Below are 144,179 nucleotides of genomic sequence, written 5' to 3'. Positions count from 1 at the left end.
TAAGTCCTATTTTACCTCTAACACTAAACCTTACCCAAATACTATATTTCCCTATCTATATCTCTAGTCATGAAAACATACACAATGCATGAATATCAGTACATTGTTTAACACATTAATATGCAGTAAAACAGTTACACTTCACATGACACATTACATGTAAAACATACTCGGTTTCATAAAGAAAGTACGCACATGGATGCAGGGCCCAAAATGGCCTCCAGCACACCCCCCTACAGTGGCCTCCACATTAATTGCCTGTATCAGATGGTCTTGATGCTCATGATGAGAACCAACTTTCTCGTACAGGACTTTAACACTCGACTTGGGGTCTCTGGGTCCTGATTTGTCAGCGGGGTCCACGGCTTGAACTTACTGTGTGGAGCAGTGATAGCCATATTGCAGTGATAGACACATTGATGATGAAGATGCCATGTGACCTCCATGTCTGCTGTCCCTGCTTCTGCGCACAGTGAATATGTCCACAACAGGTGGCAGAATCTAATGTAACGGGGGTCTTTACTGATGCTGTGGGGAAAGTGCACATGTAAATATACTGGTCAGGGGTCTCCAAACTATCAACTCATTCATGACTATGGTCACATCTCTTACAGGTGATAGTTATGGCATGCCGAGAGGTGGAACAAGGAAAGGTGAGTCCACTTTACAAATCTGAATGTAACCCAATGAAAAATCATAATATAATGTTACCCACATAAATCAGAATAATGTATGTGTACAGTATGGTGATGGCAAGGGCAGTCTCGGTCAGTCTCGGGCTGTCTTGGACACTATGGGGGCCGAGCTGTGACTAAAATCCAGGTTCAAAGAAAACATTAACTCTGTGCTCTGCCAATGTCAAAAGCGACTGTGGCACCACAGTGGTCATACAGAGGGAAGGAGCTCCTTGTAGCAGGGCTATCATGAGAAACATTGTGCCTACACAGGCCCCAATAATAAACTGGTGGTCGGTTTATTACTGATGGGCAATAATGGTGTGGTACACTGAGTAAATGATAATAAGTGGTAATCAGTTCCCCAAAATGGTTGTAAGAAGAAAAAAAAAGTGACATAAAAAGCAAGCTGCAGGAAAAATGAGAATGTACAGCTGATTGGGGAACAGGCCATAAATGTTAAAGAATTGGACAACCCCTTTAAAACTAACAGGAACATAAATATCATAAAAAGGGAAGTTGACCGTTGAAAATATCATTCTTGTCTTCCTCTTCCTATTACCATAAGTCGCGAGCAGACATTAATGATGTGAAATTAGCAGGTTGCATGAAATGCTGGAAGGGACGCTGTTACCCGACGTAGGGAGTGTCAATATCACCAATAATAAAGACTTTATAAAAAATCCGGTGTCAGGACTGTAACACAAGGGATGGACTGGGGCACAGCCATGATGACCACTACACGGGACAGCATACGTAGCGTCTGCAGATAAAGTTGGGGTAATGCCTATGGCCACCAGCTGACATACATAAGTTGAGATGTTGTTCTGATCTCTTGCAGAAAAAATGTGAGCGATACTGGCCGCTAGACCAGGAGACTGTGCAGTATGGAGCGTTCACCGTCACTACGGTCAGTTCAGCCTTCACCGTCACCTCCACTGATAGCCAGCCATCACTATTTCTGGTTATGACTTGATCTATTGTTTCATTTTCAGGTAGCTAAAGACATAGTGAATGCAGAGGTTGTGTTTCGTAATCTCAAAGTGATGTTTCAGGAGGTGAGTGACCTGAAGGACTACGACCAGCTATGACACACAAGTTTTCTAATTACCATTGCAATATAACCTGAATAGAAACTGAATGACGAGTCTTAAGGAGGCTGCAGATATCGCTTATACCTTCGGGTAGGATATGATGTGCTCTCCTGTAGGACTTTGTCTTAGGATATCCTCCTATAAAGGATCTTTACACTACCTGCAGGAGGTGCGCGAATTGGTCCACTTCCAGTACATAGCATGGCCTGACAGAGGGATACCTGACTCGTACTCCTGCTTCCTGGAAATGATCCACATGGTTCGGCAGCATCACGATGAGCACCAGGCCCCAATGTGCGTCCACTGCAGGTAAAAGAACATGATAAGATAGCCAATTCTGTCCTCATCATATCTGAAGATTAGCTCCATGTGACCTGGGAAGGCTGGATGACAACCCCTATGGGAGCAGGAACAGACACCAGTGATAGCACGAGCTTATATTATTATGTCCTTACTTATTGTACCCATGTCATATCTCTTGTGCAGCGCAGGTTGTGGCCGCACTGGCGTTATCTGTACCGTGGAATACATCCAGTGTCTCCTACACAAGCAGGTAATGTATAGACGCAGAGCCAGCAGGGGGCAGCACTGGGCTATTATCTATAAATGAAAGGAATACATGCAGGGATATAATGAGCTTCAGGTATATACCTGCAGTATTGGGACAGGTGAAATTGTTAGTTTTATGGAAATCACACTCAATAGCTATACAGCGTTCTACCACTTTTGGTAAACTTTCTTTTAATTCCTCATTCTTTTAATGATAATAATGTGCTGTCAGTGAATGAGAACAGGACACAGGCAGCAGGTATCCAGCTCTGAGCGGTATCCAGTGTAGACAGCGCTCTGTGAACTCCAGGCTCGTACATGTAGAACACCACCGGAGATGCATGCTGTCCTACCCACGGGGAGCATGTGTCAGACATAGCGGGCTGATATCATGCAGCCAGTGCCCAACACCATGCTCGAGGATCGGCCATCATGTATCTGCTCACAGATTCCCTACAAGTCTTATTGTATTATATTTATTTATAATGTCATTATTTCCATCCTTTTCATCCTTCCTTATTTTATTAAAGGCACCCTACACAAACAAGCACCGGAAAGGTCTGTTCACACAGGGTTTTTCTAGGCGTTCAAAAATGATCTGTATTTCAATCAAATACCATTTCGGGGAATAAAAGCTCCAAAAACTTCTCATAGAGCCATTCCCAAACATTAGCCTGATAATGCCCTACACCAGGGATCAGGAGCCTGTGGCCTGCAGTGGGGGTGACAGTATTGCTCGGGGTTGTAATTTCACTTCAGCTTTAGTGTCAAAATTCACTGTCCCCATAAAACCAAGCAAACATTGCTTCACCTCAAACGACGTACAACGGATATACAGTGTGAAATGACTGATTTTCTGAACACACGTTGTGAAGATAACAGCATTATGGAATTTTGGAGGAAGAGACATGTAGTAATAGTAGAAGTAGAAGAAAAAGCCAGCTCACCAGTAACTAGAAGCAGTATCTCGGAGCTCCGTATGGACCAACGTCAGTAAATCAGAGAAAAAGAAATTCAGCTCCAGCTGCTACAAAATCTTCTTTATTAGATGAGATTAAAATGAACAATTTATGAAGCTCTCCATATAACCACACCACGACAGAGCAAGATGAGGCTACACGTTTCGACCTGAGCGGTCTTTTTCAAAGCCGTACTCCAGATCCATCTTGGGTCAGATATATATACAGTGGGGAAAAAAAGTATTTAGTCAGTCAGCAATAGTGCAAGTTCCACCACTTAAAAAGATGAGAGGCGTCTGTAATTTACATCATATGTAGACCTCAACTATGGGAGACAAACTGAGAAAAAAAAATCCAGAAAATCATTGTCTGTTTTTTTTTCATTTTATTTGCATATTATGGTGGAAAATAAGTATTTGGTCAGAAACAAAATTTCATCTCAATACTTTGTGATATATCCTTTGTTGGCAATGACAGAGGTCAAACGTTTTCTGTAAGTCTTCACAAGGTTGCCACACACTGTTGTTGGTATGTTGGCCCATTCCTCCATGCAGATCTCCTCTAGAGCAGTGATGTTTTTGGCTTTTCGCTTGGCAACACGGACTTTCAACTCCCTCCAAAGGTTTTCTATAGTGTTGAGATCTGGAGACTGGCTAGGCCACTCCAGGACCTTGAAATGCTTCTTACGAAGCCACTCCTTCGTTGCCCTGGCGGTGTGCTTTGGATCATTGTCATTTTGAAAGACCCAGCCACGTTTCATCTTCAATGCCCTTGCTGATGGAAGGAGGTTTGCACTCAAATTCTCACGATACATGGCCCCATTCATTCTTTCATGTACCCGGATCAGTCGTCCTGGCCCCTTTGCAGAGAAACAGCCCCAAAGCATGATGTTTCCACCACCATGCTTTACAGTAGGTATGGTGTTTGATGGATGCAACTCAGTATTCTTTTTCCTCCAAACACGACAAGTTGTGTTTCTACCAAACAGTTCCAGTTTGGTTTCATCAGACCATAGGACATTCTCCCAAAACTCCTCTGGATCATCCAAATGCTCTCTAGCAAACTTCAGACGGGCCCGGACATGTACAGGCTTAAGCAGTGGGACACGTCTGGCACTGCAGGATCTGAGTCCATGGTGGCGTAGTGTGTTACTTATGGTAGGCCTTGTTACATTGGTCCCAGCTCTCTGCAGTTCATTCACTAGGTCCCCCCGCGTGGTTCTGGGATTTTTGCTCACCGTTCTTGTGATCATTCTGACCCCACGGGGTGGGATTTTGCGTGGAGCACCAGATCGAGGGAGATTATCAGTGGTCTTGTATGTCTTCCATTTTCTAATTATTGCTCCCACAGTTGATTTCTTCACTCCAAGCTGGTTGGCTATTGCAGATTCAGTCTTCCCAGCCTGGTGCAGGGCTACAATTTTGTTTCTGGTGTCCTTTGACAGCTCTTTGGTCTTCACCATAGTGGAGTTTGGAGTCAGACTGTTTGAGGGTGTGCACAGGTGTCTTTTTATACTGATAACAAGTTTAAACAGGTGCCATTACTACAGGTAATGAGTGGAGGAAAGAGGAGACTCTTAAAGGAGAAGTTACAGGTCTGTGAGAGCCAGAAATCTTGATTGCTTGTTTCTGACCAAATACTTATTTTCCACCATAATATGCAAATAAAATGAAAAAAAAACAGACAATGTGATTTTCAGGATTTTTTTTTCTCAGTTTGTCTCCCATAGTTGAGGTCTACCTATGATGTAAATTACAGACGCCTCTCATCTTTTTAAGTGGTGGAACTTGCACTATTGCTGACTGACTAAATACTTTTTTTCCCCACTGTACATGGTTAACCAATAAAATTGCCTCCAAAAACCACATGACACTACAAACCAATCAAATAAAACTCACATATACCGATACACATATAAAAAAACATTAGTAATAGTGCAACATTAAATCATGTCTTTCATTAAGACCATTCGAATACCTTGTGTTTAGATGGTATATCCAGAACGCTTCTCGGGTGAGGAGACATCGTCTGATGTCCCCCCCCCCCCGAGATGACAAATTCAGTTGTTCGATCCCCTGCACTTGGAAATGAGATGTATTACGAGCATGACATTCAATAAAATGCTTAGATGCTGCTGAAATGTTTCTTGTGAAATTATTTGTATTACTAATGTCATGCAGGTGCTCTCTTATGCGTATCTTAAGTTGCCGAGATGTGCACCCAACATACGACAGATTACATTGGTCACAATTAATTTTATAAACTACATTACTGGAATTGCAATTAATGTAATTTTTTATTTTAAAGTTTAAAGTGTGATCCTTATTAATAAATTCCTTAGATATTTGAACATGCTTGCACATCTTGCAGACATTAGCACCGCATTTATAAAATCCTTTAGTTATTAACCATCTTCCCCTGGATTTTTTATGTTCCAATGAAAATGTGCTTGGGGATAATACACTTCCCAGGGAAGGAGCTTTTCTAGATACCACATTCACCCCAGCTGACAGAATTTGCGCTAATTTGTCATCCTCATAAAGGACAGGTAGGAATTTATGAACAATTTCTCTGATCAACGAAAATTATGGACTATATTGAAAACATACGTAAGGCTTAGTGCCTATATTTCCCTGCCTTATTTTTAGCTGCAGTAGGCATGATTAATTCCTCCCGTTTTTTGGTTTGCACTATTTTTTTCGCTCTGGTTAAGGTCCAATTCGGATAACTGCGATTCTTTAATTTGTTTGTAACATGTCTAAACTCCTCCCTTAAGACCTCACTAGAGCTACAATTTTGTTTGATTCTAGTATATTCTCCCACTGGGATGGATTTAATCGTGTGTTTATTATGGCTACTTGTTGCATGTAGAACTGTGTTCCCACTAAGGGGTTTATGGTGCGATTTAGTATGAATAACCGCACCATCCTCTCCCATTAAATCTAAATCCAAAAATGAAATTTCAGCAGGATCATATTTATGGGTGAACTGAATGTTATATTGGTTAGAATTCAAGTATCTCACAAATTCTGGTATGGTAGATATGTCTCCTCCCCAAATAATTAGGGTATCATCGATATATCTACCATACCAGATCAGCTGCTCAAGAAACGGATTAGAACTGGAGTATATAAACTCCATCTCCCAAAAGGACATTACCAAATTTGCAAGGGAAGGGGCAAATTTAGCTCCCATTGCTACTCCCTTTAATTGCAAAAAAAAATTCACCATTAAACATGAAAAAATTGTGTGACATTAAAAACGACACAACTTGTAAAATATAATCCTGTAATTTAGGTGAAAAGTTACTATACTTGAGAAAATGAAACTGTAAAAACTTGAAAAAGACCGCTCAGGTCGAAACGCATAGCCTAATCTTGCTCTGTCGTGGTGTGGTTATATGGAGAGCTTCATAAATTGTTCATTTTAAACTCAACTAATAAAGAAGATTTTGTAGCAGCTGGAGCTGAATTTCTTTTTCTCTGATGTAGTAATAGTGCCAGCCCGGCTGCCTCATTCCTGGATGTTACCTTTGCTGCTTTCTTTTATTTTAGAGGGTTCCCAGTAATTTCAGTATCTTTGAAGTGGTGATGGAGATGAGACGCCAGAGACCGTCCGCTGTGCAGACTCGGGTACGTGAGCGCAGGAGCAGCATCTGGGTGAAACAGACACATCAATGCAGTAAATTCTGCACTAAATGAGACATAATGTGCTGTGACATAAGGATAATATGAGACTACATTAGACATTGTGCTGCTTTATTACCTCTGCCCTCTGATTGCGTACAGCTTGGGCTGTGTATATAGAAAGAACCTTAGGCCAAAGAATCTGAGTAAGAACTACACAGCCATGTGTGTATAGTAGTCCCACTAGTCACCAGAGCAGCACTGGTAGCCCTGCTGAGGTTGGGATGGCTTGTTTCATTATGGAGAAAATTGTGGAAGTGATGGCAGGATGTGAGGTCTCTATGTAACATTCAAAAGCACCAGGAGCTCCCGTTATCATGTACATACATGCACAACATGGAGAAAAGTACTGGGAAAGCAAAATATTCAGGTTTTTAGTACAGCTCCTTGTCCCCAGGTTTAATATCTGGCTCCATTGGACCCCAGTGTATAACATCCGTCCCTATTGCCCACCGGTGTATAACATCTGGCCTCACTGCCCCCAGTGTATAAGATCTGGCCCTATTGCCCCTGCGAATGCCATAAGGCTCCTTTGCTCCCTAGCATATAGCAGCCACCCCCATTGCCCCAAGTTTATAACATCAAGCTCCCCTCTCCAGTAAATAACATCTGTCCCTGTTTCCTCTCTGGTGTATAACATCTGGCCCCATTGCCCCTGTGTATACCATATGGTGGTGCAGAGCTCACTGACACCAGGGCAGTTCTGCCAATGTAACAAGTCCATTCATAACATTTCTTCCTCCTGTATCTTCCCCATCACCTGTGGAGTGATCTTATTGAGCAGTGGAAGGAACTGCAGCAGCTCAGCCAAGAAGTGGGGGGCCGAGTGCTGAGGAGCAGAGGGCAGAACATCAACACTCTGCTGACCCCCAGACCTCCTTTGGTATCAACATCAGCACAAACAATGTGCCCCTGTCGGGAGTTTCATGGCTGAGCATGCAGCCTTTTTTTTTAAACTCTTTTTATTGAAAGATTCCACAGGATAAAAGTTACAATCTTATAATATCATAGTATAATGTCAGAATGATTCAAACATTTACCTTTATCCATTCAATACAATAACATGAACGTAACATCACACTCTCAACAATAGAGTGAACTAATACAGAAAAATGGACAGGTTGGAACATAGTGTATTAGAACAAGTTCAGCCATGAAGCATTGCACTCTCAAATTACTGTAGCTAGTTTCTTATCAAAATTTGGAACACATACTAATTCGGGCCATATCAGAAGTACACTCTTTTAGTCCATATGTTTGAAGGAACACACATTAAGGCTCGTAATGTGAAATTGACGAAGTCATGGCATTAGGGGATAAATGTGTTAAGGGTGAGTCACACCATCTCTCCCAACTCCTGTGAAACTTCTGTAGACATCCTCTATTTCTATATATTATATTCTTATATGGTATTATATCATTCACTAATTTTTTCCACTGGTTGATAGTGGAGATTTCCCCCCCATCCACCTTAGTGCTATTGCTTTCCTAGCAATAAATATAACCTCCCGGAGAAATATCCTATCATAATGTGACCACAATTCTTCATCCACAATACCCAAGATACACATCTCTGGGACACACGCAATAGGTGTCCCAATTATCCGTTCCAATGTAGTTATCACTTCACTCCAGTAGCTTTGTATTATACCACAATTCCAAATAAGATGCCAGAATTTCTCCCCTGGTTCACCACACCTATGGCATTCATCAGAAGTTAGTGTGCCAAATCTATGTAATCTAATTGGAGTCAGGTAAGACTGATGTAGGATATATAGTTGAATTAATTTGTTATTTGCGGCTGGCGATACTATTATATGTACCTCTAGGGCATCATTCCACTTATCAGTGATAGATGGAATTAATTGCCGCCATTTACTCTCTACAGCAAGTTGAGTAGAAGCAACTCTGGAGTTTAGTAGAAAAATATATAGGGAGGATATTAGGCCTGTGTGTCCCTGAGTCGTTAACACTCCTATCAATGGTTATCTGGATATTCGCATCCTAGGATATGGAAACTGATGCACTATGGCATGTCTCATCTGCAAGTATCTGTAAAAATTCCTATGGGGGTTCCCAAACTTAATATGAATTTGTTCAAATGATAGTAAAATCATATTTTCAAAAATCTGTTTAAGTGTTATTCCGTATCTCTTCCAGAAAATTGGGTTCTGTAAATTTTGAGGTGTGGAAATTCAGGATTATCCCACATTTGAGTCTCTCCCACTTGGTCCGTAAATTTCAAGACACGTTTACTCTCTCGCCACACCAGTATCGCTACACTATGTGCATATAATAAACCTTGTGGTGGTCTGTAGGATCCTTCTAATATTGCCCATGGTGTATTCCCACCCAAGAAATGTATAAGATGAGCTTCTGCATTAGTGAGCCCGTCACCATTTATCCAGTATTTCAAATAACGTATCTGGCCAGCTAGATAATACAAAGATAGGTCAGGGATCGCGTATCCACCCTGATTTTTGGGTCTCTGCAAAAATACTTAATTTGGGCCTTGATGAACCCCATATAAAGGTCGCCATCATACTATGCATCCTTCTAAAGAACTCTTTGGGGATTTTAATTGATTAATGTTCCAACACATACAAACATTTTGGAAGAATCTTCATTTTGAATAAGTTAATTCTGCCCGCCACAGATAGGGGAAATTGAGACCAATGCCCAAACTTTTCCTTCATCATATCACGTAAGGGGTATACATTATCCGTAAGGTCCCTAATTGGGTTTTGATTAATTACAATACCCAGATATTTAAATTGCTGTACTACTTGCAATCCAAAAACCACCAGCTCAGCTATATTATCTATAAGTGGCATAACCACAGATTTGCCCCAATTAATTTTGAGACTTGATAGTTCCCCAAAACAGTTAATAAGGGCCATTGCTCTCAGAAGGGATTGTTCTACTTCATTTAGGAAAAGCACCAGGTTATCAGTTCTGGAATTTATATTAATACCCTCTACCAAAGGGTCCTGTCTAATTTTAAGGGCAATAGGCTCTATCGCTAGAGCGAAGAGCATCGGGGATAAAGGGCAGCCTTGTCTGGTTCCTCTACTCAGGTCAAAGTATTCCGACAGTATTCCATTTACAAGGATATTAGCTCTTGGCATACAGTAAAGTAATTGAATCCAACAACAAAATTTATCAGAGAATCCAAATTTCAGAAGTACACACTGTAGAAATTTCCACTCCAAAGAATCAAAGGCTTTAGCCGTATCTAAAGAAGCTATTGCCCAAGGCTCCCCATACTTATGGCCTATCTGAGTTAAAACTTGAACTCTTCTAATATTAGATGAGGTGGACCTTCCTGGCATAAAGCTGGATTGATCCTCATGTATAATGCTCAATATTACTATTTTCATTTTATTACCTATAAGTTTCATAAGTATTTTGTAATCCGTATTAAGTAAGGATATGGGGTGATAAGAACTGCACTCTTCAGCTGGTTTATCTGGCTTAGGGATTACCACTATAGTGGCATCATAGAAGGATTGAGGAAGTAAGTGCCTTGTAAGTGCTTCAGAGAGGGTTTGCAAGAGAACCGGGCCTATCAGATCTATATATCTTTTGTATAGTTCTATGAGCATGTCATCAGGCCCGGGAGCCTTCCAATTAGAGAGAGACATAACTGCTTCCCGAATTTCTTCCAAGGTGATATCCCTATCCAGGAAGCTGCATGCACTCTTACATCACCAAGCACAATGTCAAGTGTCAGATGGAGTCAGGCAAGCTGGTTGTCTGACAACTTTCTTTTGTGAATGGCCAGTTTTAGGGCTAAAATATATGGTAATGACGAGTACCCAGACCTATACAGAAAGTCTTTATTAGTCCTTATTTTGGAATTTTAGGCAACCATGGGTTTTCATGGCTAAGCAGCTGCATGCAGCTGTACATCACCAAGCACAATGCCAAGCGTCGGATGCAGTGGTGTAAAGCCCCCACCACTGGACTCTGGAGGAGACGTGTTCTGTGATGTGATGGATAGCACTTGTCTCTCTGGCATCTGATGGAGGAGTCTGGGTTTGGTGAATTCCAGGAGAACGTTCCCCTCTGACTGCATTGTGCCCCCTGTACAGATGGTGGAGTAGGATTATACTATGGGCTTGTTATCGGGGGGTGGCTTTGGCCCCTTAATTCTAGGGAAGGGAAATCTTAATTCTTAAGCACAAGCCATTGTGGATAATTAAAGCCTCCAGCTTTGTGGGAACAGTTTGGGTCAGATCCTTTTCTGTCCCCCATGACTGTTCCCAGTGCACAAGCTTCAAACAGACATGAAAGGGAGTTTGGTGAAAGAACATGTGGGCCGCACAGAGCCCAGACATCATCCAACATTTTTGGGATGAACTAGAACAGAGATTGTGACCCTGGCCTCCTCTCTCTGACCTCACAAATGCTCTTCTGGATGAAGGGACAAAAACTCCCACAGAGTCCTCCAAAATCCCAGAAGAGCTATGATAGGTGCAAAGTGGGGAAAGAGTCAATATTAATTCAAATGGCTGTAGGATGGGATGTGATAAACCCCCTGTAGGTGTAATAAATAGGGGGCACATACTTTCTCCATGTAGTTTGTATTAATGCTTACTCTGTGTATTTATGTGGTTAATAATTAGCATATGATCTCTCTCCCACAGGAACAGTATGACTTTCTCTACCATGCCATTACTGAGATGTTTGAAAAGCAGTTGAAAGGAAATTACTATGAAAACCTGAAAGAGGTGAGAAGACAGTGAATGACAGGGGGGTGTGGCCACAGCCACAAAACAATGGGGGCAGTCATTATGGGTGACATTTTCAAGAATATTTTGCTATAGGTAACGATGTCGTTATGTACAACAAAATGATTACAAGATATTGCAAGGTGTAATGACACCGATGGTGTCACTGGCGCAGCCTAGGGGGCGCTATCAGGGGGCACAGGAACGAGTGCAGGGAGTGAAGGAGCAAGGCACACTGTGCACAAGGAGCTGAGACTAGCAGTGAGCACAGTACCTGGAACTAAGCAGTCACGTGATAACAGGGGGGGCGGAGTCACTGCGCGTGCAGCCAGGGAAGGCAGCTGAGAGTGCGGAGTACAAGGCGCAGAACATGAACGTAGTAAAAGGGAGAGCCAAGGGTCAAAAGCCAGAGGAGAGCGTGGATAAACCAAGACGAGCCAAGGGGTCAGATAACCAGGAAGGACAGGGCAGTACAACGCAGTATACAGAGGCAAAAGTCAGGGGACAAACCGGGTCATACACAGCGAAACACATACACACAGAGACGAGTAACCTGGGTTAGCAACCACAAACCGAGTATACGGAAGTATCACTGACACCAAATCCAGGAACTACCAACATTATATAGCTGCCCAGAACCAAAGAGCCGAACTAGAATTAACCCTGACCTGACCAGGATGGAGGCGGAACCATCTTGTCCAGAGTCATGACAGTACCCCCTCTCAACGGGGGGCCACCGGGACCACCAGGTTTCCCAGGAAGCCGGGCATGAAAGGAGCGGACCAGGCGATCAGCATGAACCGATCGGGCAGGAACCCAGGATCGGTCCTCAGGCCCATATCGCTTCCAGTGCACAAGATACTGGAGGGAACGGTGGACCAAACGGGAATCCACGATGCACTCCACCTCGAATTTCTCCTGACTATCCACTGATACAGGCGACGAGGGACCCAATGATGCGTCTTCCACAGCACCCAATGGTTTCAGCAGGGCCCTATGGAATACATTGGGAATCTTAAAAGACATTGGGAGGCACAAACGAAACGCCACTGGTTTAACCACCTCTGTGATCTCATAAGGGCCAATAAACTTAGGCCCCAATTTCGCCGAAGGAACCTTAAGCTTAATGTTCCTAGTAGACAGCCACACTGTATCCCCAACCCAAAGGGTGGGTCCCACCGTCCGTCTCCTGTCTGCAAAAATCTTAAACTTCCTCTGAGCCTCCCCAATATTCTTTTGGACCTCCCGCCATAAATTCCCCAACTGCTGTACAGCTAAATGAGCCCCCTGGCAACCGGAGTCCAGACGAGAAAACTCCCCAAAGTGTGGATTAAACCCATAATTACAGAAGAAAGGGGAGATACCTGTAGAGTGGTTAACACGGTTATTGAACGCAGACTCTGCTAAAGGCAAGGCATCAGACCAATCATCTTGACTGGATGTGGAAAGACAGCGCAAAATTTGCTCTAATGACTGATTGGTCCATTCGGTTTGACCATTGAACTCCGGATGGTAAGCAGACGAAAAGGACAACTCAATACCCAACCTTTTACAAAACACCCTCCAAAACCTGGACACAAACTGCACACCACGGTCAGACATTACATTCAAGGATACACCATGCAAACAAACCACATGCTGAACAAACAACCTAGCCAAAGTTTCAGCAGAGGGCAGTGCCACTAAGGGTACAAAGTGTGCTTGCTTTGTAAACCTGTCCACCACCACGCAAATAACAGTATCACCCTTGGAAGCAGGAGGATTGGTGATAAAATCCATAGACAAATGTGTCCATGGTCTATCAGGAACTGGCAAAGGTACCAATTCCCGGTCTGGCCAGTTATGAGAGCTCTTATCGCAGGCACAAATTTCACAGGCAGACACAAATTTCTTCACATCAGACGTAAGCGAGTCCCACCAAAAAACCCTCGTGATGGCCCCAGGATTAGCCGAAATCCCAGGATGTCCAATCAGCGCCGAATCATGGAACTCCTGGAGGACTGGAGGACTGTGAGTCGAAATTTAACAGGAACAAACAATTTTTCCAATGGCTTGGACAGGGGGAGCCTGAGACTTGGCTTCCCAAATCTCCCATTCCAAGCCTGCCGACTTATCAGCCACCACCACCCGGGTTTGAAGAATGAAGGATGGAGGCTTGGGGGGAGAAACTGGATCCAGACTCCGGGACAAGGTATCGGCCTTCACATTCTTGGATCCTGAACAAAAAGTAATTGAAAACAGGAACCGGAAAAATAAAGTGACCATCTAGCTTGCCTAGGGGGTCAACCTTTTAGCAGACTCAATATATGCCAGGTTCATGGGATCAGTAACTACAGTAATGGGATGAACCGCCCCCTCCAAAAAATGCCACCATTCTTCAAAGTCCAACTTAACCGCAAGAAGTTCCCAAATACCCGAGTCATAATTTCTTTCCGCCAGGGAGAACTTGTTGGAGAAGAAGGCGCAATTCCTGGACAAAAATAAGCATTTTTCTCTAGCTTAGCGAAAAGTTGGTTCTCCCCGAGTCTTTGAAGAAACGCCCGAAGGTGAACAATATGTGTCTACTTATCAAATAAATAAAACAAAATATCATCTAAGTATATAACCACAAACTGCCCAATAAAATCAGAGAACACATGATTGATGATGTTTTGGAAGACCGCAGGAGCATTGGTCAAACCAAACGGCATAACTAAGTTTTTGAACAGCCCTTCTGAGGTAAGAAACACAAATTTCCACTTATCCCCCTCCCGCACCCGGATAAGGTTATATGCCCCGCGCAAGTCCAGTTTTGAAAACCATTTGACCGCGGACAATTGATTACACAAATCGAGGAGTGGGAGGGGATATGTGTTTCTTAAAGTAATCTTGTTAAGTTCCCGAAAGTCAAAGCATGGGCGGAGACCACCATCTTTTTTTTTTTTTACAAAAAAGAAACCTGCAGCAATAGGAGACATGGAAGGGCGGATATGCCCGTTGTGGAGACTCTCAGATGTGGACTCCTTCATGGCGGCCCGCTTGGGACCAGAAAGGTTAAACAATCGAGCCTTAGGCAATTTAGCCCCAGGAATCAGGTCGATGGCACAATCACAAGGGTGGTGCAGTGGTAACCCCTCTGCCTGACTTTCGGAGAACATGTCCTCGAAGTCCTTCAGGTATTCCGGAATACCCTCCAGACCAACGGACAACACAGACACAGAATTCAGGCATTTGTTTACACAGTTGGATCCCCATTTAACAATCTCCCGGGCCTCCCAGTCAATGACTGGATTATGACATTTGAGAAAGAAATGTGAACAACACAGCAAAACGTGCGTTGGGGTGTACTATACAGTACAGAGCAACAGCACAGGTGTCACAAGTAATGAAAGAGTGGTCAGACTAGCCAAAGTCAGCAATTGTCAGGAGGAGAAGTACCAAGGGAGACAGCAAGTGCGTAGTCAGGGACGAGCAAGAAGTCAGGACCTACCGGGAACGTGGTATCAGAAACGTAAGACGTAAGCCGTTGTCAGGGTGCAAGCCAGAGGGTCAAAAGCCAGTCGGAAAGCGTGGTATCAGAAACGGAAAAAACAGAAGCAGAGTCCAGAGATCAAGCTGAGTCATACAAGTCCAGGTAATCAGGGGCAGAAGGAACACTAAAGGAATACAGGTCAGAGGCACTAGCTTGCAAGCTTGCAGTATAGCTGACGCTGGCCCGCAGGCTGCAGAGGACTGAAATAACCCAGCCAGCTCCAGAACGAGGCAGAGGGGATTAACCCCCACATGACCAGTCCAAAGAGAAGACAGCAGAAAACAAATTCTGGACTGGATCATGACACATATCAGAGGAAGCAGATATATTTTAGCAGTATCTGATATAAATAATTGAATGAATAACATACACAGATATCGCTGCAGATTCCCTTACCAAGTACTGAAGACCACTTTAGATATACAGTACCACGCTTGGACTGGCCCACCGGAGAACCAGAGGATTCTCCGGTGGGCCAAGGCACTGACACCTGCTGGCATACTGGCCAGCAGGTGCCTAGGGCCCCCACTGCTCGAGGGGCCCCCAAGCCAGTGGCTATGGGGCCCCTGAGTCAAGGGGGCCCACCCTGTGCCAGCTAGCAGAAGCGGGAGACAGGATCCTGTCCCCACTGCTAAAGCGAAATGAATATTCACGCTTCTCCACACCCCTATGGGCATGGAGAGGAGTGAATACCATTCCACTTTAATAGCAGGCAGACCATCCCCGCCACCGCACCACACACACAGCACCGCATCACTCTCACACCACACCACATACACGCACGCAGCAGACACACAGCACAACTCAACTCCTCGCAGCACATCCCGGCGTCCTGCTTCCTGGGCGCTTCCTGTCTGAGACAGCCTAGGTGGATGACGTCATCATCCAGCATGCTGTCTCAGAGAGAAAGCTGCCGGAGAGAAAGGCTTCCGGGATGTACTGCTGCAGGGAGGTGAGCTGTGCTGTGTGTCTGCTGCGTGTGTGTATGTGGTGCTGTGTGTGTGTAAGTGTGAGAGAGTGATGCGGTGCTGTGTGTGTGTGTGTGTGTGTGTGTGTGAGATGCGGTGCTGTGTGAGTGAGTGATGCGGACCGGTGCTGTGTGAGAGGGGTGGTGGGGAAGGACAATGATATTGGTGGGGGAGGCAATGATGGAGGTGATGGATAATGATGGCAGTTGGGGAGGCAATGATGGAGGTGATGGGCAATGGTTGTGTGGGAGGCAATAATGGAGGTGACTGGCAATGCTGGTGGGGGAGGCAATAATGGAGGTGATTGGCAATGATGGCGGTGGGGAGGCAATGATGGCGGTGGGGGAGGCAATGATGGAGGTGATGGGCAATGATAGAGGTGATGGGCGGCAATGATGGAGATGATGGGAGGCAATGATGGAGGTGATGGGCAATGATGGTGGGGGAGGCAGTGATGGAGGTGATGGTCAATGATGGTGGGGGAGGCAGTGATGGAGGTGATGGGCAATGATGGTGGAGAGGCAATAATGGAGGTGAGAGACAATGATGGCGGTGGGGGAGGCAATGATGGAGGTGATGGGCAATGGTGGTGGGGGAGGCAATGATGGAGGTGATGAAATGGACAATGATGGAGGGGAGGAGGCAATGATTGAAGTTGTGGAATGGGCAGTGATGTGGTGGTGGGGAGAATGATAGGGGTGGTGGGGGAAAAGGCAATGATGGAGGTGGTGATGAGGACAATGATGGGGGTGGAGAGGGGCTGCATTATACTTTATGCGGGGGCTACATTATATTCTGTGGGGGACTGCATTATACTATATGAGGGGGCTGCATTATATTCTGTGGTGTGACTGCATTATTCTCTCAGGGAACTACATTATATTCTGGGGGCTACATATTACTATATGAGGGGGCTACAGTATACTCTGGGGGCTGCATTATATTCTGTGGTGGAGCTGCATTATTCTCTCAGGGGACTACATTATATTCTGGGGGGGCTACATCATACTATATGAGGGGGGCAGCATTATGCCCTATTAGGGGGCTAGAGTATACTCTATGGGGGGGTTGCATTATATTCTGTGGTGGTGCCGCATTATACTATATGAGAGGGGCTGCATTATACACTATGAGGGTGCTACATTATATTCTATGGTGGGGACTGCGTTATACCTTATGAGGGGGTTGCATTATACCCTATGAGGGGGGCTGCATTATATTTTATGAGGGAGACTACATTATATTCTATGAGGTGGCTACCCCTCTATGATTCTACGCCAACCCCTGCTACATAATTAAGACGTGTACTACCTTATATTATACCCTGATATTAGCGTGTTTTACCGCACAATTGGTGGTTTTGTATTTATTTCTATGTAGCTACATAGTGGGCTCCAAGAATGATTTTCTCTGGTGGGCCCAAGGTGCTCCAGTCCGACGCTGTACAGTACAGACCAAAAGTTTGGACACAACTTCTCATTCAAAGAGTTTTCTTTATTTTCATGACTATGAAAATTGTAGATTCACTCTGAAGGCATCAAAACTATGAATTAACACATGTGGAATTATATAATTAACAAAAAAAGTGTGAAACAACTGAAAATATGTCTTATATTCTAGGTTCTTCAAAGTAGCCACCTTTTGCTTTGATTACTGCTTTGCACACTCTTGGCATTCTCTTGATGAGCTTCAAGAGGTAGTCACCGGAAATGGTCTTCCAACAGTCTTGAAGGAGTCCCCAGAGATGCTTAGCACTTGTTGGCCCTTTTGCCTTCACTCTGCGGTCAAGCTCACCCCAAACTATCTCGATTGAGTTCAGGTCTGGTGACTGTGGAGGCCAGGTCATCTGGCATAGCACCCCATCACTTTCCTTCTTGGTCAAATAGCCGTTACACAGCCTGGAGGTGTGTTTGGGGTCATTGTCCTGTTGAAAAATAAATGATGGTCCTACTAAACGCAAACCGGATGGAATAGCATGCCGCTCCAAGGTGCTGTGGTAGCCATGCTGGTTCAGTATGCCTTCAATTTTGAATAAATTCCCAACAATGTCACCAAGCAAAGCACCCCCACACCATCACACCTCCTCCTCCATGCTTCACAGTGGGAACCAGGCATGTAGAGTCCATCCGTTCACCTTTTCTGCGTCGCACAAAGACACGGTGGTTGGAACAAAAGATCTCAGATTTGGACTCATCAGACCAAAGCACAGATTTCCATTGGTTTAATGTCCATTCCTTGTGTTCTTTAGCCTAAACAAGTCTCTTCTGCTTGTTGCCTGTCCTTAGCAGTGGTTTCCTAGCAGCTATTTTACCATGAAGGCCTGCTGCACAAAGTCTCCTCTTAACAGTTGTTGTAGAGATGTGTCTGCTGCTAGAACTCTGTGTGGCATTGACCGGTCTCTAATCTGAGCTGCTGTTAACCTGCGATTTCTGAGGCTGGTGACTCGGATGAACTTATCCTTCGCAGCAGAGGTGACTCTTGGTCTTCCTTTCCTGGAGCGGTCCTCATGTGTGCCAGTTTCTTTGTAGCGCTTGATGGTTTTTGCCACTGCACTTGGAGACACTTTCAAAGTTTTCCCAATTTTTCAGACTGACTGACCTTCACTTCTTAAAGTAATGATGGCCACTCGTTTTTCTTTACTTAGATGCTTTTTTCTTGCCATAATACAAATTCTAACAGTCTATTCAGTAGGACTATCAGCTGTGTATCCACCAGACTTCTGCACAACACAACTGATGGTCCCAACCCCATTTATAAGGCAAGAAATCCCACTTATTAAACCTGACAGGGCACACCTGTGAAGTGAAAACCATTTCCGGTGACTACCTCTTGAAGCTCATCAAGAGAATGCCAAGAGTGTGCAAAGCAGTAATCAAAGCAAAAGGTGGCTACTTTGAAGAACCTAGAATATAAGACATATTTTCATATAATCCTACATAGAAAATCCGGAGTATAAAGCCCAAAATATTAAATACAAACAAATAGATTATAGTGAAGAAATTATATATATGTGTGAGAGACACACACGTGAGTGAAAGCAGTGCCCACTGCAACTGTGGTTTGGCTGGACGGGAGAAGCCCGCCAGTTGGTAGTTAGGTTGTACTTTGTTTAGTTAGTGCCGGACAGGCAAGGATTTGTTTTATGTTTTATTTCTTTTATGCATTGCTTTCACCATTAATAAACCTGACCCAGAGTCAGTTATACCCGAATCCCAGCTCTGCGCCTGAGTTTTATGCTGAACGCACGTGACCTTTGACCTCAGCAAAGGCGATCCCGGAGTGTTTTATCACATTGTGGTGGAGAACGCGGGCATCACGTTGCAAGCATGAGCATGGAGGACGTGGTGAAAGCGCTGGTACAGTCCACCGCCGTCCAGCAAGAAGCTAATCGGGTGATGATGGCCCAGCTGAAGGAGTTCGTGGACATGACAGCTACCGATCGTTCGCTTCTCCAGCAGGTGGCGCAGCGCCTGGCAAGCCTACATGAGGTTAACCTGGAAGCAGAGTCGAGAGTGATTCACGTGAGTCGGTACTGGCAGAAGATGACGACCGAAGATGACGTCGAGGCATACCTGACCACGTTTGAACGGACGGCGGTGCGAGAAAAATGGCCGAAGGCACGATGGGCCGGCCTGATTGCCCCGTTTCTTTCCGGTGAGGCCAAAAAGGCGTATTATGACTTGGAACCTGAAGCTGCGCAGGACTTTGACAAACTGAAAGCCGAGATCTTGGCCCGGCTGGGAGTGACGACCGCTGTCCGTGCACAGAGAGTGCATCAATGGACTTATCAGCCGGATAAACCACCGCGGTCACAGATGTTCGACCTGATCCACGTGACGAAGGAGTGGCTACAACCCGAGGTGTTGACAGCGCCAGAGATAATCCGGAGAGTCGTCATGGACAAGTACCTGAGAGCTCTACCGCCAGCCCTGAGGAAGTGGGTAAGCCATGGAAATCCTACGACGGCAGATCAACTGGTGGATCTGGTTGAACGTTACTCCGTGGCGGAAGGACTCCGAGACGACGCTACCCCACCTCGTTCTTCATCGTCTCCACGTGGAACCGGTAAGACTGTTCCAGGGAGTAGGGGAGATGGAAAAATCCCTAAGACAAATAAGACAGTGGGGGAGGAAAACGGGACTGCCCGCACTGCGAGGCCGAGAGTAACGAACTATGGTCTAAGCAAGGGGCCCGTTACGTGTTTCCGCTGCCAAGAGATGGGACATATTGCTGCGAACTGTCCGGTCACTACTGAACCCATGCAGTGCGACGTCACAGACTCTAAAAACCGCATGTCTATGGTTGCACGGGTAGTGAGTGTGAATGCCGGTCAAAAGGATGCGGAAAAACACTTGTGTGATTTAACTGTTGATGGCAAAAATGTGGTGGCATTGTTAGACTCGGGAAGTGTGGTGACTCTGGTGAAGGCCAGTCTGGTGTCAGCCCCGACTGGACCATTAGACAAATTTTCTGTAACGTGTGTGCATGGAGACACCTGTTCGTACCTCACCACGGTCATATGCATTACTACTTCCTATGGGTCTGTGCAACATAAAGTGGGACTCGTCCCGGCGTTATTGCATGATGTTATCCTGGGCCGGGATTTTCCCCACTTTTGGCAATTGTGGGAGAATCAGTTGATGCCCTCGGGTAATAGTGTACATGGTTCTTCTCCCAGGGCGCGTGTGGGTCCCGAACCCCTGGAAGAGGTCTCCCCGGAAGACTCTGGAGAAGAGTCTGCGGGAAATGACCTGCCGTTCCCGTTTTCAGTCATGGCGGGTGATACGGAGGAGACCGGGGAAGAGGAGGAGGCCGACAGCCGTCCACCTCCCCGTTTGCCGGATTTAGAGGTTCAGAAAGATGACTTCCAAAGCGAGCAAATAAAGGATCCTACCCTTTCTCAGGCTAGGACAAATGTAAAAGTGATAAATGGGGTACCCGTCGAACCTGGCTCTAGGCTGGCATATCCTTACATGGTTCTGGAGAATGATTTACTCTATCAGATAGAGAAAAAGGGGGAAGATACGGTGCAACTATTAGTCGTGCCAAAACCCTACCGGCGGCAGGTGCTGGACCTGGCCCACGGACATGTGATGGGAGGTCACCTGGGAGTCCAGAAAACCACCGAAAGGATATTACACTGTTTTGTTTGGCCAGGCATGCATCACGATATTTGTGTATATTGTGAGTCTTGTCCTGACTGCCAAGCCTCTGCACCTAAGCCCCGATTCTGTAGCCCTTTGGTACCCCTACCTATTATTGAAGTCCCGTTTGAGAGGATTGGGATGGATTTAGTTGGGCCCCTTCCACGGTCTGCACGTGGACACCAACATATCCTGGTCATCTTGGATTATGCCACCCGTTACCCAGAGGCCATCCCTTTGCGTAACACGGCCACCAAGACGATTGCCAAGGAACTGGTGCATGTGTTTAGCCGGGTCGGTATACCAAAACAGATACTCACCGACCAGGGGACCCCCTTTATGTCCAGGATAATGAAGGAGCTCTGCCGATTGTTACAAATCGAACCGTTACGCACATCCGTGTATCACCCTCAAACAGACGGGTTGGTTGAACGGTTCAATAAAACTCTGAAGCAGATGCTGAGAAAGGTGATAGACAAGGATGGGAAGAACTGGGACTATTTACTTCCGTATTTGCTTTTTTCCATCAGGGAAGTACCCCAGTCTTCCACGGGATTCTCGCCTTTCGAGTTATTGTACGCCCGACGTCCTCGCGGACTGTTAGACGTTGCAAAAGAAACCTGGGAGGGTCAGGTCACTCCGTTTAAAACGGTGATAGATCACGTCACACAAATGCAGGACCGTATTGCGGCTGTTATGCCTATCGTCAAAGAACACATGATACAGGCTCAAGGAGCCCAAAAAAGAATCTATGATAGGGGCGCCAAGATCCGTACGTTTGCACTTGGAGATAGGGTGTTGATCCTGGTCCCCAGGGTGGACAGTAAGTTCCTGGCAAAGTGGCAGGGCCCCGTTGAGATCAAGGAAAGAGTTGGTGAAGTAAATTACAAAGTATACCAGGCAGGTAAACGGAAACCTGAACAGATTTATCATGTAAATCTGATAAAGCCCTGGAAGGATCGGTCTGCCTTGTCAGCGGAGCTGGCCCGTCCTGTCTGCTCGCATACCGTACCGGAGGTACGGGTTGCAGAGACTCTCTCGGAGCGGCAAAAGACTGAGGTCAGGCAGTTTCTACTTCACAACCAAAAGTTTTTCTCAGAAAAACCCGGGCAGACTATGCTAATGAAACATGACATCGTAACGGAACCTGGTGTCACAGTTCACGTAAAGCCCTACCGAATCCCGGAAGCGCGCCGTGAAGCCGTTTCCCGAGAAGTGAAGGCAATGTTAGAGTTAGGAGTCATTGAGGAATCGCACAGTGCGTGGTCCAGCCCGATTGTGCTAATTCCTAAACCGGACGGCACCATCCGGTTCTGCAATGACTTCAGGAAACTGAATGCGGTCTCAAAATTTGATGCCTACCCCATGCCCCGGGTCGACGAGTTAATAGACCGGTTAGGAAAAGCCCGGTATATTACGACCCTAGATCTAACAAAGGGGTATTGGCAGATCCCTCTGGCTGAGGCTGCCAGAGAAAAGACGGCATTTGCTACGCCGGAAGGTTTATTTCAGTATGTGTATATGCCGTTTGGACTGCACGGGGCACCGGCGACCTTCCAGAGACTGATGGATCGAGTCTTGAGGCCACATAGGCGGTACACTTCGGCCTATTTGGATGACATTGTCATTTACAGCTTGGACTGGGAGACTCATCTCCAGAAAGTACAAGCTGTGATTGACGACCTGTGGGAGGCAGGTCTAACCGCGAACCCCAAGAAATGTCACATCGGGCTAGAAGAAGCCCGGTATTTGGGGTATGTAATTGGGAGGGGTGTTGTTAAACCCCAGGTTGATAAGATTCAGGCGGTTCAGGACTGGCCACAACCTGTCAACAAGAAGCAGGTGCAAGCCTTCCTGGGGATCGCCGGCTATTATCGCCGGTTCATACCCAATTTTGCAGCCATCGCTACCCCCCTGACGGATCTTACAAAAGGGAAAGACTCCGTCATGATTAAATGGAGTTTAGCGGCTGAAGAAGCCTTCCATGGCCTAAAACGGGAACTTTGCTCTCAGCCCGTACTGGTGACTCCGGACTTTCGCAGCGAGTTTGTGGTACAAACGGATGCCTCTGATACCGGTATCGGGGCCGTACTCTCACAAGTGAGGGACGGAGTGGAACACCCAGTCCTCTATCTCAGCAGGAAGCTGAATAAACACGAGCAAAGGTATGCCGTTGTAGAAAAAGAGTGCCTCGCCATTAAGTGGGCTCTAGAGGCCCTCAAATATTACCTGGTGGGCCGAAAGTTCAGGCTGATCACTGACCATGCCCCTCTCAAGTGGATGCACTTAAACAAGGAACGGAATAGCCGGGTGACCCAGTGGTTCCTTGCCCTGCAGGCCTACACTTTTACGGTGGAGCACCGCCCAGGAGTACAGATGGGAAACGCAGATGCCCTGTCCCGAGTGCACTGTTTGGCGGGTGTCATTGCTCGAGCGGAGTGGTCTGAGCAGATGGGGGGGATATGTGAGAATCATGTGGGAATAGTGGATGAGGGCAGGTATATCTCGCCCAGATTCCTTTCCTATGTGGCCTAGTCTGGTCAGTATCGCACCTGCTTACTAATGGATAATGGGAGGTGGATATAAAACGATGCAAGGTGGTTGTGTGAGTGTCTCAGCCTGGGAACACAGAGAGCCTGTCTGTGTGAGAGACACACACGTGAGTGAAAGCAGTGCCCACTGCAACTGTGGTTTGGCTGGACGGGAGAAGCCCGCCAGTTGGTAGTTAGGTTGTACTTTGTTTAGTTAGTGCCGGACAGGCAAGGATTTGTTTTACGTTTTATTTCTTTTATGCATTGCTTTCACCATTAATAAACCTGACCCAGAGTCAGTTATACCCGAATCCCAGCTCTGCGCCTGAGTTTTATGCTGAACGCACGTGACCTTTGACCCCAGCAAAGGCGATCCCGGAGTGTTTTATCACAATATATATATATATATACAGTGGGGAAAAAAAGTATTTAGTCAGTCAGCAATAGTGCAAGTTCCACCACTTAAAAAGATGAGAGGCGTCTGTAATTTACATCATAGGTAGACCTCAACTATGGGAGACAAACTGAGAAAAAAAAATCCAGAAAATCACATTGTCTGTTTTTTTTTTCATTTTATTTGCATATTATGGTGGAAAATAAGTATTTGGTCAGAAACAAAATTTCATCTCAATACTTTGTGATATATCCTTTGTTGGCAATGACAGAGGTCAAACGTTTTCTGTAAGTCTTCACAAGGTTGCCACACACTGTTGTTGGTATGTTGGCCCATTCCTCCATGCAGATCTCCTCTAGAGCAGTGATGTTTTTGGCTTTTCGCTTGGCAACACGGACTTTCAACTCCCTCCAAAGATTTTCTATAGGGTTGAGATCTGGAGACTGGCTAGGCCACTCCAGGACCTTGAAATGCTTCTTACGAAGCCACTCCTTCATTGCCCTAGCGGTGTGCTTTGGATCATTGTCATGTTGAAAGACCCAGCCACGTTTCATCTTCAATGCCCTTGCTGATGGAAGGAGGTTTGCACTCAAAATCTCACGATACAAGGCCCCATTCATTCTTTCATGTACCCGGATCAGTCGTCCTGGCCCCTTTGCAGAGAAACAGCCCCAAAGCATGATGTTTCCAACACCATGCTTTACAGTAGGTATGGTGTTTGATGGATGCAACTCAGTATTCTTTTTCCTCCAAACACGACAAGTTGTGTTTCTACCAAACAGTTCCAGTTTGGTTTCATCAGACCATAGGACATTCTCCCAAAACTCCTCTGGATCATCCAAATGCTCTCTAGCAAACTTCAGACGGGCCCGGACATGTACAGGCTTAAGCAGTGGGACACGTCTGGCACTGCAGGATCTGAGTCCATGGTGGCGTAGTGTGTTACTTATGGTAGGCCTTGTTACATTGGTCCCAGCTCTCTGCAGTTCATTCAGTCCCCCCGCGTGGTTCTGGGATTTTTGCTCACCGTTCTTGTGATCATTCTGACCCCACGGGGTGGGATTTTGCGTGGAGCACCAGATCGAGGGAGATTATCAGTGGTCTTGTATGTCTTCCATTTTCTAATTATTGCTCCCACAGTTGATTTCTTCACTCCAAGCTGGTTGGCTATTGCAGATTCAGTCTTCCCAGCCTGGTGCAGGGCTACAATTTTGTTTCTGGTGTCCTTTGACAGCTCTTTGGTCTTCACCATAGTGGAGTTTGGAGTCAGACTGTTTGAGGGTGTGCACAGGTGTCTTTTTATACTGATAACAAGTTTAAACAGGTGCCATTACTACAGGTAATGAGTGGAGGAAAGAGGAGACTCTTAAAGAAGAAGTTACAGGTCTGTGAGAGCCAGAAATCTTGATTGCTTGTTTCTGACCAAATACTTATTTTCCACCATAATATGCAAATAAAATGAAAAAAAAACAGACAATGTGATTTTCTGGATTTTTTTTTCTCAGTTTGTCTCCCATAGTTGAGGTCTACCTATGATGTAAATTACAGACACCTCTCATCTTTTTAAGTGGTGGAACTTGCACTATTGCTGACTGACTAAATACTTTTTTTCCCCACTGTATCTCATTATGAGCCACAATGTGGAATGTTTGATAACTAGAGGATAACTTGATCTGAAGGTGTCTCTTCCAAGTTATTATTTTTGTATGTCAATATACTAAATGAAGTTAAATAGTACTGCATTCCACTTTTTGCTGTCCTTGTCTTGCACTTTACATGTCTGTTTTTAATAATTTCTACATGTATAATAAAGTTTTTTCAAGATTTTTTTTTTTTTAAAGCACTCCCATTGTTCTCTTCTTAATATGCTGTTTTTGGAGTTGTCTTAGAGCGGCCAAGCCTAGGTTCTTGGCTATAGTTTTATTATGAGTCTGAGTTTGTGTTTAATTGGATTATGACATTGTAGCCAAGGAAACCCCAAAACCAAATCTGCAGGGAGGTTGTCCAGAATGAAGCAGGCTATATGCTCCAGATGAACAGACCCCACCTTAAGGACAAATTCTTTAGTAACGGAACGGATCCCATCCTTGGTGAATGGGGTCGAGTCAAAAGCCACCACTCTCATGGGTTTGTCCAACCTGACTGTCCCTATCTCACAACGGGCCACCAACCTCTAGTCAATCAAGTTTACTGAAGACCTGCAATCCACAAAAGCAGAAGAGGAAAAAAAACAATTGTTCACACCAACTTCCACTTTTAACAAGAGTTTGAAGGCTGAGGAAAAAAGTATTTGTGGGTCTGGGTAACCTCCTCGGCAGTTACCCAGACCTAGTTGTTTCAAGAGACCTTGGAATCCGTGGGGCAGGAGGGATAGTCCTTTATCCAATGACCTGGCGCTCCACAATAGAAGCAGAGTTTTTTCTCTCTGCGACGTCTCCTCTCCATTTCCTTCATGGAGACAGCCCCCCACCTCCATGGGCTCAACCGACGAAAAGGGCTCCGGTTTCATTGGCAACAGAGGAGCTTCACGTTGCACGACTCCTCTCTCTCAGCCTGCGGTCCATACGGACGGCTTGGGTTATGGCCTCTTCCAGAGAATCGGGCTGTGGGTGCAGGGCCAAGGCATCCTTTAATTGCTCGGAGAGACCTCTTTGGAATAGCTCCTTGAGTGCCGCGTCGTTCCAGGATACTTCTGGTGCCTATCGCCTGTACTCGGAACAGTACCACTCAGGAGAGCGCTTTCCCTGGGTAAGACTCATAATCTTGTCTTCTGCCAATCTCACTCTATCAAGTTCATTGTAAATTAGACCCAAGGCCTCGAAGAACCGATCAACAGGCATTCTCTCAGGGGAGGTAGGGGATAGGGAGAAAGCCCAGGATTGCGGTCCCTCAGAAAACAGGGAAATAACTATCCCCACCCTTTGACTCTTATCACCTGAGGACGCAGGGAAAAAAATAATTTACAGCTCTCCCTACACAACCGGAATTTTCTCTTATCCCAAGAAAAGTTATTCGGAAGTTTGACAGAGGGTTCAGGAGAGTATAGGGAAACATCAGACACAGTACCCTCCACATTGCCAGATGAAGAAGAGGCACCGTAAACAGTATTAACTGTATCCGCCAACTCCCTCTGTACCTGTTGGTGACAAGCAACCAACGCTCTTTACTCTACTGATACAGTAGGTTCTGCATCATTTTGGTCAGGTTAGATACCTGATCCGACATTGCATGCAGTGGGTCCAAATACACAAACACACAAGACCCCCTGAAAAAATGTAAGGGTCGGTGATAATGTAATGACACCAATAGTATCACTGACGCAGCCTAGGGGGCGCTATCAGGGGGCACAGGAAGGAGTGCAGGGAGTGGAGGAACAAGGCACCTGAGACTAGAAGTGAGCACAGTGACCTGGAACTAAGCAGTCACGTGATAACAGGGAGGCGGAGTCACCACGCGTGCGGCCTGGGAAGGCAGCTGTGAGCGCGGAGTACAGGGCACAGAACAAAAACATAGTCAAAGGAGAGCTGAGGGTCAAAAGCCAGACGAGAGCATGGTACCTAGGGATAAGACAGAGAGTAAATCAAGACAAGCCAAGGGGTCAGATAACCAGGAAGGACAGGGCAGTACAACGCAGGATACAGAGGCAAAAGTCAGGGGACAAACCGGGTCATACACAGCAAGGCTCACACGCACAGAGGCACAACGATTAAGCACGAGTAACCTGGGTCAGCAACCACAAACTGAGTATACAGCCGTATCACCGACACCAAACCCAGGAACTACCAACCATAAATAGCCGCCCCAGAACCAAAGAGAGGCGAACTAGAATTAACCTGACCAGGATGGAGGCTGAACCATCCTGTCCATTGTCATGTTGCACTGTTAATAAATAGGTCTCTATTTTTTCAGCATCACTGACTTGCGCAAAACTGTAGAAATGATTATAAAGAATCTGTCACATCCTGAACCCTGTGGAGGGTACTGCGAGAGCTTCCAGGACCCCACAGAGAATACGGAAAGAATATGCAGTTTTATAAAATGTAAAAACAGGAAGGGGAACTTCCTGATTCTGACAGTGCCGACCACACTGTCATCATCTTATCTCACATTCGGAGTTTGCCTTTTTGTCTGCACAGAATAAAGCGCCGTTATACGATGACGCAGTGACTTTGACACTCCCGAACCGGAGCCAGACCCCCAACAGGCGGAGGGACCTTCGTTTACGGTAAGTGACAATGCAGATTTAGCACTGACTGGTGTAATGTAGTGTTATACAGTCATATGTAAAAGTTTGGGCACCCCTATTAATGTTAACCTTTTTTCTTTATAACAATTTTGGTTTTTGCAACAGGTATTTCAGTTTCATATATCTAATAACTGATGGACTCAGTTATATTTCTGGATTCAAATGAGGTTTATTGTACTAACAGAAAATGTGCAATCTGCATTTAAACAAAATTTGACCGGTGCAAAAGTATGGGCACCCTTATCATTTTCTTGATTTGAACACTCCTAACTACTTTTTACTGACTTCCTGAAGCACTAAATTGGTTTTGTAACCTCATTGAGCTTTGAACTTCATAGCCAGGTGTATCAAATCATGAGAAAAGATATTTAAGGTGGCCACTTGCAAGCAGTTCTCCTATTTGATTCTCCTAGGAAGAGTGGCATCATGGGCTCCTCAAAACAACTCTCAAATGATCTGAAAACAAAGATTATTCAACATAGCTTTTCAGGGGAAGGATACAAAAAGTTGTCTCAGAGATTTAACCTGTCAGTTTCCACTGTGAGGAACATAGTAAGGAAATGGAAGAACACAGGTACAGTTCTTGTTAAGCCCAGAAGTGGCAGGCCAAGAAAAATATCAGAAAGGCAGAGAAGAAGAATGGTGAGAACAGTCAAGGACAATCCACAGACCACCTCCAAAGACCTGCAGCATCATCTTGCTGCAGATGGTGTCACTGTGCATCGGTCAACAATACAGCGCATGCATAACGCCTTTTTGTATGACCAAACAACTCAATCTTTGTTTCATCAGTTCACAGGACCTTCTTCCAAAATGTAACTGGCTTGTCCAAATGTGTTTTTGCATACCTCAGGCGACTGTTTGTGGCGTGCTTGCAGAAACGGCTTCTTTCGCATCACTCTCCCACACAGCTTCTCCTTGTGCAAAGTGCGCTGTATTGTTGACCGATGCACAGTGACACCATCTGCAGCAAGATGATGCTGCAGGTCTTTGGAGGTGGTCTGTGGATTGTCCTTGACTGTTCTCACCATTCTTCTTCTCTGCCTTTCTGATAGTTTTCTTGGCCTGCCACTTCTGGGCTTAACAAGAACTGTACCTGTGTTCTTCCATTTCCTTACTATGTTCCTCACAGTGGAAACTGACTGGTTAAATCTCTGAGACAACTTTTTGTATCCTTCCCCTGAAAAGCTATGTTGAATAATCTTTGTTTTCAGATCATTTGAGAGTTGTTTTGAGGAGCCCATGATGCCACTCTTCCTAGGAGAATCAAATAGGCGAACTGCTTGCAAGTGGCCACTTTAAATACCTTTTCTCATGATTTGATACACCTGGCTATGAAGTTCAAAGCTCAATGAGGTTACAAAACCAATTTAGTGCTTCAGGAAGTCAGTAAAAAGTAGTTAGAAGTGTTCAAATCAAGAAAATGATAAGGGTGCCCATACTTTTGCACCGGTCAAATTTTGTTTAAATGCAGAATGCACATTTTCTGTTAGTACAATAAACCTCATTTGAATCCAGAAATATAACTGAGTCCATCAGTTATTAGATATATGAAACTGAAATACCTGTTGCAAAAACCAAAATTGTTATAAAGAAAAAAGGTTAACATTAATAGGGGTGCCCAAACTTTTACATATGACTGTAAGAGGAGCAGATGATATCCATTAGACCAATCTCTACTATATATGGGGGCCTCCCGACTGTCGCCCAGAAGATGGTGTATGGGGTGAGAATGATCAGGCCAGCTGAATTTCCACTGGCCGATCTTTTTGTTCTCCGGTAGATAGGCTCCTGCCAGAGGGGTCTTCAGCGGCTCTCATCAGAGAGCTTGGCCGAGCCAAATGTTCCTGTGCATTGGAAAGTCGGGGGGTTGGGGGGATGGAGCTGTCTATGTGTATGGGGAGATTCAGTTCTCCTTAATACATCTGAAGTACCTTAGTGATAAAAGATGTAGGCACATCCCTAGCCTCAAGACTGATAACTGAGAAGAATAGTCTCCATATCACTTCACTGTAAACAGAGAGACTTCTCTCTCCCTTTAATGGTGCAAGGTGGTGACAAATGTGAAAAACACTCTGTCAGGACCTTGGGGGTTAAGCTCAGACCTCCATTATTTCTTGCCAAGTAGTTATTCATTAGATAACTGCTGATGCAAATAAATGTGTCACCATGGTGTCAGATGGTGCAGTGGGTGGGCAGGCAGACTCGTGATGTATGTTGCCTGCCTGCTCACTGCTGCCACGATCACAAGGGAGACGTTGATATACTTATTTTGGGGGCTACTGAAGATTTGCTGTGGAAGATATTTACCCAGAAAACTTTATAATTTAATAATCCTGGAATTGATATAACAATATCTTCTTGAGGATGTTTTCTGCAGTTACACAGATAATCAGTGTATAATGAAAAGTTAAAAGCGGCGAATATTCCTCCCATAGCCTCTCCATCCCAGCAGCATGGCTTCCAGGACAGTGTTTGTTGTGTTGTCATGTGACCGGAGAATGTGCAAGGGAGTCAACCAAGCCAGCCCCCTTCTCTGTCATACATTGGAGCAGGGGGCTGGCCTCATTACTTATTATTGAACACAGACTGTCCCGTCAGGCACAGGAATGAAATCCAAGCTGCTGGGATTGAGCAGCTGTAGAAGGATCTAGGCACTGGGGCTAATACAACTTTATTAATTAAAAAAAAAACAAAAAACAAACAGAACACTGAACAAATGATCAAAAAAGATTCTAGAACATAGATTTAGGGAATAGAAAAAAACCTTTATTGAGGCAAACATAGGTATATGGCGGCACTAAAGAAAAGAGTGCCCAGACTTATGTAAAAAATATATATACAAAGAATTATTAAAGAATAAAACAAGGACCACACAGGTAAAGTCGATATACGAGTCAAGTCAAATGTGAAAACAGCGACTGACAACTGCCATCAGTGAGATATTTGATGAGGGGTACCATGATTTTACCCACCATAAAAAATAATACTGATTGGAGGTTGTTGTCATCATATGAAAGGACCAGCTGCTGAAAAGACCAGACTGTCTATATGAACACTACCAGGGAGCTGTTAATTGTATGCCTGTCAAAAGGGACTAGCACAGAATTAAATACCATACCAGATTGTCACAAGGACCGTGTATACCTCAGGGGCTCAGCTCTGTACCAAATATAAATACCCAAAGTCCAATACAGTAAGCAACATAGATAATTGTACTTAGAAGTATATGGTATAGAGAGAAGGAACAGGTGCCTCATGGAAATCAGAGGAATGTAGGGGGAATGTACAGTAGTAAGTCAATAAAGAGTATACATGTGGAATAAAAATGCAGCTGTGTATGGGAATTTAAGTGCGGCGCACACCCCGACGCGTGTTTTGGAACAGGTCTTTCGTCAGGGGGTGGCATCCAACATGAACTGGGAGGTTTAAAAATGAGCAAGTGGTCAGTAAGAGGAGACCAGGCCGAGGAGCAGCTGCCACGTGCGCTGCTAGGAGTAACCCAGAAGTCGATAGCGCCCGCCCCATGTGACCGGTGACATGGAGGCACAAGTCGGAGACATAAAGACGCGGGAGCTGACCGACAGACAGGACACAGGTAGCGCATGCGTGTGTGTCCGGTCAGGTCGTATGGTCGTAATAGAGAACAAATTCAGTGCCGATGGCTTGATAAATATGCATACCTAATAAATGGTTGGTACACTGAAGAGAATGATAGGCTATTAGAATAGAAGACAGAATGGATTTTTTTTTCTATTCCCAAAACCTATATTCAAAATCTTTTTTGACCATGTGTTCGATGTTCTCGCTTTGGTTTTTCTGTTTCCTTCCGAATGCATTGTCTGCCATTTACTCCCCAAAGCAAAAATATGTCACTACACCACTACATTAATCGCTCAATATTTTAGCTGTTGTATAGGATTTGCTGCAATCAGTTTGTGTTCTTTCTTGTTTTTTTCTAACTTTATTAATAAGGCTAGGTTCCCATTGCGTTAGTGGAATCCGTTTAACGTTGATGTCATTTTTGGCATCTTTTTACCCATAGCGCTAACGCATGGCAGCATTTAGTTACCCTGCGTTAGCAATACAGGTCTATGCACAGCGAACACGTCCGTTCGCTGTGCGTTAGACCTAACGCACCCGAAAATGCGGTAGACCGCGTTCGAGGGTGCGACACAAAGTCACGCATCATCGCAACGCATGCCGAATTTGACATGCGTTACTGTAATGGCGGGCAATGGGTGCGTTAACGCATCCGTTACATAGCGTTAGTGCCGCTTAGTAACGGATGCGTTAAATGCATGACAACAACGCAATGGGGACCCAGCCTAAGTTATAATATTTGAGTCTTCTAGTATATTCCATATAATGGCTGTTGTGCCCGATGCAGACATACATCACCTCTCCTCTTCTCTCTGTACAGTGTATCTCTGCCTCCACCGCAGTCAGACATGAGCAACACCTACGCTGTAGTGAATAAAAAATCCACCGCTCCGGTGCTGCTTTCCGGCAGTAACACACAGGAAACCCAGAGCCCGACGTCTTCTCATGTCCAGTATGACAATGTCAGACCCCGCTCGTCCCCTGCCACACCAGTGGGTCAGCTGTACAGCTCTGTGGTGCCCAAATCCAACAGGATGTCCGCCTGTGTAACGACACCTTCCAACCCGGGACTTATTTCTTCTTCCTATTCTTTGGCTGGAAACCCAACTCCTTCCGAAACTGCTTCTGTTGAGTACAGTCAGGTCAACATTCCCAATGCAGGTAAACTTACAGGCAGGCTCAGGTTCCCCACCTTATGGTCTCTACCAGGTATCGGCTCCATGTGCTGCTTTCTTCCTGGGGAATTAGAGTAAAAACCAAGGGAGATATATAAGAGAGCACACATATACATTTACATGTATTTAAGAATGTAAAAATGTCTCCTAAAAGCGAGAGCCAACAGGAGGAGGTGGCAGTTGGGCATCTGTAATAATAATAATTTTATTTATATAGCACCAACATATTCCGCAGCACTTTACAATTAAAGGGCCCCCACCTACCACCAAGAGTATTTGCTATGATATAAGGATATTCTATTACCTGCCCTTTTATGTATGCGGTGCCAGGAATACCCACCAATATGGCAAGTGAACAAATGAGTGAGATCCTACAGGCTAGTGATGGGCATAAATGGGCACCAATACTTTTAAGATACTAAAGAGGCATTTTCCTTACTCATGTAGGAGCTAGCACTGTACTACACAGTGACTGAATGAGCACTTTATTACACAGTGGCTAAGTAGTCACTTTACTGGCCACTGGCTAAATATTGGTTAAGTGCATGCTGACTAGCATACTGGCTAAATGGGCACTGCATGGTAAAGTGGGTAAATGGGCATTGCATCCTGCTAGGTGAATGCTTTGGAGCAATCTGCCTATATGAGCACTGACTTGTAAGCTGGCTGCATGGGCACGGCCTGGCATACTGGTACATGTGTGCTGCAGGGTATCTCGGGTGCTGTGTTACATTGCATATGAATGCTGCTTTGAACGCTGGTGAAATTTTCTTGTTGCTTGGGATGGCTTGGTTGGGAATGGATTTGGTGGCTGTTGCATTTGCTGTCCATGTAGTGTCTGTACTGCTATATAATTATATATAATGTGCAGGGTGGGTGGGAAGTAATCGCCACCTCATAGACAGAGCAGATACAGGAGTTGCCAACACTAAGGCTTTCTACCAGGTCAGTGGAGCCCCTACTCAGCAGCTATGTCAGCCACCACTTATGATCTGGTCTGACAAGGACCTCAGACCATTTCAAGTATCTGCATCCTACAGACAGGTGCAATGTACAGTGATCGTGGTCAGTGCACGTCGCGATCATGTCGTGTTTTATGTGTTCTTGTGCAGGTGTAATGTCAGTCTGTATTTTGTGAAATGTCCGTCTGTATTTTTGTATTTATTTGTTAATAAAACCATGTTTTCTCAGTACGTGTCTGTGTTGTAGGTTAGATCAGCGCAGAGGGTCGGGATTCAACTTTGATATAAGGTTATATTATACTAGATAGGACGGTACATCCAAATCTTTTTTGTTCACATACAGAATTTAATGCTTCTAAAATAAGGTCTTGTCACTCTACATCATACCGAACTGTAGAATCCACCACAGTGGACTAGTAGCAGGGCCGGACTGGCCATCTGGCAATTCTGGCAAATGCCAGATGGGCTGATCCAGTCGTGGGCCGCATTATCTGCTATGCAGTTAACAGTATCAGGGTCCTCAGGTTACAGTTGAGATGGAGCCTCAGGGGAAAAGGAACAACATGGGCCTATGTGCTTTCAAATGCTTGGGAGGAATTCCACCCCCAGTCTGTCTCTGACTAGTAGCTATTGCTTATACAGTGACTTCAATCCATACTAGCTTAAATATGCAACATGGCTGACCTAAGAGCACTATTGTAGTGAAGGATTAACCCGCCAAAATGAATAGCACACGTTGTGACACTCTTAGTTTATCTCCTTTAGATGAAAAGGTTTTAAATAAGAGTTATTGTCCCTACGTATAATCATAGAGGACAGTGTGCTATAACCTTATCTTCGGACGTGATGCTCCATGTGTGCCATATCATGCCACCACTGTGAGGTACAAACAGCTGTACAGCATAGACTGCTATAGATGTACAGTATACATGATACCGGGGAAAAGAGGCTCCATCTTTGGGCTGAGCCCTTAGTACCTGAATAGTATCACAAGTGACCAGATGGCATCTGTGCCTCTACACGTCCCTTGTATGTTATGACTGCTCATGTGGCCACCAATGTTTGCCGGTTGCCTGTACTGTGTGCCCGCTTTTGGTTGATGTTAGCAGGTCAGGGAGATGTGAGACTGTATAACTCTCTGACTTTCTTCCTGCCGCAGTCTCGTCCTTTAACCATCCGAAAGGAGACAAGAGGGTCCAGACCTATGTGAGTATCCATCCCACCAATATTCACACGCAGACGGCTACCCACCACGTGCTCTCCTCACAATGTGACAATATTCCTGTTTTATTCTAGGTTTATGCAGGAGTATCAGACAGGCAAGGTAAGTGTTTGGGAATCCAGACCCTCCTTAAAATTATGGGGAGATCCATTTGTTTTGCTGAGCGTCTCCAATATGTAAACTGTGAGAACGTACGAACATCAACAGCAATAATATGGACAGGCACACTCTCTCCAAAACCCTACACCAGGTGCATGGTGTGGAGGAGTGGGTCCTGGCACTAATGCCTAGGCCTGATGAGTCTCCATTGCCATTGCTACAGTAATAAGTTTAGTATGCTATACGGGGCATCCATTCTGCCCGCTCCTCCTAAAATGCTTTTTAGCAAATAAGCTATGATATGATGTGTGACTGGCGATAATGAAGACCACACTTACACTGGCTACATACACGCTGATAGTCTACGTTTCTATTAACACATTCTTGTAATATCATTAAGTACATAAGTAGGGCAGAAATATATCATTTTTTAGTCTACGTTTAATAGGTAATATTCTTCTGGTCATTATGTGTATTAAACATGCCTCATCCTTGCAGATGATTCTCTTGACTATGAAATTGTGGCAGATCCTTCCAAAGGACGAATGTCAGCGAATGTTTCAGGGATAGGTAAGTTCTGGCTACAGGAACAGTAGGAGTCACTAACGGTATCAGTCATTTACCTAGTTTTACAAGGCACGTTTATTCAAAAACTGCAGTGAAATTCCTTACTGCCAGCCCCCATTACTAGGTCCAGTAGTCAGACCAGTCCATGCAGGCGACCAGTGGTTCTTGCTTTTTTTTTTTTTTTTAGCAGTTGTGTCCGGGACTAGGCTACATGGGCTCACCACACAACGCTTGGACATGACATGAAGTTCAGAACAAAATCTGTATGACACCCACCAATAACCTACATCCTGTGCAGAGACCAGGCATCACAAGGGAAGATTCCCATATACAGGGGCATCTGCTGGAGGGATATACTGGGAAATCCTTCTTAGGGTACATACCCATTAGCGAAAAAAAAAACAGTCTGATTTCCGGACCGAAAAAACAGACGAGTGCTATGCAAGTGTAATGTGATTTTTCCTCGAACATCCATATGACATGCATATGCAACGCGATTTTAACAAGAGGTTTTACATAGAGCAGTTCTCTGTATGTAAAAGCACATGTTAAAATTGCATAGTTAAACAGAACTGTACACCGATTTAAAACCAAATAATCCTCAAAACTTATATCTATTTATATAATTGCCTTGTAATGTTTTCATTTCCTGTTCTGTCTAGATGTCACCGTATCCCAGAATTCCAAGCAGAGGAAGTTCACCGACCGCCATATTGGGACACCCAAGTGATGGGTGTCTCAATATGGAAACTGCTGCTGGTATCAACCTATTGCGCGGTACCACCAGCGGAACACCGTCACACCACACACACACGCACTCTATACGCCGTACGCAACACACACTCACATTCACACAAACACTCATACACTCACATTCACACACACACTCTCAGTCACTCACACTGACATTCACACTCAAACTCACATTCTCACAGTCACACACTCACTCTCACAGTCACTCACATTCACACTCATATTCACACTCACACACACTCAAACTCACATTCACACTCTCACAGTCACACACTCACACTCATACATTCACACACTCAGTCACTCTCATTCACACTCATATTCACACTCATACACACACAAACTCACATTCACACTCTCACAGTCACAAACTCACACTCTCACACTTATACATTCACACACTCACATTCACACTCACTTTCACACTCACTCTCACACACTCGTACTCACACTCATACACTCACAAACTCACATTCACACTCAAACTCTCACACACACACTCATGCAGCCTTTTGCGCGGTACCACCAGCGGAACACCGTCGCACTGCGCCTGCGCGAATTCCGTGCAGGCGCAGTGATTCATTCGGTTGATCCTGGCGGCAGATGCGCGACGTTTCTACAGGCAGAGGAAGCCGGTCACATTAAAGGGGTTTTCCCACGAACGAAAGCTCATTTTAAAAATTGACTGTCTGACCGTGTACGGAGCATACCACATCTCCTGGGCAGGGGAGGAAGCAAAAGACAATGCTGACATTACAGCAGGGAATCACAGATGATTCAGTTTGTGAGGTAAAATACTGTATTTCGCTGACTGCTTTTAAATAATATTTTACCTCACAAGATGTATCCTCTGCGATCTCCTGCTGTAATGTCAGTATTGTCTTTTACTTCCTCCCCTGCCCAGGAGCTGTGGTATGTTCTGTACATGGTCAGACACAGACAATTTAAAATGAACTTTCGTTTGGGGGAAAAACCCCTTTAAATAGAAATTCCTCCTGACATGCTGTGCACTGACTGTTTAGTGACGGGGTACACAGGTCAAACAAGAGATGACATGAGAGAAGACAGCAAATGGGGGAGAAAGTGCACAGGGGTGAGACAGGCATAGCACAGGGGGGAGACAGCTCAAACGGAACAGCACATGAGGGGAGAAGACAGCACAGGAAAGAGACAGCAGACAAGGGGGATAGTGGGTCGCCCTCCCAGGGCTGTGGGGTACTCGGTACCGGGCCGGTCTCTCAGAGGGAGGTGTCACAGCAGTGGTGACCCGGTCCGTGGCCCTGGGCGCCCACGTAAAAGGGGTTTGAGTGATGAAATAAAGTTTATGAGTGATTCGTGACTCCACCTGTGGTGTTCGGCAAAGGAGGTGTTAAGCCGACGCTGCAAACAGTTCCTCTGGGACAGATGGTGGGGTGCAGCAGTGATGTTATAGCCCTCCACAGGCAGGGCTGTAGTCCCAGGGCAGAGTAGATGAAGAGGATAGGTGTTGAGGAAGAGGGTGCAGTGTCTGGCACAGAGATGTAGCAGTGCTGAAGAAGTTGCAGGAAGAAGGCAAGGACACAGCAAAGTGTAGTTTCTTTACCTTTACTTTGTAAGTGCAGTCCAGGGTCCAGATTACAGATGGCACAGGAGATGATTAGCCTGGAAGCAACTCAGGAATCTCTTTCTCAGATGGGTTGTGTAGTCTCCTCTCTAGCACTTACTTGAGGTACATGCAGTACTGTGTTACACTGAAGTTCCTCCTTCTTCTTCCCTTTTGGATCTACCTCGTATGGCAGACAGCTGTAGCCCTCTATTTCTCTTGGCTCACCCGTCGCTGTTGTGCCTCCGAGTCTTAGGTGGGAAAAGAGCATTTACAGCTTCCTATTCCTCTGGTTTCTGTTGCAGGACCTCCAGTATACATACAACCGTGGAGACCAGGCTCCAGATCATGCGCTCTCACTGGGAGGGAGCTCTCTATCCTCAGCTCAACCTCCAGCTTCTCTCCACACGTCTACACTCGTTGCCCTCCTCACACTAACTGACTAATTTTCCCTCCTGGCCCCCAGAGAGAAACTCTTCCCCTTAGTATTGGTTCACAGCTTCCTCTGCTGGCCTGGAGTGGGAACCGTGTTGCATGACATGGTTAAGTGCTAGAGAGACCCTTCATTGCTTCCAAGCCTGACATCACCCTCCCTGGAGGAAGGCAATGTGTTATGATTGAGTCACCGTAGGAGGCAAAAACAGAAATGCTAGCTAAGTCCAGAAAACCAGAGAAGTTGGCAGCTATCGGATTGCAGACCCCTGAACCCATCAACACAACTAACAGTAGCCGTGGGGGGTTCCTACGATGCCCTAGACCCCTCGATCACAGCCGGAGAATTAAATAGGCCTAAAGAAAGAAAGGGGAAATCTAAACTGCCCCAGAGCAGACCCCAAAGCAATAGGCAGCACCCAACATATAATGACGGTGAAGCAAGATGAAAATACTAACACAGACAGAAAGATAGACTGAGCAAAGAGGGGCCCAAGCTAACTAAATAGAAAAGGACAGGAAGGCTGCTGTCTGCAATCCGTGAAAAACCCTATGAAAATAAGAGCCAACAGACTGACAGTGAAAAAGGCCCTGAAGACGCTAGGCTTCAAAAAAGCTATGTCAGTACTCAGGAATATACTGAAGACAGAGCTACAGGCAAAAGGAGATTCAGCTCACCCCAGCAGGGAATGGCAGAATACTGAAAAGCAAGGAAAACAAAAAAACAAAACAAAAAGCTAACAGGCAAAACAGAAACTTAGCTTTAGAGGAGCAGGAATGAGACTGGTGTCCTAGAAGTCCACAGAGAAATCACCCGCAGGGCAGAAGGGCGTCAGCAGCCTTATATCCAGTCCGTGACTCCACTCAGCCAGTCATCCTCATTAGACTCAGGTGCCTGATAATCAGGCTTATTACCTTCCTTTACCAGAATAGGGAGTTCACCAGACCCCAGTGACGAAGGGGAAAATGAACACACAACAGCAATGCCACTGTGGCGACCATGCTCCTGGGGGCGCCACATTAGCACATGGGGTAGACAGGTCAAAGAAGAGAGCACAGATGGGAGAAGTCAGCACATGGGGAAAGAGAGAGTAGATAGGTGGGTGAGCACATAGGGGGGGAGAGATTCTCAACGCTGCAAAGGCTTCCCCCATCGTGACATTACCGCCCTCCCGATGCAATAGCATCGGGCCTCCATCTAGTGTGTGTGTGTGTGTGTGTGTGTATATATATCACAGAAAGATTGAACAAAAGCTGTTAATTCATTTGCCGGCTTCTGTAAAATCATTGCAGAACTCGACAGGATAGGAGACATGGTTTACTTACAGTAAACCATTGCAGAACAGTTTGATTTTTCTGTCAGTGTATAATACTGTAAATAGTATGTGTGTGTAAAATGTGGGACCTGTATGTGTTTAATAAAAGAATGTATTCACGGAAATAAACGGTGTGGGCTCCCGCACAATTTTATGAGCCAGAGAGGAAAAACCAGTGACTGAGGGCAGATATTAATAGCCTAGGAAGGGACCATGGTTATTGCCCCCCCGCTAAGATGCGCCAATTGCGGCACTTAGCCTCTCTGTTCCCATTGCCCTGTGGCATATGGGGTAATAAAGGGTTAATGTCACCTTTGTATTGTAAGGTGACACTAAGCCTGGTTAGTAATGGAGAGGTGTCAATAAGACACCTCTCCATTACTAATCGTGAAGTTTGTAAATGGTCAATTAAAAGCACACACATGCAGAATAAAGTATTTTAATGAAAAAAAAACCCACACAGTTTTGCCATCTTTATTCTTCTGCTAAATCTAAATGAAGCGCTTGATATTGTCACAAACCCCGGGTGTACCTGCTGCAAGGCGGGTGGCTCGCCGCAGTAAAGGAGACACGAGCAGAACGGCGGAGAACTCACCGGGCAGCGAGCAGGACCTGGAGCAAGTGACTGGGGGGGGGGGGGGGAGTGGCTGCAGAATATGTCTCATGCTACCACGAGTGTGAAAGCACAACCAACATTCAAAAGTGACCAAAACATCAGCCAGAAAGCATTGGTACTAAGATGTGGTCTGTGGTCCCCACCTGCAGAACCACTCCTTTATTGAGGGTGTCTTGATAATTGCCAATAATTTCCATCTATTGTCTATTCCATTTGCACAACAGCATGTGAAATTGATTGTCAATCAGTGTTGCTTCCTAAGCGGACCGTTTGATTTCACAGAAGTTTGATTTACTTGGAGTTATATTCTGTTGTTTAACCCCTTCACTCCCTGAGCTTTTTTCGATTTTTCGTTTTTCGCTCCCCTTCTTTCCAGAGCCATAACTTTTTTTTTATTTTTCCGTCAATATGGCCATGTGAGGGCTTATTTTTTGCGGGACAAGTTGTACTTTTACCATGTCGTGTACTCGAAAACGGGAAAAAAATTCCAAGTGCGGTGAAATTGCAAAAAAAGTGCAATCCCACACTTGGCTTGGCTTTTTTGCTAGGTTCACTAGTTGCTAAATCTAACCTGCCATTATAATTCTCCAGGTCATTACGAGTTCATAGACACCAAACATGTCTATGCTCTCTTTTATTTAATGGGTGAAAAAAAATTCCAAAGTTTGCTAAAAAAAAGTAAAACAAATTGCTCAATTTTCTGAGACCCGTAGCATCTCCATTTTTCGTGATTTGGTGTCGGGTGAGGGCTTATTTTTTGTGTGCCAGGCTAACGTTTTTAATGATACCACTTTTGTGCAGATACGTTCTTTTGATTGCCCGTTATTGCATTTTAATGCAATGTTGTGGCGACCAAAGAAACGTAATTCTGGCGTTTTGAATTTTTTTCCCGCTATGCCGTTTAGCGATCGGGTTAATGCTTTTTTTTTTAATTGATAGATCTGGTGATTCTGAACGCGGCGATACCTAATATGTGTATGTGGGATTTTTTATTGGTTTATTTTGATTGGGGTGAAAGGGAGGTGATTTGAACTTTTTTTTTTTTATTATTTTTAAACTTTTTTTTTTAACTTTTGGCATGCTTCAATAGCCTCCATAGGAGGCTTGAAGATGCAATACTCGATCGGCTCTGCTACATATGGGCGATGAGCAGATCGCCCATATGTAGCAAATTTACTCCTGTGCTTTCAGCGCCGGCGGCCGGAAATGCTATGTAAATGCCCGCTGTCAGCTTGACAGCGGGATTTAACTAGTTAATAGGCGCGGGCGGATGGTGATTCCGCTCGCGCCTATTGCGAGCACATGTCAGCTGTTCAGAACAGCTGACATGTTGCGACTTTGAGGTGGGCTCACCGGCGGAGCCCACCTCAAAGCGGACCTTACCTTTTATTATATATTATACATATCTAATATACATAATATATATTACATATATCTAACATATATTATATTATATACTGTATATATATATCATATATATTATATTTATTTAAAATGTGTGTGTCACTGACATGTATATACATATACCGTACATATACAGTATATGTAGTCTATGTGTATATATCTAACGTTTTGTGAGCTGTCACTGTGATTTTACAGTAGCCGGACATGAATTGCTGGCTTTTCAAAGTACACCGGTGCATAAAAATCGGACAGCACACGCACGGTGCGAGTGCTGTGCCATTTTTTTCTCGCACCCATTGACTTGCATTGACTAGTCTCGTCCGAGAATCGCAGCAATACGCAGCATGCTGCGATTTTTTTTCTCAGTCCGATTTCGGCTGAGAAAAAACTCACAAATAAGATGTCACCCATTGAATCCGTCTTTTTAACGGATTGCACTTGTCCGTATTTCTCACAAATTGATATGAGCCCTTAGACCGATTTCCAGCTTCAGTTATTTTTTTTCATAAGTGAAAAATGGTTGTTTTTTTTGTTTTTTGTGCGCTGGACCTATTCTTGTAGTTTTTATAACCCTTATTGCATACATTTTTCTCATATGAAAAAAATGAATTTCTTAGCTTCTCCTATCCGTTAAGCAGTAAAATACGGACAGGACGTAGCTGACATCCGCGTGACATCTGTTTTTTATTTATTGTACCATTGACTTGCATTGGTGAGTTTGATCTGCAGCACAGATCAGTGTAGGATGGAGCTTGGATTTATTTTTTATGCGTGCACAATCGGTCTGCAAAAAAGAACATGTGAAAAGGTGCACTCAACAGGTAGCACCAAAAACTCCCTTATGTGAACAAGCCCTTGCACATATCTCTGGTGGTGGTAGACCCCGCTGCTTGAAAACATCCTAAAGCCAGAAGGCTGCCGTAAAAATTGGTCCAGTCACATCCGCCAATTGTGGCCGGGACTGGCTCCGTGAGCAGGTGTGTGCTCCTCCACATCACAGATGGGCGCAGGACTGACTTATTTCATGAACTTGCACATGGGTTAATATTGGCGTGTTGGGTGACGCAGACGGAAAATATGGCCTCCTGCCTGGAGGACATGCTGTTCTCCCACTAATGCACCATTTCTGTATTTACAGGATTTAACTGTCGCATCGGCAAACCTAAAGGCCCCCGAGACCCACCAGCAGAATGGAGCCGATAATATGACGGGGATTATAAAATGACAACATAAAATATATTTCAACCTGTTGCTATAGGATTTATATAGGGACTGGTCCCAGAGTATACGTCATTGACATCATCGCCGGCCCCTATGGACAGATTCCATGTGATGTCAGAAATTGTGATTACTTAGAAGGTGCTCCCGAACCGACATCTAATCTACAAGTGACCCATTGTGTCTGTGTTATTGGCTCTGCATGCGGCACATTATAGGTGACTGCAATGTATGGAGCATGAAATACATGTTAGAGGATGCAGCGTACATGTCTATTGCTGTGTATACTGTCAGGTGGGGGCCGCTGACCTACAGAAGCAGGATAATCTCCCCACTAATAATCTCCAGGATCGTACGACCTCAGACACTGGAGTGGAACAGTGACTGCAGGGCGGGAGGTTAACAGTAGCCAGGATGACAACTTTGATGCAGCGACCGCATCATCTAAGGAGTTTCACAGAGGAAAGGGCTCGCTCTGCCTTAATTTTTGCACACTGCATCACAATTGCTGGGGGTGGATGCTTTATAGAAGCAGTAGCTCGACGACGGCTGGCTATTGTGTCAGAGGTATGCCTGTTAGGCTATGGCAGAGGCCTTTTATACCAACAGACAATAAATGCTATGGAATAGAAATATTAACTAAATTTATAGCCATCCTCCCTCTAAAAGCAAAAGTTATTGAGAATTTCACAAGAAAAACAATGGTGTGCTTGGTTTTAACGTAACTTTATTCTTTGATGAGTTATTTACAAGCTTATGACCACTTATAAAATGTGTTCAAAGTGCTGCCCATTGTGTTGGATTGTCAATGCAACCCTCTTCTCCCACTCTTGACACACAATGGTAAAATCAGTTTTTTTTTTCTCATCTCTCTCCCCCTTCTCAAAAAAAAAAAAATAAATAAAGGTTACGGTATGTTAAAAATGATGTGCTTCAAAAATCTATGTGTAAGTACAAAACAAAATGTGACTCATGCATGTAATATTGATGGAAAAAATTAAGCAGTTACAGTTCTTCAACAGACTTGTTACAAAAAAATCAAAAGAAAAACTGTGAGTCCCAAAGGAAAAGAGGAACAGGAGGCTAAGAGGAAGCTGCCCTTACTGAAAGCTGAACGGCAGATCTGGTCTAAAATTCAATGTACAAGTGACTTGTCACAATGTTGTTGGGACTATGGGCACAAACCAGGTCCCTAAAACTAGGGGTGCCTTAGTGTATCCCTGTCCTCATTATTACTCCTGAAGGTGGAGACAACGGGTGATCATTCCTTGCTATGCTCCTAAATGAACTCTTGTCTATCCCCTCCCCAACCCAGGTTGGTGGGGGGAGCTGAAGTGTATAGGAACACACTAACCTGACAAACAAGGGAAGATGGACAGGGATAACTGAAAATACCAAACATACAAAATACACACACCAAACAATAGAGCAAGACACAGGGGAGTTTAAGGAAGGAGAAGTCAAATAGGAGAGGTTGAGGATGTGCACACAGACAAAACTTCAAGCAACAATCTCTAAATGCCAACTCCAACCACAAACTGCATCTCCAGAACCAGGCAGTAAAAACTAACACTGGCAAACCCTAAGTGCCAGAGGCGAGCGGCCATCAATGAACAGCAGCTAAGACTATCTGGGTAGAAAAGCTCCAGGAACTTCAAATGAACAGATTAACCCATGCACTGCTAGTAAGGATAAAAACTGCAGTTTAATACGGTGGTGAGATACTTCAAACCAGTGCAGAAGTGCGTGAAACCAGGTGCTGCGGTCATCCCTGTGCTATGTCTCATTTAGGGTTTTGCTTTCTTTGCAGTTAGTTGCTTTCTGTGTTGGTTGTATTTTAGATCTGATACATTAGAGTACAGCATAGATCAGATATTACCAGAGGGAGGTATATTGGGAATCTAGTGTTGTCTGAAATCAGCTTTATCAGATACTTCTACTAGGAAATGATCTGGGCAAACAAATGGAAATCCACTCAAGGGAATATTGGGTAAGTTCACACTGGGCATTTTTGCTGCTTTTTTTCTGCAGCAAGATCTGATTTCTTGGCAGGAAAGAAGCTGCGGCAAAAACGCAGGTTTAGGTGCATATTTGGTGCGTTTTTGGTGTCTTTGTCCATGCTAATGTCCATGACTTTTCTGCAGAAATAAACGCTGCAAATAATGATACCTACGTTTTTGCTGCATTTTTTTCAACACCCATTCAAGCCAATGGGTGAAAAACGCTGCCAAAGCGCTGCATAAATGCTGAAAGAAGTGACATTCTCTATGTAAAAAAAAAAGCAGCAAAGCACAAAATACTGATGACAAAAAAACAATGTGTGTGTGGATCTCCTGCCAGGAACGTGGGGTACTCGGTACCGGGCCCGTTGGTTTCAATGGGAGTTGTCACAGTGGCGGTGACCCGGACCATGGCCCTGGGCGTCCATTGTAAAAGGGAATGGTGTTAAGCGTGGCTGATGATGATTAAAGTTTATAAGTGAATGATTCGTGACGCCACCTGTGGTGTTCGGCAATGAAGATGTTAAGCCGACGCTGCAGACAGATCCTCTGGGACAGATGGTGTGGTGCAGCAATGATGTTGTGGCCCTCCACAGGTAGGGCGGTAGTCCCAGGGCAGTGTGGATGGAGAGATAGTGAGGAGAGCGTAATGGTGCAGTGTTAAGCACAGAGATGTAGCAGTGCTGAGTCGGTTGGCGCAGGAATAAGCGGAGGACACCAGGGCATGTAGTTCCAAAGCTTTACTCACAGTCTGTTGTGTGTACAGGTGCCCGCATTCGTGCCGTGTCCTCCAGGTCAGGAGCTCAGCCAACTTCCAGGCAAGATGAAGTACTCCGTTCCAACACTCCGCCAACATGTGCCTTTCCTGAACGTCTCCCTTCTAGCGCCTATTTGAAGTACTCACAGTACTGAGTTACACTGAAGTTCCTCCTTTCAGATGTTCTTAGAACTCTATGTGTACGGCAGACAGCTGTAGCCTGCTTCGGGGACTCCTTGCTACTCAGTCCCGGCTCACTCTCATTGCTGTTGTGCCCCCAAGTCTTGTGTGGGAATAAAGTGGTTACAACTTCTATTCCTCCGGTGTCTGCTGCAGGACCATTAGTATCCATACAACCTCGGGGACCGGACCCCGGCCATGCGCTTAGAACTTGAGGAAGGGCTCTGCTCTAACCCTAGTCCTTAGTTCTCTTCTTCTCCTTACGTTCCATGCTAATCTTTCTTTCTTATGGAGAATTAGACTTTCTGAATGTAACTTTCATGTGCCAGCAGACTCAGGTCACTGAAGTCTGATACAGCACTTCCTTCCATCCCACTCAGGGGATCTTCTCTCACAGACTGACCTAGTCCTAATAATCTCTCGCTCTCTTCTGCAGACTAAGCTCCACCCACCTCCCAGCACTCTTCATGTTCCAAGCAGGGAGCCACCAAGGGTGCTTTGCTACACTACTATGTTGCGTGGGATGCAGGTGTTGGAGTGTGGTCAGGTGTCTCCACCTTATCTGAATGGTGGGGTACCACACCTCAGGAGGAGGTGCAGTACCTCTGTGGCGACTGAACCGTCAGGGGCGCCACATGTGCATGAGATTGCTGAAATCTCATAGCCTTTGCTGGTACTGTAAAAAGCAGCTGAAAATTAGCATTAAAAAAATGTAGCAAAAAAATGCAGCAAAAACGTCCAGTGTGAACATACCCTTTCTGGCAGAAAGGGCCGTGTTTACAGTTTGCGCACCCAAATTTAGTATTACGTCAATGGAAAGTAGAGGTCCATGGTCTTCCAATCACATGATCTTCTACCCCTTCCCTAAATATTCTGCTGATATGCGTCAGCTAACGAAAACAAAGGTGTGTCTGGCCACTTATGGTAAATGCTTTTCAAAATTACTCAGTGGTGCTCTTCATTTTACCAATCCCCCAGCATTGCCAAAGTCCCTGCTAGTCTCTGTACTTAATGCTCCATTTGGACAAGCATATATGACAGTAGAGGAGACATGTTGGTCATCATTGTGGTTTGTAATTGCCTGCAGTGATCACATTTGTCTAGATGGAAGCAGGAAATACAGAGACCTGCAGTCACCCAGAAAGCGGCAGCACTGGGGAAACAGGTAAGTGAGTGTAAGGCTGGAGTCACACTGGCGAGGAATACGGGAGCGTGAGAGGCGCAAAAAGCACGCATTAGACATGGACAAATGATTTTCTATGGGGTACCTCGCACCAGCCGTATATTTCTCATCCGTATCTTACGCTCCGTGCCACTCGCAGCATGCTGCGATTGTCAGCGTACTACGCCCGTAGTACGCCAATGCAAGTCTATGGGTGCGCAAAAAATACGGATTACACACTGAACACACGTGTGACCTGCGAGCAATACGCAGGTCTTTTGGCTGGTGACAGGAAATGGGCCAATCCATCATCAGGAAGCCTAGACATGCAAATGAGCTCAAAAACCGCTCCAGACATCCAGGAAGTACGCCTCCACGGAGTACAGCAGCAGCATGGCGTCCACGTACATTATTGTTGAGATGCTAATTGTCCTGGTGCAGGAGCGTCCCGAAATATGGGACCCACGCGATGCAAATTATGCGAACCGGACAAGAAAGGAGGCGTCATGGAGGCGCAGCTGTCGCCAGATGTACCATGACTTTGGTGACAGACCACGTGATGAGCAGCATAAAATTCGTAAGTGCAACCATAAAAACATCATTAACCTTAGAGCGCTGAAAAATGATTCTACAATCAGCACCCCCCTTCCTGTGCATGTACTTTTATTCGCCTCATGAGGCCGTTACATTTGGATGTGACACGTGGCTTCACACAGCCATAATTAGGGGTTAGGCCACAAGCTCCTCATCCTCCTAGCCAATAAAATTATTTTAAGTGTAGCTAATGAGACCCTGTGTATCGGCCCAATTACATATGCCACCATGGGTAGAAAGCACACCCCAGAAGGCCCCATGCCTAGACTACTGTTAGAAAATGTGACCTCTCAAATATGTGATTTTGACAATCTTTCCTGTCACATTGCAGTGGAAGATGTGATGAAACGGTGGAGAAGCATCCGGGACCAGTACCGCCGGGAACGCCAGCAGCGGTCCAGGAGTGGGGATGCTGGACATGTCAAACGAAAATATATCTACTATGACCGGCTGAACTTCCTCGCCCCAATTCTGGATCTGAGACCGTAAGTACATACCTCACACCACATTACACAAATACATTACACAAATACTTTACAGGGACAAAAATATTGATGTATTTTTGCCTCTGTTCTATTTCATAACAGAACTCAATCCAACCTTACAGATCGAGGACCAGCCTCAGAGGCAGAGCCCATTATAGATCCTGTAGGGGATGAGGTGGCTGGCCCATCTTCTCCCCCTACAAGAAGGATGGCTGAAGATGAGGCATCACAAGACCACACAATGGCTGCCCTACACACCACACCACCAGGACGGTCTGCTGCTGCCACCTCACCCATCCTGGAAGAGCCGGGCAACTTGAGCAGCAGCCCAACTGCCCAGATCAGGTCCTCCCCACAGGCTGCTCTAGCATCACGGCGAACAAGAAGGCGCCAGGTCACTCTTCAAGAGAGCAGGACCAATGTGGACACAGGGGTGCTCAATTATTTGTCCAGAGTAACTACAGATGATGGTGAGGAGGCCTATGCACGTAGCCTCACCCTTTATCTCCATGCCCTTACCCGTGAGGTCAGGCTCCGTATTAGGGGATGTATTCAGATCCTGCTTGATGCAAGCACCCCCCCCCCCCCAATACCCCATATGAGGTTTTTGAATTTCTGGAGAGGTGGCAGCTCTCACCACGAAATTTAATGCGCATGAGACCATCTACACAGATGCTTGCTCAAGCAGGGTCTGAACAGCCCCCAATACGTGGGCCAACACCTCAACCCCTTCCTCCCCCTACCCAACCGTCTATACCGCAGCCCCAAATGTATTCCTCAAGCCAACCCCACCAATATGGCCACTTGTACCCACCCAGTGTTGGAGGCTGGTCCCAACCTGGTTGGGGACGATCTGGCTATCTTGGTGGGTATGAGCCACGGGCCTACCAGAGCCAACAAGAAGCCCCTCACCATCATCATTACTCTGGCCAGTATCCCCAACAGTCCCAGGAGGCTGGACAATTCCAGCATCATGGGCAACAGTATGGCCCCACACAGGGCGATGTTGGCCACAATGTCCAGCAGCACCCACAGGCTGTTCTTCCACGTTCCCCTTCCCCAACATATGAGGATTTATGATTCTGATGGTTGGAGATGTCCAGTGAGATGTAACTGGTGCTCCTAATCTAAATGAAAAAACAGGTGTTCTCCTTCACCAACATTTAGAACATAATTTAACATTCACATTTTTAAACAATGTTTTCCAAACATGAAACAATCCATCATGACAGGCAACGCTACCTCACGCCTTTCAGACAGATATTACATGTGCGTAGAAAAGAGAATCTTTAAATGCGCTATGCTGGAAAATGAAAGGATGAAAATACACTACTCACTTGCTAACGCCTAGGAAAGGCGTGCTCGCCTTAGTTAAGTAGTCACCTTTTTTGTTAGCAATCTCTAGTACAAAATTTCTAGGCGACAAGCATTCAGAATAACCTGCTCTCTCTATGTCTTAACAAGTGAGTTTTGTATTTTCATCCTTTCCGGTATAGCATGCTTAAATATTGTCTGGTGTACAGACAGGTAATATCTGTGTGAAAGCTGTGAGGTAGCCTTGCCTGTCATGGTGGAATCTTTCTATGTTTGGATAACATTATGAGGAAATGTGAGTGTTATCCTGTTGCCTTTATTTTGGTGCTGGAGCTCACATTTTGTTGGCAAATCTAGGTTAATCTAGTGATGCAGCAATGTTGTTTTTGCCTAATGTTTGTGGCTGTTTTGTTATGTAATGTTAATTTAACACCAAGTTAAAGAAGGGACAAAGGGTCATTTTGGCCATTGCCAAATTTGTGTTATGGCAAAATTATGTTTGCCTTTAAGCAAAAAAAAAAAAGAAAAAAAAAAAGGCAAAACTAAATATTTGTCTACTCTACTTAACGTCTGTGTGATTTTTCACAATCCCTCACAACATACTAACAGACACCAACCAATGCACTGAAACACTCATAGAATCATAAAGGCTTGAGTAATATATATTTTGACACACTTAAAGCAACAAATTATAACATAGACACAGCATGCTCTTGCCAAGAAGTTGCCCCCTCAGGTGAGATAAAGTAATTAGTGAAAATATCACGCACTTTGAGGCCAGAGAGTGGTCTACGTTGAGGGTTCATAGGTGGTCTCACCCTGCGCACATTGTCCGGCCTACGCACAACACCATCACAGAGGAGGAGCAATCTTGTATCCTGGTGAAGTCATGCAGAACAACACAGGCTTTCACAACTTCATTCACATTTTGCTCACTCAACTGAATGGCAGACTGGAGTACTCGCCATTTGGCACAAAGAATCCCAAAGGAACACTCCACCAGTCGCCTAGCATGTGATAGGCGCAAGTTAAAAATTCTGCGCCTGTGGTCAAGGTTGCACCGGGGATATGGCCTCATGATATTGCGCGATAACTGAAAGGCCTCATCTGCCACAAGGACATAAGGGACCGATTGTTCAGGGGAGCCTGGTAGCTGGCGTGGTGGTGGTAGATCCAACTGGTTGGTGCGTAGCCGCTGAGCCATTATGGAAGTATTGAAGACTCTAGAGTCTCCCATCCTTCCATAGGCCCCAATGTCAACAATTATAAACTTGTATTGAGGGTCTACCAGAGCCAACAATACAACAGAAAAGTATTGTTTATAATTGAAGAATTGGGAGCCTGAGTTCGGCGGCTTACGCACCCTGATATGTTTGCCATCCAGGGCCCCAATACAATTTGGAAACTGGCAGTCCTCCTCAAACTCCCTTGATATCCTTAACCAGTCTTCCATCCTGGGCTCGGGTAGGACCACCTGATGGAGTCTTGTCCAGATTTCTGCACATGTAGACCTCACTATGCCTGAAATGGTTGATTTTCCTATGAGAAACTCATGATGGAGGGCGGCATAAGACAGGCCAGTGGACAGGAAGCTGTAGAACAACAGAAAGAGTACAGTTTAGAATGGCTAAAGTAAAAAAAAAATCAGTTACATGCCGACCAAACTTGTTAGGAAATGAGAGAGAAGAACACACACATATTTGGTGGCACAATGACTAAGTGATATGCTGGACATATTAGATCTAACATTCTGCTGTGTCAGGTGAATCATATTTGGAGTAAGATGATGGCATTAAACTTTGTCCAAGAAGGCCAAAAAACATAATTTAGCACACACATTAGGAATATAAGGAATGTGGTTGTGTAGTACATACCGTATTGTGAGTAGAAGTCGCTCCTCTGCAGATATGGCTTTGCGCATCCTTGTGTCCTGAAAGGTTATCCCAGGGCGCACTGTCTCCAAGAGTCGATCAAATGTGGCAACGCTCATGCGACAGTACTGGTAAAATTTCTCCGGATGCTCCCGCAGAGAAGAATAGAGGCGGTGAAAATGACCTCTTGTGATTCGTTGCCTCAAAAGTGGATGTACCCACATGCGTCTCCTCCTCCGTGGATCCACTATCACAGGATATGGTTGCCCAAAGCGCCGTGACAAAAGCCAGGTAAAGAGAACCTGCTCAGTTGTATTGAATCGCAGACCCTCTGCCATGCTGCACAAAGAACACCAACACACCTCGTGAAAGCAAGGTGACAAATGTACAGAATGTAGGCAGCCACCTGTTTCTGAGTGTCTAAATAGGGTGCAGGCTAATGATTTAAATTGTTTGCAGGCCTGAAAACCGTTAAATGTCCATTTTGCAAGGCTGCGAGAAAATCTCGCCATACGGATTGCATACGGATGCCACACGGATTACATACGGATGCGCACATGCGCAAAATACGCGACCTCACCTGGCTTACGGATGACCTACGGAGCACTATTTAGTGGTCATTCATCCGTATTACGCAAGTAAACTATGGACCGTATTTTGCGCAGGTTAGTGTGACTCCAGCCTAAGGCCTCTTTCACACATCAGTATTTTTGATCAGTATTTTTGATCAGTATTTGTATGCCAAAACCAGGAATGTCTCCAAAATGAGGAACAGGAGTCAGTCTTTCAATTATATTTTTTTCACGGTAAGTTCCATTCCTGGCTTTGGCATACAAACACTGATGCAAAATACTGACCAAATACTGACGTGTGAATGAGCCTTAAGGGTGTGTGCACACGTTGCGGTTTTCGCTGCGGATTTAGTCCTGCGGATCCGCAGCAGTTTCCATGCGGTTTACAGTACCATGTAAACCTATGGAAAACCAAATCCGCTGTGCACATGTTGCGGAAAATTCCGTGCAGATTCGCTGCGGTTTATTTTCCGCAGCATGTCACTTCTTTTTTTGCGGAACCGCAGCTGCATTCCATGTTCCAGGACATACAAATAAAATTCTCTCTCTCATGCGGTTTCTCTGCGGAAAAGGCCGCAGGAAAAACTGCAACGTGTGCACACACCCTAAGGGCTCCACACACATTAGATAGCTGTTGGCCCAGAATACTCAAAACACAGAATCTCTTGGACTGTTCCTATGTTCTCTTTGAGGGGGCTGCTGACAGACTGATGGCTTAATTCTCTGACAACAAAAGATCAAACACTGCAAATCCAACATGCTGGATCCTTTTCTAGGGTCCCATACACATTAGATTGCTGGCTGATCGCACTGATATTGGCGGGATCAGCCGACCTTAGTATAATGGGTTTCTAGGGTCTCATACACATTAGATTGCTGGCTGATCGCTCTGATATTGGTGGGATCAGCCGACCTTAGTGTAATGGGTTTCTAGGGTCTCATACACATTAGACTGCTGGCTGATCGCACTGATATTGTCAGGTTCTGATGATCTTAGTGTAATGGGTTTCTAGGGTCCCATACACATTAGATTGCTGGCTGATCGCACTGATATTGGCGGGATCAGCCGACCTTAGTATAATGGGTTTCTAGGGTCCCATACACATTAGATTGCTGGCTGATCGCACTGATATTGGCGGGATCAGACGACCTTAGTATAATGGGTTTCTAGGGTCTCATACACATTAGATTGCTGGCTGATCGCTCTGATATTGGTGGGATCAGCCGACCTTAGTGTAATGGGTTTCTAGGGTCTCATACACATTAGACTGCTGGCTGATCGCACTGATATTGGCGGGTTCAGACGATCTTCGTGTAATGGGTTTCTAGGGTCCCATACACATTAGACTGCTGGCTGATTGCACGGATATTGGCAGGTTCAGACGATCTTAGTGTAATGGGTTTCTAGGGTCCCATACACATTAGACCGCTGTCTGATCGCACTGATATTGGCGGGTTCAGACGATCTTCGTGTAATGGGTTTCTAGGGTCCCATACACATTAGACCGCTGTCTGATCGCACTGATATTGGCGGGTTCAGACGATCTTCGTGTAATGGGTTTCTAGGGTCCCATACACATTAGACCGCTGTCTGATCGCACTGATATTGGCGGGTTCAGACGATCTTCGTGTAATGGGTTTCTAGGGTCCCATACACATTAGACTGCTGGCTGATTGCACTGATATTGGCGGGTTCAGACGATCTTAGTGTAATGGGTTTCTAGGGTCCCATACACATTAGATTGCTGGCTGATCGCACTGATAATGGTGGGTTCAGACGATCTTCATGTAATGGGTTTCTAGGGTCCCATACACATTAGACTGCTGGCTGATTGCACTGATATTGGCGGGTTCAGACGATCTTAGTGTAATGGGTTTCTAGGGTCCCATACACATTAGACCACTGTCTGATCGCACTGATATTGGCGAGTTCAGACGATCTTCGTGTAATGGGTTTCTAGGGTCCCATACACATTAGACCGCTGTCTGATCACACTGATATTGGCGGGTTCAGACGATCTTCGTGTAATGGGTTTCTAGGGTCTCATACATATTAGACTGCTGGCTGATCGCACTGATATTGGCGGGATCAGTCAACCTTAGTGTAATGTGTACGGTGCCTTTACAGTTACTTATTTTCTACCATTGTAAATGTTTGGTAAAATATACCGTAATTGCATAATCACTGACATGCTGGTTCGAGGAAAACGGGTCTTAATTAGCCAACGTACACTCACTGGCCACTTTATTAGGTACACCTGTCCAACTGTGTGTTAAGACTTAATTTCTAATCAGCCAATCACATGGCGGCAACTCAGTGCATTTAGGCATGTAGACATGGTCAAGACAATCTCCTGCAGTTCAAACCGAGCATCAGTATGGGGAAGAAAGGTGATTTGAGTGCCTTTGAACGTGGCATGATTGTTGGTGCCAGAAGGGCTGGTCTGAGTATTTCAGAAACTGCTGATCTACTGGGATTTTCACGCACAACCATCTCTAGGGTTTACAGAGAATGGTCCGAAAAAGAAAAAAAATCCAGTGAGCGGCAGTTCTGTGGCCGGAAATGCCTTGTTGATGCCAGAGGTCAGAGGAGAATGGGCAGACTGGTTCGAGCTGATAGAAAGGCAACAGTGACTCAAATTGCCACCCGTTACAACCAAGGTAGGCAGAAGAGCATCTCTGAACGCACAGTGCGTCGAACTTTGAGGCAGATGGGCTACAGCAGCAGAAGACCACACTGGGTACCACTCCTCTCAGCTAAGAACAGGAAACTGAGGCTACAATTTGCACAAGCTCATCGAAATTGGACAGTAGAAGATTGGAAAAACTTTGCCTGGTCTGATGAGTCTCGATTTCTGCTGCGACATTCGGATGGTAGGGTCAGAATTTGGCGTAAACAACATGAAAGCATGGATCCATCCTGCCTTGTATCAACGGTTCAGGCTGGTGGTGGTGGTGTCATGGTGTGGGGAATTTTTTCTTGGCACTCTTTGGGCCCCTTGGTACCAATTGAGCATCGTTGCAACGCCACAGCCTACCTGAGTATTGTTGCTGACCATGTCCATCCCTTTATGACCACAATGTACCCAACATCTGATGGCTACTTTCAGCAGGATAATGCGCCATGTCATAAAGCTCGAATCATCTCAGATTGGTTTCTTGAACATGACAATGAGTTCACTGTACTCAAATGGCCTCCTCAGTCACCAGATCTCAATCCAATAGAGCATCTTTGGGATGTGGTGGAACGGGAGATTCGCATCAGGGATGTGCAGCCGACAAATCTGCGCCAACTGTGTGATGCCATCATGTCAATATGGTCCAAAATCTCTGAGGAATGCTTCCAGCACCTTGTTGAATCTCTGCCACGAAGAATTGAGGCAGTTCTGAAGGCAAAAGGGGGTCCAACCCGTTACTAGCATGGTGTACCTAATAAAGTGGCCAGTGAGTGTAAATGCATTGAGAAACACTCATTTCCCGATAATCATCCAGGGTGAACAGGCTCCCAATCACCAGACGAATTAACAAAATGCTTGACTGTCGCTGAGATGATTTTTAGGCTTGCTTAAATGAATTGCTCTAAGCAGCACATTGTCCTGTGTAAACGTGCTGCCGAGAGCAATGACTGTCTATGCAAAAAGAACCATCTACATTACCGATCCTATGTCTAAACACTAACAAGTAGCTGATCAGCAGACGTTTAATGGATGATGAACACCAATGTGAAGACCCCTCAACTACAACACAAGCAGTCTGATATCAGGTGTGTCATTAGTAGTGCTGGGACACAAGACCAGATAGGAAATCTGTGGATAAAACCATCACGCTCACATCCTGCGCTGCCAATGCTGCCATGCTAAATGCTTTTACATACAGAAAATGTATAAGAACTGGGGTAAAGATCCACCAGCAACTAAGAAAGCCTTCTGTAATTGTGGAAGACCCCATCATGAATGAAATTCATGGGAAACCCCCCAATCCAGAGATCTGATTAGGCCTCTTTCACAGGTCAGCGTTTTTCGGCTGTCAGTTTTATCTACAGAGGATGGACACGTTATTTTATATGGGGCGTTTCTCATGTCCAATTTGCACTGCAGACTGATGATCCACATGAAGAAGCAGCCATGCTGTGTGCATCAGAGCTCTGCTGGAGTGCATGGCAATGACTGGATGCTGGGGTCCTGCCATGGGTTCTGCTTCACTTCCTTAATGAAGCTGGTCTGGTTTTCTGGGTCAGTTAGCAGTTAAACAAGCTCTGTCCTGTCGATCCCCCTCTGTTCTGTGCTCCAGGAATCTCTGCCTGGAAACCACAAACAAGACGCCTTCCATTAGGTCTCGGGGCAGTGGGTTCCTGAGCAACAAACTCCCACCAGACTGATATTTCTATGTCATATGAGGTCAATATATAAATATATATCTCAATGTTCACACATATATAAAGGCTTATCAATATTTTATGTAATAATGTAGATAATATATGGGGTATATAAGAGAACGAAATTATGTCTAGAGTTGTCTATGAAAGCCCCCATACTATGTCACAAATAGAAGTAAATCCGCACAAGAAAGTGGAGTGCAGGTAAGAAAAGCTCTAACTTTACAAAATAAGAGCAGAATTCTGACCATGTAAAATAAGGGCACATGTACTTGTACACCATGTAAGTACAGTGCAAAAGTGTTAGGCATGGGTAAAAGAAATGCCGCACAGTACGGCTATATTCACACATTGCGTTTTTTTAATGCACATTAAAAGCTTCTTTTTACAGTACCAGCAAAAGCTATCAGACTGCAGAAATCTCATGCACACACTTGTTTTTTTTTCTTGACTGAATTGTAAAAACTGCCTTTTTAAATCCACACCACATCGTTCTTTCAACGTTTTTGCAGTGTTTTTTTTTCAGCCAGAGAAAGTCAGAAATCCCAGCTAAGTATTTTTGCAGCATTTTTGGTGTATAAAGCTAATTTTATTAACCCCTTAACCACCTTGCAATTTTCAACTTTTGCGTGTACATTTCTTGCTCCCCTTCTTCCTGGAGTCATAACATTTTTACCTTGTTAACAGCCACGGGTGGATCGCGGATACCATGTGGGTATGGCATGGCGTTGCAAAATGAAGTGATAGCCTTCCTTATTCAAAATCCCTTTTACCTTGTACAAATCTCCCACTTTACAGGAGAAATTGGACTGGAAAAGTTATTGTGCAATTTGTCCTGAGTACGCCGATACCTGATATGTGGTGGGGGGAACCACTGTTTGGGCGCATGGCAGAGCTCGGAAGGGAAGGAGCGCCGTTTTACTTTTTCACTGCAAAATTGGCTTGAATTCGGATCGGATGCCATGTCAAGTTTGGAGAGCTCCTGATGTGCCTAAACAGTGGAAACCCACATGTGACCCCATTTTGGAAACTAGACCCCCCAAGGAACTTATCTAGATATGTGGTGAGCACTTTAAACCCCCAAGGGCTTCACAGAAGTTTATAAAGTACAGCCGTACAATTAAAAAAGCATATTTTTTTTCCACAAAAATGATCTTTTCACCCCCAATTGTTATTGTCCCAAGAGTAACAGGACCCCAAAAGTTGTTGTGCAATTTGTCCTGAGTACGCTGATACCCCATATGTGGGGGTAAATCACTATTTGGGCGCATGGCAGAGCTCGGAAGGGAAGCAGTGCCATTTGACTTTTTTGGCTGGAATTGAGATCGGATGCCATGTCGTGTTTGGAAAGCCCCTGATGTGCCAAAACAGTGGAAACCCCCCAATTCTAACACCAACCCTAACCCCAACTCACCCCTAGCCCTAACCCTAGCCCTAATGGGAAAATGGAAATAAATAAATTTTTTTTATTTTATTATTTTTCCCTAACTAAGGGGGTGATAACGGGGGGTTTGATTTACTATTTATGGCGGTTTTTATGTTTGGCGGCTGTCGCACGCTAAAAGACGCTTTTTATTGTAAAAATAGTTTATGCATCACCACATTTTGAGAGCTATAATTTTTCCATAGTTTGACTCACCGAGTCATGTGAGGTCTTATTTTTTGCGGGACGAGTTGATGTTTTTATTGGTACCATTTTCGGGCACGTGACTTTTTTGATCGCTTTTTATTCCGATTTTTGGGATGCAGAATGAGCAAAAACCAGCGTTTCATGAATTTCTTTTGGGGGGTGCGTTTACACTGTTCAGCGTGCGGTAAAATTGATAAGGCAATTTTATTCTTCGGGTCAGTAGGATTACAGCGATACCTCATTTATGTTGTTTTTTTATGTTTTGGCGCTTTTATGCAATGAAAACAATTTTGTATAAAAAAATAATTATTTTTGCATCGCTTTATTCTGCGACCTATAACTTTTTTACTTTTTCGCTGATGACGCTGTGTGGTGGCTCTTTTTTTGCGGGACAAGATGACATTTTCAGTGGTACCATGGATATTTATATCCATCTTTTTGATCGCGCGTTATTGCATATTTTGTTCGGCGGTATGATGATAAAGCTTTATTTTTTGCTTAGTTTATTTTTACTTTTTAAGGGGTTCAATAAAGGGGTTAACTAGTGGGACAGTTTTATAGGGCGGGTCATTACGGATGTGGCGATACCAAATATGTGTACTTTTGTTTTTTTTTATTTTCAAAAAATGAATTTATCAGGGAATATTTTTTTTCATTTTTTTATAAATTATTTTTACTTTTTTTTTTTTTTAAAGTTTATTACAATGTCCCAGGTGGGACATCACTGTCATGTGACAGATCGCTGATCTGTCACATCACAGATCGCTGTGACAGATCAGTGATCTGTCAAAGGCAGTGCTGTAGGCTTCCTCATGCTGGCGCTTTGCAGGCATGAGGAAGCAGCCTCCGTGCAGGCCCCCGAAGGTCCCCGCTACTATTTTGGATTCAGGGACCTACAGGGAAGGAGACCCCCACAGCAGCGCTGCACATTGCGCTGCTGCGGGGGGTCTCAGGGAAGCACGGAGGGAGCCCCCTCCCGATGCTTCCCTAAACCCCCGATACACTGCGATCGTGTTGGATCGCAGTGTGCCAGGGGTTAACGTGTCGGGGGCAGTCCGTGACCGTCCCTGACACATAGTGCCGGGTGTCAGCTGTGATAATCAGCTGACACCCGGCCGCGATCAGCTGTGCTCCCCCTGTGAGTGCAGCTGATCACGCTAGACGTACTATTCCGTCCTTGGGACTTAGGTCCCAGGTCACATGGATGGAATAGCACATCTAATGTAGGAAAGGGGTTAAGAGGGAAGATGTGCCTATGGGATGGAGGATGTGTGATGGGTATATGGGCACGGGAGGGGGTGATTCATTTCTGTCATGTGCTATCTGGTCCTTTCTGGGGGGCAGACAATGGCTGGGAGCTTATATTCCTTTTTATGCTAGATTTCTCCCACCACTCGGTCAGTGTCTGCAGAGGTGTTGTCAAGTGGGAAAACTGTTGCTCATAGCAACCAATCACAGCTCAGCTTCTTTTAAACAGCTCTGGTGAAAAGAAAGATGCTTCGTGATTGGTTGGTGACACACACATACATTCAATTTTATATCTATACTGTAGATACCCCTTTTCACATGTCAAGCGCCAAGGAATAAATGGTGCTATAATAATCATATATATAACATGCCATGTTTGTATGTACTCCGTATATACACACACATTTGTATGTACTCCATGTATATATATATATATATCATATTTGTATGTACTCCATGTATGTATATGTGTGTGTGTGTATATATATAAAAGAAGCCATGTTTGTATGTACTCCATATATATCATATTTGTATGTACTCCATGTATGTATGTACTCTCTCGCTCTCTCTCTATATATATATATATACATACTGTATACATATACACTGCTCAAAAAATAAAGGGAACACTTAAACAACAGAATATAACTCCAAGTAAATCAAACTTTTGTGAAATTAAATTGTCCACTTAGGAAGCAACACTGACTGACAATCAATTTCACATGCTGTTGTGCAAATGGAATAGACAACAGATGGAAATTATTGGCAATTATCAAGACACCCTCAATAAAGGAGTGGTTCTGCAGGTGGGGACCACAGACCACATCTCAGTACCAATGCTTTCCGGCTCATCAAGAGAATGCCAAGAGTGTGCAAAGCAGTAATCAAAGCAAAAGGTGGCTACTTTGAAGAACCTAGAATATAAGACATATTTTCAGTTGTTTCACACTTTTTTGTTAATCATATAATTCCACGTGTGTTAATTCATAGTTTTGATGCCTTCAGAGTGAATCTACAATTTTCATAGTCACGAAAATAAAAAAACCTCTTTGAATGAGGTGTGTCCAAACTTTTGCTCTGTACTGTATATATATATGCCATGTTTGTATGTATGCTATATTTCTATGTACTCCAGGCTTTTACACCAGATCTGATCTCCTGAGGGTTCTTCATGAGGTAACTTCACATTATGAAGCCATTTATTGATACGGCCATACAAAGCACACAATGCAGCTCCTTCCCATATTTAGTAGTGAGTCAATGGACTCGGGATTGGGGTTGTAGATTGTAGATGCACCCACAGACTTTCGCTCATCGTCACCCTTTATGCCAAGTTCAGACATCACTGAGAAAGTGACCAGTTGTCATTAAAAAACAATATGGCGGCTGATCAGCTTGTCACTTTATCTAAAATGGCGGCAGAATGGCAATCACACTGGCTTTATTAGTAATATACATCATTTGTTTGGAAATGTGAGGTTTCTAGATACCATTTTATTACATGTGAAGGCACAAGCTGCGCAGCGTCTAGTGACGCATGAGGTAACTTGGTGTTTACTACTGCCCTCTTGTCTACATTCCCACATCACTGAGCCGCTACTTCAAACGACCGTTAAATGTCAACTTCCCGCGCAGTGGGAACATGACCAGCCAACCAATCACGGCTGTTCCAAGCAGCCTAGCAACCAATCAGAGCCTGCACGCACTATCTGTACAGTTAGTGAGAGTGTCACTGGATGTATTTTCCCGCGCTCTCAGCAATTTCATCCAATCAGCAGCGGCAGACACGCTCGAGCGCACCGCAAGTGTCTTATAAGCTGTGACCCTGAGCTGGAGATCTGACAGACAGTTGGCGAGGAGCGTCGTGCTGACTGGGAGAGACTTGAAGTGAAGCGGCGATCACCCAGCGCGGAACAAGAATCCTGTGGTAGACAGTACGTCCCTCTGCGGAAATAACTATGGTAAGAGAAAGCTTCCACCCGCTCCCCCCATGTGCGGAGCCCGGGCTCAGCTTATAGGACGGTAGCGCAGTAGCCATATCATACCTGAGTGCAGGCCTGAGGCAGCAGTGGGTTACATGACGGTGACGCACTGTCATCGGTGGAAGCGTGGCTAGTGCATAGTGACCGCTGAGATGAAAGCCAACCTCTCATGATGCCGGTGTGTGATAGGCTGGATGGAGATGAAGAGCAGGGTTGTGTAATGTAACTGATGCAGCTCATAACGATGGTCTATGGACAGGGCTCCCCCCTAATACCAGGCCTCCCCTGTACTACTGATATGTTATTAGTTTGGACAAGCATACCAAATATGCTATATAAAAAGTACTTTTAGATTTTATTTTTAAAATATATTAACTTTTTTTATTGGATCTGCAATCACTTGATCAAGAATACTGTAATATTATAGTGTATTGTAAAATTACCTATCTCCTTTAAATCCTAGCAGCATACTGGACTCAATAGGCGTAGGAACATGATACACACATGGACTTACAGTAGACACCACAGATGCCCTGACAACACCATCAGTTAAATTGCAGGATGGAGGTCATTTCCAAATGCCACTGTCATGATTGTCAGTGGGCTCTAAGAGGTTAAAACTACATTGATCAGAACTAGTGTCAACTGTTAGGCGTAGGTGCGGTTTCCTTCGCCATAGGGGGCACAACATGTACAGTGAATATTGCAAATTGAAACATGGGCAGAATGGGTCATGCAAGTTTCCCCTGGTGCTAGCCCATCGAGCACTGGCCACTGCAGGTTTTAATTTCATATTGGTTTTCTAGATTGCACATAAAAATATAAATTCCACAGAAACTCACCCTTGACTACATTCTCCTATTATTCTTGCAGCGCGAGTGCATTTCAGTCCATGTCGGCCAGGCCGGAGTTCAGATTGGCAATGCATGCTGGGAGTTATACTGCCTGGAACATGGCATTCAGCCTGATGGACAAATGCCCAGCGATAAAACCATTGGTGGAGGAGATGACTCGTTCAACACATTCTTCAGTGAGACAGGAGCCGGCAAACATGTGCCCAGGGCGGTGTTCGTGGATTTGGAGCCCACGGTGGTTGGTAAGTTCTTATTTTATGCAACACTAAGGCCTCTTTCACACTTCAGTTTTTTGCATCAGTTATAATCCGCCAAAAAGGCGGACAAGCGGATCCGTTCTCAACTGATGTGAACGGATGGCACAGGATCCGTTTTCAGACGGATCCTGAAAATGAGGAATCGCTGGCCGGGAAAAGAGAAAGAGAGAGAGAAAAAGAGAGAGAGAGTTTTTTTTGTTTGTCCGGCACCCAGAAAGAAATTCGGGTTAAATCAGTGTTTGCAGGATCCGCCAGAGAAAAAAACGTTACAAGCTCCGTTTTGAAATTTTTGAGGATGGTGACGGACAGCAACTTTTGGCGGATCCTCACAAAAAACGGATGCAACGGACAGCAATCCGACACAATCCGCCATTAATGCAAGTCAATGGGAAAAAAACGGATCCTCAAAAAAAATTTGAGGATCCGTTTTTTTTCAAAACCTGGCGGATTGTGACTGATTGTAAAAAACGGAAGTGTGAAAGAGGCCTTACATCTGACTTCATGATGACATAGTAATGGAGGATTTCCACAGGTGAAATTACTAGACAAGGACACATCTCATTCACATGCCTCAGCATCTGAATTTTACTGTAGGTTTTTGGTGCCGATTTCACCCTTTACATTGGGCAAAGCCTTATGTACTTGGAATCGCTCCAACAGTTTCAATGTTAGGCCTGTTTCACACGTTTTTTGTGTCCGCCAAACGGATCCGTTTCTGTTTTTTGCCGCAAACGGATCCGTTTTTTTGACGGATCCGCGGTAACCGTTAATGGAAGTCTATGGGACAAAAAACGGATCCTCCAAAAAAAATGGCGGATCCGTTTTTTGACGGAAACGACGGATTTGAAAAAAACGGAAGTGTGATCCAGGCCTTAGACTGTAATAAGAGCTGAAACGTTTCTTACCTGATTGTCAGCTAGAGCCATTTCTATAAGTGAAGCAGAAGTTATGGCAGGTTCAGATTAGCTAGGAGCTGCTCAATACCTTCAGATAATGTCACGTATCATCCAGAATTAGGGCTTTTAGGAGTTACTTATCACCGATGTGTTCCTGTGTAGATGAGGTGCGCACCGGCACATACCGCCAGCTATTCCACCCCGAACAGCTCATCACCGGAAAGGAAGATGCTGCCAACAATTACGCTCGAGGACATTACACCATCGGGAAGGAGATAGTCGATTTGGTGCTAGATCGTATACGCAAGTTGGTGAGTGCAAGTGACTGCGCTGCTGAATACTCATGTGGTATTATTTGCTCTAGTAATTGAATGAAAAGACAATTTATGATTTTGGAAGTCAATAGGGGTAGCGGTCACTATGGCGCGCCAGGAGAGCGGTAAATGGAAGTCAGCGATCCACTGCAGCTCCAGCCGTACACCTCCAATGGAGGATAGTGAACTGGACAATGAAAATGAACGGTCAGTGGAGTGCTAAGGACACAGGTGGCAGTTTCAACCTGATGAAGATGGGGTTACCGTTGAAACGCGTTGTGGGCTAAAGAAGAAACTATAACTTTGTCCTTGTTTTCAATAGCGCTCTGCTGACTGTTCATTTTCATCGTCTAATTTATGATTTTGGGCTGTGCTAACCGAAAGGAAGATCCCTAGGATAGGTCATCAATATCAGACCAGCTCTGGTGATTTATGGATGTAAGCGGCAGCCACTAACAGAGACTGCAGATCCTTGCTTAGTAACATCCTCTCTTATTACACCTTATGCCAACAGTATTAGAAGGGTCCAGTCAAAGTTTAGACAACTTTCACACTCCAGGCTGAACTCAACAGCATCATAAGGTCTTTAAATAGTGATAGCAGCCTCTATGGCCATGGACTGATTTATACATATTGAGATGATGGAAGGATTTACTAATGACAGTTGTGTGCAATAGGTCAGCCCTGATGGAACAATAATTACCTTTTTTCTTGCAGGCTGATCAGTGCACCGGCTTACAAGGTTTCCTCATTTTCCACAGTTTTGGAGGCGGCACTGGCTCAGGATTTGCATCTCTTCTAATGGAGAGACTATCTGTAGATTTTGGCAAGAAGTCCAAGCTTGAGTTTGCCATCTATCCAGCACCACAAGTGTCAACAGCAGTGGTGGAGCCATATAATTCCATACTAACCACGCACACAACGCTGGAGCATTCAGATTGTGCTTTTATGGTGGACAATGAGGCCATTTATGACATTTGTCGCCGAAACTTGGACATTGAGCGTCCAACATACACAAATTTAAACCGCCTCATTGGGCAGATTGTGTCCTCCATCACTGCCTCTCTGAGGTTTGATGGGGCTTTAAATGTTGATCTCACGGAATTTCAGACCAACCTTGTTCCATATCCACGTATCCATTTCCCACTGGTCACGTACGCTCCTGTAATCTCTGCAGAGAAGGCCTACCATGAGCAGCTGTCTGTGGCTGAAATAACCAATGCCTGCTTTGAGCCAGCAAACCAGATGGTAAAGTGTGACCCTCGCCACGGCAAATACATGGCATGCTGCATGTTATACAGGGGCGATGTGGTACCCAAGGATGTCAATGCTGCTATCGCGACCATCAAGACAAAACGCACTATTCAGTTTGTAGACTGGTGCCCAACAGGATTTAAGGTTAGTATTAAAAGCCCACGTTCATCCAATAAATAAGACACATTTGACATTTTTCACACTTAATATCTACAGGAAGCTATTAAGTCTTTGCTTATCTGCTCCACCACAGACAGGGAACCAAATGTAAAGGTTGATCATGGAAGATGTTATTCTGCACAGTACTAATTTAATGGGTTTTCTCCAACTATTTAAGTGAAGACGTGCCATCATTATTAGCGGGGGTCCAATTTCTGGGACCACCAGTGATCCTGAGAGTGAAGGTGATCATCACTATTTTTCCTACACTGTGACATTTCAGTCAACTGCTGCTCTACAGCCTCAAGATTGTTGGGGGTCCTAGAACGTTGAACCCCACTGATCATAAAGTAATGGCATATTCTAGCTAGGTAAAGATCATCAATATAGCAAGCCTGAAAACCGCTGTAACATTGAGAGGGCAGTGAGACACTGCCTTACGTGTAAAGCAGCAGCTATTAGAGACTTCAATCAGGTATTACTCCAGCCCTCTTGCATAAATATTGAAATCTCAAAAATCTTTTTCAAAACTGGAAAGTGTAAAAAATTAATGAAGGATCAGCCAAACTAAGTCTCCCCACTCTGTGCAGAAGCCTGTTAGGCTAGCTTACTGCTTACAGAACCATTGCTTTCTGTCTCCACAGGTCGGAATCAACTACCAGCCCCCCACAGTGGTGCCCGGAGGAGACCTGGCCAAAGTGCAGCGTGCTGTGTGCATGCTTAGCAATACTACAGCCATTGCAGAGGCGTGGGCCCGGCTGGACCACAAGTTTGATCTGATGTATGCTAAGCGTGCCTTTGTGCACTGGTACGTGGGAGAGGGAATGGAGGAAGGAGAGTTCTCAGAGGCCCGAGAAGATCTTGCAGCGCTGGAAAAGGATTATGAAGAAGTGGGAATTGATTCGGTTGATGGGGATGCTGAGGAGGGAGAGGAATACTGAGGTGATAGAAGGGACCAGTCATATGTGATAGAACTGGTAGAAGTGTTTAGTTACTTGTTCTCTGTAGGTTTCAGTTTAGTTTTTGCAATAAAAGTTCTGTTGATTGAATTGATGCTTCCCCCCATTCTATAAAGACATCTTTATTTACAGGCAACATACAAAACACAGATACTATTCATTGCTGAGATACTTCCTCTTCTTGGCCGTATTGGTATATGGATGCCAGCGCCACTCCACTTCTGCTGTGCCCTCATTCTCCAAGGTGCCCAGCTTTATCATATACACTGCAAAGAGTAACAGCCAGGTATAAGGACACTGGGGTGATACATCACTGCATAATTAGCGACTTAGATATACAAATAGTTAATCAAAACGGTTTTCTGATTTTACATCAATGTGGCTTTTCCAGATACCTTAGACAAATTCATTGAATGCAACTTAAAAAGTTGTAAAATCAGGTGCAACTCTCCTCCAGCCCCCCCCCCCCCCCAGTGTTATTCTATCTAAACCAGATATTTTGGCAACTATTTTCTTGCAACAATTTTGCACATCATGCACCTTTCCCCCACCAGGTAGTTGTGAACACAATTATAGACAGAAAATAAAAAAAAATGTTTTTGGCTTTGTGCAAAATTCCTGAATCATGTCCGCTATTTTGATGAATTTGGATGAAACAATTTTAGCAGATTCCACCAATTAAAAAAAGAAAAGGAACTTATGTATATTATACCTATACTTTATTAGTGACAATACTGTTGTGGGCCATAAATCAAGTGATAGAGGGGCATCTATGAGATTGATCACCTTCCAAGTGTTCAGATCTTAGAGCAAGATTGATGCCACCTTTAAAACGAGTGGGATTAATGGAATCTGCACTTATTGGAACCTAAAGATGTGGACTCTCATCTCACTACTGACAATTATCACAATTTATAGGGTGCAGGCATGTTGCTGGTCTATAATGTGGGTGTTGTACAACTTCTAGCATGCATTCACCACTGACACTTTCAAAGCTAGAGAACAACATACTCCCTGGTGTATATTACTGCAGTTGATAAATGTATGCTATGAATACCCGCTCATTCTAGAGTAGAGAATACAGGATTCCAACTAAATCTTTCACTATCACTCACATTTCATCTCAAACCGCGGCCCGACTTCAGACAACTCAATATTGCGATGATCTGTCTTCTTGTAAACGTGGTGCCTGCAGTAAGAAAAAACTGTTATTTTAGGTGAACACTGGCACAGAGGGAACTGACCGACCATGTCTGGCCTACATAACATACCTAAATGAAATGTAGTCCTCTTGATTTGCAAAAGTTATCACTCGTCTGCTCTCATCCTTGGGCACAGGGAATAAATACTTCATGATATTGGACACCTGGGGACAGAAAAAGGTTTAGAAAAGGCATGACTGATGTATGTGGTGGTCTAGGAAGCCAATCTTACCCGCTGTCCAAGCCTGGAGGTGAAGTTGTGGAATACAAGGTGGGGATAAGCCTCTGACATCGTGCCCAGGTCTGGAATATCGTGTCTCATTACTACATTACAAAGTGTGAAATATGCAGTCGGCCCAAACGGAAGATGGCACACGATCAGCCCATCTAAAATAAATGAGCAATCACTAATTGCATGTGATTTACTGAGCCCAATACCTCCAGGTATAGCAGAGATCTAGTTATTGAAAGACAACCTCTCATCCGATTCATGCTGCTCGAGTCATGGGCATCAGGAATCAAGTGGCAGCTTTACTGCAGCAGTGTATGATGCAAGTTTAAGAGAAATCACTTTAAAAAGATGACCAAAGACAATTTAATTAGACAGAGGCTGGTCCGTGGCAGCTTTTCCCTGCCCCTCTGTCCATGACAGACCCTATACACAGTCTGGGAGAGACCTGTTAGTCAAAAGAGGATCAGGGGCAGAGAGAAGCTGCTGGGGACTTGTGTCAGATAGTCCCCAGAGATGCTTGGTCCCTGACCTGTTTTTCATAGTGTTTTGTCTGTAACACACACACACACCTGCAGTAATGTAGATTGATTTATGTTGCCAGTGATTTGAGCACCATAAATTAAGGACGTGTCCCCTTTCATTCTGGATGAGTTTATAACACCACTTGAGTTTTGAAAACCACAAAGAAAATGCGATATGATGCCGAAGTCTGCTCGAATCTGTCAATAATCATACAGCGCCAACATATTTTGCAGCAATTAACAATTAAGTGATCACCTACAATCTGCAGGAGAGCCCAGCAGCATCTAGAGGAAACTTTAAGCCTTACACTGGTTTTATGTAAATCAATAACAATATACAAGAGTGACAGGTCCTCCAAAAGACATTATACTCTAAATAGCTGCTGTGGAGAAGGGGTGTCTTAAAGGGGTATGCCTATGGCACATCCATGCCACAAGAACATGGTCCTAGCCAGCCATACGGGACTGTAGGGGCAGCTAAAAGCACATTACATGTTTTCCTGATTACTATGACACATGAAGAGAAATATACGTGATCCCGTCTCACTTCTGTGGAATGAGGGTAAGTTCATATGAGGCAGATTATCCCAACTCCTGAACTATTGATATGTCAGGCTGGCTGTTCTGTTCTTCAGCAGGATGATAGGCAGATCATAACGACTTAGAAAGGTAAAAAGAAAGCTCACCTGTAGGCATGTGTTGTGGGAATCACTGACCATGTGCAGTCATTACGCATGTGTCAGAGCAAAAAGAAAAGGAAGGTCCAGCTTCACAAGAAAAAGTCCAATTTATTGTTATAAAAACAAATTCCAGAAAAAATAGAAGATCACATGAGTAACAGGAAATAGGCTATGGCCTTTTACTCATGTGATTTTCTATTTTTTCTGGACTTTGTTTTTATAACAATAAATTGGACTTTTTCTTGTGAAACTGGACCTTCCTTTTCTTTTTGCTCAGTTCATAATGACCCCCATCATCCCTCCCAGTGCTGAGAACCATCAGAAACCAATACATCTATATGTGACTGATAACCGCAATGATAAAACACTATGAGGATCATTCTAATTACCCGGCATGCCTCTGTGCTCATGAACGATGACAAGGTCCGTGACGTCATTGGCTTTGCAGGCCCGGACCAGCGATCCCATCTCGTGCTTTCCTCTGTTCATACGCTGAGCATTGGGAAACACCAACTTCAACTCCTAGACAACAAGAGTATGAGAATCAAATCGCAAGTTAAAGCCTCATCCTCTCACGACATACTGGGAGTTGTAGTCTTTTGTGTACACCTTATTGGAGCCTATTTTTTTTTAATGGTGGGGTCACATCTCACTATGTCATGTCCTTATATTCTGGACATATATAACCCATGGATGCCGCCCTGATTGGTTTACAGTACTCATTTTTAGTTTGTGAGTTACACCCTGTTACCACAAGTTGGGGAACACTGCCCTGTGCCACTTTTACCTTGGCAAACATTTTCAGTCGTGAACTTGGGTCCCTTGATGTTGTGATCATGACTTTCGGATCTTCCACACCTGCCCATTTATACTCATCATCCATGTGTGAGGACACTCCTGTGAGGGGCAACGAAACAGTAAACTGAACCGATACACATAAATACGACCAGAAGAGCCTGGGTGGGAAAAGTCGCTACCATACTCCAGTCTGGGTCTAACAGGCAGTTTGGTTAGCCCAGCAGATCATGTCGGAGCTAGAGAAAGACAGTTCATGGTGGACAGTCTATGCTCGAGATTGAAGTGCTTGTGAAATCATGTTAGTGAGACCATTTTGATTTACTTTATATTTCCCAGAGAAAACTTTATTTTGTTTTCATATAAATACCCTAGATTTCATCAGGCACCACTGACACTTGTAGTGCAATCACACAGATGTCTACATTCCACATCATGCTGGGTCTTGTAGTCTCCCATTCTTACCTTCACCACCTTCATCATCAAACTCGAGTTGCTTCTGAAGAGTGAGGGCTTCCCTGCGGATCTCTGTGGGGATGAGCCTGTTTTCTGTGGATATAGAGGGGTGTCAGCGTCTGTATCTGGCATGTTCAGCGTCATCTGATATCTACTGTCATGGCACTGACCTTCGAGCGCTCGTTTTAACCGCTGCTTCTTGTCTTCTATGCTGTGCTGCTTGGCCTCCTGGGCTTTCCTGTAGAGGTATTCCCTGCGTAGACGAGCTTCCCTGCGCAGCTACAGACGATGGCGGATTAGTCACTGGGAGCCCCCTGATCCCCAATATGTAGAGGCCATGTACATACATAGCTCAAGCCCTGTGCTAGGAGGGGTCTCTGCGCTGCAACAATTGGGACGATTACACAACGCTACAAAGTGGAAGCCCTGCCCGTCACAGGGGTAATATTCGGAGTACTGTGTCATGGCCATCAGGAGTGTGAATGGAGCACAGCACCTGGTCTTCACAGGCCTATAAACAATGCATTGGCCAGAGAAGGCCATGCTCGACCACCGCTCCATCTAAATTCCTAAGACCCCTTTAATAAAGCATCTGAAGATCTCACTGGGTCCCTGCCGCTGTCCGCCAGTGCGAGAAGCAACTATGGAGATCCCGGGCAGTGGAGTACCACCAATGGCAGGAGGACACATCTGCTACAGGCCACTTCCCCCAACAAGCGTCATACATGTATGGCAGACATGGTGGCATATGGATGACACGGGCATGGACCTTGCTCCATCCTCCGCAGGTGACATATCACACCGCAGACATCTAACGAAACGGTAGAGACTTGAGCGAGCGCAGTTTAACTACTTCGATGCTGAGGTGACCAATGCCAATGATCCCACATTTCCATGGTTACATAAGTGGTGCAATGTCACCCCACATTGGGCCCCTGATGGGTTAATGGTAGAAAGGGGGTCTCCACTCCAGGATTTCGCAATGGGGCCCTAAATCCTAGGAGTGTAACTGATGGAGGTCACCTGTTTAGTAAAATGCTCTCTTCAGTGAAGGGACTGATGGGTAAAGGGAGCTGCCCGTCCTGGGCTGTGGTCAGCTCTGCTATATCTATATAACACGAAGTGCAGGGGAGAAACACACCGAGGCCGAGCTATCACTGCCCTCTATTTAACGCACATTATCCCACTGCAGATCTACTCACCATGGTCGCAGCCGGTCTCACACGTGGGAACGATCACTACCACTTCCTGGTCTACCGGCCAATCCCCAGCTGCCCTCAGTAAACATGGTCACACCATATCCGGAAGTGACGCAACATGTCTACTTCCGGGTTGGGAAGGTCACGTGAGAAGATCATGTCAGAAGGTGAGAAGTTGGGGCTATGGGGATTGGGGAAAGGTTATACAGAGAGGATTGTAGTGAGCGGACGATGTCTGTGTGTCCTGGTACTAACTAGTGTACGGAGGGACTGCAGCTCACACCAGACTGCTCAACCACATGTCAGAGGCTTAGATACACAGCTCAGCAAGCAGTATCACACAGGATGGGATTAGATACATTGCTCAGCAGACAGTATCACACAGGATAGGATTAGATACACAGCTCAGCAAGCAGTATCACACAGGATGGGATTAGATACATTGCTCAGCAGACAGTATCACACAGGATAGGATTAGATACACAGCTCAGCAAGCAGTATCACACAGGATGGGATTAGATACATTGCTCAGCAGACAGTATCACACAGGATAGGATTAGATACACAGCTCAGCAGTCAGTATCACACAGGATAGGATTAGATACACGGCTCAGCACACAGTATCACACAGGAGAGGATTAGGTACACAGCTCAGCAGACAGTATCACACAGGAGAGGATTAGACACAGCTCAGCAAGCAGTATCACACAGGATAGGATTAGATACATTGCTCAGCAGACAGTATCACACAGGATAGGATTAGATACACAGCTCAGCAAGCAGTATCACACAGGATGGGATTAGATACATTGCTCAGCAGACAGTATCACACAGGATAGGATTAGATACACAGCTCAGCAGTCAGTATCACACAGGATGGGATTAGATACATTGCTCAGCAACCAGTATCAGACAGGATAGGATTAGATACACAGCTCAGCAACCAGTGTCACACAGGATAGGATTAGATACACAGCTCAGCAGTCAGTATCACCCAGGATAGGATTAGATGCTCAGCAGTCAGTATCACACATGATGGGATTAGGTACACAGCTCAGCAGACAGTATCACACAGGAGAGGATTAGACACAGCTCAGCAAGCAGTATCACACAGGATAGGATTAGATACATTGCTCAGCAGGCAGTAACACACAGGATAGGATTAGATACATAGCTCAGCAGACAGTATCACACAGGAGAGGATTAGGTACACAGCTCAGCAGACAGTATCACACAGGAGAGGATTAGACACAGCTCAGCAAGCAGTATCACACAGGATAAGATTAGATACATTGCTCAGCAGGCAGTATCACACAGGATAGGATTAGATACATTGCTCAGCAGTCAGTATCACACAGGATGGGATTAGATACATTGCTCAGCAGTCAGTATCACACAGGATTGGATTGGATACACGGCTCAGCAGACAGTATCACACAGGATGGGATTAGATACATTGCTCAGCAGTCAGTATCACACAGGATTGGATTGGATACACGGCTCAGCAGTCAGTATCACACAGGATGGGATTAGATACATTGCTCAGCAGTCAGTATCAGACAGGATAGGATTAGATACACAGCTCAGCAACCAGTGTCACACAGGAGAGGATTAGATACACGGCTCAGCAGACAGTGTCACACAGGATAGGATCAGATACACAGCTCACCACACAGTATCACACAGGATAGGATTAGATACATGGCTCAGCAGTCAGTATCACACAGGATGGGATTAGATACATTGCTCAGCAACCAGTATCAGACAGGATAGGATTAGATACACAGCTCAGCAACCAGTGTCACACAGGAGAGGATTAGATACACGGCTCAGCAGACAGTGTCACACAGGATAGGATCAGATACACAGCTCACCACACAGTATCACACAGGATAGGATTAGATACATGGCTCAGCAGTCAGTATCACACAGGATGGGATTAGATACATTGCTCAGCAACCAGTATCAGACAGGATAGGATTAGATACACAGCTCAGCAACCAGTGTCACACAGGATAGGATTAGATACACGGCTCAGCAACCAGTGTCACACAGGATAGGATCAGATACATCCGATAATCGATATCATGGTTATCACGATTCTTCTCAGGTTCTTCTACCATAAGCATGGAGCCTTCTGTGAATGAGAGTCCAGTAGATGTGAATCAGCATTTGGATCAGCTGCTCCTGAGAGTCATGGATGATCTGGAAGATCTGAAGGAGAAGAGACAACGTCTGAACGCAGTCATTGAGAAGGTGAGTGGTGTCCTCATCTCGTACACACATATATACGGCCTCTAACCGCGTTATTATATGTATTATCTCCTTGTCTGGCGATATTATTACCCACATATATGGTGTTATTATTTGTAATATCTCAATGTCTAGCGTTATTTATGGATATGTATGTTATGTACTTTGCTCAAAAAAAATAAAGGTAACACTAAAATCCCACATCCTAAATGTCACTGAATGAAACATTTCTGTTTCAGATCTTTATTTATTACATAGTGGAATGCGTTGAAAACAGTAAAACATAAAAATGATCAATGTAAATCAAAATATCCCATGAAAGTCTGGATTTGGAATGATACTCAAAATCAAAGTGGAAAATGATATTACCGGCTGATCCAACTTCAGTGGAAATGCCTCAAGACAAGGAAATGATGCTCGGTAGTGTGTGTGGCCTCCACGTGCCTGAATGACCTCCCTACAACACCTGGGCATGCTCCTAATGAGGTGGTGGTGTTCTCCTGAGAGATCTCCTCAGACCTGGATTAAAGCATCAATCAACTCCTGGACAGTCTGTGGTGCAACAAAACGTTGGTGGATGGAGCGAGACATGATGTCCTAGATGTGCTCGAATGGATTCTGGTCTGGAGAACGGGCAGGCCAGTCCATAGCATCAATGTCTTCATCATGCAGGAACTGCTGCCACACTTCAGCCACATGAGGCATAGCATTGTCATGCATAAGAAGGAACCCAATGTCCACTGCACCTGCATATGGTCTCAAAATAGATCTGAGGGTCTCATCCCGGTACCTCTGGCTAGCACATGGAGGGCTGTGTAGCCCTCCAAAGAAATGGCTTCCTTCACCATTACTGACCAACTGCTAAACTGGTCATGCTGGAAGATGTTGCAGACCGCAGAATGTTCTCCACGGTGTCTCCAGAGTCTGTCACATGTGCTCAGTGTGAATCTGCTCTCATCTGTGAAGAGCACAAGACACAAATGTTGAATCTGCCAATCACCCTGAATGGTGTTTTGCTGTAAGCCCAACACCAACTTGTGAACGCTGAGCCCTCATACTGCACTCATGAAGTCTGTTTCTGACAGTTTGAGCAGACACATGGATGTTAGTGGCATGCTGGAGGACATTTTGTAGGGCTCTTGCACTTATCCGCCTGTTCCTCCTTGCACAAATGTGGAGGGAGCGGTTCTGCAGCTGGGTTGTTGCTCTCCTGCAGCCCGCTCCACGTCTCCTTGTCTACTGGCCTCTCTCCTGCTATCTGTTTCATGCCCTGGACTCTGTGCTGACAGACACGACTACCCTTGTTTCCAAAGCTCACGTTAATGTGCCATCAGGGATGATCTGCAGTACCTGACTAACTTCTGAAGGTCGTAGACACCGCCTCATGCAACTGTACAGTACCTTTAGGGGTGAGAGCAATGACAAAATGCAAAAGTGACCAAAGCAACAGCCAAAAAGGATGAGAACAGAGAAATGGTCTGTGGTCACCCCCTGCAGAACCACTCCTTTATAGGGGTTGTGTTGCTCATTTCTACCCGTTGTCTGTTCCATTTGCACAGCAGCAAGAGAAATTGATTCACAATCGTTGTTGCTTCATAACTGCACTGGTTGATTTCACAGACGTGTGATTGACTTAGAGTTATATTGTGTTGTTTAAGTGTTCCCCTTGTTTCCCCTTTTTTTTTTTTTTTTTTTAGCAGTGTATAATATCTGTGTCTGTCGGTGTTATTCTAATGATATCTCAGCATCTGGCGGCATTATTACAGATTTAATCAGCATTATTGTGACCTGTGCTATTTTCAGGGATGGTTATGCATTTCTCAGTCTCGATATTCTATGGGGAATAAGTCTGTGTGCTCGTTACAGTATATGCCGGAGATGACGCCTTTCACGTTTGTCCAGGACAGGTGAGTGAAGAAGTGGTAGGGAGCACCACCAAGGGGCAAAAAAATATATAGATTAGAAAATAAGCAAGGGGTGCTGCACAATGCATAGGCAGAGACAAATGATCAAAAGGAGAAAAAAGACCCCAGCATATAGAGCGCACACCCAAGACAATGAGGTATGTGATCAATACATATCAATTTTATTAGAAGACAAAACACACAATAAAAACATTTAAAAAGCAAGGCACACCCCCAAATGTCCCAAACAGGTCAGACAATAAACCCTAATAAACAGACATCACTAGTAAGATGTGTAATTAGACAAAATGTACAAATTAAAACATAGAACATGACCAACCTTAAATCTGGGCGTCCCCAGAGGAAAAAAAAAAATGACACACAGCTGCTCACTAAAAAATGGTTATCAAGAGACCAGGAGGCACTATAGGTAAAGTAGCCATCCACTATAGGAGTAGAGGGAGTAATACACCAACACACACTCCAAAAAAAGGCCACATAAAATAAGAGGGGCCCTATAGGAAACCCTGGTAAAAGAGGGAGCAGGAGACCATCCAATATAGGGATGGACAGAAAAGGAATGAGAAAATGGTAAAAGATGGAGTCACCATAAGAAGCAGTCCAACATGCAACATCAGGGGTCAGGTCGTCAAAGGAAGGTAGTCCCAGGACCTGGAGTGTGTGGGGAGCCCCACGCGTATCGCTGCTAAGTGCAGCTTCGTCATGGGAAGTCATAGTTAATATCAGCCCGTCACTATTCCATCTTCTCAGGTGGTACTTCTATTTATAGGGTCCTGAGCTTTTGCTTTGTGGCTCTTGTGTTTTTTTTTTTTCCCTTTTTATTTAGACTCATTTGGTCACCTCATCTCGTTTTCTGCCCTCATTATAAGCAGAGATGTGCTTATATTTGTCGCACTCTTCCATTTTATTTCTTGGCCCCAGGTTTTTGGTGACGTGATTTTTGCCCTCTTTAAGCCTTATGTCCATAGGAGATTTGTGCACCTCTTGTTACCCGAGCACCATTTGTTGCTCCTATTTTGCCAGCCCTGATTATGGCGCCACCATACTTGACCCCATGGTTTCAGCATCTTGACTCCTGCCCCTTTTATGTTCTTTATTCATCTGGGGTTATTGTGCCCATTTACGCTGAGCGCTACTTTGTCTCTTTGTGCCAGTCCTGATTGTAATGCTCCTACACTCACTCCACACTTCGCAGACCTGCCCTCATGTTTTTCTTGCTGCACCCAGTATGCCTTTACCAAGTTTCTGCTGGGTGCGTGCACATACTGCTGTTTTTATGCCGCAGCCTATTCTCTCGACATGCGCAGTTCAATCCTCTCTCCTGCCCACCTCGCTCAGTATGCCCCTATCATGTTTCTGCTGGGTGCGCACACATACTGTTGTCTTCACGCCGCAGCCCGATTTCTGACATGCGCAGTTGAACTTTTTTTTCCTGCCTTGTTTCTCATGTATACTCGCTCTCAGTATCACTGCGGGCGTGCGCGGGCTGACTGACACGTCACCAGCCCTCAGCACTTCCTCCCTCATTATTGTCCGCTCTCTGAAGCTGTCTATGCTTTGGCATTTACTCTGATTGGTTTGTTACCTATGACCCTCATGTTTCTACACACCTCTCCCTCCTTTGTGCTTGATTGACCGCTATTTAAGACTGACTGCTTATCATCTGACTTTCCCTGACGAAGCTGCACTTAGCAGCGATACGCGTGGGGCTCCCCACACACCCCTGGTCCCGGGACCACCTTCCTCTGACGACCTGACCCCTGACGTTGCATGTTGGACTGCTTCTTATGGTGACTCCATCTTTTACCATTTTCTTATGTTTTTTTGTGGCATCCTTATATATCTTTTTGCCCGTAGTTATTCCATTTCAGTCCAGACTTTCTGTCCATCCCTATATTGGATGGTCTCCTGCTCCCTCTTTTACCAGGGTTTCCTATAGGGCCCCTCTTAAGTGTGTGTTGGTGTATTACTCTCTCTACTCCTATAGTGGATGGCTACTTCACCTATAGTGCCTCCTGGTCTCTTGATAACCACTTTTTTAGTGAGCAGCTGTGTCATATTTTTTTTTTCCTCTGGGGACGCCTAGATTTAGGGTTGTTGGGTCATGTTCTATGTATTATTATGTACATTTTGTCTAATTACACATCTTACTAGTGATGTCTGTTTATTAGGGTTTGTTGTCTGACCTGTTTGGGACATTTGGGGGTGTGCCTTGCTTTTTTAAATGTTTTTATTGTGTGATTTTGTCTTCTAATAAAATTGATATATATTGATCACATACCTCATTGTCTTGGGTGTGCGCTCTATATGCTGGGGTCTTTTTCTCCTTTTGTCCAGGACAGGTGAGGGCAGTATTTTATTTCTTAGTTTTATTCTGTAATCTTCTCTATAAGGTCATAGCAGTAATAGCCCACCATAAAATCATCTGGTCAGATTCTCATAGTGGCAAGGGTGTAAGATGCTGAAGTATAGGGAGCTGTTTGCATGGTCAACATTTAATGAGCCTTCTTCCTCTGTTCCTGTGCTGACTATCGGTGTGAATCATGCTGATCAGTAGGACTGTTCTTAACCCTATTAGCGGAATGGCATCTAAGTCTAGTCTAATCCTACAGCCGTTACCCTGCAGAGATGATATTTGAATAGTTAGGGTCACAAGAACATCGTGAGCAGGTCTTTATTGTCAGCAGCCTGCAAACAGCACTCCATATCTCTTCTTCCCTGACCTGTGTGTATGAAATTCAGGGTTAACTACAGTCATACAGCATTTCTCCCCATTCGTAGTACCGTAGCCTATGACCTGTGTCTCTTCAGCTGTGGTGTAACTGCAACTCTCAGCATGTCCTGACAATTAGGAGCAGTAATCAGTTTATTTGAATGCATCACTGGATTTTCCTCCATGCTCCTTCTCTATGTCCAGCGCTGCGGAGGACGGGCTGACGACATTCACTGCAGAGCACGTTCAGCCGAACACGCAGGACAAAGTGACGGAAGAGAAGCTCCCAGAGGTGGAGAACGTCGGAAGTACAGATCAAGGTGAGTAGATATTTTATTGAGGTATTCTATGCTGCACCAGTAGGCCTCAGTATGAACAGGGGCGACGGTCCCTCTTTATGGGAGTGCAGTGAATTCTGGGAGCTCGTGGCTGGAGACTGTCTGGAGGGGATGGCTCCGTAAGTGAAGGTTGTAGTACTGAGCAGGAGTGAGGGTCACACACAATGGGGCGGTGTGGGGTTCTTTAGAGGAGATTGCTCAGATGTGAGTCATCATGTTTTATTGTATTTTATCTGATTCTGTTCTAGTTCTCCGCCATCGGGGTCATAAGTGCAGCAAGGAATCACCGAAACCCACTACAGCAGAGGAACGTGAGATGCCAAAATCTCCTGTGGGTAACGACCCTCTGCGCTGGTTTGGAGTTTTGGTCCCGCAAAGCTTACGGCAAGCACAGAGTAACTTCCGGCAAGGTCGGTGTATAGACTGAGTGACGGTGGTCCCAGGTCTGCTCTTGGCTGGTATTCATGTCTTGTCTCTTTCCTTCAGGGACCATCCTGGCTGCTGAAGTCGCCTCTCTCCAGAGCAGCATTGAGGAGAACCGTCAGCAATATCGGGCTTTGCTTGCCCAGAAGAAACGGGAACAAGTTCAGTCTGGCTAAGCATCTCCAATTTTCACAAAATGTTGATAGAGGACAAAGAATGAATCCCACCAGTACAGGACATTAGACTTTTGGGAAGTGGTGAAACTTCCCTGCGTTTATGTTTTGTCTTCACCTATCCTGGGAGATGAATATATATATAATTTTATGTCTGTTCTCTTTACAGTGACCATTTGTGTGTATCTGTAGATGCTTATACCCATGTATGTTCACCGAAATGTTCAAGTGGGTGCCAGGCGATGTCTATAATGCTTCTATATTGTCATGGCTGGCTCATGACGCTGCAAGGTCAGAGCTCAGCGGATATTTATTAAATCTGATCATACACTGCTCAATGTGTTGAGATTTCTATGCATTGATTAAACAGTTGGTGGAATTACGTGGGCACTATGTGGTGATAAATTTCCTCAGCCATGCACACATTCTTCTCCATTAGAAAGTCATGGGGACTTGTCAATAGGCTTTATGCAGAAGTCTTTGATCCTGTCAAAATCTACAAGTTTTTCAAGTGGATACTATTTCAGGAAAAGCTCCTTTTCTGGGGAGTTCATACGGGAGGTTTTTTATATCCTGAAGCAGTTGTATTTTTCAAACCTTTAGGAACAGATTTAGCGCCTGATTGGACGGTTTCTGGTTTGGAACGTTTTCCATCAAGAGCCGCTTCAAAGAACTGATGCGCACTTTCTTTCCCCCCCCAATAGGCTTTTTCTTTCAAAATTTTAAGTGGGAAAAAAATGCTCACAAACCCCAAACATTTGACCAGCAAAGTGGTTTTACCATAAAAATGAATGGGAAGAGTGTTTTTTGAACCATTAGCCTAATTTAGAGCAGATCTACTCCAAAAACTCCTCTACATTCTGTGTGCTCAGAGCCTGCGGTCCGTCCTCACAGGGTGGAGACCAGGCTGTTTTTAAAGCCAGATGGAACGTTTCCTGGGTATTACATTACAGGCACTTTATAGAAAATTTTTGGTGATTAATATTCTGCAATGTAAGGCTAAGTTCCCACAATCAGCTTTTGGTGAGTTTTTGACGTTGCGGATTTTTGGGAAATTGTATTTTTTTCGCAAATACACAGTGTAAAATACTCATCGTGGGAACGTAACCTTAGCTTACCAGTGCTGTGGATTTGAGATCCACAGCCCTCAATATGTGCCGTGAATGTTTCCTCTTATTTCACCTTTTCAAATACAGTGGGGGACATTTGATGTTGATGCTGGTCCGCAGTGGAAGACCGCCATGAAAACTACCATTTTATAAACTGCAAAAAAAAAAAAATGATTCTGTCACGTTGCAGAAGGGATTGTGAATCTCCCACTGGCTTTGGTGCTTACGAAAGTGACAACAGGAGAGAATAGAAAGACTGCCTCTAAAAGGGAATGGTGCAGGGGGTTGTCCAGTCCTGGGTGCAGAGGAGGCATCCAGTCCTGGGTGCAGGGGGGTTTGACCAGTCCTGGGCGTAGGAGGGAGGGGGTTGGCCAGTCCTGGGTGCAGGGGGGCGGCCAGTCCTGGCTGCAGTTGCATTATGTTTTCTTCTGTAATCTTGGCAAAAATGCAGACTTTTGCTGTGATTTTCCAAAAATGCGCTTATCCTCCCAGACTCCTTACGTTTTGCTCATGTCCTTGTCTCTATTGGTAGGATGAGCAGTGGCACAAGTTGTCCAGCTACTCTGGGATGGCACATGTGGTTGCTGTGGCTCCAGCCTGAAGAACATTGATTAGGTACCAGGATGTGGCTGTTACACAGGAAGTAGAAGGGCATTACCCGCAGTGCAGGGCCGGTATCTGCTCCTTTGTGCAAGAAGCATCTGGAGGAGCGTGGCCATGCCTCACAAGATACTGTCAATGACTGCTGCTGTGCATGACCAGACTGTCAGAAACTGATTATGGTGGTGGCAGGAGGGACGTCCTATAGTAGGACCTGCATTCACATCCCAGCACAGCGTAGGTCCACCATTGCTGTCCCGTTCCCTTAACAAATGAGAGTAGGTTCACACTGAGCACCTGTGTGAGCCAGATTCCACAGTGAATGCTACGCTGCCGTCAGCTTCATCCAGCATGACCGGCGGTGGTCAGTGATGGGCTTGAGAAGCAGATTAAGATTATCCTTGGAGGGGTCCCACAATCCGCCATGTGACCCCCAGCGGTCCCCTGACTGCTGCTGAGCAATGTGTATGTCCTACATTACTTCACTCTGTGTGAAAGTCACATTGATGCTACTATTCGGGAGTAGTGGGGATGATGGGGTAGTAGTACTGTGCCATGTAACTTCATATGTGGCTGTTGCCTGAAGTCAGGAAGTGCCTGATAGCCCACACACACCCTGGGGTGACAGCGAAGCTACGGGAAGTGATGTGTACGCCTCACCACACTGACAGCTACCTATGACAGGAAGATGTGGTCAGAGGCAGCAGAAATGTCACTAGCGTAGCTTCACGACATGATCTACAGGATGCACAGAACGGACGATGGAGCAGCGATTACCATGACAACCAGACCCGTCCACCATCCTTGATGGGACCCAAGGCAATGGATATGGACGTGACCGGAAAAACTGAAGCTGTGGATGAAGGGGACTCCTGGTAAGATGGCAGATAGCTCAGTATGGAGAAGTATCATGTCTGATTATAGCTGTGATGTCATGTCCTGATTCTGTGAGGACTCGTCCCTTCGCACAAGTTTTGGTGACTGTACTGTTGTACTTCAGGGTTAAGTTTTATGAGTGACTCTGTTCCTTCCTCATACAGGGCTCCTGTGCAGAGAGAGCGGTCCTACACCACCGGCTCCCAGTCCGAGAGCTCCGGGGTAAGTGCATTGTACTCTGTGGTTAGTGTCATGGCATCACAGTAAGCCTGACCTATGTGATACTGTGCTGAGTGGGGGGTCTAAGCCTGGCCTATGTGATTTTGTGCTGAATGTGGGGTCTAAGCTTGGCTTATGCAATACTGTACAGAGTGTGGTGTCTAAGCCTGGCCTATGTGATACCGTGCTGGGTTGGAGGTCTAAGCCTGGCCTATGTGATATTTTCCTGAGTGGGGGGGGTCTAAGCCTGGTCTATGTGATACTGTGCTGAGTGGGTGGGTCTAAGCCTGGCCTATGTGATGCTGTGCTGAATGTGGGGTCTAAGCCTGGCTTATGTGATATTTTGCTGTGTGGGGGGGGTCTAAGCTTGGTCTATGAGATACTGTGCTGAGTGGGGGGGTCTAAGCCTGGCCTATGTTATACTGTGCTGAGTGGGGGATCTATGCCTGGCCTATGCAATACTGTACTGAGTGTGGTGTCTAAGCCTGGCCTATGTGATATTTTCCTGAGTGGGGGGTATAAGCCTGGCCTATGTGATACTGTGCTGAGTGGTGTGAGGGTCTAAGCCTGACCTATGTGATGCTGTGCTAAATGAGGGGTCTAAGCCTGGCCTATGTGATACTCTCAGAGTGAGGGTTCTTACCCTTTTCCTGTGTGATACCGTCCAGCCTTTCCTTTGTCACACTATTTGCTCAGTGGGGTATCTACACCGTGTTCATAGTTATTAGGCAATTTGTATTTTTGATAACTTTTATGATTGCACAACTCCAGGGCTGTCGGTCAGTCCAGAAGGTTAATAAACCTGAATATTTAAGAAAGTAAAAGTGCGGTTTTGTCTTTCTTAGTAGAATATCTCCTTGCAGAATTATTGGCCAACTAAATTAAAAACATACATTATGCCATCACAATTGTTTATTTTCACTCAAAACGTACAAAATACATATCTGACATTTCCCCCTAAATCTGTGACTAATATAGTAATATAGCCGCCCCTCTCTTCAATAAGTCATTACCTTCCATCCATGATATCTGTCCGCTTCTTCATCTGTTGGTCATGTTTTTGGGCAGCACAAAGCACGGCCCCCAGACACTGCTCAGAGAGGGCCGGTCGTCCTTCACCATAAATCTCCATGTAAGACGGGTCCTCAAGTTCTCGCTAGGGTTTGTCGTGTGAGGAAGCAGCCAGCTCATTTTTCTTCCATTTTTAAGGCCGATACAGACACAGAGCAGTGGAGACTTTGATGTCACGGTGGAGCATTGTCCAGCAGTAAAATCAGGGTTTTCTTGAAAAATGTACAGATTTTCTGGAACCACTGCTGGAAGAAAGTGTCTTCTAAAAACTGGCAGTAGGTTTGGGACTTTATTTAGCGTCTGTCTTCAATCCTAGCCCATGAGACAGTGACCCCCACCTCCACCTGGCTGGCGTCTGAGTTGAGATGGCGGTCTGTGCCCGTTACTGATCGAGACACGGCCTCTCCACCTGCTCCATCCAGTGATGCTCCTCTCATCAGTTCATAAAACCAGTAAGAAATATATTAGCTATTTCTTGGCCCGTCCTGATGCTTCGTCTTCTGTTTCTTGCTCAGAGGTGGTCGAGCTCGGCCTCCTCACCTCGGCCGTGTCTCGTGTTCTTCTGGTCTCCAGGGAGGCAGCAGTTCTGGAAAATGACCGCACTGGAGGATAAAGGCTCCTGGTTGCTTCACATCTGCTTCTTCCCATATCTATCGCAGTTAATCTAACACGTTTTTGGTCCCTGTTGACTATTGGCAACAAAACTTTTGTTGATTCTGTGATCGCTCCTATACAGTGCGTTGTGAAAGTATTCGGCTCCCTGGAATTTTTCAACCTTTTCCCACATATCATGCTTCAAACATAAAGATACCAAATGTAATTTTTTGGTGAAGAATCAACAACAAGTGGAACACAATTGTGAAGTTGAATGAAATTTAATGGTGGCTTTAAATTTTTGTGGAAATTCAAAAACTGAAAAGTGGGGCGTGCAATATTATTCTGCCCCTTTAACTTAATGCTTTGTTGCGCCACCTTTTGCTGCGATTACAGCTGCAAGTCGCTTGGGGTATGTCTCTATTAGTTTTGTACATCAAGAGGCTGAAATTCTTGCCCATTCTTCCTTGGCAAACAGCTCGAGCTCAGTGAGGTTTGATGGAGATCGTTTGTGAACAGCAGTTTTTCCCTTCACCTATGACAGCACAACTGAGAGAGGGATCCGCCCCGCCAGGACAGGAACCTACTGAGATATAAGGGGCGGCACCTCTCCCCCGCTTCAGTTGGGTTCCTGTCCTGGAAGGGAATCCCACTGTCAGAAGTGCCTATCATGGGTAAAGGTCCCAGGCCCGTCCCGGCGCGGGAAGGACAGGGTGCCTCACCTGTAGCACCGGCCGTCGGGTCCTGGAAGCGCAGTCCCCGGTGACCCCTGGGGCTCCGGGTTCTTGTGGGCATGCGTGGCGGCTCCCGGCGGTTCCTGGAGGCTCCACCGCGTCTACCTCCACCCGCGCATGCCCACGGTTTCGCTCTCCCAGAGCACCTAGCGAGGGAGAGCCGCGGGAGTCTTCCGGCTGCTGACGTCAGCGGCGCAATGGATCATGGGCGCGCCGACTGACGTCAGCTAGGCGACGGTGTCATGGCGCCGGGTGTGATGCCGGCCGGCTTTTCCGAAGCGGTCGGCCGGCGGTCGCAGGGGGGAGGGGAGAAGACACCCACCAGGATGGAGGCGGGTTATTTAAACAAGGAGAGCGGCATGGCGGGTGGTCAAAGATGGAGTCAGAGCAGGAGCGATCGCCGTCTCCACCAACTCTGCCTCCCTCGAAGTCCTCCGGCCGCAAGCATGGAAGCCATTCAAGCAGCAGTCGCCCCAGCCGCAAGTCGGGGGACTCCTCAAGATCCAGAGAGCACAGATCTCGTGCTCCGACACAGCCTCCGAGTCCGGTACCCTTGATTACGGGTGGTGAGTGATCTTCGTGAATGCTAGCAATCTGTTAATAATAGGGGTACCCTGTTGTATGTTTAACCCCGTAGGAAAAGCCTAAGAAAGCGGGGAGTAAGAAGAATAGGGATTGTGCCATATGTAAAAGCCCCCTAGCAAGAGACTGGCAGAAAGACCTCTGTGCCAGTTGCTTCCAGCGAACCATGGCAGAAGAAGCGCCTAGTTTCGCAACCAACCTTATATCGGCCAATAGGTCAGAGATGGAAGGTTCAATTAAGGCCTTATTGAAAAAAGGGAAAAAGAGTAGGAAGAATCCCCCTAGTTCCACGTTAGGCTCCTCTTCGGCCTTGTCTCAGACCGAACACCCATCCTCCTCATACTCCTCAGACTGTGACACGGGTGGTAAGCCATGTTTTACGGTAGAAGACACGGATGCTCTCCTCAAGGCCATCAGGGCAACAATGGGCCTACAGGAAGAAAAAGCGGCTAAATCTCTGGAGGATGTCATGTTTGGGGGACTACAGGAGAGGAAAAAATGGTCATTTTTTATTCAGGAAAAATCTGGATTATATCCTAGAGAAAGTGATAGAAAGAAAGGCTTTCCCAGATTCCCAGCAGATCAGAGAAGGCTGCCCTTTCGGAGAGGAAGATTCAACAGGGGTCGTCCTCCAGCGGATAGAAGGAGATGGGAAGATAAAAGAAAAAAGGAGTCCGGATTTATGTTTGGAGGCACCTCCACTTCAAAAAAAACCCCACATTGACGCCAGCATTCCGGTAGGGGGGAGATTGGCACTCTTTTCTCTAGCCTGGGGAAAGATCTCTTCCAATACCTGGATCCCCTATGCATTATAAGAGAAGGCCTGAAAATCCCCTTTATTCGCCAGCCAAAAACAGCGTTTGTTGTTACCCCTATCAGGAAGGCGATCGAAGAGCAGTTGGCCTTAGAATCAGAGATCCTGAGCCTGGTAGACAAGCAGGTCCTTTCCGAAGTCCCGAACATATAGAAGGGAACGGGGTTCTATTCCCCCCCTTTTTCTGATAAAAAAAAACAGACCAATCGTTCAGGACAATCTTAAACCTCAGAGGCCTTGTGACATCGGTGGCTGTGCCCGCCGATGCCCCTTCAGCGGCTGTGCACGCCGCGGCGTCCTCTCACCTGCGCGCCCCCGTCCACGCGCGCGCTCGCTTTGTGTTCCGCCCTGCTGCGGCTCCAGGCATCAGCCTTCGGTCACGCGCGCGCACCCTCCCGCTCTCTCCCTCCAGCGGTGGGCGTCGCTGAGGGGCAGGGTCAGGGGACGCACTTCCGGGTGCCAGGATATTTCAGGCGTCCTCTCTGAGGAGGGCGCCTGATGATCGTGTAGTCTTCCTGCACCCTCTGGCCGCTACAGTTCTCCTGTAGTTCCCTGCTGTCCTCTGTATTGTAGCATCCTCGGCAGGGCCCGGTCGCGTGGCCTCGTCGGCAGCACCAGCTGCCACCGCCCCCCATCAGCGTCCTCGCCACAGCGCGCGCTCTTACCCTGCCTCCTGCTCTGCTACTTCTCTGCGCCCTCTCCTTAGGCCGCGGGCGCGCGCCAGCACTCCTTCTTCTGCCGGCGGTGGGCGGCGCTGAGGGCTGGGCGTACCTCCCACTTCCGGACCCTAAGGTAATTCAGGCGTCCTCACTGTAGAGAGGACGCCTGAGGATTGTGTGATACTCCACGCTCTGTTCTGGCCCCACTGTTTGGCTAAAGCTTCCTGTTAGCTCCCTCTCCTTCTCCCTGGCTGTCTCTGCCCTGTCCTTCCTTCTCCTCGCCCCTTCCTCCTGGTCCCTTGGTCACGGCCCTTCTGTATTCCGCCCTGGTGTCTCCCTTCTGGGTCCTCCTAGTCTGTAACCCTTTCGCTCCTGCGTCCACTCCTGTGCTACCCTCTAGCAGCTGCTACCTGGCTGCTTCCTCCTATATCCTGGCTCTGGTTCTCTGGATCCCCGTCCGGTGCCCTTGCCCCGCAGTACTCCGTGTCCCCGAGCCGCCCCTCCTGGTACCGGCTGTCGCGGTTCTGTCCTCTGCGGTGTTGCCCCTAACGATCCCTGTATAGGGGTCGGTCTTCACCTGGCGCGCTCGACCCAGGGGCTCCAGATCCGCGACCCAGAGGGTCCACTCTCGGACTTTGTCCATCCCCTGACCGTAACATGTATAGTGCTTTCCCTTGTCTCCAGCTTGTCCTGCCTCAGTTCCCTGCCGTCCTCGGTGCTGTGCTTCCCCTGTCCTCCGTTTTAGCCCCGTTCTCTATCCGTCAGTTGCTATCCTGTTCGTGGGGATCTCTCATCTGTCTTTCCACTCTCCTTGTACCTTGCTCCGTTACCTCTGACTCCTGCTCCTGCCTGCCCAGTAACCCTGCTCAGCCTTTCCTGGTTCCGTCCGTCTCCCTAGTCCTTATTTTGTCCGTTGAGCCGTCCCTCTTGGTTCCGGCTGTCGCGCTTCCGTCCTCTGTGGTCCTGCCCCAAACGATCCCTGTATAGGGGTCGGTCTTCACCTGGTGTGCTCGGCTCAGGGGCTCCGGATCCGCGATCCAGAGGGTCCACTCTCTGACGTAGTTTGTACCTAAAACGTCACAGGCCTCAATCGGTGGCTAAAAAATCAGACCTTCAAGATGGAATCGGTAGCTTCAGCCATAAAGCTGCTACATCAAGATTGTTTTATAGCCGTAGTCGATTTAAAGGATGCGTACTATCACATCCCCATCCACACAGGTTATCAAAAATACTTAAGTGGCTCTCTATATCCAGGGCGTGCTCAGGCATTTCCAATTCAGGGCTCTTCTATTTGGCATGTCTTTACCAAATTCGTAGCGGAGGTGACAGCCTTCCTCCGAGTTCACGACACAGTCATAATACCCTATTTGGACGATTTCCTAATCGTGGGCAGCTCAGAAGACCACTGTACGGCACAGTTGAGCCGGGACCGACACCCTACAGGAACTAGGGTGGATGATAAATTTCAAAAAATCGAGACTACAGCCCCTAGGAAAACAGACCTTTCTAGGATTTATCCTGGATTCAGAGCAGCAAGCTCTGTCTGCTACCGGATGCCAAGATAGAAAAGGTGGAGAAGGTGACCATGACTGCCCGAGACCAACCTCACATGACATTGAGGAACGCGATGTCTCTACTAGGTACCCTGACGTCCTGTATTCTGGCGGTCAGATGGGCTCAATTTCACACCCGACAGCTTCAGGGAGAGGTTCTGTCAGCACAAAGATCGCTGAGAGGGCGTTTAGAAGGAAGACTGGAGCTTTCCTTAGAGGTCAGAGACTCTCTCAACTGGTGGCTGGACAGGACAAACCTGGCTTCAGGAATGACATGGGACAGACAGACGACCGATATAATACTGACAGACGCAAGCTCCTCGGGGTGGGGGGCACACCTAAGGGGTCATGTGGCCCAGGGTTCCTGGAGGCCTCAAGATATGGGCGCATCTTCCAACCTGAGAGAACTGTGGGCCGTGAACAAAGCCCTAAGCCACTTTATCCCCTACTCAGGGGCCGCAATGTCCGGATCATGTCGGACAACAAAGTAACGATGGCGTACATCAGCCACCGGGGGGGGGGTACGGTACAAGATCACACTCCCTAATGAAGGCAGCGAGCGACATTTTTTACAGAGCGGAACAGCACCTACACTCCCTAACAGCCTTGCACATAAAGGGGGCAGAAAATATAGAGACCGATTTCCTGAGCCGCAATACACTGAGGCAAGGAGAATGGGCTCTAAATCGGTCCGTTTTTCAAAAAATAACACAAGTTTGGGGCAAACCAGTGATAGACCTCTTTGCCAACAAAAACAACAGGCAAGTAGAGAGGTTTGGCTCACTAAACCCAAGAGAAAAACCATGGGCAGTGGACTCATTACAGATTCCGTGGGACTTCAGACTAGACTATGTGTTCCCCCCCAGTGGCCCTGATTCCAACAGAAGTCAGGAAGATCCGGAACGATCAAGCCAGGGTGATCCTAATAGCCTCATTTTGGCCAAAAAGGCCTTGGTTCGCTCTATGTATGATGTCCCTCTCAGATCCATGGGTTCTGCCAGAAATCCCAGACCTACTGGCTCAAGGTCCAATATTCCACGCTCAGGTCAAGGGATTCCATCTGACGGCGTGGAATTTGAAAGGTCGCTTCTAATGGATAGAGGGTTCTCTCCCGGGTTGGTGGCCAACCTGCTAAAGAGTAGGAAGCCGGTGACGACTAATATCTACGACAGAACATGGAATAAATTCCTGCAATTCCTAGGTAAGCCGTTAGAACAAGAGCTCCCAATTAGTGCCATCTTGGAGTTTTTACAATCAGGATTGCAGTTGGGGTTAGCGGTAAACACTCAAAGTTCAGGTATCTGCACTAGGTGTGCTCTATAACTGCAACTTGGCAGCAAATAGATGGGTAGCCAGATTTATCAAATCCTGCCATAGGTCTAGGCCTATCCCAATACCTAGAATAGCCCCGTGGGATTTAAACCTGGTACTAGAGGCCCTTACAAAAGAACCATATGAGCCTTTACAACAACTACCCATAAAATATCTTGCCCTAAAAACGATCATTTTAGTGGCCCTTACATTGGCCCATAGAGTTAGCGACTTTCAGGCTCTCTCAGGGAATCCACCATAAACACAAATTTTTCAGGACAGGGTGGTATTAAAAACAGACCCCGCTTATCTACCTAAGGTAGTATCAGATTTCCATCGAAGTCAGGAGATTATCCTTCCATCCTTTTGCGAAAATCCAAAGAACTCAAGGGAGGAAAAATTCCATAATTTGGACGTTAAGAGAGCCCTGCTAGAATATATATCTGTTACTAGCCAGTGGAGGAGGTCCCAGTCCCTATTCGTAGCTTTTCAGGGTGCCAGGAAAGGCTATGGGGTTTCAAAAGGGACTATTGCCAGATGGATTAGGGAGGCCATTAGTGTAGCCTATTCAGCTAGTAGCGTTCCGATTCCAGACAGCATCAAGGCTCATTTCATCAGAGCTGTGGCGACCTCCTGGGCTGAAAAGGCAGAGGTATCGATTGAACAAATTTGTAAGGCCGCTACCTGGGCCTCGCCTTCAACCTTCTTTAAGGGCTATAGATTAAATCTATCCTCCTCGGCTGACTTAACCTTTGGTAGAAGGGTGCTACAAGCGGTGGTCCCTCCCTAAGGTGTTTCGAAGTCTCCAAAAATCTCTCAGGTGTGCTGTCATGGGTGAAGGGAAAACCACCATGGTTACTTACCGGTAGCCGGTTTTTCCGGAACCCATGACAGCACCCGTATATTTCCCCCCCTTTTCACCGTACGAGTGTGCACGATTAGTAGGGTGCATTTGTGTGATGAGGTGTTGGATTAACGTGTAACTAACTGGGAAGTCCTCTCATGCTCTGTAACCAACTGAAGCGGGGGAGAGGTGCCGCCCCTTATATCTCAGTAGGTTCCTGTCCTGGCGGGGCGCATCCCTCTCTCAGGTGTGCTGTCATGGGTTCCGGAAAAACCGGCTACTGGTAAGTAACCATGGTGGTTTCAGCTCTTTCCACAGATTCTCGATTGGATTCAGGTCTGGACTTTGACTTGGCCATTCTAACACCTGGATACTTTATTTGTGAACCATTCCATAGTAGATTTTGCTTTATGTTTGGGATCATTGTCTTGTTGAAAGACAAATCTCCGTTCCAGTCTCAGGTCTTTTGCAGACTCCAGCAGGTTTTCTTCAAGAATGGTCCTGTATTTGGCTCCATCCATCTTCCCATCAATTTTAACCATCTTCCCTGTCCCTGCTGAAGAAAAGCAGACCCAAACCATGATGCTGCCACCATCATGTTTGACAGTGGAGATGGTGTGTTCAGGGTGATGAGCTGTGTTGCCTTTACTCCAAACAAATCGTTCGGCGTTGTTGCCAAAAAGTTTGATATTGGTTTCATCTGACCAGAGCACCGTCTTCCACATGTTTGGTGTGTCTCCCAGGTGGCTTGTTGCAAACTTTAAACGGCACTTTTTATGGATATCTTTGAGAAATGGCTTTCTTCTTGCCACTCTTCCATAAAGGCCAGATTTATGCAGTGTACGACTGATTGTTGTCCTATGGACAGACTTTCCCACCTCAGCTGTAGATCTCTGCAGTTCATCCAGAGTGATCATGGGCCTCTTGGCTGCATCTCTGATCAGTCTTCTCCTTGTTTGAGATGAAAGTTTAGAGAGACGGCCGGGTCTTGGCAGATTTGCAGTGGTATGATACTCCTTCCATTTCAATATGATCGCTTGCACAATGCTCCTTGGGATGTTTAAAGTTTTGGAAATCATTTTGTATCCAATTCCGGCTTTAAACTTCTCCACAACAGTATCACGGACATGCCTGTTGTGTTCCTTGGTCTTCATGATGCTCTCTGTGCTTCAAACAGAACCCTGAGACTATCACAGAGCAGGTGCATTTATACGGAGACTTGATTACACACAGGTGGATTATATTTATTATCATTAGTCATATAAGACAACATTGGATCATTCAGAGATCCACAATGAACTTCTGGAGTGAGTTTGCTGCACTGAAAGTAAAGGGGCCGAATAATATTGCACGCTCCACTTTTCAGCTTTTGAATTTCCATAAAAAATTTAAATAACCAATAAATTTCGTTCAACTTCACAATTGTGTTCCACTTGTTGTTGATTCTTCACCAAAAATTTACATTTGGTACCTTTATGTTTGAAGCACAATATGTGGGAAAAGGTTGAAAAGTTCCAGGGGGCCGAATACTTTCACAACGCACTGTATCTGAGCAATTCCAGGCTGTGTCCTCTATTGGACTGAGAACAATTTGTGGCTTTTCAGAGTCAGGAATATTTCATTTTTGGTCCAATTTTGCATGAGGAAAATGAACTCCTAATAATTTTCCACACAGTAAGCCTTTCCGATGTCATATTCTTTACTGTGAGGGGGTATCTAAGCCTTTCCTATGTGATACTGTATGCTGAGTCAGTGTGACACTTAAACACCTTTAGTCATTGTTGTCTTTCTGTTGCAGCTGAAGAGGAGGAATCGAGGTGCGCGAGCTGCTGCACTGGTAACGGAGGAGAAGGTGAGTGCACCCAGGGCTGGGGTCTGCATCATTAATATCAGTAGCTTGGAGGATTCCCAACAATAAATAAAACATAACCTTTAATCTCTCATTAAAACCTAAGACATCACACATAGACAAACATATTCGTGCTCGTGCATATCAGTGCTCATTTAAAAAATGGTTCGGTCTCACCATTGCTCATGGACATGAGGCGCCCCGGCGTATTTTTCAGAGGTCCCCTCTTAGGCATTCTTTACCACAGCTGATTTTGGTCTGCATCATTAACCCTTTCTTTAGTTATTAAAGGCTGGCACAGGCTGCCTCTTCTTTTCCCTTTCAGGGGACATAGCTCTGGTAGTTTGTTTTTCTTACCTATATAATCTGTTTTTTCCTGAGATAAGTGGCACAAGTGGTGTCTGGCCACCCCTGGTCTTCCTAGTGGCCATATTTATGGGGTCACATGCTTGAATGCTTCCCTGGGACGGTTAAGGTCCGGGGGTGGTGGGGTGGTGGTACAAGTTGGCAGAGATTGCTGTGGGATGGTTGTAAAGTTCTCTGAAGTTGTAATCTGCCTGCAGAGCACTGTGTAATGCGGTTGGTTGGACGGCCTCCATATTGTCATCACCAGCCCTGCAGAGCACTGTGTAATGCGGTTGGTTGGACGGCCTCCATATTGTCATCGCCAGCCCTGCAGAGCACTGTGTAATGCGGTTGGTTGGACGGCCTCCATATTGTTATCACCGACCCTGCTGAGCACTGTGTAATGCGGTTGGATGGACTGCCTCCATATTGTTATCACCGACCCTGCTGAGCACTGAGTAATGCGGTTGGTTGGGTGGCGTCCATATTGTCATCGCTGGTCCTGCTGAGCACTGTGTAATGCGGCTGGTTGGGCGACCTCCATATTGTCATCACCGGCCCTGCTGATCACTGTGTAATGCGGTTGGTTGGACGGCGTCCATATTGTTATCGCTGGTCCTGCTGAGCACTGTGTAATGCGGCTGGTTGGGCAGCCTCCATATTGTTATCACCGACCCTGCTGAGCACTGTGTAATGCGGTTGGTTGGACGGCCTCCATATTGTTATCACCGACCCTGCTGAGCACTGTGTTAATGCGGTTGGTTGGGTGGCGTCCATATTGTCATCGCTGGTCCTGCTGAGCACTGTGTAATGCGGCTGGTTGGGCGACCTCCATATTGTCATCACCGGCCCTGCTGATCACTGTGTAATGCGGTTGGTTGGACGGCGTCCATATTGTTATCGCTCGTCCTGCTGAGCACTGTGTAATGCGGCTGGTTGGGCAGCCTCCATATTGTTATCACCGACCCTGCTGAGCACTGTGTAATGCGGTTGGTTGGACGGCCTCCATATTGTTATCACCGACCCTGCTGAACACTGTGTAATGCGGTTGGTTGGGTGGCGTCCATATTGTCATCGCTGGTCCTGCTGATCACTGTGTAATGCGGCTGGTTGGGCGACCTCCATATTGTCATCACCGGCCCTGCTGATCACTGTGTAATGCGGTTGGTTGGACGGCGTCCATATTGTTATCGCTGGTCCTGCTGAGCACTGTGTAATGCGGCTGGTTGGGCAGCCTCCATATTGTTATCACTGGCCCTATTGAGCACTGTGTAATGCGGCTGGTTGGGAAGCCTCCATATTGTTATCACTGGCCCTATTGAGCACTGTGTAATGCGGCTGGTTGGGAAGCCTCCATATTGTTATCGCTGGTCCTGCTGAGCACTGTGTAATGTGGCTGGTTGGGCAGCCTCCATTTTGTTATCACTGGCCCTTTTAAGCACTGTGTAAAGCGTCTGGTTGGGAAGCCTCCATATTGTCCTCACCGGCCCTGCGTGCCTCGTCTGCCTCTGGGACTTCCTGTATGGTGATTACTTTTGCACTCTTTGGAAGCCATGAAACCACATCCTCCTTCTAATGTCTAAGATGAAGAACCCAGAGACTGCGGGTTATTACTCGGCGGCAGAATGCTGCATGGATCCAGCTGTGAGACAACATATGCACATGGCTGGCAGAACTGATGGACTTTGTTAGTTATGCCTCACCTTTATGCTCTCCAATCTGTGCAAAACTACAATTCCCAGCATGCCCTGGTAGCCTGTGCTGAAGTTTTGCAAGAGTGTTAGTGCCACATACTGGAGACCTATACCTTATGGCTGTAAAATGCTAACATCCTCATGGGTGATAGCGTAACCCAAGAGTAGCGGTAAAATAGTGGCACTACTTTAACCAGCACTGGATGTTATACCAGATCAGTGTGGAGCATGGACACCGTCTCACAGTGGATACACCAGTACCACCAGGGCCTGGTCTTTTAGGGTCCATGGACTTTTGTATTATAAATTATACTTGATAACGGGGGAAGAGGGAAACAATCAGGATTGCATTTTATTTGCCCTGCAGGAGCCCAGCAACAAGAGGGTTAAACCTGTCACCAAAACATTGTCTGCGTCAAGCACCCCCCAACAAGTGAAAGTCACCCCACTGAAGAAGCTCAGCCTATCCATCCAGGTAATGGAGGCATAGCCGCGATCGTTATGGGGCAGGACATGTCTTATGAATTTATCCACATTCTTCCCCATACAGCGCTCCATAGGCAGCCGAAATGACAACCGCCTGTTCAGCTTCTCACCGCGGACACGGAGCCGAGATGGTGGCTCTGCAAAGAAGAGAAGCAACAAACTGTGGAGCGAAACGTTCGATACTGCAGGGGAGGAGCTGTCCGCCCAAGAGATCAAGAGGCAAGAGGTGCTGAGCGCTGTAATTCACACTGTGCAGATTATTACGCTATAATATAGTATCGCTCTTCGTGTATTATATGACGGCGGTCTCATATAATGTGTCCCGCAGGTGATCTTCGAGTTGATGCAGGGGGAGCGGATGCTTGTTGAAGATCTGCACTTGGTAAAGAAGGTAACGTGTAGGCATTCTTATCGATCTGCATTCTTATCGATCTGTAGATGTGGTAGAGACAAAATTTGGAAGAAAATTCCCATTATTATAGACTTGATCTCGTTTCTGTATTAGAAAATATGAAAGGGTAAGGTCAAAAAATCAAGTTTGCTAACAAGGAGCCTTACAACAACATTATCTCAGATATACATTAACCTTTATTTGAAACTTATCTAAAAACAAGACAATACTACACAGAAAAAAACAACCAACCGTGCCACCTACCATTGCCCTGCAATGGGCCCTGATATCAAACTGACTGACATATCAGGGATTTTGAGGGATAGCTGTCGTGGAGTGTGGGCACCATTCCGCTGACCAGTAGGGTGCCAACCTCCGCTGACAGGAAGGCTTACAGTCACAGGGAACAGTATAGTCAGGTACTCATTTGTTCTGCACGTGTCACTTTATTGTTTGTGTCACCAGCACTTTTTTTGCACACTTTCTTATTGTTGCCTACCCAACTACCCTCATTGGCAACCTCTATATGCTCCTTTCCTGGTCAATTGAATGACTGTATGCTGCACCAGTCCAGGGTTATATAGGAGTTTTAGGGTTCAGCCACCGATGAGCGGGAGCACCAATCTCGATTGTGTATAGGGTGCCAACCTCCGCTGTTAGGCAGCTTGATATCAGGGCCCATTGCAGGGCGATGGTAGGTGACTTGATATGGTTTCACAACAGTATAGAACTGTTTTTTTTTGTTTGTTGAACATAAATCTTTCTCTCCTGTATTTTTTTTTTAGAATTACTATGAGCCTATGTTAAAGCTGGCCATCATGACTCAGGAGGAATTGAACCAGATCTTTGGAATCCTGGAGACACTTCCAACATTACACCAAGGTCAGTCCTCTGTAGTCCTTAGCCATCACACAACATGTGTACTTTGTATCTTTTCACCATGGACCCGGCGCTATTACTGTATTTATCATTGGACTCAACTTAGGACCTGTGGTGTGGATGGCAGAAACTCTAACAGTGAACCACAGGCTGCACTACTGTGTGTGACTGATTTTTTTTTTTTTTTTTCAGCCTAAAGATCTAAATATTATTTCAAGTAAGTCCCTCTGGACAGCACACCAGGAGGTAGCCCTTCCTTTGACCTATACAGGGACAAGATCACAGAGAGGTTAAAAGCCACTCCCACTTCCACTCTTTAATGTTTTTCCTGTCCCTAGAGAGGATAGTCGCATGAGAGTTGCTCCTAAGGCTAGTTTCACATTTGCGTCTTTGTGCACAGAGCATCATGCGCAAGTCGAAACGCATGCAATCGCATTTGCATCAACGTACGCATGACGACAAAAACCGCAGCATTTGCATACGTTTTTGCATGCGTTTGCATTTTTTATGCGCATCCGTTCTCTAGGTGTCACATTTCACAGGACGAAAATCCTTGAAAAATCCTTGAAACAGACTCCACCAGTGGGACACCAGTGGGCGTGTGTCATGGGAATTTTTTATATAGACCCTGTTACAGCTGAATTCTTCAGACATTAGGTTTTTATACTCCCATTTAAAAGATTCTTGTTTTTCTCCTTGCGTTTTTGTGGCTTGATCCTAGGATGTAGGGTAGTGGACTGACTGCCAGTTCCAACACCTTATTTTATATACACTACCCCCCAAACAATGTTTCTTTGTGTAGGGGGTGGTTTAAACCAGTGTCTAGACATGTTTACTCTTAAAACGCATGCGTACGCATGTCTGTCCGCATGACGGATGCGCACGATGCGCTATGCACAAAGACGCAAATGTGAAACTAGCCCAAGTGAAGATATCTTATCCTGGGGATTTTCATTGCACGGGCTCAGGTGGGATCGTGGGTCATGGCGTTCCCTTCCCCCTCTCAAGCAGTCAGAAGTCAACACCTCTCTGGGCAGAAGTTCCTCAGCTATCAGGCGCTGTGTACCATCTGCAGTATTGCAGTATTCCTGGTGTGATGCTGCTTCCCTCCATGGTGGGCTGTTGGCATAACCAGCTTCCTCTGTTCCTCTAAAAGGAGGCAACACAGGTAAGTGCACTGTGTGAATGTTGTCTTGATGTACTAGGACTCTGGGCTGATATTAGCTGTTTACCTTATGCCGAAGCTGGGCCTTGGGTCTCAGGTGCTGGAGTTTTGCTTTGGGTTCGGAGGCTAGGCCGAGGACTTTGAGCTAATGTTAGACCACATGTCTGAGCTCATTGTTTGACTTCAGTTTGCTACCTCATGTCATGGCCGCTGCCCTTCAGCTGTTTCAGAGTTTGGCTGCACAGAGCTTCATGATTAGGCTTCGGAGTTTAACTTATGCCGGGGTCTCATGTTTGTCCGCATTTGAATAACACTCAGAGGTTTCTACTTTTGTTCCACCAGACCAGGTTTAGTCTGACTACTCCATCTATACGAGAGCATATGATGAAGCACATTATGTCATGTATGGAGACTTCTCTCCAGCTATGCCTCATGGGCAATTAATTGTCTCCTTCAGGTGAGCCTAGCCTGACAATTGAGATGTACAACCCAAAGAGAAGGTTTATCCTGAATCAACAGATTTTTCTCTTAAGTACAAGTCTGAACACGTTCTTGGCCTCGCGCCAGCAAGCATTGCTGTGGCCTCAGGCATCATGCCGTCGAGCACTGCTGTGGTCTTGGGCATCATGCCAGCGAGCATTGCTATGGCCTCGTGCCTCATGCCAGCCAGCATGGCTGTGGCCTCACATCAGCGACCGTGGCTCTGGCCTCACGCCTGGGAGCACGGCTCTGGCCTTGGGCCTGCAAGGGTGGTTGTGGCTTCGCACCTCATGCCTGTGTGCATGGCTCTGTCTTCGGGCCTCACATCTGCGAGCATGACTTGTGCCTCCGGGCATGTGCTTCTTGCCTCCAGTCTTGCACCTCGTTCCTTCGGGCCTCCGAGTTCGGACCTCTGACTTCATTCCTTGTGTTTCTATTCTTGACTCTGGTTAGAGGGGCTTTGTGCCTCGGCACCTGGAACCAGCTTCATTGGCATCATTCCGTTGGACTCTGCCCTTAATTGCTAGACTCTGGATGCTATTTCATAGTTTTATGGTTGAGATGAATCATATGTCTATCGAGTGCATTCTAGAACATGACATAATATTAATCCAGGGAGAGATAAAAAAATAAAATAAAATCCCATGTGGTAGATTCTAAATTCCCCAATATTATGGGAAAAGATCCTTCCCGACTCCAAATACGGCAATCAGGCTAGTTCCCTAGATCATGTTCCCATCACAGAATCTAGTGCCCTTGACCTGTAATATTCTATTTATCTAGATGGTCGCCCAGGTCTCCGTGACCTTTGTTGTGAATCATTCACTGCTTACATTAAAGAATCCATAGTCTCTCTGCTCTGACAGTAGGGAGCCGCCCTCTGTGGTTGGGAAGATACCTTCTTTCCTGTAGAGGTAGAGGAGGGCTCCTTGTTCCAGACTAGATGTAAAAGATCTCTGAGAAGATCTCTTGCTGTTCCCTTGTATATTTGCACAGTATAAGGGAATGAATGGTCTTTCGGTCTTTGTTCTTCCAAGCTGAGTGAGCCCACGTTTTATATCTAGGGCTTGTAGCCAACACTTTTTTTTTCCATATGTTTGTACTAGTCTCTTGTACAGGTGCAGATTCAGACCCATTGCCTTGGTCTATAGTCCAGCCCTGGTTGTGTAGCCTGTTTCTTGTGGGAAATTGTTCTCTCTACCTGCTCTCTAAAACCCCCGTTACACACTGCGATTTCGCTAGCAATATCGCTGTAAAGTCACCGATTTTGTGACGTTGCAGCGATATTGCTAGCGATATCGCTGCATGTGATACTTACCTCCGACCGGCTCCCCCGCTGGTTATCGCTGATCGCGCGAGAAGCTCCTGGACCATTCCTCGTCGGTCACTTCCTGCGGCGCTTCTGGTGGCGCCGACGAGCGACGCGTGGAGCCGGGCGGGAGGACGCAGGATTGCCTCGTCTGACAGGTAAGTAACGATCCCCGTCCCCAGCGATGTCGCTGGTGAGATCTGCCTGTGTGGCAGCTCACTAGCGACCACCTAGCGATGCACCAGCGATCCTGACCGCGTCATATTGCTAGTCGGGATCGCTGGTGCATCGCTAGGTGTAACGGTACCCTAAGTTGGACCAAGGTCCTGTATTAGAGGCTACAGATATAACAAATCAGTGGTGTTTTTTTCTTCCCTATAAGTATGTAGGTTGTGTAGCACGTGGCACGACCGATGGTGAGGGCATTTGTTGAGGCTGCTTTCTTCAATACCAGATTCCAGGCTTTCCCGGTAGGTAATAGCAGCATCACAGGAGTGATGGCCCATGCTCCCCTACCAGACGGTGTAATACCCAGCTTTGGCAATGGCAGGGGTTGTTACCTGACAGACGGTAGTTGTTTATATCTTTAGTTTTAATGGAGGTCCGGGTCCTTACTTGAGGCCTAGCGAATTATGGATTTAGAATAGCTTTGGTGGGCTCAAGTGCATGTAAAGTAATAACACCTCAAATCTGTGCCCATTTAGGCATATTCTATAGGTTACTGGGTTAGTTTTTCAGTATTCCATGGCCTCTGTTCTGAAGGACTCCTTGTGATATGGCAAGCTGGTCTGTAACCAGGGTTTGGTTCATTTGAGGTCCAGGTGATCCGGTGAAGGAGCGGTCCTGTTTTTTTCAGCACAAGTTTATTATTGGTCTACGTCGGGCCTCATTGCAGCTGTGGTGATAGAAACCACCGTCCTTGTCAGTGCAATAAGAGGTGTTCAAGGTTTATTCTGCGTGTCACCAATTACCAGGGAGGATATATTCATATATCCCACCGCTGTCACCAATTTGTCACGTACCCGCTTCTCTGCACGTGACTTGGGGTTGCGCCTGCAAGGGTTAATCTATCTCCTCTAACTCAGTCCAGCATTCAACCTCTGTTCTATGCTGCAGTGGGAGCATAAATCACACCCCGACACAGACCACGCACCCCGCTCATACACGCTGCCACCACTCACCGAACACATGGGCGATGAGTCCCAGAAGTACTACTACTACTATGTGCCAATCACCAGGAGCAGACACTCTAAGGCTATGGATTGTTTAGATCAACAAGGTTCAGACTTATTAAAGTTTTAAGCTTTAATATAAAAGGTACAGTGCTTACAATATAAGGTTATAAAAATGGAAATAAAAAGTGACATACAATTATGCAAAAACAGTGATAAAATAAGAGGGAGAAAACTTACAGAAATATCGAACTTTGCAGTTTGGTACTTTGTCCCTTAGGGAGGGGGAAATATGAAATGGAGCACACCAGCTGTCCATGCTGCCCTCACATGTGAACCCTTTTTTTCTTTTTTTTTTTTTTTGGGGTGTAGACCTAATTTATAGATTTACTCAGGGATCAGGTTGTCAGCCTCTCATGTTAATATTCTAATTGCTGGTTTGTGACTGGACCATTGTTATTTTACCAATGAATACATTATTTTTCTCTTTAACTCTTTGTGTAACCTTTCTCAGTGTCATTCTTCAACTGGCATCTCTCTTCAAAAGTGCTGGAAGGTGTGGAGCGCTGCAGTCTAAGGACAGATGTTAATTTACTGCTGGTCATACATCCATACATATACATATTTCACTACACCTCCCTCCTTATGAATGTGCATGGGGGTTGACTTACAGGTCAGCTCCTGAGCGCGTATCTGGTTCCGCCCCACCTTGGCGAGACAGGCCATTAGCATTGCCATGATCGACTCCTTTCTTTTGTTAAATTGTGAAATCATATTGCTGTAATATCAGGCTACATCTAAGCAATTTCCTGTTGTCCCCAACTACACTGTTGAGCCAACTCAGTGGGTTATGATCTGTTATCACGGTGAAGTTGCGCCCATAGAGGTATGGTTGCAGTTTCTGCAGAGCCCACACAATTGCCAAACATTCCATTTCAATGGTGGCATAAGCCACTTCTCTGGGTAGAAGTTTCCTGATAGGTAGAGAATTGGGTGCTTCTCACCTTGCAGGTTCACCTGTCTGAGAACTGCACCTAGCCCATAGGTGCTGGTGTCTGTCTGCACTACAAACCTGCGACTGGGGCCTGAAGGACTGGTGAGCTAACCAATGCTGACTTTAAGGCAGAAAATGATTCCTCACACTGAGGAGTCCAGGAAACAATCTGGGGAAGCTTCCTCCTGGTCAGATCACTTAACGGCTTGGCCAGAGCGCTGTAGTTTGGTACAAACCTCCAATAGTAGCCAGCCGTACCCAGGAAGGACAGTACCTGCTTCTTGGTTTGTGGGGTGGGCCAGTAATGGCTTCTACCTTCTCTGGCTCAGGTTTTAGCCGGCCTCCCCCCACCCAGTGTCCGAGGTATTGTACTTCACGAATGGCTACCTGACACTTCCTTGACTTAGTAAGACCTGCAGTGTTAAGCCTTTGCAACACCTGAGAAAGGTGTACAAGGTGTTCCTCCCAAGAATTACTGAAAATGGCTATATCATCAAGATAAGCAACGGCAAAACCATCAAATCCTTCCAATAAGTGATTAACCAACCTCTGGAAGGTGGCAGGGGCATTTTTCATACTAAATGGCATCACTAGAAACTCAAACAGCCCGAATGGCGTTATAAACGCAGACCTCTCCTGAGTTTCTTTGGTCAGGGGTATCTGCCAATATCCCCTACTTAAGTCCATGATAGTGAGGTACAATGCATTAGTTAGCTGCTCTAACAGCTTGTCTATCCTCGGCATGGGGTAGACCTCACATGTAGTCAGTAGATTTAATTTTCTATAGTCTACACAGAACTGGGTAGTATGGTCCTTTTTCAGGACAAGAACTACTGACGAGACCCAGGCACTCTGGGATTTTTGTATTACCTTCAGGTTCAGCATCTCCTCTACCTGTTCCTTCATGTGTGCCTTCACCTCTGCTGACAACTGGTATGTAGACTGTTTTACTGGGGGATTGGTACCAGTGTCTACATGATGAGTCGCTAAGTGAGTCCTCCCAGGCTTCCCTGTGAAGACTTCTGTGAACTTGCTGAGCACCCCCATCAGCTCAGACCTCTGACTGTGGGATAGCTCAGGGTTAAACGCTGCTGACTCCAGGGACTCCATATACTGAGTCCCAGCCATCACATCTACTGTAGTAACGGATCATCCTCCCCCTCTTCAGGCAGGCTACAGACAGGTAAGACACAGGCCTCCCTGTCGTGATGAGCCTTCAACATATTTACATGGAATACTTTCTGACGCTTTGCATGCTCATCTAGGGTCACCACATAATTAACATCATTTAGCCACTTATGTACAGTGTATGGTCCCTCCCATGCGGCCTGTAATTTATTCTGTAGCATAGGGACCAACACCCAAACCTTCTACCCCTCCTCGTAGACCCTCAATCTGGCATTACAGTCATACCACCAGACCACTTGGTTGATTTGAGCCTGGGTCACGTTCTCATGGGCCAGGTTGCTTTAGTTTTTGCATTCTTTCTCTGAGCTTCAGTACATATTCAACCACCGACATGCCCGCAGTTTTAGAGTCGCCCTCCCAACAGTCCTTAATAGTGTTGAGCATTCCGATACCGCAAGTATCGGGTATCGGCCGATATTAGCTGTATCGGAATTCCGATACTTAGTTCCGATACTTTTTTCATATCGAATACCGGAATCGGAAGTTCCCAAAATGCTAGGAGCCCGCTCGATTTGATTCAGCCAATGGGGATCCTCAGAAGTGTGGGCACATCCTGTTAGGCATGTAGGCATGTTAACTACTGGCATGGCTGTGATTGGCTGCTGAAATGATGTCATGATGCACTATAAAAACCGCTGCAGCTGCCATTTCTGGTCACTCTGCTGTGAATACAGTTAGGGACAGGCTGCTGTTGAAGACTGTGAGGGACAGTTAGAAATAGCGATTCTAAAAACAATATTGTGCTTTATCCAGGCTACATAAACCACCACTGTAGCTTTCTTTTGCCTAGCAGCAGTGTTGACAGCTGTCTGCAAGGGCTGTGTGAGTGCAGACCCACGCTGTGTAGTGTGTCCTGCAGGCACGTCTGCTTGTAGGCCGCCCAGCGTGTGTCTCTGCCTCATACACATTTTTCTTTTATTGCTGCTTTTTTTTTCTCCTGTATAGTGTGCTTCCATACGTATCCATATACGTTGGTTGCAAACACTAAAGGAGTGGACAGCGGAGCCTTTCAGCAGCCTTTCAGTGCTATAGCCCATTTCTCTGCACTGTTTTTGGCTGTCTGATAGGTCTCTCTGTGTGTGAGTGCAGCTCACGTTGCAGTGTGTTCTACAGCCACCGCTGGTTGTAGTCTGCTCAGCGTGCGTCACTGCCTCCTACATAGTCCTTTTTTTGCAGCTAATTTAGCCAGATTTTTGCTCCTATATTAGTGTGCTTCCAACCGCATCCATTGTCATTGGTTGGTTGCAAACACTATATAGGATTAGATAGAGGAGCCTTTTTGCTGGCTTGTGCCCTTCAGGGCCAGCCAGACTAGTATCACCCTATTTTTTGGAGCCTCATCAATTGCATTGTAGGTTAGCTTCCTGCATTGTAATCGCTCCAAAAAGTTTGTGATACTATAGCTTTCAAACTTTGGTCACATCCTTTTCTTTCCCCCCCCCCAAAAAAAAAGGAAATAAAGTTCACCAAACACTCCACTTTACAGTTGTCTAGGCCACATTAGATCATATTAAAGTGTAGTACACACACTCTTAGCCAAATTAGTGTTTCTTATACTGGTTAGCAGGTGTTCAGGAATAAGAACACTAAGCCACCTCTTTTTTACTTTTCTGCCTATCTTTATCAGTCTACCAAGATGAAGAAGGCAGGGAGTAAGGCACGTGGTCGTGGCCGTGGAGTTTCAGCAGTGAGAGGACGGGGGGATTCAGCAGGGAGAGGACGTGGGGATTCGGTGTCTGCTGCGGCCACCAGTGACCCGGCATCCCCCACTTTTACCAGGCAACAGTCCTTCATGCGCAGCTTTGTAGGACCTCGCCGTACCCCACTGCTGCGTGACGAACAAATTGAAGCCGTTGTCGGATGGATGGCAGCTAACGCATCCACTTCAATGACTTCCGCATCCTCCCAAGGCCAGAGCACTGAAGAGCAACCATCTGTCTCTTCACCACCTGCCAAATTGCCCAGGCAGTCTGAGAGCCCTGGACAGGAGCCATCTCAATCTTTACTTCTGTTCTCAGAATCTGTTGGCTTGGAAAGAGGTGGCCAGCCAAGCAGCATTCTAGAGCGTGAAGAAGAGGGAGTATGCAGTGATGCGCAACTGCTTTGTCCCTCTGAATCTGAAGAGGCGGGTGGGCCAGTGCCTATTGTCAGCACACCTCAGTGCTCATCTGATGATGAGACTCGGTTGCCAATTTCTGGTTTGTACGGTGCTGGCGAGACAACCCAGGACCAGCCGGTGCTTGAAGAGGGGAGTGGAGATGATGAGGTCCTTGACCCATCATGGCGTCAGCCACAGGAAGGTGGTGGGAGCAGCTCTGAGGAAGAGATTCCCCGAACGGCGAAAAGAGGAGGGAGAGGGCGGGGGCAGACTTGGTTGCCTGTAGCCTCCACTTTGGCACCCGTGAGGAGCAATCCTCTTCCAAAACACAAAACGGGCGCTCCCAGGACTTCCAGTGCGTGGTCTTTTTTTGACACAGTTGCAGATGACATTTGCTTTGTCAAATGCAAGCTGTGTCATCAGAAAGTGAAACGAGGGAAAAATGTGAGCAACCTCAATACCACAAATATGTGGAAACATGTGCGTACCAAGCACGAGGTGGAGTTACACAGACACACTGAAGATGTAGGCCAACCTTCAGCAGCACCTACCACCTCTTCAGCTCGTGTTGGGGCCTCTTCCTCCAGCTCACACACAGCTGGTTCGGCTTCCTCACTGGAACGCCATGGAAGAACCACTGCCACTGTTGTCCAGAGACCCAGTGAAATTCCACCCACTGAACCACGTTCGCAGTCATCACACTCCCAGGCCACTCACCAGCAATCGGTAGCACAGGCATGGGAGAAAAAGCGGCCATACTCGGCAAACCATCCCCGAGCACTGGCTCTGAATGCCGGCATTGCCAAACTACTGGCCCTTGAGATGCTGTCATTCAGGCTGGTGGAGACTGACACCTTCGGGAACTTTATGTCATTGGCAGTTCCACAATACAATGTGCCCAGCCGCTTTTATTTCAGCAGGCAAGCCGTCCCTGCCCTTTAAAAGCACGTGGAGGGAAAAATTAAAAATGCGCTACTAAATGCCGTCAGTAGCAAGGTCCACCTGACCACCGATGCGTGGACCAGTAGCCATGGACAGGGACGATACCTTTCCCTCACTGCCCATTGGGTCAATGTTGTGGAGCCGGGTACAGATCTGGAGAGTGGCTCTGTACGTATTCTGCCAACTCCAAGGATTGCAGGAATGCAGTCTGTACATATTGAGTCCTCCTCCTACTCTAGTTCCTCGGAATCAGCACTGCGTGAGCCTGTTAGGCCAGATATGAGCACAGGTGTGGCCAAACGTCAACAGGCCGTCCTTAAATTAATTTCTTTGGGGAATCGGAGCCACACAGCACAGGAGCTCTGGAATGCCATCAAGCAGGAGAGCGATGTGTGGTTTGTGCCAGCGAATCTCCAGCCAGGTTTGGTAGTGAGTGACAATGGCCGAAATCTAGTGGCAGCTCTGGGCCTAGGCAACCTCACTCACATACCATGTCTGGCACATGTGCTCAATTTGGTCGTGCAGAGCTTTCTGAGGGACTATCCGGATCTTGATGCACTGCTGCACAAGGTTCGCCTAGAGTGCTCACTTGCGGCGTTCCAGCATGGCAAGATCGCGCATTGCATCTCTGCAACGACGATTCCGCCTGCCAGAACATCGCATCATATGTGACCTCCCCACCAGGTGGAATTCTACGTTACATATGTTGGAGCGGTTGTGTGAGCAGCAGGAAGCAGTAATGGAGTACCAGCTGCATCAGGCGCAAACAAGTCGCACTGTGCGCCGGACACACTTCACCACCACTGAGTGGGCCACTATGAGGGACATCTGCCAAGTTTTGCGTGCCTTCGATGACTCCACGCGGATGGCCAGTGCAGATGATGCACTAATCAGCATGACTGTCCCCCTCATCTGTCTGCTTCAAAAAACCTTACAAGCACTAAGTGAGGAGGTTTTTGAAGAGGTCGAGGATGAGCAGTCAGAAATGCCATCTGCTTCTGGCAAATCTGCGCAACGTGCTTCCACACAAAGGCCCAGGCAGGGGACACTTAGTGAGGAGGATGACGAGGAGTCAATGGAGGAGGAGGAACACATCTCTCCAGAGGAGGGAGGTACACAAGGCTCTAGTAGTCAGTGTGTACAGCGAGGGTGGGGTGATGCTGAGCAGGCAGAGATGCTGCCTCAAGCTGGGGACAGCGTTTCCGGTCCAGTTGGCAGTCTGCAGCACATGGTTGATTTCATGCTGCAGTGCTTGTTAAATGACCGCCGCATCGCCAACATTCTCCACACGGCTGATTATTGGGTGTACACCCTCCTAGATCCTCGCTACCGGGACAACTTACAAAGCCTCATACCACAGTTGAACCGGGAGCGAAAAATGCGGGAGTACCAAGAAACACTTGTGCAGGCCATCATGTTCTCCATTCCCCCCGCAAGTGTTGCTGGTAGTGCTTTTCAAAGCAGCCATGTGGGTAGAGGCAGTGGAGGAAGCTCTGCACAAAGAGGTAGCAGAAGCAGTGCCACAGGACAAGGCAAGGCCAGTATGGCCCAAATGTGGAAAAGTTTTGTGGGACCGCCACAAACGGCTACACCATCACAGACGGCTCCAGTCAGCAGGAGGCAACGTTTCCGTCAGATGGTGACAGACTACTTGTCGTGCCCTGTTAGTGTTCTCCCAGACGGCTCTTCCCCGTTCAAGTATTGGGTCTCTAAGCTGGATACATGGCCAGAGCTTAGCCAGTATGCATTGGAGGTGCTGGCTTGCTCTGCTGCCAGCGTATTATCGGAACGTGTCTTTAGTGCTGCAGGTGGTGTGGTAACAGACCGTCGCACGCGACTATCCGCCGATAATGTTGACCGGCTTACTTTTGTGAAAATGAACAAGGCCTGGATCTCACCTGAATTTGCCAGTCCTCTTCCAGAATAAATAATTGGCTGGCAACAGGATCCATGTCTCCTGTTGTGTTCATGTTTCTATGACCTGAACTTTATTTCCTGGGCTACAGCAACGCCCGTTGTTGCTCAGAAGTGCTGTCCGCACAGACAAAACACTCGCTCATGTGTAAGTGGGGTTCGGTAACGTCAGCTGATCCCCAGCTGTGTGTATGGCAAAGTGTCCTGCTCCCTCCACAGTCAAACAACCTCAGATTTACACCTGGCTCCAAGTAGGCCTCGGCCTACTACCTGATTTTCCCTGGGCTCCGACACCGCCAGTTGGTGCTCAGAAGTGCTGTGCGCACAGACAAAACACTCGCTCATGTGTAAGTGGGGTTCGGTAACGTCAGCTGATCCCCTGCTGTGTGTACGGCAAACTCTCCTGCTGCCTACAACTTCTGACTACCTCTGATTTAATATGTTCTCTGATTTGCCCTCTGTCTCCACTCTGTTTTGAGTATTTCCTCCGGCCTACAACACCGCCTGTTTCTGCTCTCAAGTGCCGTCTGCACAATCCACACTTGTTCCTGTGTTACCTGGGTCCTGTAACATCTGCTCATCTCCAGAGGTGAGCACGGCAATGTCTCCTGCTTTGTCTACATTCCCACTACTTGTAGTGGAAATGTTGACAGAGCAGGAGACATTGCCTGACTCACCTCTAGGGAGAAGCTGCTGTAACAGAACCCCAGTAACACAGGAACAAGTGTGGGTTGTGCAGACGGCATTTCAGAGCAGCAACTGGCGTGGTTGGAAGCCAGAGGAAATACTCGAAACAGAGTGAAGACAGAGGCCTAATTGGAGTATGTTGACAGATTGTTTCTAGACTACTACTATCGCAAACTGCCACCAAGTAGGCCTCGGCCTACTACCTGATTTTCCCTGGGCTCCGACACCGCCAGTTGGGCTCAGAAGTGCTGTGCGCAGAGACAAAACACTCGCTCATGTGTAAGTGGGGTTCGGTAACGTCAGCTGATCCCCTGCTGTGTGTACGGCAAACTGCTGCTGCCTCCAAATTCAAACAACGTCTTATCTTAAACTGCCTCCAAGTTGGCCTCAGCCTACAAAATGGCTATCCCTGGGCTCCAACATCGTCAGTTGTTGCTCGGAAGTGCTGTCCACACAGAAAAACACACTCGTTCATGTGAAAGTGGGGGTCGGTAACGTCGGCTGATCCCCTGCTGTGTGGAGGGCAAAGTGTCCTGCTCCCTCCAAAGTCAAAATACCTCAGCTTTACACCTGGCTCCTAGTAGGCCTCGGCCTGCACCCTGATTGTCCCTGGGTTCCAACAACGCTAGTTGGTGCTCGGAAGTGCTGTGCACACAGAAAAACACACTCGTTCATGTGAAAGTGGGGGTCGGTAACGTCAGCTGATCCCCTGCTGTGTGGAGGGCAAACTGCTGCTGACTCCAAATTCAAACAACGTCTGATCTTAAACTGCCTCCAAGTAGGCCTCAGCCTACAAAATGACTATCCCTGGGCTCCAACATCGTCAGTTGTTGCTCGGAAGTGCTGTCCACACAGAAAAAAACACTTGTTCATGTGAAAGTGGGGGTCGGTAACGTCGGCTGATCCCCTGCTGTGTGTATGGCAAAGTGTCCTGCTCCCTCCAAAGTCAAAATACCTCAGCTTTACACCTGGCTCCTAGTAGGCCTCGGCCTGCACCATGATTGTCCCTGGGCTCCAACAACGCCAGTTGGTGCTCGGAAGTGCTGTCCACACAGAAAAACACACTCGTTCATGTGAAAGTGGGGTGGGAATGTGGATAGAGCAGGAGACAGTGGCAGACACACATCAGGGGATCTGCTGACATTACAGAACCCCAGTAACCCAGGAACACGTGTGGATTGGGCAGACGGCTGCTGTACGCATAAACTGGCGGTGTTGGTGGTCACGTGAAATCCTGGAAACAGAGTAGAGACAGATGCCTAATTGGAGCACGTTGACAGTCTGTTGTAGCCTACAAACAATCAAAAACTGCCACCAAGTAGGCCTCATAAAAAAAGGGGGAGACAGAAGCGCACAATAGGGTCTTATCCAATGATATAAACGTTTCACAGATATGGATCCACTCACCTGGTTCAGTTGTGTGGAACACAACAACCATAAGCACAAATGGGTAGGATCCGATGAACTGCAGCAATCAGCCGGTCACTAGAATTGCATATATAGGAAGGAGAGAAGTCCGGCTTTCAGGATCGCGCTGTTCCAGTCCAAAGTTCAGTCCAAAGCGCGATCCTGAAAGCCGGACTTCTCTCCTTCCTATATAACCAAGTAGGCCTCGGCCTACACCATGATTGTCCCTGGGCTCCAACAACGCCAGTTGGTGCTCGGCAGTGTCTTTGGCACGGGGACTCCCTGTTGCCCAGCCTGGTTCCAGCACGCCTGCTGTTTCCGGGTAGTGTCAAGGTCACTATGCCACCAATCCGTTGTCCTGTCGTCTTGCGGCCGGGTTAGCCGACTCTACGGTGCCTGCAGTTTAGGTGACTCCTATGTGGGCTGCGGGAACTGGCACTGAAGGCTGGATCCGTAGTGCCAATGGGACATGGACCCCCTGTAGGACTGTGGGTTTCGGCAACTGCGGCCGGCTTGCGGCCTGGCTACTTTGCTTTGAATGGGTACCTTCTGCTACCCACCTGGGTTCCAGCACTGCCTGCTGGTTCTCGCTAGAGCCTTTGGCCTATGTGCCTCCATCTCGGTATCCGAAGTCCAGCACCGTCAGCTGGTCCTTGGTAGTGCTTTTTAGCACAGGTACCTTCTGCTTAGTAACCGTGGTCCAGCACCGTCAGTTGGTCCTCGGTAGTGCCATTGGCTCTTGTAGCTTTTGCTACCCATCTGGGTTCCAGCACCGTCAGCTGGTTCTCGGCAGTGTCTTTGGCACGGGTACTCCCTGTTGCCCAGCCTGTTTTCAGCACGCCTGCTGTTTCCGGGTAGTGTCAAGGTCACTATGCCACCAATCCGTTGTCCTGTCATCTTGCTGCCGGGTTAGCCGACTCTACGGTGCCTGCAGTTTAGGTGACTCCTATGTGGGCTGCGAGAACTGGCACTGAAGGCTGGATCCGTAGTGCCAATGGACATGGACCCCCTGTAGGACTGTGGGTTTCGGTAACTGCGGCCGGCTTGCAGCCTGGCTACTTTGCTTTGAATGGGTACCTTCTGCTACCCACCCGGGTTCCAGCACTGTCTGCTGGTTCTCGCCAGAGCCTTTGGCCTAGGTGCCTCCATCTCGGTATCCGAAGTCCAGCACCGTCAGCTGGTCCTTGGTAGTGCTTTTTAGCACAGGTACCTTCTGCTTAGTAACCGTGGTCCAGCACCGTCAGTTGGTCCTCGGTAGTGCCATTGGCTCTTGTTCCTTCTGCTACCCATCCGGGTGCCAGCACTGTCTGCTGGTTCTCGCCACAGCCTTTGGCCTAGGTGCCTCCATCTCGGTATCCGAGGTCCAGCACCGTCAGCTGGTCCTTGGTAGTGCTTTTTAGCACAGGTACCTTCTGCTTAGTAACCGTGGTCCAGCACCGTCAGTTGGTCCTCGGTAGTGCCATTGGCTCTTGTTCCTTCTGCTACCCATCCGGGTGCCAGCACTGTCTGCTGGTTCTCGCCACAGCCTTTGGCCTAGGTGCCTCCATCTCGGTATCCGAGGTCCAGCACCGTCAGCTGGTCCTTGGTAGTGCTTTTTAGCACAGGTACCTTCTGCTTAGTAACCGTGGTCCAGCACCGTCAGTTGGTCCTCGGTAGTGCCATTGGCTCTTGTTAATTCTGCTACCCATCCGGGTGCCAGCACTGTCTGCTGGTTCTCGCCAGTTTCTCAGCCTTCTTGTACCTTCTGCTACATTTCCAAGATCAAGCTTTTTGAAATTGTCTTTGGTAATCCTTATTGATCTCTATGACGACGACCCTGATGATGACGACCCTGAAGACCACACCAAAGAAGACCAGAAATATGACCCTAAATAATAAGACCAAGAGGACAAAGAACATGAAGACAACCACCAAGATACAGAACAAAAGACAGAAGAACAAGAGGCAGAAGAAGCAAAAGCAGAAGAACAGAAAGCAGAAGAACATTAAGCATAAGACTAAAAATCAGCATAGAAGAAATCAAAATTATAAGCAGAAGAAGACTAAGCAGTAAATGGGGGTGAGTCCGTTCCTCCTCGTGGTGCCCCTGGAAAATGCCTGCTGCTGCAGGCCAAACTGAACGCGGACAAATCCTGTTGTAAATCTTTTGTGACAGGCAGAACGTAAGGTGTAATCTTATAACTTTTATAGATAAGTACTACAGGAATGCCTGTCACCATAAGAAAATGAAGACAAAGAAGAATAGGAAGAAGATGAAGAAATAGCATATTAAAATTAATAATAGCTGAATAAGAAGAATATGAAGAATGGAAAAAAAAATTAATGGGGAGAAGATGAAGAATAAGGTGAAGAAAAAGTTGATGAAAAAAATGCTACTGCTGCGGATCATGAAGGAGAAAGTGTGGGAGAAGTACAAAAGAAGGTGAAGAGCATGGAAGTTGTGAAACATACAGTACATATCTGACAAAATATAAAAAAGGTTAACATAGTCAATATCTTTTTAACTCCGAACGTATTGAAAAAAAAAATTGGAATTAATGCTATGCCATGTGATTTGAATAAACCACTATGCTTTTAATGTCTCCTTCACCTCCCACAATACATTCTTATTTGTTTTCAATTATGTAGAATTAGCCAACAAGGAAATAAAGGGCTTTTTTTAATTCCGATACTGGAAGTCCCATTGACTTGAATGGGACTTCCGGTATCGGAATCGGCGATACCCGATATTTTTTTCGTATCGGGCGATACCATCCGATACGATATTTTTGGGTATCGAACGGTATCGCTCAACACTAGTCCTTAATCAAATCAAGTGGCCCCCTGACCCTCCTCCCATAAACCAGTTCAAAGGGGGATAATCCAGTAGATGCCTGGGGTACCTCTCTGTACGCAAACAACAGATGAGGAAGGTACCGCTCCCAGTCTCTTCCTTCAGTCTCCACCAACATTTTGAGCATCTGTTTTAATGTTCCGTTAAAACGCTCGCAGAGTCCTTTGGTTTGGGGATGATAGGCGCTGGCCACAAAATGCTGTACTTGTATTTTTTCGCATAGGCTTTCCATCAGATTGGACATGAATTGGGTTCCCTCATCGGTAAACATTTCCCTGGGGAAACCCACACGAGAGAAAATAGTCAGTAAAGCATCCGCCACTTTGTCTGCTCAGATGGAGGACAATGCCACAGCTTCCCGATACCGTGTAGCACAGTCCAGCACTGTGAGGATGTACTTTTTGCCAGAGCTGCTAGGGATTGCAAGTGGCCCTATGATATCCACAGCCACTCGCTGGAAAGGCTCATGGATCACTGGCAGTGGTTTCAATGGGGCTTTCTGTATATCCCCAGACTTTCCAACTCTCTGACAAACTACGCAGGATCGACAGTAGTTGGTAGTAGTATCTGTCCCCATCTTGGGCCAATAAAAGTTATGTGTCATGCGAGCTTTAGTCTTTTGTATTCCAAGGTGCCCAGCCAGAGGAATTTCATGAGCAATTCTCAATAATTTTTCCCTAAATAGATAAGGAACGACCAGCTGCTTTTCACAATCCCAAGGTTCTGTAGTATCAGTGGGGAGAGCCTCTTTATACAGTCTGCCCTTCTCCCAGTATATTCTCTCTTTGTCAGAAGCAGTGGGGGGTTGATCTGAAAGGCATCTGTGCTTCTCCAGATTGACATCTGTCTGCAGGGCCTCCTGGAAGCTCTGACTGTCAGTCTGCAGCCCCTGGCCTAGTGTGAATGCCAGGCCCTGATCTGAAGCTGAGTCTTCAGTGTCGGTTCTCAGGGGCCTTGTTAGGTCTTCCATGTGAGGAGGCTCCGGGGCCACAGTATGGTCCTCCTGTTCTGGCAGTTCTATTTGAGCCTCATCCTCTAATCTCTGGGGTTGAGTCTGAGCCGCAGCCTGACTCCGGGTCACAGCTGCCACATACGTACATTCCTGTGCATTGGTACACTTTCCCTCCTCGCACGGGATCTCAGATGTGTTGCTTTCTTCCACCTTCTCTGTGGCATTTACTTGTAAGGGAGGGATATACAGTATAGACCAAAAGTTTGGACACACCTTCTCATTCAAAGAGTTTTCTTTATTTTCATGACTATGAAAATTGTAGATTCGCTCTGAAGGCATCAAAACTATGAATTAACACATGTGGAATTATATAATTAACAAAAAAGTGTGAAACAACTGAAAATATGTCTTATATTCTAGGTTCTTCAAAGTAGCCACCTTTTGCTTTGATTACTGCTTTGCACACTTTTTGCATTCTCTTGATCAGCTTCAAGAGGTAGTCACCGGAAATGGTCTTCCAACAGTCTTGAAGGAGTCCCCAGAGATGCTTAGCACTTGTTGGCCCTTTTGCCTTCACTCTGCGGTCCAGCTCACCCCAAACCATCTCGATTGGGTTCAGGTCTGGTGACTGTGGAGGCCAGGTCATCTGGCATAGCACCCCATCACTCTCCTTCTTGGTCAAATAGCTCTTTCACAGCCTGGAGGTGTGTTTGAGGTCATAGTCCTGTTGAAAAATAAATTATGGTCTAACTAAACGCAAACCGGATGGAATAGCATGCCGCTGCAAGATGCTGTGGTAGCCATGCTGGTTCAGTATGCCTTCAATTTTGAATAAATCCCCAACAATGTCACCAAGCAAAGCACCCCCACACCATCACACCTCCTCCATGCTTCACGGTGGGAACCAGGCATGTAGAGTCCATCCGTTCACCTTTTCTGCATCGCACAAAGACACGGTGGTTGGAACCAAAGATCTGAAATTTGGACTCATCAGACCAAAGCACAGATTTCCACTGGTCTAATGTCCATTCCTTGTGTTCTTTAGCCCAAACAAGTCTCTTCTGCTTGTTGCCTGTCCTTAGCAGTAGTTTCCTAGCAGCTATTTTACCATGAAGGCCTGCTGCACAAAGTCTCCTCTTAACAGTTGTTGTAGAGATGTGTCTGCTGCTAGAACTCTGTGTGGCATTGACCTGGTCTCTAATCTGAGCTGCTGTTAACCTTCGATTTCTGAGGCTGGTGACTCGGATGAACTTATCTTCCGCAGCAGAGGTGACTCTTGGTCTTCCTTTCCTGGTCCTCATGTGAGCCAATTTCTTTGTAGCGCTTGATGGTTTTTGCCACTGCACTTGGGGACACTTTCAAAGTTTTCCCTATTTTTCGGACTGACTGACCTTCATTTCTTAAAGTAATGATGGCCACTCGTTTTTCTTTACTTGGCTGCTTTTTTCTTGCCATAATACAAATTCTAACAGTCTATTCAGGAGGACTATCAGCTGTGTATCCACCAGACTTCTGCACAACACAACTGATGGTCCCAACCCCATTTATAAGGCAAGAAATCCCACTTATTAAGCCTGACAGGGCACACCTGTGAAGTGAAAACCATTTCCGGTGACTACCTCTTGAAGCTCATCAAGAGAATGCCAAGAGTGTGCAAAGCAGTAATCAAAGCAAAAGGTGGCTACTCTGAAGAGCCTAGAATATAAGACATATTTTCCGTTGTTTCACACTTTTTTGTATTTCCTGATCACGGCCTCTTTTATTGCCTCATAGTCTAGCTCTGGTAGGAGGCCAGCAAAAACTTCCAGTGCTTTGCCTCTCAACCCTGGGGTTAGATACTGCGCCTACTGGTCACAGGGTAGATGGTATTGCCTGCAGGTTTTCTCAAACCCCCGAAGGAAAGTATCTAAGTCCATATCCTTCTCCATCACAGGGAAGTGTTCCAAACTTGGTCTCCTCGGATTTATGTCCTCTTAGGGGGTCAGCTGCGGGTTGTTGCCCCTTTCTGTTTGAGCCATCTGAAGCTTGAAAGCTCTCTCCTCCCAGCGTTCTGCAGCCTCTCTCTTGGCCTGGTCCTGGCGTTCTGCAGCAGCAGCCTCTCTCTCAGCCTGGAGTTCTGCAGCAGCAGCCTGTCGGTACTGTAGAATAAGCTGCATACGCAGATTGGGATCACTTGTTCCGAGCTGTTGTAAGTCCATTTGTAAAGTAGAGTCCATAGGCTTCTCAGGACTGGCATTACTGGCACCTCCAGAAGGTATCTCCAGTGCAAGAGCAGGCATTGCTGGGTCTCTCTGAGATGGACTCTCTCCTTGCCCATATGCTTCAGTATTTTGCTCTGTCCTGCTCGACCAAGGCACGTATCGGCAGTTCCTTGGATTTTTCCACCGTCTCTATTCCTCTCTGCTCCTCTCTGCTCACAGAGGTCAGTCAGAGCCTCCTTGCTCTGCTTCTTGTACAGGGCTGCCATATTGATGAACAGCCTTTGCCAAATAACAGATAAAAAAGAAAAACGGGGAAGGGAAACTGTTTGCAAGTTTGTCTAAGTAAGCACTGAGCTGAACTTTGTAGAACTGGTGCACTCCTCGCATGGATACCATTTCTTTAGTACAGGGAGTAATTGCTTACACCATGCACTAATATTCTAACAGAAATAAATTTTATCCCACTGCTGCCACCAATTTTTCACGAATTACCAGGGAGGATATATTTGTATGTCCCACCACTGCCACCAATTTGTCATGTACCCGCTTCTCAGCATGTGACTTTGGGTTGTGCCTGCAAGGGTTAATCTATCTCCTCTCACTCAGTCCAGCATTCAGCCTCTGTTCTATGTTGCAGTGGGAGCATAAATCACACCCCGACACAGACCACACACCCCGCTCATACACACTGCCACCACTCACTGAACACATGGGCGATGAGTCCCGGAAGTACTACTACTATGTGCCAATCACCAGGAACACAAAAGGTACAGTGCTTACAATAAAAGGATATAAAAAAGGAAATAATAAGTGACATAAATATGCAAAAACAGTGATAAAATAAAAGGGAGAAAACACAGAAATATCAAACTTTGCACTCTGTCCCTGAGGGAGGGGGAAATATGAAATGGAGCACATCAGCTGTCCATGCTGCCCTCACATGTGAACCCTTTTTCTTTGTGTGTAGGCCTAATTTATAGATTTACTCAGGGATCAGGTTTCTAGACCAGCTGTAACGGGGTCTACCAAGCTGGAGTACCTCTTTCAGTACCACCCCATGTTTTCGGAGGTCCGCCCTGCATTGGCTGGAGTCTGAATGAATGACGCTGGCTGGAATTCCTTGGTTACATGGGCGCATATAAAAGATCACTGCTTCTCCACGTATTTCCAGTCTGACAACACTTTACTCACAGGACACAGAATATATCACACAGATACAGAGGGCCGGCCAATAGAAAAGCGTCAGGCCAGACATACATTACAAAAGCCGCAGGTGGCCAGAGCCTGCCGATGTTTACTGTGGGAATTACAAAGGTGGGGGGAGGGCGGACAAAAGGAGAATATCGTGTCCCCTCTGCCCAGGGGCGCAGCCTGTGAACTGATGCATTAGGGACATGCATCTCACATGGAACCTATTATACATACATATAACTGCACAACATATTCTGGGTGCTGAGTGGTTCTGTAACACGGCTCCCCTTTTCAGCGACGCGATCGGCATACACAGTCTGATCCTCAACGGATCGGTTTGGGGATGACCGAAGTTTATGGGGTTGGTACAAGTCCAGAGGTTGCAGGGCTAAACTCCACCGCAGCAATCTGGCGTTGTCTCCGGAGACCCGATTAAGCCAGACTAGGGGATTATGGTCCGTTAGGAGTGAAAATTGTCATCCATACAAATATGGTTGCAACTTCTTGAGTGCCCATACTACCGCCAGGCACTCCTTCTCGATGGCCGCATAGCTTACTTCACAGGGCAGTAGTTTCCGGCTCAGGTAAGCTACCGGGTGTTCTTGGCCGTCCGGCCCGACTTGGCTCAGTACAGCCCCCAATCCAAACATAGAAGCGTCTGTGTGAACAATGAAATGTTTAGTTGGATCGGGTGCGGCCAATACAGGGGTATTGGTGAGGGCGTCCTTTATTTGGCGGAAGGCTTCCTCACACTCTGAGGTCCAGGTTACCTGGCGGGGTGGGTTCTTACGGGTCAGATCAGTGAGGGGCTTGGCTATGCTGCTGTAATTGGGAACGAATTTCCTGTAATACCCCGCTGTCCCTAGAAACGCCATGACCTGGGTTTTAGTGCGTGGGATGGGCCACTTGGCTATGGCCTCAATCTTGGCTGGTTCTGGTCCCTGTTTCCCACTTCCCACCCAATGCTCTAAATACTGAACCTCTGCTTTGCCCACGTGACACTTGTTTGGGTTCAGGGTGATTCCGGCCTGGTGGATCCTGCCAATACTGTCTCTAGGTGATTTAGATGCTCTTCCCATGTCGCACTGTAGATGGCGATGTCGTCCAGGTAGGCACAAGCATAGTCCTGGAGACCATCCAGAAGTCGGTCAGCCAGCCTTTGGAAGGTCGCCGGGGCATTCTTCATCCCGAATGGCATAACTCGAAACTGGAATAAGCCGAACGGGGTGACAAATGCCGACTTGGGAATAGTGTCAGGACTAAGGGGAATCTGCCAGTAGCCTTTGCATAGATCGATGGTGGTCAAATACTTTGCCCCCACCAGCCGGTCTAACAACTCATCCACACGCGGCATGGGGTATGCATACGTCCTTGTTTTCTCATTGAGCTTACGATAGTCTACACAAAACTGTGTAGTCCCATCCTCCTTGGGCACTAACACTACAGGGGATGCCCAGGGACTATCTGACTCTTCAATGACCCCTAAACGCAGCATCTCTTGTCGCATCCCCTCTCATACAGACTCAGGGACGCGGAAGGGGTTTTGTAGTAGGGGGTCTGATCCTGGGTCTCAATCTTGTGTTGTGCCAGGCGAGTGTACCCCGGTCTCTCTGAAAACATCCTCTGTCGCAGCCTCAACAACGCCTCCGCCTGCTGTCTCTCCTGAGGGCCTAGGTCTTCACCCAAGTGTACCTGGTCCCATGTTTTAAACTGAGTCCTTTCCCCTAAGACATCCGGCAAGGGAAGTCCGGCTAAATCCTCTGCTTCAGGTGCACAGATGGCCACTACCTCTTCAGAGCGCTCCCGGTAGGGCTTCAGCATATTCACGTGGAACATGCGGATAACCCTGGGGTCGTCACAATCGGCGACATTATAGGTTGTGTAGGCTATTTTCCCCACTACCTGGTAGGGCCCCTGCCATGCAGCTTGAAACTTATTCTGCTTAGTGGGCTCTAACACCAGGACCTTCTGTCCTATTTCCAAAGTGCGCTCTCTGGCCCTCCGATTGTACCATACGTGCTGGCGCCGCTGGGTCGCCTGCAGGTTCTCACGTACAACCTGGTCAGCTCCTGCAGGTGGTCCCGGAATTCCAGCACATAGGGTACAATAGGTACCCCTTCTATGAGGCCCTCCCCCTCCCAGTGTTCCAGCACTAAGTCTAGGCGTCCCCTTACCCATCTCCCGTATACCAGCTCGAACGGGGAGAACCCCATGGATTCTTGGGGCACCTCCCGATAGGCAAACGGGAGGTGTGGCAAGAATTTCTCCCAGTCCCTGTAGATCCTGGTAAAAGTCCCAATGAGCTGTTTTAATGTCCCGTTAAAGCGTTCACACAACCCATTGGTTTGCGGGTGGTACGGGGCGCTTCTAATGGACTTTACGCCACACAGCTTCCACAGTTGGTTGGTCACCTCTGCTGTAAACTGGGTACCCTGGTCCGAGATAATCTCCCGGGGAAATCCAACCCGTGAGAAAACCTGGAGCAGGGCGGCCGCCACTGTCTCTGCCAGTATGTTAGGTAACGCAACCGCCTCTGGATACCGTGTGGCATAATCTACCACTGTCAATATATACCTTTTCCGGACGGACTGGGTTTGGCTAACGGCCCTATCAGATCGACCGCTACTCGGCTAAATGGTTCCTCCACAATGGGGAGGGGGCGTAATTTGGCCTTGCATCGATCCCCCCTCTTGCCAATGCGCTGACAACTGTCACAGGTCTGGCAGTACTGACGAACATCATAGGTTACCCCCGGCCAAAAGAAGTTTTGGGTCAGACGATGCCTGGTGCGACTGACGCCGAAGTGCCCGGCCAAGGGTATATCATGAGAGATTCGCAGTAACTCCTGCCTATACTTCTTGGGAACTACCAGCTGTTGTTTTATAGTGGGGCTCGTCCCTGTGTGGTGCTGCTCTGTGATCCGGTAGAGGAGTCCCTGATGCCATAAAAACTGTTCCCCTTCCAGTACTCCTCTCCCCTCCTGTGCCTTCCCACGATATCCCTCTAATGAAGGATCCTCAAGTAACTCCCTCTTAAATTCATCTGGGGTGGCCCAAGAAATGTGTCTGGCTATGGGAATACGTGTAGGGCTGGGATGTCTTACCTGAGCCTCCTCTGAGTGTGATTCCGCCTCCGCAGCTCGAGCTTGTCTCTGGGTGGTCACAGGATAGGTCTCAGCCAGAGGGGCCACCAAGAATGCAGACAACATGGGCCCCAAGTCATTTCCCAGCAAGACGTCTGCAGGCAAATCCTCCATCAAGCCGACCTCAACAAGGCCATCCCCGACTCCCCAGTTCAGGTGAATCCTGGCAGTGGGCAGTCGATGTATAGCTCCCCCTGCTACACGGACTGCCACTGTCCGGTCCGTCTTCTCTTGGTCCCGGACGAGATGAGGCTTCACAAGGGTCAAAGTTTCCCCAGAATCTCTTAGTCCCTGCATACGTTTCCCATTAACCCACACGATCTGTCGATGCTATTGTCGATTATCTGCCCGGACTGCCTGCACGGGGTCTACTTCATGCAGCTCTTCCTCCATCTCTTCCACCCCTTGGTTAGTCGTAGCCCCCAATGCAGGGTCAGCTTCACCTTGGTAGCAGTGTACAGCAGCCCGGCTGAAGGTAGCTGTTCCCACCTTTGGCCACTGGGTATGCTGAGTCCGGTTGGGACATTGTCTTTGCAGGTGGCCCAGCTGATGACAGGTGTGGCATCGCGCCCCAGGGGGACTGTGGTAGGCCGGGTTTCTAGCTGGTCCCCCTACAATCTTCGGTGGTTTGGGGCCCTCCAGGTCCATGGGCGGGCCCCTAGTGACCACTTTTGATCCGGACAACTGCAGCCTCCTGGCATCATGATGTTCATCGGCCAGACGAGCGGCTTCCTCAAGAGTCGTTGGCCGCCTGTCCCGAAGCCATTCCTGTGTCTCGGGGTTTAGTCCATTAAAGAATCGTTCTAACAGGAAGAGCTGGAGGACGTCCTCCTTAGTGGTTGCTTGGCTCCCTTGTACCCACTGTAGCAGTGACTGCCGTAATTTACAGGCCCATTCAGCGTGGGTATCGGTTACGTGTTTTATAAGTCAGCGGAACTTTTGGCGGTATGCCTCTGGTGTCTGTGCATAGCGGGCCAAGATCACTTCTTTGATCCGCTCATAGTCCATAGAGTCCTCATCAGGTACCGTGCGATAGGCGTCCGCTGCCCGGCCTGTCAGCTTGCTGGCCAGAATCTGAACCCGTTCCTCCGTCTTCACTTGATGAAGGGCACACTGACACTCAAAGTCCTGCAGAAAGCCATCAATGTCTTCCTCTGCCTCCCCCAACTGTCGGAAGGCATTATACTGGATCTTTTTGTGGCTTACTGTTGAAGGTACCTGGTCGAAGGCCAGAGTGCCCCCTGCTCGCTGACTCTCCTCTCTCCGCTCTGCCATCTCCATCTTGGCCAGCTCCACTTTGGTCCGCTCTGCCATCTCCATCTTGGCTAGCTCTATCCTGGTTCGCTCAGCCATCTTTTCCTTCAGATCAGTATGCACATCAGCCATCACCTCTCGTATGATCTCTACTGCAGGGTTTGGGCCATAGAACGCCAGTCTGTTCTTTACCTCCCTCTGGAATTCGGTCTCCTCCACATTCACATTGGGGGGCGCTGCACTGTCGTGTTCCATGATGGCTGCTATCAAATCCGCTTTTGTTTTGTTGCTGGCGATCAACCCTCGGGCTTCCACCAGATCTTTTAATGTAGTCCTCTTTAACTTCTGGTAGTTATTTTCCATTCATTCCTTTCCTCCTGTAGAAAGGGTATCATATCCCGCCGCTGCCACCAGTGTAACGGGGTCTACCAAGCTGGAGTACCTCTTTCAGTACCACCCCGTGTTTTCGGAGGTCCGCTCTGCGTTGGCTGGAGTCTGAATGAGTGACGCTGGCTGGAATTCCTTGGTTACATGGGCGCATATAAAAGATCACTGTTTCTCCACGTATTTCCAGTCTGACAACACTTTACTCACAGGACACAGAATATATCACACAGATACAGAGGGCCGGCCAATAGAAAAGCGTCAGGCCAGACATACATTACAAAAGCCGCAGGTGGCCGGAGCCTGCCGATGTTTACTGTGGGAATTACAAATGTGGGGGGAGGGCGGATAAAAGGAGAATATCGTGTCCCCTCTGCCCAGGGGCGCAGCCTGTGAACTGATGCATTAGGGACATGCATCCCACATGGAACCTATTATACATACATATAACTGCACAACATATTGTGGGTGCTGAGTGGTTCTGTAACACGTAACACCAGCCTCTCATGTTAATATTCTAATTGCTTGTTTGTGACTGGACCATGGTTATTTTACCAATGAATACATTATTTTTCTCTGAAACTGTTTGTGTAACCTTTCTCATAGATAGTGTCATTCTTCAATTGGCATCTCTCTTCAAAAGAGCTGGAAGGTGTGAAATGTTTCCACTTTGTGGTTCTCAGTAAAGCCCCCTGGTGAGTTTGGAGACAGGAGACTGCCTTCTCAGGATAACATAGGTCATGACCTGTGTGGAGAGCTGCAGTCTAAGGACAGATGTTAATTTACTGCTGGTCATACATCCATACATGTACATATTTCACTACACGGCGCCTGCAGTGTTTTATAAGTATAATTCCTTTAGGCCCGTTACAGCGGTCCAGTGTTCGTGTTGTGGTACAGCGGTGGAGTGATTCAGTCCATCTGCTTTTTTGCCGTATGATTCATCTCGCACCGTTACTGCGATCATTACTGGTGTTGTGGTACATCAGTTGGGTGTCACACTCTCTGGATTCTGCTGTATAATGATCGGTCTACCACATATGTGATGGATATTTAGCATTGTACATATATATCAGACACTCACTACTGTGAGTTTTTTTTTACTGTTTTTAGAACTTTATGGATCAAGAGCAGGGCATATTTTTGCCGGTCAGGGATCTTTAGATGCACTTCATAAGATCAGGGGCTTGGTACAGTAAATTGATTCTATTCTTGATATTTTCTTCTGATTTTACAGATTAGTTTTCTATGTCTAGCCTAGTTCTTGCTCGGGGCTGTAGTCCTTAGGGCTTTTGTACCCACCCTGGTGCTATTCATTTGGCATTGCCCTTGGTATGTTGTCTGGAGGGACTTGCTGGAAAAGGGGAATTGGACCTACCAGTGATTCGATTTCCAAGTAGTCCCTCAAGACAGCGCCATTACTTTTCCCTCCCTTATGTTTTAGCTTGCAGATGACTTTCTATTGGGTGATATAGACCATTTGCATCCATCCTTCTGTGGTAATTTGGAAAAAACTGGAAGGTGGAGGTGGGAACGACCATTTAGCCTATCTGTGATCTGTGTAGGTCAAAGGAAGGACCATCTCCTGGTGTGCTGTCCAGAGGGACGCACTGGAAATCAATTTACCGGTAGGTCTAATTCCCCTTTTTTCTTCTTTATAGATATATTGTGCTGGTATATAGAGATATATATGTATACAGCAGTACATTACAGATAAAGACAGAACACTGAATTATTTTCCCATAAAGTTACTAAAGTAATAACAGAACAAAAATAATTACTCTAATCACATTTTTCTAATAAACCTTTTTCATTAAGCGTCACAAAGCAGTATGTAACATTTAGTATCTTGGAATCCTAACAAGTCGCACAATGCAGCGATTGGTAATTCACGCAATTGTTTTTTTTTTTTTTTTCTGTATTTAACCCATAATAAAACATACAATATAATGCTTACATGTGTTTATGGCTAAATGGCACCTAAAAAAACTATAGTTCCTCTGGGGAAATAAAAAAAACATGTGGCCTCATCTAGTTATGTTTGATTAGAGGATAAAAAAATGTTTTGGCTGTCATGTCTGTAAATATGGAAAGATGAACAACATATTCTGTTCATCTCAAAATATGTTGCTTCTAATTTTTAGAGGTTTTTGGCTTTCCTTAGTAGAAATTACATAAAAATATATGATTGCCTTTTATATAGCTGTGCTTAATGTGTATAAATGTATAATGAGTACATACATGTGTAATGTGTCTGTTTATGTATATATATTGTATGCATTCGTACATGTGTATGTTTTGTGGCAAATCCCGGTAGACTTGGGTTAAATCCTAGCTCTACAGGTTCTGCTTTTTTGAACCTGGATGGCTCTGCATATAACCAGGCTAGCTGTTCACCATAGTCAGTCAGCTGGGAGGAAGCTGACCAGAGTCTATTTGTGTTGAAGCTAAAGAGAAACACAATCCAGAATCTCTCTCTGAGAAGAGACTGCACAGGCCGTGTGCACCAAATTGCAATTATCACTAGCTGATACGAAGAAAAGCCATTGTGCTTGACTGAACTGGGACTAGCTCAGCTGTGTGAGAGTAGCCAGGATGTCATGATCCAGACCGAAGTTGGAGTACTGTTTTCCCTTTTTCCTGGTCTGGTCATGAAGAGGTTAACCTTTCTCAACCTCAGTCTGGGCTCAGGTTTGCTATTTGTCGCCGCTGCTTCCTGCAGGCGATGTCAGTTATAGTTCTTGCCTAGGGCTGCTGTAGCTGACTCTGATTGCTCTGATTGGTCCTGCTACGTTTGGTATCTGATCCCGTTTCTCTGTTTTTCCCCTATTTCCGTCCTGACTGTGTGTTTCTCTTTTATGTGCTGACTCTCTGGTTTTGACTTGGCTTGCATCTTGAATGTCAAGGCGGATGTCTTATCTCGCAGCTTGGATCCGATATCCCCTCCCGAACCTTCTTCCTCCATTCTTCAGTACGGGGTGGCCATTGCTGGGGTGTCCTCAGAGTTGAAGCAGGAGATTCGTGAGGCTTGGTCTCTTGCTCCTTCATCATTGCCTGACAACAAGCTCTTTGTCCCGGTTGAGTACTGGTTGAGGGTGCTCCAGGAGTTCCACGATTCTGCTCTTAGTGGGCATCCTGGAATTTCGTCCACTCGAAAAGCTATTGCTAGGCTGTTTTGGTGGTCGTCTGTTGTCTCTGTCGTCGCTGTGTTTGTGTCTGCGTGTGATACCGTGCCTTGCGAAAGTGTTCGGCCCCCTGGAACTTTTCAACCTTTTCCCACATATCATGCTTCAAACATAAAGATACCAAATGTAAATTTTTGGTGAAGAATCAACAACAAGTAGGACACAATTGTGAAGATAAACGAAAGTTATTGGTTATTTTATATTTTTTTGGAAATACAAAAACTGAAAAGTGGGGTGTGCAATTTATTCGGCCCCTTTAACTTAATACTTTGATGCGCCACCTTTTGCTGCGATTACAGCTGCAAGTCGCTTGCGGTATGTCTCTATCAGTTTTGTACATTGAGAGACTGAAATTCTTGCCCATTCTTCCTTGGCAAACAGCTCGAGCTCAGTGAGGTTGGATGGAGATCGTTTGTGAACAGCAATTTTCAGCTCTTCACAAGCGATCTTGTGCCCGTGCTAAGAGCTCCCATAACTGGCCAACTGGGGAATTGGTGCCATTGCCAATTCCGGATAGACCTTGGACTCATTTGTCCATGGACTTTATCTCCCTCCTTCCAATGGCAAAACTGTGATCTGGGTGGTGGTGGATAGATTCAGTAAACAGGCGGATTTTGTACCTTTAGCGGGACCGCCTAATGCTGAAACTTTTTCTAGGTTGTTAATTAAGCATGTGGTACGATTGGATGGTATTCCTTTGAATGTGGTTTCAGATATGGGGTACAATTTGTGTCCAAATTCTGGAGGGCTTTTTGTTAAAGGTTAGCCTATCATTCTGAAACCAATGGTCAGACGGAGAGGACTAATCAGTCTCTTGAACAAATTTTGCGGTGTCTTGCCACGTCCCAGCAGGATGATTGGTGTTCTTTGTTACCAGTGGTGGAGTTTGCTTTTAATAATAGTATTAATCAGTCCACAAATACCTATCCGTTCTTTTGTAATTATGGCTTTCACCCCCATTTTGGCGAGTTCTCCAGGATGGAATCAGGGTGTCCTGGGGCTGACTCGGCCAATCAGCAGCTGAGAGAGGTATGGAGGGAGGTCAAGAGGAACATTGGGTAAGCTAAGGGCAAACATACACAGTTTGCGGATAAGCGACGATCTACTTGGCGTCTTGGCATGCTTTCCACCAGTCTTTCACACTGCTTTTGGGTGACCTTATGCCACTCCTGGTACAAAAATATAAGCAGTTCTTCTTTGTTTGATGGCTTGTGACTATCTATCATCCTCTTGATTACATTCCAAAGGTTTGCAATGGGGTTCAGGTCTGGAGAATGGGCTGCCCGTGACAGGGTTTTGATGTGGTGGTCTCTTAATTTTTGCCAGCTGTATATATACAGTGCCTACAAGTAGTATTCAACCCCCTGCAGATTTAGCAGGTTTGATAAGATGCAAATAAGTTAGAGCCTTCAAACTTCACACAAGAGCAGGATTTATTAACAGATGCATAAATCTTACAACCCAAAAAGTTATGTTGCTCAGTTAAATTTTAATAAATTTTAAACATACAAGTGTGGGTCAATTATTATTCAACCCCTAGGTTTAATATTTTGTGGAATAACCCTTGTTTGCAATTACAGCTAATAATCGTCTTTTATAAGACCTGATCAGGCCGGCACAGGTCTCTGGAGTTATCTTGGCCCACTCCTCCATGCAGATCTTCTCCAAGTTATCTAGGTTCTTTGGGTGTCTCATGTGGACTTTAATCTTGAGCTCCTTCCACAAGTTTTCAATTGGGTTAAGGTCAGGAGACTGACTAGGCCACTCCAACACCTTGATTTTTTGCCTCTTGAACCAGGCCTTGGTTTTCTTGGCTGTGTGCTTTGGGTCGTTGTCTTGTTGGAAGATGAAATGACGACCCATCTTAAGATCCTTGATGGAGGAGCGGAGGTTCTTGGCCAAAATCTCCAGGTAGGCCGTGCTATCCATCTTCCCATGGATGCGGACCAGATGGCCAGGCCTCTTGGCTTAGAAACAGCCCCACAGCATGATGCTGCCACCACCATGCTTGACTGTAGGGATGGTATTCTTGGGGTTGTATGCAGTGCCATCCAGTCTCCAAACGTCACGTGTGTGGTTGGCACCAAAGATCTTGATCTTGGTCTCATCAGACCAGAGAACCTTGAACCAGTCTGTCTCAGAGTCCTCCAAGTGATCATGAGCAAACTGTAGACGAGCCTTGACATGACGCTTTGAAAGTAAAGGTACCTTACGGGCTCGTCTGGAACGGAGACCATTGCGGTGGAGTACGTTACTTATGGTATTGACTGAAACCAATGTCCCCACTGCCATGAGATCTTCCCGGAGCTCCTTCCTTGTTGTCCTTGGGTTAGTCTTGACACTTCGGACAAGCCTGGCCTCGGCACGGGAGGAAACTTTCAAAGGCTGTCCAGGCCGTGGAAGGTCAACAGTAGTTCCATAAGCCTTCCACTTCCGGATGATGCTCCCAACAGTGGGGACAGGTAGGTTTTGTACCCCTTGCCAGCCTTGTGACCCTCCACGATCTTGTCTCTGATGGCCTTGGAATGCTCCTTTGTCTTTCCCATGTTGACCATGTATGAGTGATGTTCACAAGTTTGGGGAGGGTCTTAAATAGTCAGAAAAGGCTGGAAAAAGAGATAATTAATCCAAACATGTGAAGCTCATTGTTCTTTGTGCCTGAAACACTTCTTAATACTTTAGGGGAACTAAACAGAATTCTGGTGGTTTGAGGGGTTGAATAATAAATGACCCTCTGAATAAACTTTTCACAATTTAAAAAAAAATTAAACAAAGAAATAACATTCTTTTTTGCTGCAGTGCATTTCACACTTCCAGGCTGATCTACAGTCCAAATGTCACAATGCCAAGTTAATTCCGAATGTGTAAACCTGCTAAATCTGCAGGGGGTTGAATACTACTTGTAGGCACTGTACATGTACCATGCGTCTGTAATGTATAATGTGTACATGAGTGTATAATGTCTCATTCAGGTATTATGTATAATGTGTATATGCATGTGTAATTTATGTATGTATAATGTGTATGTGTGTGTAATATAGGTATGATGTGTACATGTGTGTGTAATGTATACAGATATGATGTGTATGTGTAATGTATATACAGTAGGTATGATGTGTACATGTGTGTGTAATGTATACAGATATGAGGTGTTTATGTATGTGTAATGTATATACAGTAGGTATGATGTGTATGTGTGTGTGTAATGTACGTTGTGTACATGTGTCTAATGTATATACGTGTGATGTATGATGTGTACATGTGTGCGTAATGTATACATGTATAATGTGTACATGTGTGTAAAGTATAGGTGTGATGTGTACATGTGTGTGTTCTGTATATAGGTAAAATGTGGACGTGTGTGTATACAGTGGGTATGGAAAGTATTCAGACCCCTTTAAATTTTTCACTCTTTGTTTCATTGCAGCCATTTGGTAAATTAAAAAAAAAGTTCATTTTTTTCTCATTAATGTACACTCCGCACCCATCTTGACTGAAAAAAAAAAAGGTAGAAATGTTTGCAAATGTATTAAAAAAGAAAATCTGAAATATCACATGGTCATAAGTATTCAGCCCCTTTGCTCAGTATTGAGTAGAAGCACCTTTTGAGCTAGTGCAGTCATGAATCTTCTTGGGAATGATGCAACAAGTTTTTCACACCTGCATTTGGGGATCCTCTGCCATTCTTCCTTGCAGATCCTCTCCAGTTCCGTCAGGTCGGATGGTGAACGTTGCTTGACAGTCATTTTCAGGTCTCTCCAGAGACGCTCAATTGGGTTTAGGTCAGAGCTCTGGGTGGGCCAGTCAGGAATGGTCACAGAGTTGTTCTGAAGCCACTCCTTTGTTATTTTAGCTGTGTGCTTAGGGTCATTCTCTTGTTGGAAGGAGAGCCATCAGCCAAGTCTGAGGTCCAGAGCACTCTGGAAGACTTTTTCCTCCAGGATATCTCTGTACTTGGCCACATTCATGTTTCTTTCAATTGCAACCAGGCGTCCTGTCCCTGCAGCTGAGAAACACCCCCATAGGGCGATTCAATGGTAACTTATGTTACATTCACAAGCCAAAAACTGAGTTAATAATAGCTACAGACTGTTGTTTGAAGGCAGGCACAAAAATGAGTGAATGTATATTGTACTAATTATGCAAATTGTCTCTTCAGAGAGGAAGAGGACTAGAACTCTAGTGCCACCTATTGGAAGTAGCAATCCTAAAAGTCAGTGTTGACCCTTTAATGAGCCTTGTTACATGACTTAGGATAAAAGCCAAGCCAGAATCTCAATTTGCAGACACTGTGTTTCGGGGTACTGCCCCTCGTCAGTGCAAAGTGTGAGATCTGGTTTGCTGTGAGAGAGGCGTCTGACCGATATCCAAGAAGCATCATTTCTCCTTGCGGAGAATGACATGCTAAGCATGTCGTGGTGAGGAGACTTAAAGCCGCAATGCTCCTCTGGGAAATATGCCAATTATGCAAATTGTCTCTTCAGAGAGGAAGAGGACTAGAACTAGTGTATATTGTACATTACACTATTCTCAATAGATTTCAACACAGTTTGATTTTTCAACAATACAAATTAAATACAAAATACAGTGTTATTACTTGGTTTCTTAGGCTACACAAAAAGGAAAGGTAATTGTCCATATCATGAGACTAACAAATTTTCTGTTCTGGTGAACAGAGGAGAAGCACTATTTTTATTGTGTTAAAACACCACAGTCCAAGCAAACTTTAGCAAATTTATTTTAACCTCTCAAGTTAAATGCAACAGTTTTTATTACAAGAAATGTAGGTATCTTACGTTACAACACAATATAGTAACTTACGTTACAAAACAAATAATTTGTTCAGCTTTATTAGTGTTCATATTTGAGAAGGCAAACTGACTTTATTTAGACAAAACATAGGCTGTATGTGAATTCATTGGTGTGAACTACATATGTAGACTAAAATTTAGTATAAAAATGTAATCAATCAATATTCATACTTCAGTTGTCAACATTTTTGCAGAGTGGAAATTTTGATTACAAAGTGTGACCGTTGATCAATTACATAATGTAGACTACAGGAAATATGTATATCTTTGTACCATGTTAGCCAGTAGATAGACAAATATATATTTGTATGCCTGATCACAGCACCATGGATATGAAGTTACTGGTATTGAAAGGTAACGTCACATCTCAGAGAGACAGAAGAGTCTGCGAGTACAAACTCATGACGACCTCTGACATTCTCAATGCAGGAATGACTGTGTCGCATGGATTTATGTCTTTTTACATCAATTAAGGAATTTGCTCCTAAGAGCTTGTGGGGGCCATCACAACACATTAGGAGACCCCAATCAGAGGGCAATAGAACTTTCACTTCTTATCTATGAACTGTTCCAATATTTATGGCCGTAACTGTCTATCACTCCCCCATAATGATTGTTCTGCTTCATGTCACTTGTCTTAACTATTGCATTTTTTCTGTGCTGTTTTGTGTATAAATATGTGATTTGTCAGATTTTGTATTAGTCTAGCCTGATGGAGACCTGAGTAGTCTGGAAAGCTTGCAATGTGTTACCATCTTTTCAGTTAGCCATTAAAAGGTATCAACCACTGAGGACTCTCAATTCAATTCTGAATATTCTTCTATAATGTAGACTAAGTTTTAATCTACGCCTACATATGTGGTCCAGTCCAATGAATTCAGACACAGCTAATGAGGAACTTCAATAAGGATGTAAATTTGTGCTCACTGCTCATTTAACTTCCTGGCTAATCAACAAATTCCCAAATGTCCCTAGAACCCATTTTCAGGGAAGAATCAACCTTTCTTAAAATTTGACAGACATAATAAATTTCATCATCTTTAGATGGCCATTTCTAGGTATTTTTATTCTTGCCATAGAGTTCCATGGTTTTCACTTTCATCTCATTTCGTGCAACCTCAGTAACCACTCCACGATACTTTCTGCCATCATACATTACTTCAGCCCAGACATCAACTTTGTATTCAATATCAGGGTACTTGCAGTTATTAGAATTGTAATAGACCATGTTTTTAGTGGTTCTAAAGCCAATAAATTTGCCTGCAAAATACCCTATGGCATGAAATTTGGAAATATAATATTATAATATATATAATCTAAATATACAATATAATATACAGTATATAAATCTGATATATTATAAAGTATAATAATACTTATAAAGTAAAATGAACATCAAAATTATGATAGTATTTAATTATTTCAAAAAGCTGACTATAAGTGTTGTCCAAAGATTGAAAGGCAGGTAACTTACATTGAAAAGCTGAAGTAACTTATGTTACAAGGCTGATGTTAACTTACGTTACAATAAGTTTACTTCATACAGAAACTGTGAAACTTTTAGCAGCAACATGAAACTTAGTGAATAGTTAATACATTATGCAATAGAAGAACTCTGAAAGTTACAACTTAATCTATGCTTAGTTCTCAATCCTTCAAAAACTTTTTTTTTTTTTTTGGTAACTTACGTTACGGAGAAAATGTCTACAATGGATATGTGCAAAATTTCTGGTAAACAATAATCTTACGGAACCAAAGATATTATAGTATTTTGGTTTCCTAACAGTACTTCTTATATATTTACTGAACTTAAGTTATGCATGTTGCTAGTTAATAGTAATCCACTTACCAATATAGCCTGTTACTGTATGATTCCAGTAAGAACAGTAGCTGTTTACATGCAACCCTCTGCCATCTTGGATATATATGGAATTTGAAAGAAACAGTGTTGCCACCTTATGCCATGTGTAATGAAGCACCAACTTACAAAAAATTAACTATTTCCAAAATAGTTGAAAATTTTGAAAATATTCCTTCTCTGCATGGAACCGACCCATAGCATGATGCTGCCACCACTATGTTTCACTGTTGGGATTGTATTGGGCAGGTTATGAGCAGTGCCTGGTTTTCTCCACACATACCGCGTAGAATTATCACCAAAAAGTTCTATCTTCCCCTCATCACACCAGAGAATCTTATTTCTCATAGTCTGGGAGTCCTTCGTGTGTTTTTTAGCAAACTCTATGCGGGCTTTCATATGTCTTGCACTGAGGAGAGGCTTCCGTCGGGTCACTCTGCCATAAAGACCTGATTGGTGGATAGTTGACTTTGTGGAACTTTCTCCCATCTCCCTACTGCATTTAGGGAGCTCAGCCACAGTGATCTTGGGGTTCTTCTTTACCTCTCTCAAAAAGGCTCTTCTCCCACGATTGCTCAATTTCGCTGGACAGCCAGGTCTATGAAGACTTCTGATGGTCCCAAACTTCTTCCATTTAAGGATTATATAGGCCACTGTGCTCTTAGGAACCTTGAGTACTGCAGAAATTCTTTTGTAACCTTGGCCAGATGTGTGCCTTGCCACAGTTCTGTCTCTGAGCTCCTTGGCCAGTTCCTTTGACCTCATGATTCCCATTTGGTCTGACATGCACTGTGAGCTGTGAGGTCTTATATAGACAGGTGTGTGCCTTTACAAATCAAGTCCAATTTAATTATACACAGCTGGACTCCAATGAAGGAGTAGAACCATCTCAAGGAGGATCACAAGGAAATGGACAGGATGTGACTTAAATATGAGTGTCTGAGCAAAGGGTCTGAATACTTATGACCATGTGATATTTCAGTTTTTCTTCTTTAATAAATTTGCAAAAATTTCTACATTTCTGTTTTTTTTCAGTCAAGATATGGGGTGCAGAGTGTACATTAATAAGAAAAAAAAGGAACTTTTTGAATTTACCAAATGGCAGCAATGAAACAAAGAGTGAAAAATGTAAAGGGGTCTGAATACTTTCAGTACCCACTGTATATGTATAATGTGTAAGGTATATGCATATTTTATAAATGTGTGCCTAATGTGAATATGGAATATGTATGTGTAAGTGCATAGTGAATGTTTGTGTGTTTACACTGGTGTCGCATGACAAAGAAGGGCCCAGACACGAGTCTTGCACAGGGTCCTTTGGCTGGCAGTGTCCTGACCTGACCTGTAGATAGTATATGGGATCTCTTATTGAACCTTACTCTACATTGATGAGTATATACTGTAATGAAGAGTGAGCCCCTTACCTATACTAATGAATCCCTCAGACAGCAGGTGGTGACCCTCCTCCACCATTGCTTCTGACTAGTTATTGCATTTTCCCTTTTAGATCTCTTTGATCGCTTGGTAAGGTTGCGACGTGAAGATGGTACTCTAGACCAAATGGGGCCCACCATGTTGGATTGGGTGAGTATGTACTTACAAAGGTGTTACCAGCATGGGGCACCATTAATTTTTGTCCCTATATTCTGCCAATAATATATACATGTATACTCTACAGCTTCCTTGTCTTCACTCCTACAAAGCATATTGCTGTAATCAAGTAGCTGCCAAAGCTCTGCTGGACCACAAGAGGCGTAATTCGGCAGTGCACAATTTCCTTCAGCTTTGCCAAGAGTCTGCATTCAGTCGTAAACTAGATGTGTGGAGCTTCCTGGACCTGCCCCGGAGTCGACTGGTGAAGTATCCACTGCTGCTGAAAGAGCTGCTGAAGCACACGGTTCCCGAGCACCCCGACCATGCTGCCCTGAGCCAGGCCGTGAGTGTCATCTGGTGAACGGACCTATCTGATGGATGATCTCTTGTGTTGTTGCTCATCTGTCTACTCTTTGCCTAGATCTCCATCATCCAAGGCATTATTAGTATGATAAATCACAAGGCCGGGGAGGCCGAGTGTGACTATTATAGGAAGAGACTATGTTACCTGTACGAAAACCAGAAGGAAGAGGATGTGTCTCGCTCGCGTCTCCTGCTGTGTCACGGGGAGCTGAAGAACAATAAAGGCCAGGTAAGGGATCAATTAGATCCGCCATGTTCTCAGGAGGCTTCACAGATAACACTTCTGAGAACTTGGGACTAAAGGCCCCGTCACACTAAGCGATCTCGGTAGCGAGATCGCTGCTGAGTCACAACTTTTGTGACGTAACAGCGATCTCACCAGCGAGATCGCTGTGTGTGACAGTGATCAGCGACCGGCCCCCCTGCCGGCATCGCTGATCGCTGGAAGAAACCTCTGGACATTTCTTTCCAGCGATCAGGTGTAAAAAATAATAAAAAAAAATAAAAAATATAGTTATTCTCACCTTCCGACGTACCATTCAGCCATCCTGCCTCTCTCCACGCTCCGGTCCCAGTGATCCTTTGCACGAATGACCGCGAGACTTTGTTATCCCTCGAGACCGTGACATCTCGCGGTCATTCTCGCAAAGGATCACTGGGACCGGAGCGTGGAGAGAGGCAGGATGGCTGAACGGGATGTCGGAAGGTGAGAATAACTATATTTTTTATTTTGATTCTATTTTTTACAGGGATGGCCAGCGATGCCGGGCGCTCGGCATCGCTGTGCTGATCGCTGGTGAAGCTGTCTGTGTGACAGCTCACGAGCGATCACATAGCGACTTACTAGCGATCCTGACACCTTGATATCGGTGTCGGGATCGCTGGTAAGTCGCTTAGTGTGACGGGGCCTTAAGGTGACTTGACATCTCGTTGTTTATTTTATAATAAAACTATCTGAAGTGCCCAGCGCTGCCCGGGCATAGTAACTAACTGCGGTTAGTTATAATAAATTATAATGATTATATCTCTCTCTCTATATAGCCACCGGACTACTACCCCTAATATCCCACATCATCAAGTCAGCCAGAGCCACCGGACTACTACCCCTAATATCCCACATCATCCCGTCAGCCAGAGCCACCAGACTACTACCCCTAATATCCCACATCATCCCGTCCGCCAGAGCCACCGGACTGCTACCCCTAATATCCCACATCGTCCCGTCTGCCAGAGCCACTGGACTGCTACCCCTAATATCCCACATCATTCTGTCAGAGCCACCGGACTATTACACCTAATATCCCACATCATCCCGTCAGCCAGAGCCACTGGACAACTACCACTAATATCCCACATCATCCCGTCAGCCAGAGCCACCGGACTACTACCCCTAATATCCCACATCATCCCGTCCGCCAGAGCCACCGGACTGCTACCCCTAATATCCCACATCGTCCCGTCCGCCAGAGCCACTGGACTGCTACCCCTAATATCCCACATCATTCTGTCAGAGCCACCGGACTACTACCCCTAATATCCCACATCATCCCGTCAGCCAGAGCCACCGGGCTACTACCCCTAATATCCCACATCATCCCGTCAGCCAGAGCCACCGGGCTACTACCCCTAATATCCCACATCATCCCGTCACAGCCGCCGGACTATTACCCCTAATATCCCACATCATCCCGTCAGAGCCACCAGACTACTACCCCTAATATCCCACATCATTCCGTCAGAGCCACCGGACTACTACCCCTAATATCCCACATCATCCCGTTAGAGCCACCGGACTACTAGCCCTAAGATTCCACATCATCCCGTCAGAGCCACCGGACTACTACCCCTAATATCCCACATCATTCCGTCAGAGCCACCGGACTACTACCCCTAATATTCCACATCATCCCGTCAGCCACATCCACCGGACTACTACCCCTAATATCCCACATCATCCTGTCAGCCAGAGCCACCGGACTACTACCCCTAATATCCCACATCATCCCGTCAGCCAGAGCCACTGGGCTACTACCCCTAATATCCCACATCATCCCGTCAGCCAGAGCCACCGGGCTACTACCCCTAATATCCCACATCATCCCATCAGCCAGAGCCACCAGACAACTACCACTAATATCCCACATCATCCCGTCACAACCGCCGGACTATTACCCCTAATATCCCACATCATCCCATCATAGCCACCGGACTACTAGCCCTAATATTCTACATCATCCCGTCAGAGCCACCGGACTACTACCCCTAATATCCCACATCATCCTGTCAGCCAGAGCCACCGGGCTACTACCCCTAATATCCCACATCATCCCGTCAGCCAGAGCCACCGGGCTACTACCCCTAATATCCCACATCATCCCATCAGCCAGAGCCACCAGACAACTACCACTAATATCCCACATCATCCCGTCACAGCCGCCGGACTATTACCCCTAATATCCCACATCATCCCATCATAGCCACCGGACTACTAGCCCTAATATTCTACATCATCCCGTCAGAGCCACCGGACTACTACCCCTAATATCCCACATCATCCTGTCAGCCAGAGCCACCGGACTACTACCCCTAATATCCCACATCATCCCGTCAGCCAGAGCCACCGGGCTACTACCCCTAATATCCCACATCATCCCATCAGCCAGAGCCACCAGACTACTACTCCTAATATCCCACATCATTCCGTCAGAGCCACCGGACTACTACCCCTAATATCCCACATCATCCTGTCAGCCAGAGCCACTGGACTACTACCCCTAATATTCCACATCATCCCGTCAGCCAAAGCCATCGGAATACTACCCCTAATATTCCACATCATCCCGTCAGCCAGAGCTACCGGACTACTACCCCTAATATCCCACATCATCCCGTCCGCCAGAGCCACCGGACTACTACCCCTAATATCCCACATCATCCAGTCAGCCAGAGCCACCGGACTACTACCCCTAATATCCCACATCATCCAGTCAGCTAGAGCCACCGGACTTTTACCCCTAATATCCCACATCATTCCGTCAGAGCCACCGGACTACTACCCCTAATATCCCACATCATCCCATCAACTAGAGCCACCGGACTACTACCCCTAATATCCCACATCATCCCGTCAGCCAGAGCCACCGGACTACTACCCCTAATATCCCACATCATCCCGTCAGCCAGAGCCACCGGACTACTACCCCTAATATCCCACATCATCCCATCAGCAAGAGCCACCGGACTGCTCCTAATATCCCACATCCTAACTTCCATACCGGGGATCCCTTTAAGAGAGGCCTGGGGTCAAAACCAAAGTGCTGGATGGATTTGCCCTAACTTCCATACCAATGATCCCTTTAAGAGGGAAGATGTGCCTATGGAATGGAGAATGTGTGATGGGTGGAGGGGGGATTCATTTCTGTCATGTGCTCTCTGCTCCTTTCTGGAGGCAGACAATGGCTGGGAGCTTATGTTCCTGGGAATGCTAGATTTCTCCCACCATGGCAGTGTTCTGCTGAGGTGTTGTCACGGAGTGAGAAAACTGTTGCTCATGGCAAGCAATCACAGCTCAGCTTTTTTTAAACAGCTCTGGTGAAATGAAAGATGTTTCGTGATTGGTGATACACACACACATACATACATACATACATACATACATTCACACACACATACATATATATATATATATATATATATATAGATGATGTTATTATGGGTTGTAGCCATTGCATGTAATGATGAGTATGATGTATGAATGTCTTGTCTTCATTCTCACCCTCTAGAGGCTCCATGTCTTCTTGTTTGAGATGATCCTCGTCCTCACCCGTCTGGTGACCAACAATGATCAGTTAGAGTTCCAGGTCTACCGACAACCCATCCCGCTGCCCGAACTAGTCCTGGAGGACCTTCCTGATGGAGAGGCACGGGTCAGTGGCTCCATACGAGGGGCATTCACTGCTGCTAATGAACGAGGTAAAGGACAGGACATGCATATTTCAGGGATGTGTGCTGTAGTTCTACTTTTTTACTTTCTTTCTATTTTTGTTTTCAGCAAAAAACTTTTTCCGTGTAAGTTTTCGTGACCGCTCGCGGGGACAATCTCACACCTTGCAAGCCAATGACTCTTTCAACAAACAGCAGTGGGTCAGCTGCATCCGACATGCTATGGTGGCAAGCAGAGAGCAGCGTGCCAGCCCTGGCACATCTCAGGACACCCCTTGTACTCTCATTAATCTCTCAGACTTAAGCCTGAACTGCCATGAAGAGAAGATGGAGGATGGATAGAGGATTGCAGACGGACGATTACAAAGTCTGATGTATGGGTCGCTACATCAGGACTTGGAGCCACCCCTGAAATCTGTGGGACACCCCCACCCTCATTCCTCCGCACGTCTCCCTTACCCCTGTGTACATAGTTCTGGGTTGTGTCTGTATGTCGACTGGATTTTGATACAAAATGTTGAGGATTTTTATTTCATAAAGCATTTTTCAAAAAAATCTCATTATTACCAGAATGTAATTACTCGTGTTCCTCTGCGGTGTTGTTTTTTTTATATGACTTGGGGCTCACAGTCGTCATGTGTCAGAAATGACATCGCTAAAAATGTATCTGTTGTATTTATGATAAGAACTAATACACAATCCTTATTCCGCTCTGGAGCAAAATTATTATCAGAAGGAAGAAATCGTGAATAATGAAATCAAGAATTTTAGAAATAGCATCTGTACTAGGGATAGAATAACCAATAAAGAATCTGCAGTGTCTTAAATTCTCCATTGAGATGATTGTGAGTTCATGACTATCCTAAACCAGAGATTTCTAACCTATCTCAAAACGACAACCCACAGCATGCCAATTGTATTGGTTTCTGTACCCTGTGTCACTGAATGTAGAAAAAGACCGGAGTCAGCCACATTCTGAAGCAATGCTATACCACCCGTATACTCTTACACCACACATTATACCAACCTCACGTATACTCCTATACCACATGTTATACCGACCTCCCTTAATGCTCCTGCACTACACATTATTCCGACCTCCCATATACTCTTGCACCACATATTATACCGACCTCCCATATACTCCTTCACCACACGTAATACCGACCTCCCGTATACCCCTGCACCACACGTTATAACCGACCTCCCGTATACTCTTACACCACACGTTATACCGACTTCCCCGTATGCTCCTACACCACACATTATATCACCCTCCCATATACTCCTATACCAGATGTCATACTCATGTCACTGTTTGCCATTTTGCCATTTCAGCAGTGTGTAACATGGGCTATGTTTTCCTCGTTACATATGGACTTGTTAATAAAAATCTAGTGATTGAATTGAATTTAGGGAGTTTCAGGCAGACAGTAATATCAGGATTATAATTTTAATCTGCGCGGTTGCGTGCCACAGCGCTTCTCTGCCCGACTGCATGCTACAGCGCTTCTCTGTGCGGCTGCGTGCCGCAGCGCTTCTTTGTTGGGTCTTGTGGGGTTCTCCTGATATACAGTGGATCTTATGTGGTCTTTCCAGTATACGGCAGGTCTTGTGGAATGTTCCTGATATACGGCGAGTCATGTTGGGTGTTCCTGGTATATGACGGGACTTATGGAGTGTTCTCGATATGGTGCAGTTCTTGTGGGGTGCTTACGGTATAAAGCTTGTCTTGTGGGGGTGCTCACGGTATAAATCTTGTCTTGTGGGGTGTTCCGGTATACGGTGGGTCTTGTGGGGTGCTCCATACAGCGGATCTTGTGGGGTATTCCTGGTATACAGCTGGTCAAGTGGGGTGTTTCCAGTCTATAGCTGGTCTTGTGAGGGGTTTCCCAGGATATGGGATGGTGTGAGGTCTTTCCCAGTATGCAATGGTACTTTTGTAATCCTGGCATACAGGAGGTCTTATGGGGTGCTCCTGGTATACAGTGACCTTTATGGGGTTTTGCCATTATGTAGCGGGTCTAAATGGGATGCTCCCTAAATTCAACTGGTCTTGTGCAGTGTTATCAGTATATGGTGGATCTTGTAGGTTATTCTAGGTGGACTAATAAAGCACTTTTTCTAACCTTATTTTTAGAATATTTAAGTGTAAAAATGAAAAAAGTAAAAACACGCTTTTCAAAATCCTAATTTTATCCCCCACAAAATGTTTTAATCTGTAAAAAGAGTAAACCATAGGTAACAAACATGACACATCTGGTATTGCCGCATCCACAATGACTATATCAATATCTATCCTGCATCTGTGCAGTCTAAGAAATAAAATATAAAAAATAACAGAATTGTTAGATTTTGTTTATCCAGCCTCACAAGAAAAGTACGGTAATTAAAAATTGTACACACAAATGGCAGCAGTGAAAACTACACCTTGTCATGCAAAAAATAACCCCTCATATAACTCTGTTTATGGAAAAATAAAAAATGTATGAGTCTTGGCAATTGGTAATGCAGCACCCCCTAGGGCCGAGGTTACTTGATACCGGGCCGGTCATTTCTTAAACGGATGACGCGGCAGCAGTGACCCGGTCCGTAGCCCTGGGTGTGCAATGAAAATAAAGAAGATGGTGCTTTTAGGGAATAAAGATGGTGATGATTCGTGACGCCACCCGTGGTGTTTGGCAAGGAAGGTGATAGCCGACGCTGCAAAAGAGACCGCTTGGGCTGTTGGTGATGCAGCAGAGTTGTTACAGCTCACCCCGGGTAGAGCTATGCCCCAGGGCAGTTATAGGTGTTAGAGATGATGATGGTGGTTGTAGTCGTGGTGCAAAGCAAGTGACGCTGTAAATAAGTCAGAGGACACAGTCTGCAGTCTTCACACTTTTACTCACAGTTCTTCCAGTTACAATCCCCAGCCAGGGTGCTGTGCCCTCCGGGTCGGTGGTCCAGCCAGCTCTCAGGTAGTTTGGGGTACACCGTGTCAGAACCCCCTTCAGATGTTCCTTCCCTGGCTGTCTCACTGTGCTGGCTCCCACCTCACCTGCACTGCACCTTCACACACAGCGTCCCAAGCCAGCAGCCCCGGATCCTGTCGGTGACGTGCTCTAGGTCCCCTTGATCCTATCCAGCTGCCTTTTCAGCAAATGTGTATGGATGTGGCAGCAGCACATGCAGATACTGCAACCTCCGTTTAGGTAGCTGAGTCCTTAGTTTCTCCACTAGTCTGGGGACGGTCCCCTACTGCGACCTGGTCCCTCCACCCGACTAAGGTCGGCGTGGATACGGGCCCCATGAGTGGATTCCTCACTACCCGTTCCCCTAGGACCCCTTCTTCCTCTCTTCCACTGAAGCTTATCTTTCTGTTACTTCAGTCTTTCCTTTCTCTCTACTATCTTCTGGTCTAGGGACGAGCTCCTCCCTGCTCAATTCCCCAGCTCCAACTCACTCTCTCACGGTCACTTCCTTCAGCTCTCCCCTTGCTGCTTTCTCCACCCACACCCTCTGCCTAGTCCTTCCCTGGCTTAGAGAGGTCTGGTCTTGGATGCAAGTGTCTGAGTTCTGGGTAGTACCCCCTCCTTACCTGAGAGCGGAGTACCACACCTCTGGCTGAGGTGCAGTACCTCTGTGGCGACTGAACCCTCAGGGGCGCCACAGTAAATCCACCAAATATATATGTTTTTGTGTGAGAGTAGTAAAACATAAAAAATGATATAAATTAGATCATCATACCAACATGCTCAATAAAATTAATTAAATTGGATAGTGAAGTGTTTATAAAAATTCAGAATTGTTTATTTTGTACATTTCAAACAAGTGTACTAAAAAGTGATCTAGAAATCATATGTGCCAGAAAATGGTACTGAAAACTACATCTAGTCCAAGAAAAAAAATCAGCCCTCATACAACTCCACTGACAACAAATTGTAAAACTTTTGGTTCCCAGAATATGGAGTTACAAAAACACAATTTTTCCTTTTACCCATGACAGCACACCTGAGAGAGGGATCCACCCACCAAGGATAGGAAGCCTACTGAAATAAAAGAGCGGTACGTCTCCCCTGCATCAGTTGATTTCCTGTCTTTGATGGGAACCTGATTCTGGGAGAAAGGCGGTAAAAGGAGCACTTACCCAGGCTTTTCCCAGCATCTGGAAGAGCGGCTGCATGCCTGCAATGTCAGCTTCAGGTACTGGAAGCGCCATCAGCTGGTCCACAGTGGGATAGTGCATGCGTGCGTGCGGCGGCGGCGACTAATGCCCTGCATATCTCCAGCTGCTGCATCGTCCCAGAATGTATGGGGCACGCTGGAAGATGGCACGCCTGGTCAAGAGAGGGAAGGGGTGGCCCGGGAAGATGGCGACAATGGCATGTTCCACTAATGCCACCAAAGCAGGAAACGCTAGGAATGGGCAGACCCGGTGACGTCAAGAAGAGAAGATGGTGGAGGCATGCTCCGCTCATGTCACTAAAGTAGGGTGCGTCGGGGATGGCACGTCCTGAGGAGTCACACAAAGGGGCATATGATTGGAAGTATGGGTCCAAAGGTGACGTGTCCTTCAAGGAGATGCCGTTCTGGTCCCTCATTCAAAATTAGATCTGACCGCAGACAGAGCGCTTGTGCTCAGGCAGGCTCTCCTTCCTCGTTAACATGAAGGATTAGCAGCCTCAACAGCGTTACACGGTGGGGGCAGTCCTTGAAGTGGCAGGAGTGGCAGCAGACCCAAGCTCCTCGGAGTCCAAAGAGGATTAATTGTGTGTCCCAGACCATCCTCTGAATCCAGTACCCTTGACGTGACAGCGTTGGTAAGTGATCTACGTGAATGTTCACCATTTTAATAAGGGCCCCTTTTCTTGTTTTGTCACTAGGAAAGGCCTAAAAAAGACAGTGTTAAAAGAAACAATAGAGAATGTGCGCTGTTTAGAACCCCGCTATCAGGTGACTGGTGACTGGCAAAAACTCCCATAAGTCTCTGATGAGGAAAGGGAAGAAAAGATCTAGGGAAGAATCCCCTGACTCTGATAATTCCCCAGTATCAAAGGGAGAATATGAGTACTGGTCCTCCTCTTCTTCTTCAGATAGTGATGTAGGCGGAAGGTCATGTTTTCCCATAGAGGATATGGACAAATTAATTAAGGTTGTTAAAACAACTATGGGCTTTAAAAAAAGAAAAGATTGCTAAACCCCTTGAAGACGTAATGTTTGGGGTCTGGAACAAAGGAAAAAGCATACCTTTCCGGATAATGGCAAAATATTAACATGGAGTGGAAGAAGCCAGAGAAGAGCGGGGTCTTACCCTCATCTTCAAAAAGGAGATATCCTTTTGAATAAAAGGATACGGAGCTGTGGGACAAGATCCACAAAATACATATGGCAGTGCTAAAATCTTTCCTACCTTTTGAGGATACTGGTATTTTGAGGGACCCTCTGGATATAAAGGCAAAGGGGTACTTGAGGCACATGTGGAAAGCTACAGCAGGTGCTTTGAAATCAGCAATTTCAGGTACCTGCACTGCTCGTTCCCTAATAATCTGGTTGCAGCAATTAGAAGGACAAATAAAGAATATGATCCAGAGGGATACAATTCTGGCTAACCTGTCCTTAATGCAAGGGGCTGCAGTCTTTTTAGCAGATGCTTCGGCTGATTCAGTGTGGCTAACAGCAAGATCTGCAAATTTGTCCAATGCTGCTAGGCAAGCCTTGTGGCTAAAAGGGCTGTCCAGGGGACTTTATTAAAAAAATAAACTATGTTCTATCCCTTGCGATGGTGACATTTTGTTTGGCAAAAATTGTACGACACTCTAGAAAAGGTTAAGGAAAAAAAAAAAGAAGGGCTTTCCCATTTTTTTCATGCCAGATCTGAAGAGGGGGTCCTTTCACAGGAAGAAATTTAGTTGAGGACGTACCCCAGGAGAAAAAAGGAAATGGGAGAATAAGAACAAGAAAAATCCTTTGTTCGGTGGCCCATCTTCGTAAGGTAAAAGATCTTCCCAATGACACAATCAACTCGGGTGAAGGCTTTCCCTCTGAGGGGGTCCTTTCAGAGGAGAAAATTTAGTATAGGACGTACCCCATGAGAAAGAAGGAAATGGGAGAATAAGAACAGGAAAAATCCCTGGTTTCTGTTCGGTGGCCCATCTTCGTAAGGTAAGAAATCTTCCCAATGACACTTATCCACTCGTAGGGTGAAGGCTTTCCCTCTTCATTCAGGCCTGGGAAATCATCTCTTCCAAGCAGCTGGATTTTGGAAATAATGAGGACAGCCCTGAAGTTAGATTTTTGTTAGATTCCCCAGCGGACCTTCATGCCAACACCTCCCAGAAGGTCATCAGAAGAATAACAATCCTTAGAGTCTGAAGTTCTGGGTCTAGTCAGAAAACAGATTTTGAATGAGGTACCAGCAGAATAGAAAGAAAGGGGATTTTATTACCCCTTTTTTTATTAAAAAAAAAAAAAAAAAATAGGCGGCACATTCAGGACCATTATGAATTTAGAAAACCTAAACAGATTCTTAAAGTAGCATGTATTCAAGATGGAATCTATGAACAAGGCTATAAAGCTTCTATTTTAGAATTGCTACATGGTGGTCAGAGACTTAAAGTATGCATACTACCATATCCCAGTACATCCAGGCCATCAAGAATTTCTGAGAGTCGCCTTATTTATACTAGGGAAATAAAAGCGTCTCAATTCAAAGCCCTGCCATTCAGCCTATCTATGGCTCCGAGAGTCTTCATCAAAGTGCTAGCCAAAATCACAGCCTATCTTCAAGTTCAGAATGCTCTGATTGTCCCAAACCTATACGACTTTCTAATCATGGGGAAATCGGAAGAACATTGCGCATCACAGCTGGAGTGAGTCAGGGTCATCTTAGAAAATCTGGGCTGTATTGTGATTACACACAAATCAAGACTAAAGCTGGTGAAAATCCAGTCCTTGCTGGGTCTTATACTAGACTCCGAGATCCAGGCTTGCCTTCTACCCAAAGGAAAGAAGGACAAAATAGTATCCCCGGTATCAGCATCAGTGGATAATCCAGAAATGATATTGAGGAAGGTACTGTCTTTGGTGGGGACCCTGACTTCCTGTATCCTGGACTTGCTATGGGCCCAGTTGCATACAACACAGCTAAAATGGGAAATATTGTCAATGCCAAAACAATTAAAAGGGCATTTGGAAGGAATCTTTCTTCTGCCACCAGAAGTTCCCTCTCATGGTTGATAGGCAGGAGAAATCTATCATCAGGTGTTCCATGGATGCCCCCAGTAAGCGATATCATTACCACAGACGCAAGCA

At 46.0% G+C, this 144,179-nt stretch overlaps 5 protein-coding genes across 7 annotated transcripts in view; 4 read left to right on the top strand and 1 right to left on the bottom strand.

Moving 5' to 3' along the window:
* Window positions 1–44,365, top strand: part of PTPN18 (protein tyrosine phosphatase non-receptor type 18) — a 79,624-nt gene extending 35,259 nt beyond the window's left edge. The window contains exons 5-17 of the mRNA XM_073541259.1: window positions 615–653; window positions 1,516–1,584; window positions 1,670–1,732; window positions 1,935–2,077; window positions 2,255–2,321; window positions 6,831–6,908; window positions 11,612–11,695; window positions 28,380–28,468; window positions 32,913–33,253; window positions 35,389–35,435; window positions 35,526–35,553; window positions 36,049–36,120; window positions 43,359–44,365. Coding sequence (XP_073397360.1) covers window positions 615–653; window positions 1,516–1,584; window positions 1,670–1,732; window positions 1,935–2,077; window positions 2,255–2,321; window positions 6,831–6,908; window positions 11,612–11,695; window positions 28,380–28,468; window positions 32,913–33,253; window positions 35,389–35,435; window positions 35,526–35,553; window positions 36,049–36,120; window positions 43,359–43,423 — 1,185 coding nt within the window. The 3' untranslated portion in view covers window positions 43,424–44,365. The remainder of the gene's footprint in view (window positions 1–614; window positions 654–1,515; window positions 1,585–1,669; window positions 1,733–1,934; window positions 2,078–2,254; window positions 2,322–6,830; window positions 6,909–11,611; window positions 11,696–28,379; window positions 28,469–32,912; window positions 33,254–35,388; window positions 35,436–35,525; window positions 35,554–36,048; window positions 36,121–43,358) is intronic.
* Window positions 44,366–61,296: 16,931 nt separating this feature from the next.
* TUBA3E (tubulin alpha 3e) lies at window positions 61,297–66,395 on the top strand. Its single transcript, XM_073541254.1, has 5 exons — window positions 61,297–61,587; window positions 62,482–62,704; window positions 63,778–63,926; window positions 64,647–65,327; window positions 65,987–66,395. Exons 1-5 carry the CDS (start codon window positions 61,585–61,587, stop codon window positions 66,281–66,283), a joined length of 1,353 nt encoding a protein of 450 aa, XP_073397355.1. The 5' UTR covers window positions 61,297–61,584; the 3' UTR covers window positions 66,284–66,395.
* A 12-nt stretch (window positions 66,396–66,407) lies between these two features.
* IMP4 (IMP U3 small nucleolar ribonucleoprotein 4) lies at window positions 66,408–71,542 on the bottom strand. The gene is made up of 9 exons (XM_073541255.1): window positions 71,390–71,542; window positions 70,358–70,466; window positions 70,197–70,280; window positions 69,724–69,833; window positions 69,326–69,458; window positions 67,736–67,890; window positions 67,573–67,667; window positions 67,417–67,490; window positions 66,408–66,567 (listed from the first exon to the last, which is right to left on the bottom strand). The coding sequence occupies exons 1-9, from the start codon at window positions 71,390–71,392 to the stop codon at window positions 66,455–66,457; spliced, it is 876 nt and encodes a 291-aa protein (XP_073397356.1). The 5' UTR covers window positions 71,393–71,542; the 3' UTR covers window positions 66,408–66,454.
* Window positions 71,416–79,544, top strand: VMA22 (vacuolar ATPase assembly factor VMA22). Of its 3 annotated transcripts, none has more exons than XM_073541256.1 (6): window positions 71,416–71,553; window positions 73,497–73,642; window positions 75,443–75,546; window positions 78,482–78,597; window positions 78,864–79,025; window positions 79,102–79,544. In XM_073541256.1, the coding sequence occupies exons 1-6, from the start codon at window positions 71,505–71,507 to the stop codon at window positions 79,212–79,214; spliced, it is 690 nt and encodes a 229-aa protein (XP_073397357.1). In that variant the 5' UTR covers window positions 71,416–71,504; the 3' UTR covers window positions 79,215–79,544. The 3 variants fall into 3 exon arrangements, with proteins under 3 accessions (XP_073397357.1, XP_073397358.1, XP_073397359.1); XM_073541257.1 differs by lacking the exon at window positions 71,416–71,553 and adding an exon at window positions 71,586–71,633; XM_073541258.1 differs by lacking the exon at window positions 71,416–71,553 and adding an exon at window positions 71,623–71,645.
* A 1,255-nt stretch (window positions 79,545–80,799) lies between these two features.
* On the top strand, window positions 80,800–137,718 carry LOC141046691 (rho guanine nucleotide exchange factor 3-like). The gene is made up of 12 exons (XM_073541284.1): window positions 80,800–81,795; window positions 81,961–82,018; window positions 91,976–92,029; window positions 94,433–94,540; window positions 94,616–94,777; window positions 94,880–94,942; window positions 95,728–95,824; window positions 132,496–132,572; window positions 132,667–132,924; window positions 133,003–133,173; window positions 136,727–136,916; window positions 136,996–137,718. Exons 1-12 carry the CDS (start codon window positions 81,728–81,730, stop codon window positions 137,226–137,228), a joined length of 1,539 nt encoding a protein of 512 aa, XP_073397385.1. The 5' UTR covers window positions 80,800–81,727; the 3' UTR covers window positions 137,229–137,718.
* The last annotated feature ends 6,461 nt before the right edge of the window (window positions 137,719–144,179 follow it).

Source organism: Dendrobates tinctorius, unplaced genomic scaffold, assembly GCF_039654945.1.
Source record: "Dendrobates tinctorius isolate UK_male_01 unplaced genomic scaffold, ASM3965494v1 ptg000120l, whole genome shotgun sequence".
Lineage (NCBI taxonomy): Eukaryota > Metazoa > Chordata > Amphibia > Anura > Dendrobatidae > Dendrobates > Dendrobates tinctorius.
The sequence above is the reverse complement of the archived record's forward strand: the minus strand, read 5'-3'. Positions and strand labels throughout refer to the sequence as shown.

Coding starts and splice junctions, on each gene's coding strand:
- TUBA3E (XM_073541254.1), top strand. Junction 63,927..64,646: donor TAGATCGTATACGCAAGTTG/GTGAGTGCAAGT, acceptor TTTTTCTTGCAG/GCTGATCAGTGCACCGGCTT. Junction 65,328..65,986: donor GGTGCCCAACAGGATTTAAG/GTTAGTATTAAA, acceptor CTGTCTCCACAG/GTCGGAATCAACTACCAGCC.
- IMP4 (XM_073541255.1), bottom strand. Junction 69,834..70,196: donor TGATGATGAAGGTGGTGAAG/GTAAGAATGGGA, acceptor TGCCCCTCACAG/GAGTGTCCTCACACATGGAT. Junction 66,568..67,416: donor GCCGCGGTTTGAGATGAAAT/GTGAGTGATAGT, acceptor TACTCTTTGCAG/TGTATATGATAAAGCTGGGC.
- VMA22 (XM_073541256.1), top strand. CDS start 71,505: ATGTCTACTTCCGGGTTGGGAAGGTCACGTGAGAAGATCATGTCAGAA. Junction 75,547..78,481: donor TTCACGTTTGTCCAGGACAG/GTGAGTGAAGAA, acceptor CTCTATGTCCAG/CGCTGCGGAGGACGGGCTGA. Junction 79,026..79,101: donor ACAGAGTAACTTCCGGCAAG/GTCGGTGTATAG, acceptor TCTTTCCTTCAG/GGACCATCCTGGCTGCTGAA.
- LOC141046691 (XM_073541284.1), top strand. CDS start 81,728: ATGGGACCCAAGGCAATGGATATGGACGTGACCGGAAAAACTGAAGCT. Junction 132,925..133,002: donor ATGCTGCCCTGAGCCAGGCC/GTGAGTGTCATC, acceptor CTCTTTGCCTAG/ATCTCCATCATCCAAGGCAT. Junction 133,174..136,726: donor TGAAGAACAATAAAGGCCAG/GTAAGGGATCAA, acceptor CTCACCCTCTAG/AGGCTCCATGTCTTCTTGTT.